General features: G+C 36.8%; 1 protein-coding gene across 1 annotated transcript; it reads right to left on the reverse strand.

The window, feature by feature from the left end:
* Positions 1–5,319: 5,319 nt before the first annotated feature.
* On the reverse strand, positions 5,320–79,597 carry MROH9 (maestro heat like repeat family member 9; the record flags this gene model as incomplete). Its single annotated transcript, XM_082858450.1, has 20 exons — positions 5,320–5,663; positions 7,178–7,240; positions 16,423–16,525; positions 17,088–17,204; positions 17,306–17,458; positions 19,345–19,521; positions 21,549–21,764; positions 24,307–24,427; positions 25,021–25,200; positions 32,407–32,549; positions 33,722–33,887; positions 36,214–36,368; positions 47,477–47,626; positions 50,923–51,047; positions 59,260–59,395; positions 67,676–67,855; positions 69,832–69,978; positions 70,405–70,627; positions 77,225–77,304; positions 79,538–79,597. The coding sequence occupies 20 exons, from the start codon at positions 79,595–79,597 to the stop codon at positions 5,320–5,322; spliced, it is 3,039 nt and encodes a 1,012-aa protein (XP_082714576.1).
* Between the last annotated feature and the right edge of the window lie 64,582 nt (positions 79,598–144,179).

Consider the following 144,179-nt stretch of genomic DNA (forward strand, 5'->3'; position numbering starts at 1 on the left):
AGAAAAATCTCAAATAACCTAACCTTACATCTAAAGCAACTAGAGAAAGAAAAACAAACAAAACCCAAAGTTAGTAGAAGGAAAGAAATCATAAAATTCAGAGCAGAAATAAATGAAATAGAAATGAAGAAAACAATAGCAAAAATCAATGAAACTAAAAGCTGGTTCTTTGAGAAGAAAAATAAAATTGATAAACCTTTGCCAGACTCATCAAGAAAAAAAGGGAGAGGATTCAAATCATAAAATTAGAAATGAAAAAGGAGAAATTACAACTGACACCTCAGAAATACAAAAGATCATAAGAGACTACTATAAGCAACTGTATGCCAATAAAGTGGACATCCTGGAAGAAATGGACAAATTCTTAGAAAGGTACAACCTTCCAAGACTGAACCAGGAAGGCATAGAAAATATAAACAGACCAATCACAAGTAATGAAATTGAAACTGCAATTAAAAATCTTCCAACAAACAAAAAGTCCAGGAACAGATGGCTTCACAGGCAAATTCTACCAAATATTTAGAGAAGAGCTAACACCCATCCTTCTCAAACTCTTCCAAAAAATTGCAGAGGAATGAACACTCCCAAGCTGATTCTCTGAGGGCACCATTACCCTGATACTAAAAAGCAGACAAAGATATCACTGAAAAGGAAAATTACAGGCCAATATCACTGATGAACATAGATGCAAAAATTCTCAGCAAAATACTAGCAAAAAGAATCCAGGACTTCCCTGGAGGCACAGTGGTTAAGAATCTGCCTGCCAGTGAAGGGGACATGGGTTTGATCCCTGGTCCAGGAAGATGCCACATGCAGCGGAGCAACTAAGCTACTGTGCCGCAACTACTGAGCCTGTGCTCTAGAGCCCATAAGCCACAACTACTGAGTTCATGTGCCACAACTACTGAAGCCCATGTGCCTAGAGCCCATGCTCCATAACAAGAAAAGCCACTGCAATGAGAAGCCCACGCACCACAACAAAGAAAAAGTAGCCCCCTCTCGCCTCGACTAGAGAAAGCCCGTGCACAGCAACGAAGACCCAATGCAGCAAAAAATAAATAAGTAAGTAAATAAATAAATTTATTAAAAAAAGAATCAGACGATACACAAAAAGGATCATACACCATGAACAAGTGAGTTTTATGATCAAGGATCATACACCACGATCAAGTGGGTTTATCAAGGATTCTTCAATATATGTAAATCAATCAATGTGACACACCATATTAACAAATTAAAGAAGAAAAACCATATGATCATCTCAATAGATGCAGAAAAAGCTTTTGACAAAATTCAACACCCATTTATGATAAAACTCTTCAGAAAGTGGGCATAGAAGGAACGTACCTCAACATAATAAAGGCCATATATGACAAACCCACAGCAAACATCATTCTCAATGGTGAAAAACTGAAAGCATTTCCTCTAAGATCAGGAACAAGAAAAAGATGTCCACTCTCACCACTATTATTCAACATAGTTTTGGAATTCCTAGCCATGGTAATCAGAGAAGAAAAAGAGATAAAAGGAATCTACACTGGAAAAGATGTAAAACTGTCACTGTTTGCAGATGACATGATACTATACATAGAATACTAAAGATGCCACCATCAATGATGCTAATCAATGAACATGGTAAAGTTGCAGGATACAAAATTAATGCACAGAAATCTCTTGCATTCCTATACACTAACAATGAAAGATCAGAAAGAGAAATTAAGGAAACAGTCCCATTTACCACAGCAACAGAAAGAGTAAAATACCTAAGAATAAACCTACCTAAGGAGGTAAAATATCTGTACTCTGAAAACTATAAGACACTGATGAAAGAAATCAAAGATGACACAAACAGATGGAGATTTTTCTTGGATTGGAAGAATCAGTATTGTGAAAATGACTACACTATCCAAAGCAATTTACAGATTCAGTGCAATCCCTTTCAAATTACTAATTGTATTTTTCACAGAATTAGAGTAAAAAATTTTACAGTTTCTTTGGAAACACAAAAGACCCTTATAGCCAAAGCAATCATGAGAAAGCAAAACGGAGCTGGAGGAATCAGACTCCTTGGCTTCAGATTATACTAAAAAGCTGCAGTAATCAAGACAGTATGGTACTGGCACAAAAACAGAAATATAGATCAATGGTACAGGATAGAAAGTCCAGAGATAAACCCACGCACCTATGGTTACCTAATCTATGACAAAGGAGGCAAGAATATACAATGGAGAAAAGACAGTCTCTTCAATAAGTGGTGCTGGGAAAACTGGACAGCTACATGTAAAAGAATGAAATTAGAACACTCGCTAACACCATATACAAAAGTAAACTCAAAATGGATTAAAAACCTAAGTGTAAGACCAGACACTATAAAACTCTTAGAGGAAAACATAGGCAGAAAACTTTTTAACATAAATCACAGCAAGATCTTTTTTTGACCCACCTCCTAGAGTAATGAGAATAAAAACAAAGATAATCAAATGAGACCTTATTCAACGTAACAGCTTTTGCAAAAGAAAACCATAAATGAGACAAAAAGACAACACTCATAATGGGAGAAAATATTTGCAAAAGAATCAACTGACAAGGGATTAATCTCCAAAATATACAAACAGCTCATGCAGCTCAATATCAGAAAAACAAACAACCTGATCAAAAAATGGGCAGAAGACCTAAATAGACATTTCTCCAAAGAAGACATACAGATGGTTAAAAAGCACATGAAAAGATTCTCAGCATCACTAATTATTAGAGAAATGCAGATCAAAACTACAGAGAGGTATCACCTCACACCAGTCAGAATGGCCATCATCAAGATATCTACGAACAATAAATGTTGAAGAGGGTGTGGAGAAAAGGGAACCCTCTTGCACTGTTGGTGGGAATGTAAATTGACACTGCCACTATGGAGAACAGTATGGAGGTTCCTTTAAAAACTAAAAATAGAACTACCATATGACCCAGCAATCCCACTACTGGGCATTACCTTGAGAAAACCATAATTCAAAAAGACATATGTACCCCAATGTTCATTGCAGCACTATTTATGATAGCCAGAACATGGAAGCAATCTAAATGTCTATTGACAGATGAAAGGATAAAGAAGATATGGTACACATATAAAATGGGATATTACTCAGCCATAAAAAGGAACGAAATTGGGTCATTTGTTGAGACATGGATGGACCTAGAGACTGTCATACAGAGTGAAGTAAGTCAGAAAGAGAAAAACAAATACCATATGCTAACATATATATATGGCATCTAAAAAAAAATAAATGGTTCTGAAGAACCTAGGGGCAGGACAGGAATAAAGTCTCAGTTGTAGAGAATGGATTTGAGGACACAGGGAGGAGGAAGGGTAAGCTGGGACGAAGTGAGAGAATGGCATTGACATATATACACTACCAAATGTAAAATAGATAGCTAGTGGGAAGCAGCCCCATAGCACAGGGAGATCAGCTCGGTGCTTTGTGACCACCTAGATGGGTGGGATAGGAAGGGTGGGAGGGAGACGCAAGAGGGAGGGGACATGGAGATATATGTATACGTATAGCTGATTCACTTTGTTATATGGCAGAAACTAACACAACATTGTAAAGCAGTTATACTCCAATAAATATGTTTAAAAAAAGGAGAAAAACAAATATTGTATATTAATGCATATATGTGGAATCTAGAAAAATGGTACAGGTGAACCTATTTGCAAGGCAGGAATAGAGACACAGATGTAGAGAACAAACGTGTGGACACAGTGTGGGGGGAGGAGGGGAGGGATGAATTGGGAGATTGGGATTGACATATATACACTATCATGTAAAACAGTGAGCTAGTGGGAACCTGCTGTATAGAGCAGGGAGCTCAGCTCAGTGCTCTGTGGTGACCTAGATGGGTGGGATGGAAGGTGGTGGGAGGGAGGTCCAAGAACAAGGGGATATATGTATACATAAAGGTGATTCACTTCATTGTACGGCAGAAACTAACAGCATTGTTAAGCAACTCTACCCCAATTAAAAAAAAATAGAGGACTGGAAATATATCTCAGATATATCAGGGTTCAATTAGAGAGGCACAACCAGAGGTTTGACTAAGCAATTGTGGGAGCGGGTTAAGAAGTCTCTGCAAAGTTGTCATCTTCACACCTTGTGCTGGAGCTCAAAGTCTGCAGGGCAGGCAATTGGGAAAGGAGTGTGGGTGTGAAGTGGAGAGCAGGGACAAGGTAGAACCCACAAGCGTGTGACTGTATCAGTCTCTTATTGCCTCCAACACTGATGATGTTGATGATGCAGATGTCCTGCAGGAGAAGCTGGTGTCCTTTGTCAACATTACTAAACCCACCTGGCCCAGAAGTCAGAGAAGCTGAAGAAGGACCCAAGGGAAGGTAGAATGGCTGCTGCCCCAACTCCCAGCAAGGCGAGCTGGCAGAGAAATGAGAACATGTGTGAACTGCAAGTTGACACATTCCAAAGCCACAACATCTGAGTCAACAGAGGAAATGGGGCTTTCATCTACCAGCAAGTAATTCCCTGTGGCTGAAGTGGTTTATGCTAGGGTGGGATGCAGGGGTGGGAGGAAGGTAAGGTGAGATGAGTGAAAGATGAGCCTGGAGCCTTAAGTCAAGCAAGATCACTGCAGTTCAACATTTATATATCAACTTCCTTATAAACCAGGACGAAGTGTTAAACTGGATCCTGACGGCCATGGGAACCACTAACTATGTTGACTCTCCAATTTTCATTTCAAAAAGTTTAAAACTATTGGCACAGCACAATCTTCCCCTCAGGTCTCAGCTCTCCCTATTCTTTCCTTAACCACCTGTACCCACAACAAACTCTCCAGCTTCCCCCAACACTCTTCTTGCCTCAGTGTCTCTACCTGGAATAGTTTGCCTGCTCTAAATCCTCTTCCCCTGCAAGCTCCATTTCTTCCTTTGTAAATACCGCCCTTGGCAGCATTCATCAGAGCAGGGTGTAAATAACCACACTGTGTGTCACTAGACTGTGGCCTTCCTGAGGATGGGAACCTTGTTTACATCATCCAGATAGCGTCACTATCTAGCATAGTGTCTGGCACTTAGAAGATGTTCAGTAGCTATGTATTGATTAATGCAAGCTCCAAGAGCTTCTCATCAAACACTTATATGTGTTTTCAATTTTGTTAGTTGCTTTGATGAAGTAAGTCTTCTAATCACTGTCAGACAGAGAGAGGCAACACATTTCTATATTTGAGTAGAGAATCAAGAAGAGACAGTAAAGGCTTCTAGTGTCCTTCTGAAAAGCATCTACAAACGGACTCAAGTTATCAAGAGGGAAAGGAAAATCATTCCTCTTCGGAGGTGTGCTCCAAGGCACTCGTGAACCTTGCATTCTTTACCGATACATCTTTGTTCTTTACCAATACGTCTTCATAATTATTGTCTGTAATGGCTTCCTTATCATTCTTGGTTTCTTTAATCCCCATAGGACTGCCTGTCAGGTCCTTGGGAAGGTTATAATTATAAAGAGGCTTCAATTTTTTGATGTAGATTAAGTTAAATAGTCTTCGGAAGCTTTGTTTAATATTTGAGGAGGTCAGTCTATGGGCTGTTTCCATAAAAATTTTGTTTGTTATTTTTGCAAACTCCCTGATCACAGGATCTTCATCCCCAAGCACTGGGTCAATAGCTGTAACAGCAGAAAGGCCATTAATTCAAGGCATCACTCTCATAGTCTGAGAAGCTCTAACCCTAAATAGCCTCACCACCTTTCACAAAAGCCCCCCTCCCCCAATTTTTGTTACTTTGACAAATAGCATCCAGGAAGTTTTTTATCCTCTGTCCTCACCAGACCTCATTAAAAGAAAAAAGGAAATATTCACTAAGTGTTTACTGAGTGCCTGTTCTGTGCTGAGCATTCTGGTAGACAGCATAAACATATATTCATGAAGAGGTTCAGTATTGCTCATAATAATGAAAAAAGTAGAATCAGTCTAAATGTTCATTAATATGAAAGTGCTTAAAAATTAGAGATATCATAAAGTGAAGTAGCACATACATATTAACATGATGATGTAGACCCATATTTCTTGGCATGAAAAGATGTTTCTGACACATAAGTGAAAAAGTTATAAAACAGTTATGATAGTTTTAAAAATAAATAGGTAATAGTTTATATTCTTTAAAAATATCTGCAATAAGATATATACCAAAATACTAATATCATTATATTCATATGTTGAGCTTGTGGGAAGTTATTATTTTCTTTCTTAATAAAAAGAAATAGAGAAGGAAAAAAGGACAGATATAGAAAAGAGAGAAAAAGTAGAAGGAACAGAAGGAGGAGGAAGAGCGAAAGAAGAAAAATATTCTGAGTGACATGGAGGGAGTGCTTAGTATTTAGCCGGCAGTCAATAAATATGAATGGATAAAAAAGGAAGATAATGATGTGTCAATGTAGATTCATCAACTGTAACAAAGGTACCACTCTGCTGGCAGATGTTGGTAACTGGGGGAGGCTCTGCATGTGTGGGGGCAGGAGGTATACAGGAAACCTCCGTATCTTCCACTCAATATTTCTATTAATCTAAAATTGCTCTAAAATATAAAGTCTATTACCAAAAAAGGGAAGGAAGGCAGCCACCTTATTTTCTGCCTCCCCTGTTTGTAATTCTGATCCTGAAGGGGAAATAGGCAGAGGCTAAGAGAGAGATGCTGAAGATCCAAACATTTTGAAAGAATAAACATTACCCTTCTTTAATTTCTTCTGGTGCAAGTGTACATTGCTCTCCACTAAAATGTAAATCCTCTGAGGGAAGGGACTTTGCTTTGTCTGCTGCTGTATATCCTGCAGATAGAATAGTGCTGTCACATAGTAGATGCTGGAAAAATGTTTGTTGAGTGGATTAATGAGTGAATGAATTCTTAACTCTCTGTAGTTCCTAAGGACTCTAGGATAATAGTTAGGTCTCAACTAATGAGAGGGACAGATGGAGAGATTAAAACAGAGAGAGAAAGAATAAAAAATAAAGAAGATGTCCCTTAACCCAGTCCTTCCACTGATTTCCCCTTAACTGCCTAGCTACCTCTACCACCCTCTTCCCATCCCTGGCATCACTATAGGGCTCAGATATAAACTGAATCACAAACAGTGAAGTTATTTAGGCCTATACATAAAGATTTCATTATAACTTCAACACTTACCCTCAAGCATGACTTGAATTTCATCTCTGAGCAGTAAATGGCCACCCAATTTTGCCAAGTACCCTATGCACAAAGTAAAATTAAAGTTACTCCAAAATACGTTATGAAAATGCATCATCTGATATTATCTGGCTACCTTCATTGCTTTCTTCAAAGCAAAGCATCTCTAGATTATCCTTGAATCATCTTTTAGTGCTTTCAAATAATTATTAATAAAATTCTTTATTGAGATATACATGTGTTTATAAATGTGCAGAAATCATAATTGTACAGCTCAATAAATGACCACATAGTGAATACGTCTAGCTACCACCTAGGTCATTAAATAGAATATTACTATTTTCCTAGGAGCCTCCCTCATGCCCTTTGCAGCCTCCTCCTTCACCTTTCAGAATACATTCTTTTGTTCAACGTTATATTGTATGATTCATCCATGTTTTTAAACATAGCAATAGGTCATTCATTTCCATTGCTACATGACAGAGGTTGGCAAAGTTCTCTTGAAACACAGCCATGCTTATTGGCTCATTTGCTTATGGATTATCTACGGCTGCTTTCACCCTCCAACAGCAGGGTTGCATCGTTGCGACAGAGACCATATGGTACTCAAAGCCTGAAATATTTACTATCTGGTTCTTTACAGAAAGAATTTGCAGAATGCTTTTATATGATATTCCATCTTATTAATGCAGCAGTTTTTAGCCATCCTGCTTATGATGGACAATGTGTTGTTTCCAATTTTGGGCTATTATGAATAATGATGTTATTGTGGGCATTCTTGTACATGAATTTTTGCGTAGATTTGTGTGCATTGCTGTTTGGTATATAGCTAGGAGTGGACTTACTGGCTAATGGATGTGCTTATGTTCACCTTTAATCATTACTGCAGAACAGTTTCCAAGGTGGTTGTACCAATTTTCACTCTTACATTTCCATTGCTGTACATCCTCTCTAACACTTGAAATTGTTAGTCTTTTACCTTTCAGTCAGTCTCATGGGTTTAGTGGTATTATTTTTGTATATTTATTGGCCACTTGGATATTTCTTTTTTTTTTTTTTTTTGCAGTACGTGGGCCTCTCACTGTTGTGGCCTCTCCCATTGCGGAGCACAGGCTCCGGACGTGCAGGCTCAGCGGCCATGGCTCACGGGCCCAGCCGCTCCGCGGCATGCAGGATATTCCCAGACCGGGGCACGAATCTGTGTCCCCTGCATTGGCAGGCGGACTCTCAACCACTGAGCCACCAGGGAAGCCCTGGATATTTCTTTAGTGAAATGTCTGTTCAAGTAAGTCACTTGTTTTTATATTGAGGTGTTTTTAAATTATTTATTCTTAGGCATTTTAAATTCTGGATACTAATCTCTTAGAATATTACACCCATTACAAATATCTTCTCCTACCCCAGGGCTAAACTTTTCCATTTGTATTGTTTTTTTTTTTTTTTTTTTTTTGATGAACAGAAGTCCCTAATTTTAATGTAGTCCAATTTATGGTTAGTGAATTTTGGAGTCCTGATAGGGAATCTTTGCTGTCTGAAGGTCATAAAGATACTCTCCCATATTTACTTCTGGAAACTTTATTGTTTTACCTTTTCACATTTTTGGATTGCAAGCCCAACTGGAATTATATGGCATAAAATAGGGGTTGAGATTACTTACCTATGAAATTAATCGAGCACCATTAAGAGAAAAAAAACAAAGTCCTTTCCCTAATGCTTTGCAGGGTCATTTATATCGTGAATTTTGCAGGGGTCAGTGTCTTGACTCCATTCTAACATTGTGCCACTTCCATAGTACCTTAATGTAAAATGGGTCTTGATATCCAGTAGTATAAGTTCTTCAACTTTGTGATTCTTCTTCAGATTATCTTGGCTATTCTCAAATCTTTAAATTTTCATGTAAAAATTAGAATCAACTTCTCAAATTTCACACACACACACACACACACACACACACACACACACACACACACACACACAAAACCTCTGGTGAAATTTTGTTTGGGGTTGTATTGAATATACCGAACAGTCTGGGGAGAGTTGACATTGTTACAATACTTAATTCTTTAATCCATAAACATGATATATCACTCTATTTAAGTCTTCTTAAAAACTTCTCAACATTTTCTAGTTTTTTTGTGTATCAGTCTTGTACATCTTTCCTTAGTTTTATTTTGAGGTATTTGATGAATTTTGGTACAATGCATTAGGCATCAAAAAATCGATTTTCTAGTTGTTTATTGATAGTGTGTAGAAACCCAATTGATCTTTGTATATTGATATTGTATATAGAAAACTTGCTAAATTTATTTAATTCCAGTAGTTTTTCTGAATTCTTTCCAGTGTTCTAAATACTCAATTATTTATCTGCAAATTTTGGAAGTTCTATTTTCTTTTTTCCAGACTTATACATTTTATTTCTTGTTATTACCTTATTTTAGTTTTGGAAAATTTTTGGTCATTATCTCTTCAACTATTTATTTTGTCTCATTCTTTCCCCACTATCCTTATGGAATGCATATGTTAGACCTTGTAACCATATATTATTATGCTCTGTTCATATTTTCCATTTTTAACTCTTTGAGCTTTGATCTTGAGGCTGAATATTTTATTCTGACATTTCTAATTCTCTTTATCTCTTTTCAGTTCTTTCTAGTCTGCTGCTAATTTTACCCATTGAGTTCTGCATTCCATCTCATTATTTAATCTTTTGAACATACTAATCATATTTATTTTAAAGTTCCTATCTGATAAATTTCAATAATTGCATATACTAGATTGTTTCTATTTTTTTTCCTCGTAATTAAAAAAAATCTAAACCTCTGGTTATTTTTGATTAAATCTCAGCTATTGTGTATACAATTTTGTGTAGATACTTTTAGGCTCTGGGCAATTTATCTTCTCCCAGAGAGGATTTATTTTTGCTTTTTTGGCAGGCAGTTAGGCTAGAGGTATATCCCCTTAATCCAACCAGGGAGTTAGATATTCAAAGGTTCAGTAATTTTAAGAGCTGGCCTATTTTTAGTTTACTCTCACTCTTAGGGTAGAGACATCAGGGATCCCAGCTGAAAACTTGGGGGTATTTACCAGAGTTCCTCCTCATCGTCAGTCCACTCCAAGTTTTATTCCTCCAGCTCTGTGAGACAGCTAAAATTTCTGCACAGTTTATCAGCCTCCCAGATACCCGTTTTGCATTTAGAATTGATCTATAAATTTATAAAAGAAAATCTATAAAGGAAAATAATCCCCAAATCTCAGGCCTACTTCTTTTGGTTTTTCTACTTTCTCTTCACTGCCTTTATAAAAGCTCTTACATGTTTTCAGATAGATTTAAGAAATATTTTTATTGCTGTTCTTATTATCCTCATTTTCCATGTGATAAAATAAAAGTTCATAGAGATTAAGTAACTTGGTGAAGGTCACACGGCTAGTGGTGTTCATTCTGAGATTTCAATGGAAACGTATCTACTCTCACCAATATTTCACACTGCCTCTGCTTCAGTCAAAATAGTGACCACAGAAATCACAATAATACATTATTTTCATAATACAATTTACAGATAGTAAAGCTCAAGATATTCTTATTGACAGGTGGAACATGGACTTAAAAATTTAAGAATAGGGCTTCCCTGGTGGCACAGTGGTTGAGAGTCCGCCTGCCGATGCAGGGGACACAGGTTCGTGCCCCGGTCCGGGAAGATCCCACATGCCACGGAGTGGCTGGGCCCGTGAGCCATGGCTTCTGAGCCTGCGCGTCGGAGCCTGTGCTCCGCAACGGGAGAGGCCACAACACTGAGAGGCCCGCGTACAAAAAAAAAAAAAAAAAAAATTTAAGAATAATGTTTAAAAACAAAGCCCTATGTTGTGGAGGTATCCTTAATTGGCATACTTTTGCTTAAGTTTGTAAATCAATGCAATTCCTTTCAGAATTAGATGGCGGGTACAAATAATGAATGAAAATTTCTTATGCTAGAGAGTACTAATTTCCCCTGTTGTCAAATTACTTCTTTATCTTTAGTTCTCTTACTAAAACTACCAATTTTTAGCTGGACACGTGGCCATCTAGCAGATGACTAGACTTTTAAGACTTCTTTGCAGCTAGGTATGGCCACATCTATGTTCCGGGCTAATGATCATTTAGTAGAAGTTACAGTTGCTCTTTAAAGAGATGCCTGTGACCTCTTGATATTTTCCCCTTTCCAATTGAAGTGGTTGCAGGAGATGGAGGAAACATCTTGGACCTGATGTAGGAAACTGTGTGATGAGAATACTAGAGCAACAGAAGAGCTGACACTAGTCTACGTATACTTGGATTGTTAAATGAGAGAGAAATAAGCTACTATTTTGTTTAAGCCGTAATTATATTTGGGTCTTTCTTATACTGTAAGAACTTCAGAAATACAACATTAGCACCAAAGGAGCAAAACAGGTGGTAAAATTAGGCAAAAACAACTGAAAATTAAATGACTCTACTGAAATGGTGTTTTTGAAAGTTACAAATGAACTTTCAAATAGAATTTGATGTTTTGAAAGTTTTGAAACACGGCAGACTAACCACAATGCCAACAAGGTGCACGTGAAAGAATACAGTTAGTAGTGGTGGGGAGCGTGGGGACAGGAACTACAAGCTCCATCCACAAGCAGTCAGCTCTGCTCAGTTGCTACCAGGCAGAAATGCAGGTTCAGTGTAGCCTTATCTCCTCCCCCTATCAAATAATTGGAAATACAGATACTTATGCGAAAACTCTTAAATTTGGCAATTGTGACACACTGCTAGCTGTCAATCTAATATCATTGTCCCCTTCTTGCCCAATAAAAAAAGTGCCAAGCAGCTCTTGCAAATGATGGTGGCATTGTGACAGTTCTGGTCATTGGGAGGTATAAGATGAATCACTGGTTGGGATTTTGAAGAAAGCCTTGTAAAATTAGGTTGACCCAGAGACACCTTTTGCCCTTTACGTTTTTCTTTCTCCTTGGTGTAACACTGCGAAAATACTGAGGGTAATCAGAAAACACAAATAAGGATACAAGTCACATGCTAAGGATGATGGTATTATAAAGCCAATGATGCAATGAATATCTACATGCACACATCACTTCTCATATGTGACTATATCAGAGGATAAATTCTCTTGAGAAGAGATTATTAAGTCAAAAGAATATGCATTTCACATTTGGATGGAAATTACCAAACTGTGCTGAGATTGTAGTAATTTACACTCTGACCAGTAATGTAAGTATTTGCCTACTTCCTGCAACCTGGACAAAACTATGTAGTATAATCATTTTTGTTCTTTGTCAGTTTGATGGATGGAAGCACTTTATCAATTCAATTTGCATCACTTTTTGGATGAGGCTGTGAAAATTTTATGTATATGAGCCAAGTAATTTTCTTCATGTACTTTGTCCATTTTCCTAGTGGGTTGTTTGGCTTTTCTTACAGATTTGTAAGGATTCTTTAGACAGTAAGAATTCATGCACCCTTTATATGTGATAAGTGCCATAAATATTTTATTACAATTTGGCTTTTGACTTTGTTTATAGTGGTTTTGCCTTGCAAATATTTGTTTTTACATAGTTTGTCAATCTTTTATGATTTTTACTTTTACTTAGAATGATCTTACCTACCCCATGATTATAAAGCAAATTCTTCTACACTATTTTATCTAATCTTATTTATTATTATGGTTTTATTTTTAGCATTTGAGCCTTTGACCATCTGGAATTTATTTAGTGTAAAGAGTGGGATAGGAATAAAATAATTTTAAAAATCCAGATGGCTCACCATGTGTCCCCAAACCATTTAAGGAATATTCCATATTTTCATCACTATTACTTAAAGCCAGTGATTCACTGTAAAATATTGCATGTTTTGGCAGTTATTTCTAGATGGTATTTTGTTCCATTTGTCTATCTATTCATTCCATGTGATTTTAATTACTGTAGCTATATTAATATCTGATAAGGTTAGTCCTTTCTCATTCTTTTTTGGTTAGAACTTCCTGGATATTCTTGCATGGTAACTTTTCTATATTAATTTTAAAATTAGGATGTCAATTTTGAAAAAAAAAGCCCTATTGATATTTCAACGGGCATCTTATTCCATGTATAGATTAATTTAGGAAAGGACTGGCACATTTACAATTTTGATTCTTTCCTAAAATATGGTTTATACCTTTCAATTTATTTAAAATTTTTTTGTGTCTTTCAGTAATGTTTGCAGGTTTTCTTCATAGAAATACTGCATACATTTTAAAGTTTCTTTTTAGATCTTCCTTCCTTCCATCTATTCAATACATGACTTCATACACCTAGAATTGATTTTTGTGTAGGGTGTCAGGTAGGAATTTGTGTGTGTGTGTGTGTGTGTGTGTGTGTGTGTGTGTGTATTCCCATTGTCCTAGCACCTTTTATTAGACAGCCCATCATTTCTGATCTGATATATACTACCAGTTCTGATCTTTTATATTAGGTGTTTGTATATGTGTGGATCTGTTTCTAGGCTTTCTATTACAGTTTCACAGTTCTTGTCTTTCCTTGAGTGAGTAACGGATTGTCTAAAATTTGTTAGTTATATCTTCTTATGTTGGTCTTTTGCTCTTCCACATACATTTAGAATCAACTTGTCAAGATCTATGAAATTATCTGTTGGTATTTTTTATTATAACTGGATTGAACTTATTGATCAGTATTTCTCAGTAGGGGCTCTGGGGTTTCTAGATGGGATAATTTGTGACTAACACTGTTACAATTATTACTGAATATTAAGCATACTCCTGTAACATTAAATGCATTAATGGACATTAAATGCTATACCAACCTGACAGCAAGCTGGCAAGGGAGATTGGGAGATGTAGACCATAGAGGTCAGTTTTTGAGGCATAGAGAAATGTAAAACATAGTGAAGAATGGACTGGGAGCTGGAAGTCCTACAGTTAAGTAGATACTGTGTGTCCTTATGTGATAGTTTATCCATTCCTTCTTTAGTTGGCTGAATTCCATCCGTCAATGATTTCTTCAAGAAGGATTCATGGTAATGAACTTATGCTGAGTTTTTATGTTTTAGAAATGTTTTCTTATTATTTTTATAGTTGGATATAATTTTGATAAGTATAAAATTCTTCAGTCATAATTTTTTTCTACTTAGGATTTATAGGCTCTATTCTACTACATTTTAGAGTTGAATACTGAAGTGGAGAAATCTAATGCCACATTTATTTATTTTGTAACGTATAGGTGACTTTTTTTTTGCTCAACGGCACAATGAATTCTTTAACTCTGAAGTTCCATAACTTTGTTAGGAAATGTCTTAATGTTTCATTCTGTATAAAATATTTCTTGAACAATTTTTACCATCAGTATATTTAATCAAATTTTTTTTAGTTCTTAAATTCTATCTTTGAATACTTTTTTTCTGTCTAATTGTTCATTTTTCTTCATGGATATTATCTATGCATATTTGCATTTCTTTCATCTATCTTCTATATCTATCACTGCTCCCTAATTTTTCAAACTGTTTCTTGTTGGTTTATATTTTATTTTGCTAACATTTTTCAACCCTTTCCTCCTTGTTCCTTACTGGGTTATCAACAATATATATTTGCTCTTCCATTGGCTGCAATGAAGTTTTTTGCAATGGTTATATATTTTTTCTTACACTTTCCATCATGCTTTGAAAGCTTCTTTTACTTTTTGAAATTCTCTATTTTGCCATATATTTTCTTGAACATATTAATCAGTTTTTAAAACATATATCTCACATCTATGTCAGATAACTTTAGTATCTGGCTCTCCTGATGTTCTCCTTCCATTGTCTATTTTTTTAAAAAAATTTTATTGGAGTATAGTTGATTTACAATGTTGTGTTAGTTTTAGGTATAGAGCAAATCTCCTCCTAGAGTAATGAAAATAAAACAAAAATAAACAAATGGGGTCTAATTAAACTTAAAAGCTTTTCCACAGCAAAGGAAACCATAAACAAAGCAAAAAGACAACCCTCAGAATGCGAGAAAATATTTGCAGAGGAAGCAACCAGCAAGGGATTAATCTCCAAAATATACAAACAGCTCATGAAGCTCAATATCAAAAAAACAAACAACCCAATCAAAAAATGGGCAGAAGATCTAAATAGACATTTCACCAAAGAAGACATACAGATGGCCAAAAAGCACAAAGCACATGAAAAGATGCTCAACATCACTAATTATTAGAGAAATGCAAAGCTTACTCTTCATGTGTTCCCGTTATCCCATTATATATTCCCTGTGTGCTTATATCTTTAGATTTTTATTTTAAAAATTTTGGATTCATGAATATATTTACCATGATTTTCAACTACTCTGTAGAAACATTTTCTAAAATTTGATTTTCTTCTTTGTGGGAAGTTTGTGGAAATTTCCAGTGTAGAATTCAGAATAGCATGAATTCTTTATGGTTTGAAATAAAGTTCTTATAATACAGGGTTCTCTGTGTGTGTGTGTTCCTCTACTCCACTCTGATCAACACAGATCATGAACTGTAGTGCTGATCATAATACAACTTGTCTTCTACCCTGACTAATGACAGACTTTTCTGTACAAGTATAATGTGACTAAGTATTTCCTCATTCCTTGGGGCCCCAGCTATTCGAGGATGCAAATCGGGTCAAGGAAAGATCCCACTACCAAGTTGGGAATTCAGTTCCTATCATTCCAAATAAAGGATTATTAGTTTTGATCTTCATGGCGAGAATCTAGGGGGAAAAAACTGATTGGTCAGGTTTGTCCAAGGTCAAAAATTATAGTTGTTTTCTTTTAGAATCTTCTTGCACTCCCACAACTTTACATTTTCTTCTTCAAACTTTATTGGATTTGGTAGCTCTTCCTCATCTGTTGTAGTCTGTGGTTATAGATGTTCATGTTTTGTTGAAGATGGCATTTAAAAAATACATTATTCTTATTCTTTGGGGGGTGATTTTTAAGCAGTGAAAGAAAACTGTAGTGGTTTGCCACCATCTAAAATTTTGAAATTCATCCTGTTGAATGTACTTTGTATGATAATTTAATCACACAGCTATACCCACTGTGTATTATAAAGTAGAACTCTATACTTATGATATATTTTAACTTCTGTTCATCTTAGATATCACCATGAAAAGTACTATCATAAAGAAAGAAAATTTATAATTTTTTCAAGGAAAATTTCTAGCTGCTTACCCCATTCTTTACCTTTTAAGACAAATTAGGAAATTAGAATTGAATTTTACTTACCTATTAAAATAACTGATCCTCTTCTCAGATATGTTCTGGAACTCCTCAGGAATCCTAAGGTATCAGCTATCAAATCTATAATATATTTCTGATGAGAAATAAGCTGAGAATAAAAAAGGAAAAAAAATTCTCTCACTTATTGAAAGAGCACATTTGCTCTCTCCAGAGAGGCTTTCAGGGAAAAGAACTTGGTTGCTTATACCAAATCAGGGCCAGTTTAAAACTTGGGTGTTTCTGTGTATGAACGTTATTCTTTTGCTTGCAGGTATTATTCAGCTTATTACATGATATCCAAAGTTTGGGTTTCCAACTTTTGCTTAACATCCTTCCATCCCCATTTGTCTATCGTTGCAGTTTATGCTGGTTTTCAGAGAACCAGCTCATTCAGCCATGGAAAAGAAATTCCAGCTTTTCTTTTGGTGATCTGAAATGTTGCTACCTTTACACTGCTCAAAGTAGGTAGGTTGGAGGAAGAAACGATAGATGGAAAATGTTGAGGAAAAGAGAGTGGAAATTTTTAATTTTCTCTTGTCTCAAGTTCTAGCTATAATTGTTCATTTATCTTTTCTTTATATTCCTTGCTCATCATGCTTTTCATCACTTTGGATATCCTTTAAAGTTCCTCCTATAACTCTTGTGGTAGTAAACCCTGAGGGATCACTTACAAGATTGTTACAGATGTTGAGCACTACCAGCTCAAAACTGTAATGTTCATCCTTGAGCAAATATGATGTTGCCCATTTTAATTCTGAGGCACAGATTTCTAATGTATATTTACATGCCTGTGAAGTAGAAAAAGGTCAGTAAAAATCTATTCATCTGGTGTTACATAAAGCACTGAGATTCTCAGCAAAACTAAGAAAAACAAAATCACAGGACTTACTTTAACTACTCTTGCCTCTGTATCTTCCAGAAACAGAATCAGAGGCACCAAGCCTCCGAAAACCACATCATTCAGCATCCATGTGTACTGACTCATGTCCCTGAGTAACTCACCAAAGTGTCGAATGGCCATACTCCGAATGCCTCCATTACTCTGAAATATGCACACAGAAAAGACATCATTTGAGGATATTTATATATATGCACACACACTATATACTATATATACTATGTATACTTATATACACTATATAGTATATATATTTATACATATATATACTATATATGATGTGTCTATATGTATAATTTTTTTTTTTTTTTTTTTTGTGGTACGCGGGCCTCTCACTGCTGTGGCCTCTCCTGTTGCAGAGCACAGGCTCCGGATGCACAGACCCAGCGGCCATGGCTCACGGGCCCAGCCGCTCCGCGGCATGTGGGATCTTCCCGGACCAGGGCATGAACCCTTGTCCCCTGCATTGGCAGGCGGACTCTCAACCACTGCACCACCAGGGAAGCCCGTATATATATAATTATTATCATTTATTTTTAGAAAAGATTCAGTTTGGGTCTAAGAAGTCTAAGGGTCTAAGAAGATTCACTTTGGGTCTAAGCTTGTCTTTTGATTTTAAAATAAGACTTGCTTACCAAAATTCAGATTACCTTAAAGAAAATCCCCTGTGAGAAGTGAGTTTCTTAAATTTAGGAAGATAGTATTTAATAACATCCTAAAATTATAACATGTAAAAATCTATATAACTTGGAGATGATTTCTATAATACTTAGGGTAATGTGACCATGATGTCTTCAAATGCTGGAGGACTTTGCAGAATTGCCAGTGAATACCAATGCAAGTTCTTTGCATAATGGCATAGTACTAGGTTTCCAAGGGCTTACTTATGCCAAATAGGAAGGTGATTGGATTATAAAGATTCTAGAAGAGAAAAATTTCAAGTCAGAGGAAGAGGTTAATTTTTTAAAATATAATATCACCTTCAGTTTTTAAAAAAAGTTTATGATTCCATTTTGAAAATAATTCTTTACATGGGCATGCCAACTACTTATTAGCCGTGTGAACTTGGCCAAATATTCATTTGTTTTCCTCAGTTTCCTTATATGTAAACTGGATAATAGCAATAGAGTTTGTTAGAGGATTATGTGAAATTGTCCATGTAAATCCCTTAAAATAGTGCCTGGTACATAGTAAACGCTCAATACATTTTAGCCACTATTATTATTACTATTCTTATCATTATGTCCTTATGAAAACATTTTCTGCCACTGTTTCCTTTTTCTATAGTTTAATAATATTGGGCCTTTCTTCAATGAAATCTGCAGAACTAAGAAGTTACACATTTTGGCAAGATAATTTACTATGAAATAATTCTCTGGTTCACAAACACTCATCAAAGGAATCTTTAAAAACAAATAGATTTCCCATAGCATACCAAAATGTTCTTGTTTATTAAAATACTATATTACTGTCATCCAACTTTTCTGGAACACGTTTACCATAAAAAATGAGAATTTTCAAAATGTACAACTTTCTGATGAAATACTTTCTAATTAAAGTTTTCTATGAAAATACCATATTCATTTGGGGCATTACACATGTCAACTCTAATACCCATAATATGCCTGCTATTCACTCTCTTTTACAGATGATGCACTAAGAGACTGAACCACCTGCTCAAGATTTCACAGCTAGTCAGTGGCAGCACAGGGATTTGAACCTAGGAAGTCCAGATTCAGGGTTAACAAACACAGCCACTAAACTATAATTCCTCTTTCATCTAAGAACAGAGGCTACATTTTGATTCTCTTTTCCTATGGGCAGACTTTTCCAGGTTCTCATAGTGTAGTTTAAAAACAAACAAACATAGAGCTTACTTGATTAATATTATTATCTCTGGAAAAAAAAAGGTAGCTCTGCACAAAATGACTGCCTTTTGTTGACTTATTCTGGGATGTAATAGCATTGCCTTACCTGGGGCTTCAGCTTAATGATAAAACCTAATGATCTCATATATCTATGTAACTCACATGATCCATCAGAGAACAGTAGCTGCAAGCAATTCTGGTACACAGGGAGGAGTAGGTCACCTTGTCCAGTTTGCCTAAAAGTCTTCGAAGGGTCATCAAGGCCCGAATTACAACAGTCTTGTCTTGGGAAAGGAAGGCATCCAGGATGGCTATTAATAAGCTGCAGACATTTTCTATCTATATGTAAAAGGAAGAAAATGGTGGGATTTAAGAACTAGAAGGAGACTTGAGGTAGCTTTGGTACACACACCTCTGAGTTTGGGCAGTATGCAGTGATGTGCTGGAGCTAGCTTACAAGAGTCAATTGCCAAATTGTCAAAAATTTTGCAAGCTGATCATTAAAAGTCACTATTAAAAATTAAATTTTATAAATTTAGAAATAAAAACAATGGTAATAAATACTGAAGACTCATCACTTCCCGTTCTTTTGCTACATTTTGCTCTTTTATGCCTTTGAGGTTATTTACATGTAGTGTATCTGTATGGTGGGGATATTAAATAATGATGCACTACTGTGCATCTCCTCCCAAATCCATGTCTACTGATGTCCCTTTGATAGATTGAAATCATCCATAGTGGGAGTATTTACACCAGAGAAATTGGTCTTATTTTCACAGAGCTGCTTGTTTAAACATTTACCAACACACCACTGGCAGTATAACCTCGAAACTAGGTGACAATGACCTGTTTGGACATGAGAGCCACTGAGCTGCTGAGCTAGGTCATGGGCATCAGTTGCAGATCAGAGACAAGCAGAATATCAAGCAATTAAAGCATGAAAAGGAGACACAAAAGGAGTGAAAGAAAGACTGTAAAGAAAGGAAGTAAAAGAAATAAATAATATTTGCCAAAATAACAGCCAGAGGGCACTTGTGTCTGGCTGGAGTCTTTATCAATAGATAGTACGTGAAACCTCAAAACAGATCCCTCTCCACTGTTTCTCTCCCACTTTCCTAGACAACTTTGTTACATTGTTAATCGCATTGGTAAGAGGACTAGACAAGGCAATAAATAACTTTCTGTTCACAATACATCCTATTGACTTGTATGATTTATCTAAAGCAAATAAACTATGGCTCATTTCGTTCTAAATGCAAAATGAGTGCCCACTGACAGGCTTTAAGCTTTCAGAGACTATGCTTAATGGATATACTAGGATTTATTATTAAATTTATTATTAAATCAGTAATAATTTATGGAATATCTACAGTCTCAGCATTGTGCAGGCTACTTTGAAATTTACAAAAGAATTACAACACATAGGTGTATGCATTGACACACTCTTCCTGGAAGGCAAGAAGTATTCACATGACTTAGTGGGAAATGATATAGGGCAGTAGTTCTCAAGTTCAACCTGCATTAGAATTACCTGGAGAACTTTTGAAAACATAGATTGGTGGGCACAACCCCCAGGATTTCTGATTCCATAGGCCTGTGATAGGGCCTGACAGTGTGCTTTTTTTTTTTTTTTTTTTTTTTTCGGTACGTGGGCCTCCCACTGTTGTGGCCTCTCCCGTTGCGGAGCACAGGCTCCAGACGCACAGGCTCAGCGGCCATGGCTCACGGGCCCAGCCGCTCCGCGGCATATGGGATCTTCCCGTACCAGGACACGAACCCGTGTCCCCTGCATCGGCAGGCGGACTCTCAACCACTGCGCCACCAGGGAAGTCCGACAGTGTGCATTTTTAACAAATTTCCAAAAGACTCTGATGCTGTTGGTTCAAGAGTCATAGGTAGAGAGCCATAAATATGAAATATTATATAAGCAAGTGCTTATAGTTGGTGTGGCCCTGAAAGGGTTGAGGCTGCTAGAGACCAGAATATCCCGTGAAGTTCGACTTGAGCTGATCATTGGAAAATAAGAAAAATGTGAATGGGTGAAGGAGGAAAGTGGTATAAAGGAAGAAAAAGCTTGAGCGAGTGCTCTGAGACAGGAAATTAATGTGTATGCATGTGTGTATGTTGGAGTGGAAAATAACGTATGTGTGGTTTAGAGTTTATCAAGAGTGTTCATGTAGAGAGCAATGCAGATAAATTCTGAGTGTAGTGAGCGATTTTCTGGGAAAAATATAAATAAGGTGATAAAGCCAATAAATTGACTTAACACATCCTTTCCATTCAACCCAGTTTCCTTATTGATAAAACACTCAGCTTTGATATTGTGTTAGTGATGTATAAACTAAAAAATAATCAGTGTTTTGTCAGTAAGGATACTGAGTTCTACCAAATCTCAGATTATGAGTTCGATGGTGCTGGCAGACACAGATCACACACACACATACCTCGTTGATAACCGGTGCCATGCTGGCAATCTTCTGAAGGCTCAGTTTGCTAACTGCAGGATCAGAATCATTGACCCAGTTTCTGAAGAGAACCAAAAATTCTTCTGGGAATGGGTCCTTGAAGAAATTATTGAGAAGCTAAAAGAAAACAATTAAGTTCATAGGCAGAGTAATGGCCAGGCATTGTTCTTGCTTCAGTCATAAAAATCAAGACATTTTCAGTAAAACAAACACAAATCACACTAAAACTCTAAATACTTACACATATTTTTACATATATTTCTGTGCCCATAGAGGGAAGGAGAAGTAGCAGATGGAATAGGAAATACATGCTTTGTTTTATATATATGATGAAAGAAATTTTCACATGTGGAATAACAGAGTTTACGTTAACTTTTTACACTTTTATGTTGCCTCATCTTTCTCTTACCTGGAAAACCTTGGTGCCTAATAGCATTAATATGTTTACTTATTCATTTTCTACCATATAATGCATATACTAGTCTTAAAATTATGATATCAACACATATAACATCAATAAACCTCCTGAGGAAAAATAAATATTTCTTTACAGATTTTTTTTGTCCTTGCAATTTATCTCACTAAGGATGTACAAAGCACAGTGTTCATGTATTACTTGATCTTTCACAAATCTGTGGGGTGTGTATATGTGTGTGTGTGTGTGTGTGTGTGTGAGTGAGAGAGAGAGAGAGAGAGAGAGAGAGAGAGAGAGAGAGAGAGAGAAGCATACAATTCACAGAGAAAGACACTAAGATCATAATAGTTAAATAGGTAAAGGAAAGATCAGGTTGTTCATAATATGGAACTTTAATTTATAAATAATATTTTAAAAATGTTCAAACTCTCTTTAAACAATAAGTACAAATCAAATCACCCCACAGGACATCACATCTGCCTCACACATTGGAAAGCTTGTTTATGGTGGTGAGAGTGCCGTGGGGTAAGCAGACCCACGAGCTGTGTGGGGAGCTCTGATTGGCACTGCTTTCCAGATAGCGGTTTGGCATTAAAAATCCTTAGCCTTGAGAATGTTTATACCCTTTGGTTATTATTTCAGATTCTTGGAATCTATTGTAAGAAAATAATCGAAAATACCAAAAGAAAGAAGATTTAGGCACAAAGATGTAAACTTGATTACTATTTATATCAGTAGAACTTGATTGCTATTTATATCAGTAGAAAACTAGAAATAACAAATATATATAAATAAATGGCATAGGCATTGGTAATACTATCTTAGGTATCACTGGCTGATAAGACCAAAATAAGGTAAAATGCATAGATTGTGTGTTCAGAACAACAAAAGGCCAAGGGACCTCACAGTTGAACTGGAAAGTTGACGATTGCCCAGAATTTCTAAACAGAGAAAAGTGGTGGGAGAGTGTGGTCATTGCTGAGTTCCTGGAAAGACAGGCATGCCAATCTCCAGTAGCAGGAAGCATTACATTCATGATGAGAGAGGCAACTAGGTTTCCATCTAGGTATATTAATGATGCTTACATAAATCTTATGTAGTTTGTAAATTTCTTTTAAATGTAGCATTTTATGGAAGGGATTTTGTATCTCATGTTTAGACCTGTTTGGTGTTTGTACATACTTAAAGGGTAGTACAATAAAAATAATGAGTCACATAATAAAATAATGAGAGGTTCAAATGGATTAAGCAAGTTAGAAAAATACTGATTTGCTACTGCAATGTTAAGTTAAACTAATTCATGTATCCTTGTGAAAGCTTTAGAAGTATATAGTAGGGCTTCCCTGGTGGCGCAGGGGTTGAGGGTCCGCCTGCCGATGCAGGGGACACGGGTTCGTGCCCTGGTCTGGGAAGATACCACATGCCGCCTAGCGGCTGGGCCCGTGAGTCATGGCCGCTGAGCCTGCGCGTCCGGAGCCTGTGCTCCGCAACGGGAGAGGCCACAACAGTGAGAGGCCCGCGTACCAGAAAAAAAAAAGAAGAAAAAACGACGTATATAGTATACTGTATGGGTATGCCTTTTATAGTTTATTAACTATTTTGACATGAAGTTTGAAATGTAAAACTTTTGGGAATATTTGGCATCGTACCTTAGATCAATACTTCCTTATTATATATTACTTTTATGGAAAATTAGATTTGACTCAGATAATTTCAATTTATAGAACTTTTTACATGCCTTTTGTAAGCAAAAGTACTGCCTCAATTTGCTTAACTCTGGTATGGCCTTCCAATATTTGATGTAATAGTCATATACAAAGTAATATAGTTCTATATCTTCATGTTACCCAGTTATTTAGCCCATTCCTTTTTTCCCCTAGGCAGTCTGAAGTATCGTTTAGACACTAGATGTTACCTACCACCTTTAGTAAACTTAATTATCCCTATATACTTTAAGAAGCTTGTAAAGAAATATGAACTAGGACTACAAAAATAATTAGTTTGTGCAAATCCGCACCCCCTAGGAAACTACAAAGGCCAACTCCTGAAACAGTCTAAAGGGACAACCCTCTCATAAATCTATCTTCGCCTTATGCCCCTCAGCTTCAGATATCTGTTATTGTCTTAACTTTTGGTAAGAATCAATATTCGGAGAGGGAGACAAAACATTAGAGAGTTGATTTAAGTTTGGATAAGGAAAGGGAAGGAGAACTTGGTTGTTCACAGTCTCGTAATAAAACTCACTTCAGTGAGGAATATTATTGTGATGACGTTGTCTTCTGGCCTTCTAGGACCTTCCACTGAGAGCTTATAGAGATAATGCAAGGTGTCTGGAAACTGTGGAAAGTTATAGTCACTGAGAGTTCTGTAAAGAAGAATAAAGCACTGAATTAGCAAAGAAGATGAAAACACTTTCTGCATCAGCAAATGCTAATGGTAGAAAAGAGGGAAACATTATCCTCATATTTTGTATCACCAGATAAAAAGAAAGATATTCTTGAATATTCCTTAATCCAAGGTAAACTGCGGGCTCAGTATGAGTTCTACGCAGACTCTGTGGATAAAAGTCCTCTTCTATTATACTTTCCCAAATTTGTCTCATTGGGTACAGGTTTTTATCAGACCTCTTTAAAGTGGGAGCACATGTCTGATGCCTGCAGAGAAGGAATCCGTTAACAACAGAGGAAGGAAAAAGCAGATTCACCTCTAGTTCTCCATATCTGTTCTGTGGAGGGAGAATAATTTGGTGTCTACATCACTAGGTAAGAGAGCAAGGCAAGGAAAAGTAAAACCCCCCAAAATAAGTGAAAAAGTAGAAGTCAAATGGCAATTCAGATCATTAGGAGAGATTTGGAAGTTGGAGTGGCTATTGACTGTGTTCCCACAGTGGCTTAGTCGAAGAAAGATGAAACAGGTGGGAAAGAGACAGAGAACATTTCTCAATGCCCCTGTTCTTACTTGGCAACAAGGTAGACTCCATGATGGTGAAACAGTGCTTGGGAAAACTGGTTCCAACAATTCTTTCTCTTTAGAGCAATATCCACTTGTTGCAGTCCAGAACAATTCAGCAGAACTCTCAGTGCATCTCGAGCATAGCTAAGGTCCCAAAGAAGAGGAGAGTCATCACCTGCAAGTGGCCTTCACATAACTAGATACAAGTGATTATTTGCCTTTTCATTCTATGTTGGGCAGGATGCCAGTTTTGGGAAAGGGGGGTGTTTCAAAGGAAAAGACCATTAAATGCTCTTAATCTCCCCTGATTAACAGGACATGGGATGCGAGGTTAAACTGAAATTGTAGCATGTAAAATCTAGGATTAATCATAGAGCAGCTTATTAGTTTATTAAAAGCTTGTTAGCAAAAGATGTTAAGTGATGTGAAGACATGCTAAAGGTGCCTGTTGATTGTCTTCTTTGAATGCTTTAAATAAATAGAATACATTCTTATCTACTTGGGATGATTTGGTGTCTGTCTGCTTGAAAGACAGAGAGTGGATTAAATATCTTAATGGGATTGTGTTTTAGAGTCCTGCCTGACTTAGAAGTCCACACCAGATGAGGGCAAATAGCAGAAAGTTGGGTCCTGATTTCCCTGGAGAGCAGGGAAGCTTACTGTAATCTCTTGGGCAAAAGAGAAGAGCTGAACCTTACCTTATGTGGACAGAATGACTGCATGCTATCATAAGCCCACACATCACATCACCAACCGCAAAATAAATTTACAGTTCACAAAGCACATTTGTGCACATTATTATTTTTTTTTTAACAACTTTATTGGGGTATAATTGCTTTACAATGGTGTGTTAGTTTCTGCTTTATAACAAAGTGAATCAGTTATACATATACATATGTTCCCATATCTCTTCCCTCTTGCGTCTCCCTCCCTCCCACCCTCCCTATCCCACCCCTCCAGGCTGTCACAAAGCACCAAGCCAATATCCCTGTGCCATGTGGCTGCTTCCAACCAGCTATCTACCTTACTATATTTGTTAGTGTGTATATGTCCATGACTCTCTCTCGCCCTGTCACAGCTCACCCTTCCCCCTCCCCATAACCTCAAGTCCGTTCTCTAGGAGGTCTGCGTCTTTATTCCTGCCTTACCCCTAGGTTCTTCATGACATTTTTTTTTTCTTAAATTCCATATATATGTGTTAGCATACGGTATTTGTCTTTTTCTTTCTGACTTACTTCACTCTGTATGACAGACTCTAGGTCTATCCACCTCATTACAAATAGCTCAATTTCGTTTCTTTTTATGGCTGAGTAATATTCCATTGTATATATGTGCCACATCTTCTTTATCCATTCATCCGATGATGGGCACTTAGGTTGTTTCCATCTCCGGGCTATTGTAAATAGAGCTGCAATGAACATTTTGGTACATGACTCTTTTTGAATTTTGGTTTTCTCAGGGTATATGCCCAGTAGTGGGATTGCTGGGTCATATGGTAGTTCTATTTGTAGCTTTTTAAGGAACCTCCATACTGTTCTCCATAGTGGCTGAACCAATTCACATTCCCACCAGCAGTGCAAGAGTGTTCCCTTTTCTCCACACCCTCTCCAGCATTTATTGTTTCTAGATTTTTTGATGATGGCCATTCTGACTGGTGTGAGATGATATCTCATTGTAGTTTTGATTTGCATTTCTCTAATGATTAATGATGTTGAGCATTCTTTCATGTGTTTGTTGGCAGTCTGTATATCTTCTTTGGAGAAATGTCTATTTAGGTCTTCTGCCCATTTTTGGATTGGGTTGTTTGCTTTTTGGTTATTGAGCTGCATGAGCTGCTTGTAAATTTTGGAGATTAATCCTTTGTCGGTTGCTTCATTTGCAAATATTTTCTCCCATTCTGAGGGTTGTCTTTTGGTCTTGTTTATGGTTTCCTTTGCTGTGCAAAAGCTTTGAAGTTTCATTAGGTCCCATTTGTTTATTTTTGTTTTTATTTCCATTACTCTAGGAGGTGGGTCAGAAAGGATCTTGCTGTGATTTATGTCATAGAGTGTTCTGCCTATGTTTTCTTCTAAGAGTTTGATAGTTTCTGGCCTTATATTTAGGTCTTTAATCCATTTTGAGCTTATTTTTGTGTATGGTGTTAGGGAGTGATCTAATCTCATACCTTTACATGTACCTGTCCAGTTTTCCCAGCACCACTTATTGAAGAGGCTGTCCTTTCTCCACTGTACATTCCTGCCACCTTTATCAAAGATAAGGTGTCCATATGTGCATGGGTTTATCTCTGGGCTTTCTATCCTGTTCCATTGATCTATCTTTCTGTTTTTGTGCCAGTACCATACCGTCTTGATAACTGTAGCTTTGTAGTATAGTCTGAAGTCAGGGAGCCTGATTCCTCCAGTTGCTTTTTTCGTTCTCAAGATTGCTTTGGCTATTCGGGGTCTTTTGTGTTTCCATACAAATTGCGAAATTTTTTGTTCTAGTTCTGTGAAAAATGCCAGTGGTAGTTTGATAGGGATTGCATTGAATCTATAGATTGCTTTGGGTAGTAGAGTCATTTTCACAATGTTGATTCTTCCAATCCAAGAACATGGTATATCTCTCCATCTATTTGTATCATCTTTAATTTCTTTCATCAGTGTCTTATAATTTTCTGCATACAGGTCTTTTGTCTCCTTAGGTAGGTTTATTCCTAGATATTTTATTCTTTTTGTTGCAATGGTAAATGGGAGTGTTTTCTTGATTTCACTTTCAGATTTTTCATCATTAGTATATAGGAATGCCAGAGATTTCTGTGCATTAATTTTGTATCCTGCCACTTTACCAAATTCATTGATTAGCTCTAGTAGTTTCCTGGTAGCATCTTTAGGATTCTCTATGTATAGGATCATGTCATCTGCAAACAGTGACAGCTTTACTTCTTCTTTTCCGATTTGGATTCCTTTTATTTCCTTTTCTTCTCTGATTGCTGTGGCTCAAACTTCCAAAACTATGTTGAATAAGAGTGGTGAGAGTGGGCAACCTTGTCTTGTTCCTGATCTTAGTGGAAATGCTTTCAGTTTTTCACCATTGAGGATGATGTTTGCTGTGGGCTTGTCATATATGGCCTTTATTATGTTGAGGAAAGTTCCCTCTATGCCTACTTTCTGCAAGGTTTTTATCATAAATGGGTGTTGAATTTTGTCAAAAGCTTTCTCTGCATCTATTGAGATGATCATATGGTTTTTCTTCTTCAATTTGTTAATATGGTTTATCACATTGATAGATTTGCGTATATTGAAGAATCCTTGCATTCCTGGAATAAACCCCACTTGATCATGGTGTATGATCCTTTTAATGTGCTGTTGGATTCTGTTTGCTAGTATTTTGTTGAGGATTTTTGCATCTATGTTCATCAGTGATATTGGCCTGTAGTTTTCTTTCTTTGTGACATCCTTGTCTGGTTTTGGTATCAAGGTGATGGTGGCCTCGTAGAATGAGTTTGGGAGTGTTCCTCCCTCTGCTATATTTTGGAAGAGTTTGAGAAGGATAGGTGTTAGCTCTTCTCTAAATGTTTGATAGAATTCGCCTGTGAAGCCATCTGGTCCTGGGCTTTTCTTTGTTGGAAGATTTTTAATCAGTTTCAATTTCAGTGCTTGTGATTGGTCTGTTCATATTTTCTATTTCTTCCTGATTCAGTCTTGGCAGGTTGTGCATTTCTAAGAATTTGTCCATTTCTTCCAGATTGTCCATTTTATTGGCATAGAGTTGCTTGTAGTAATCTCTCATGATCTCTTTTATTTCTGCAGTGTCAGTTGTTACCTCTCCTTTTTCATTTCTAATTCTATTGATTTGAGTCTTCTCCCTTTTTTTCTTGATGAGTCTGGCTATGGTTTATCTATTCTGTTTATCTTCTCAAAGAACCAGCTTTTAGTTTTATTGATCTTTGCTATTGTTTCCTTTATTTCCTTTTCATTTATTTCTGATCTGATTTTTATGATTTCTTTCCTTCTGCTAGCTTTGGGGTTTTTTTGTTCTTCTTTCTCTAATTGCTTGAGGTGCAAGGTTAGGTTGTTTATTCTAGATGTTTCCTGCTTCTTAAGATGGGCTTGTATTGCTATAAACTTCCCCCTTAGAACTGCTTTTGCTGCATCCCACAAGTTTTGGGTCGTTGTGTCTCCATTGTCATTTGCTTCTAGGTATTTTTTGATTTCCTCTTTGATTTCTTCAGTGATCACTTCATTATTAAGTAGTGTATTGTTTAGCCTCCATGTGTTTGTATTTTTTACAGATCTTTTCTTGTAATTGATATCTAGTCTGATGGCATTGTGGTCAGAAAAGATACTTGATACAATTTCAATTTTCTTAAATTTACCAAGGCTTGATTTGTGACCCAAGATATGATCTATCCTGGAGAATGTTCCATGAGCACTTGAGAAAAATGTGTATTCTGTTGTTTTTGGATGGAGTGTCCTATAAATATCAATTAAGTCCATCTTGTTTTATGTATCATTTAAAGCTTGTGTTTCCTTATTTATTTTCATTTTGGATGATCTGTCCATGGGTGAAAGTGGAGTGTTTAAGTCTCCTACTATGAATGTGTTACTGTCGATTTCCCCTTTTATGGCTGTTAGTATTTGCCTTATGTATTGAGGTGCTCCTATGTTGGGTGCATAAATATTTACAATTGTTATATCTTCTTCTTGGATCGATCCCTTGATCATTATGTAGTGTCCTTCTTTGTCTCTTTTAATAGTCCTTATTTTAAAGTCTATTTTGTCTGATATGAGAATTGCTACTCCAGCTTTCTTTTGGTTTCCATTTGCATGGAATATCTTTTTCCATCCCCTTACTTTCAGTCTGTATGTGTCTCTAGGTCTGAAGTGGGTCTCTTGTAGACAGCATATATATGGGTCTTGTTTTTGTATCCATTCAGCTAATCTGTGTCTTTTGGTGGGAGCATTTAGTCCATTTACATTTAAGGTAATTATCGATATGTATGTTCCTATTCCCATTTTCTAAATTGTTTTGGGTTCGTTATTATAGGTCTTTTCCTTCTCTTGTGTTTCTTGCCTAGAGAAGATCCTTTAGCATTTGTTGTAAAGCTGGTTTGGTGGTGCTGAACTCTCTCAGCTTTTGTTTGTCTGTAAAGGTTTTAATTTCTCCATCAAATCTGAATGAGATCCTTGCTGGGTAGAGTAGTCTTGGCTGCAGGTTTTTCTCCTTCATCACTTTCAGTATGTCCTGCCACTCCCTTCTGGCTTGTAGGGTTTCTGCTGAGAGATCAGCTGTTAACGTTATGGGGATTCCCTTATGTGTTATTTGTTGTTTTTCCCTTGCTGCTTTTAATATGCTTTCTTTGTATTTAATTTTTGACAGTTTGATTAATATGTGTCTTGGCGTATTTCTCCTTGGATTTATCCTGTATGGGACTCTCTGCGCTTCCTGGACTTGATTAACTATTTCCTTTCCCATATTAGGGAAGTTTTCAACTATAATCTCTTCAAATATCTTTTCAGTCCCTTTCTTTTTCTCTTCTTCTTCTGGAACCCCTATAATTCGAATGTTGGTGCGTTTAATGTTGTCCCAGAGGTCTCTGAGACTGTCCTCAGTTCTTTTCATTCTTTTTTCTTTATTCTGCTCTGCAGTAGTTATTTCCACTATTTTATCTTCCAGGTCACTTATCCGTTCTTCTGCCTCAGTTATTCTGCTATTGATCCCATCTAGAGTACTTTTAATTTCATTTATTGTGTTGTTCATCGTTGTTTGTTTCATCTTTAGTTCTTCTAGGTCCTTGTTAACTGATTCTTGCATTTTGTCCATTCTATTGTCCATTCTATCTCCAAGATTTCGGATCATCCTTACTATCATTATTCTGAATTCTTTTTCAGGTAAGCTGCCTATTTCCTCTTCATTGTTAGGTCTGGTGCATTTTTATCTTGCTCCTTTATCTGCTGTGTGTTTTTCTGTCTTCTCATTTTGCTTATCTTACTGTGTTTGGGGTCTCCTTTTTGCAGGCTGCAGGTTCGTAGTTCCTGCTGTTTTTGATGTCTGTCCCCAGTGGCTAAGGTTGGTTCAGTGGGTTGTGTAGGTTTCCTGGTGGAGGGGACTAGTGCCTGTGTTGTGGTGGATGAGGCTGGATCTTGTCTCTCTAGTGGGCAGGTTCACGTCTGGTGGTGTGTTTGGGGTGTCTGTGGCCTTACTATTATTTTAGGCAGCCTCTCTGCTAATGGGTGGGGTTGTGTTCCTGTCTTGCTAGTTGTTTGGCATAGGTTGTCCAGCACTGTGGCTTGCTGGCCGTTGAGTGAAGCTGGGTGCTGGTGTTAAGATGGAGGTCTCTGGGAGATTTTCGCCGTTTGATATTATGTGGAGCTGGGAGGTCTCTTGTTGACCAGTGTCCTGAAGTTGGCTCTCCTACCTCAGAGGCAGAGCCCTGACTCCTGGCTGGAGCACCAAGAGCTTTTCATCCACACGGCTCAGAATAAAAGGGAGAAAAAGTAGAGGGAATTAGTAGAAGTATGAGGAAAGAAAGAAGGAAAGGAGGGAAGGAAGGAAGGAAGAAAGAAAGAAAGAAGCAAAGAAGGAAAGAAGGGAAGAAAGGAGGGAGGGAGGGAGGGAGGAAGGAAGGAGGGAAAGAAGGAAAAAAGACAGAAAGAAGATACAGTAAAAATAAAATAAAGTATAATAAAATTATTGAATTAAAAAATTCTTATTTAGAAAAAAAAGAAGGGACGGATAGAACCTTAGGACAAATGTTGGAAGCAAAGCTATACAGACAAAATCTTACACAGAAGCATACACATACACCCTCACTAAAAGAGGTAAAGGGGGAAAAATCATAAATCTTGCTGTCAGAGACCACCTCCTCAATTTGGGATGATTCGTTGTCTTTTGGGAGGTCTGAGGTCTTCTGCCAGCGTTCAGTAGGTGTTCTGTAGGAGTTGTTCTACGTGTAGATGTATTTCTGGTGTATCTGTGGGGAGGAAGGTGATCTCCGCGTCTTACTCTTCCGCCATCTTCCACTACTGTTTGTGTGCACATTATTTTTACCTTACACGTAATTTACCCTGAGAGATCACTATCAGAGTAAATGGCAGAGCTAGTACATGTCTGGTTTTGGACCTGTTTTTCCTCCCTACTCTCTCTCTGCGTGGTGGCTTTCCTTTGTGGCAGGAATAAACCGTGTTCTGTGGGAGTGGTTTTTTATATACTGCATACACATTCAGGGAAGGTCCCAGCTTACTTCTAGGTACTTAGGATAGTTACTTTTCCAAAGGCATCCTACCCTGCAGAGGAGAGAAAACTGTAATAAATGAATATACTGCACAAGGGATTATATAGTTCCACATGAACCCAAGGGAGTAGAAATATTTGACAGCTGGAAGCTCATTTCTTATACCACTAGTATCTCACAAAGTCCTGTCCTCTGTCATCAGTCTCAGGTTGCTAGTGTAATAGAGTTGAAGCATGAGGGCCATCAAGAGCTGGGGGAAAAACTGGGCCACCGCTTGCTTGTAAGAACCAATAGGCAGCAATGTGCACAGGGCCTGGGATGCCTATAAGGGAAGGAAAAAGGAGTCAGGAATGTAACCGTCTTCCTTTAAACCCAGTCAGCAGTGGTGAGGTGGGTGGAAAGGCAGGGACTCTGCAACTCCTCCCCCAAATTCCTTGAAGGAAGCCTGAAGCATGCATGTGTATTCATTCATTCAATAACAGTTACTCAGTCCATTTTGAAGCAGGAACTGCACCAAGCATTCTCTGACCATGGGCTCCCAAATCACTATCAACAGTGCCTGATTGCCAAACCAGCAGGAAGCAAGCTGATTCTCAAGGAAGGCATACCTCCCAAGGCTCCATGCCTATGTGCTCATGAAGAATAGTCTTGCCAGTAACCCAGGTCCTCACAGTGCTTCAACAATCCAGGGCAGTGAAATATTTAAGGAGGGGCATGCCAGGTCAACTAACAAATTTTTTGGTCTACTGACCACTACAATACCCACTCTATCAGAGAAACACATCTCACCACCTCACATTTGTGGAGGATTATCCAGTTTTTCCCCTCTTATATGTCTGCAAGACTTGAATTTACTCCCAGGAGTGGCGATTTGGGTGCTTGGGAGATATATAATGATGGACACAAATGAGGTTTGGCCTTCACATGCCTATCAAGAGTCTGTGTGATCTGGCTGGTGGCTACCTCTCTGATACCATCTCCTACACCTTCACCGTTGCTCAGTACTCTCCAGATGTTTTGGCCTCCTTGCTTCACTGATATACCAGGTAAGCTCCCGTCACCACGTGGCTTTTGCCCTTCTCTCTGTCTAGAACTCTCATGCCCAGATATTTGCAAGGATCACTCCCTCACCTCATTCAGGTCTCTGATTCGATGTCACTGCAGCAGAGAGACCTGCCCTGACCAATTTACCTAAACCTTCCCTGCCACTTTCTTTTCCCCACCCCACTTTATATCTCTTCTAAGCTTTGTATCATCTGACAGATAACACATTTTTTTGGTTCATTGTCTGTGTCTCTTACAAGAATGTAAGCTTCATGATCGAGGTGTGACATGTAGTAGGCATTCAATAAATATGTGTTGAGTGAATGAATGAATGAATGAATGAGAGCCAGATTGTGTCAAGGAAGTATGACTCAGACTGCGGGCAGATAGGGATTTTCACGACTAAGAAAACAACACCAGGAAAAAGAAACACTCAGTTGTATTATTTACCGCCACGGGCATCATGTTAGTAGTGTCAAGAGAGAAATGTCTTCTTTCCGTTTTTCTTTCTTCCATTGTCCCAGGCTTTCCTTTCAGTATCAACAAGATTGTCTTCAGCACAAGTGGAGCCACACTTGACTCAGAACCAGCCGCCTGCCACATCAGCATCAGAATGCTGCAAACACAGCCCCCCATCCCCGATAATGAAAATCATACGTTTTTCATTTCCTACTCAACACTGTGACACAAATCAGGAAAAGAGTCTTGGTTTTACATCTTTATAGTGCGAAGAAACTGCAGACAAGTCCAAAACTAACTGATATTCCCATTTCCAAATGATCCCATTAAGTTTCTTGTCCTTGAAAACAGGGGAAGAATTTCAATATGGTCTTGTGGAAAATACAGACTGTAAGTCTGCAAGTTCATTTCCTACTGCTATTTAAATACCTGTCCAGCTCAATATCAGGAACTGATCAGCTTTCTGTACTCCATACTCTTCCCTCCCACCTTGTGACCTTGTTTGTCTAGGGATAATAAAGTATTTAAAAACTGGTACGGAAATACAAATTAATATATAAATAAATATATCAATTAAAAAACTAGGTAAAAAGCTAACTAAATTAAAGAAAAACTACATAACTTAAAAATTAGAAAAATTTAAAAACTAGGGCTTCCCTGGTGGCGCAGTGGTTGAGAGTCCGCCTGCCGATGCAGGAGACACGGGTTCGTGCCCCGGTCCGGGAAGATCCCACATGCCGCGGAGCGGCTGGGCCCGTGACCCATGGCCACTGAGCCTGCGTGTCCAGAGCCTGTGCTCTGCAGCGGGAGAGGCCACAACAGTGAGAGAGGCCCGCGTACCGCAAAAAAAACAAAACAAAACACTGAGCCATTTCCCCAAATGTCACACATATAGTCAGTGACACGGATGTAACTAGAACCCTGACTTCTCAATCTCCAATTCCTGAGCTCCTTTCCCTACATAACTGTCACACTTCAAGATTATCTTACCATTGCTCATCTTAAAAACTGATATATGTCAAGCCATGCTGGGTTCTGAACTCTGTCGTTCTTTCTCTTTGCATTTAGGTTCCTAATATGGGGGCCTGGTCCCTCAGAACATGGACACACCTATCTCTCTAGAACCCCAGTACTCAATTGCTTTTATCTGCAGGGCTTATTCATAGTACCATGCTTAGAACCGCATGGACATCAAATCTCTCAAGCCCTGTCTCATTCTCTTACCTCTTGATCACACCTTCTTTCTGTTTCTCTGTTTGAGCTTACCTACAAATCCCAGTTTTTCTACCTCAGTCCTCACCTACTATTGCACAAGACCTGCTAGTGACTATTTTAATTTTCACCTAATTCTAATTATGTTTGCTTTCTGGACCTCCTCAGTACACACTGTTTGTAATGGATTCATTGGAAGCTTTTATCTTATATCCATATGGGTATATTCACTCTCCTCAACAAAATGCTTGAAGGCTGGTAACTTTACACACAGTGGGTACTTAGTTCCTGAGTGAGAAAACACTGAGTCTTATGAATATTTTTAGTTTCCAAGAATTTTCTAAATAGTAAAATAGGAGTTTAAGCTTCCTAAAAAATACAATCTTTAAGTTGGAAATAGAAAGTCGGTCATATAATTGGTTTAGCATTTTGTTGATTTCATTGCCCTCTTACAGACATTAACTAATTTAATCCATATAACAGCTTTATAGATGAAAAGAACTTTCCTCATTTCACAGATGAGGAAATTGAGGATCAAGGAGTTTATGAAACTTACATGTCACACAGGATATAAGGGTCAAGGCTGGGATGCAATTCATTTTCATTTGTTTCCAAAGCCTGAATCCTTTCCATAATGTAATTTCCTGCCTTTTATACTGTTAATAGTAGAGAAGTAATACCTTCCCTTCCAATGTACAAACTATAGAAATGCAGTGGTGTGATTTAATAAGCTCCTCTAACGTGGCTGTTAGATTCATAGTGTCATGTAGGCTCACCTTAGCATACTTCCTTCTTAAATATTTCTCATGACCCTGGATCATGAATTTCAGATAAACAGTTAAGGGACAGGGACAGGTAAAATTCCCAATTATACCTGGGAATTTGAAATGTTTTATGATTTAATTGGTGGTTGGAAATATGTCTGTCCTTCATAAATGAGAAAAAAACACTATGAATTTTATCACATGTGGGGAAAAAACCATTATAAGTTTGAGAAGAGGTTTTTCAATGTGGGATATGCAGCAGAACACAATTTAAATCCTCAGATAAATAATAGCAACAGTTATGATTTCTTGATGGTCTACTGTGTGCCACATATTTTACCAAGATATGAATACTATAGATGATCTTGTTTAAGCCTTACAATCATCCTATGTGGTACAAAAATAGATATTCTCTTTCAGAAAAAAAGAAACCAGATCTGATTTGTTCAGGTCTGTCTGACTCTGGAGACTGAACAAACTCTGTGGAAGGGGTGAGAGGGGCCTTACTTGTCTGCTGGGACTGGGTAGTCCATAAGTTGAAAGATGACCTTCTTTGGTGAAGTACGTGTCAACAAGGTAATGACCCTCAACATAACTTGCTTCAAAATGGGAGAAGCATTTCCACACAATTGTTTATAAATAACATCCACAATTTTAGACACCTGGAAAAGCAATTTCACAGGTCAACAAGAGTCTCTAGTTGCACAGCCACCTCTAACCGAGGCGTTTCTTAGACAAAAGAATTCAGTCTTTCTCAGAATGACCAAGGCAGCAATTAACATACAAATAAGCACTAGAGGAAAGCATATTTATGTGTATTACTACACAATGAAAATGTTTATTTGGATGAGAAATAAACATATGCATTTATTTTTTTCTTCCGATTTTATTGAGATATAGTTGTCATAAAGCACTGTATAAGTTTAAAGTGTATAGCATAACGATTTGACTTACATCGTGAAATTATTACCACAATAAGTTTAGTAAACATCTATCACCTCATATAGATACAAAATAAAAGGAAAAGAGAAAATATTTCCTATGAAGAGAACTCTTAGGATTTACTCTCTCAGTAACTTTCATATATAACATAAAGCAGTGTTAATTACATTTACCATGCTGTGCATTACATCCCTAGTACTTATTTATCTTCTAACTGGAAATTACCCCTCCCACCAGCCTCTGGTAACCACAAATCTGATCTCCTTTTGAATGAGTTTGTTTATTTATTTTTGAAGTATAATTAACCTATAACACTATGTTAATTCCTGGTGCACAACATAGTGATTCTGTATTTCTATACGTTACAAAATGTTCACCATGTTAAATGTAGTTACCATCTGTCATTGTGCAAAGATACTATATTATTCTTGATTTTATAAGTTTCCCACACTGTACATTTTGTCCCCATTACTCACCAGAGTCTATGTCTCCAGGTGAGTCCAAGTTGCCTCCTGCCTCTCTAGGAGGCTCTCCAAGATCAGTAAGTGGGTCTGACCCAGGCTCCTTTCAAATTACTGCTTCTGCCCTGGGTCTTGTGGAGCATGTGAGGTTTACTATGTCCCCTTTAAGAGTGAAGTCTTTGTTTCTAACAGCCCTCTGGCTCTCCTGAAAGCAAGCCCCACAGACCTTCAAAGCCAGATGTTCTGGGGGCCCATCTTTCTGGTGCAGGACCCCCAGGCTGGGTAGCCCAATGTGGGGTTTCGACCCCTCGCTCCTTGGGCAGAACCTCTGAAATTGTGATTATCCTCCTGTTTGTGGGTCACCTCCTTGGGGGTGTGGATATTGACTATACAGTGTCTCTGCCCTTCCTACTCATCTCATTGTGCTTCCTTCTTTACAGCTTTAGTTGTAGATTTTTTCTGCTAGTTTTCTGGTCTTTCTCATCAATAGTTGCTCTGTAAATAGTTGTAATTTTGGTGTACCTGTTGGAGTAGGTGAGCTCAGGGCCCTCCTATTCTGCCATCTTGGCTGCCTCCCAATCTATATGCATTTATGGATAGTGGGAGAATACCCATTTTTTTTTTTTTTAAAAAAGTTTATTTTGGATGGGTAGACTTTATTGTATAAAACATATAAGCTCAATTCAAAAAGGATATGTACAATATAATTTGAGTCCTTTAAAAAGAAAGTCAAAATAATGGAACAGAATAACAAGAGAACAATATACTTCTGAAAACATTTTGACAATTAAAGGAGATATGAATCTATGTTTTGAAGGAGTGAACTATGTGTTGAGGGAATGGACTAGAATGGTAAAAACTGAATCATAATCTTTCAAATTTTCTTTATAGGCTCCAAGTTAGTTTTATTTTTTCTTTGTTTTCTGGCTGTATTCTTTTTTTTAAAAAATTATTATTATTTTTAACATCTTTATAGGAGTATAATTGCTTTACAATGGTGTGTTAGTTTCTGCTTTATAACAAAGTGAATCAGTTATACATGTACATATGTTCCCATATCTCTTCCCTCTTGCGTCTCCCTCCCTCCCACCCTCCCTATCCCACCCCTCTAGGTGGTCACAAACCATTGAGCTGATCTCCCTGTGCTATGCAGCTGCTTCCCACTTGCTATCTATTTTACGTTTGGTAGTATATATATGTCCATGCCACTCTCTCACTTTGTCCCAGCTTATCCTTCCCCCTCCTCATATCCTCAAGTCCATTCTCTAGTAGGTCTGTGTCTTTATTCCTGTCTTACCCCTAGGTTCTTCATGACCTTTTTTTTTTCCCCCTTAGATTCCATATATATGTGTTAGCATACGGTACTTGTTTTTATCTTTCTGACTTACTTCACTCTGTATGACAGACTCTAGGTCCATCCACCTCACTACAAATATCTCAATTTCGTTTCTTTTCATGGCTGAGTAATATTCCACTGTATATATGTGCCACATCTTCTTTATCCATTCATCTGATGATGGACACTTAGGTTGCTTCCATGTCCTGGCTATTGTAAATAGAGCTGCAATGAACATTTTGGTACATGACTCTTTTTGAATTATGGTTTTCTCTGGGTATATGCCCAGTAGGGGGGTTGCTGGGTCATATGGTATTTCTGTTTGTAGTTTTTTAAGGCACCTCCGTACTGTTCTCCACAGTGGCTGTAACAATTTACATTCCCACCAACAGAGCAAGAGTGTTCCCTTTTCTCCACACCCTCTCCAGCATTTATTGTTTCTAGATTTTTTGATGATGGCCATTCTGACTCGTGTGAGATGATAACTCATTGTAGTTTTGATTTGCATTTCTCTAATGATTAATGATGTTGAGCATTCTTTCATGTGTTTGTTGGCAGTGTGTATATCTTCTTTGGAGAAATGTCTATTTAGGTCTTCTGCCCATTTTTGGATTGGGTTGTTTGTTTTTTGTTATGGAGCTGCATGAGCTGCTTGTAAATCTTGGAGATTAATCCTTTGTCGGTTGCTTCATTTGCAAATATTTTCTCCCATTCTGAGGGTTGTCTTTTGGTCTTGTTTATGGTTTCCTTTGCTGTGCAAAAGCTTTGAAGTTTCATTAGGTCCCATTTGTTTATTTTTGTTTTTATTTCCATTTCTCTAGGAGGTGGGTCAAAAAGGATCTTGCTGTGATTTATGTCACAGAGTGTTCTTCCTATGTTTTCCTCTAAGAGTTTTATAGTGTCCAGTCTTACATTTAGGTCTCAAATCCATTTTGAGTTTGTTTTTGTGTATGGTGTTAGGGAGTGTTCTAATTTCATTCTTTTCCATATAGCTGTCCAGTTTTCCCAGCACCACTTATTGAAGAAACTGTCTTTTCTCCATTGTATATCCTTCCCTATTTTGTCACAGATTAGTTGACCATAGATGCGTGGGTTTATCTCTGGGCTTTCTGTCTTGTTCCATTGATCTATCTTTCTGCTTTTGTGCCAGTACCATATTGTCTTGATTACTGTAGCTTTGTAGTATAGTCTGAAGGCAGAGAGTCTGATTCTTCCAGCTCCATTTTTTTCCCTCAAGACTGCTTTGGCTATTTGGAATCTTTTGTGTCTCCATACAAATTTTAAGATTTTTTATTCTGGTTCCGTAAAAAAATGCCATTGGTAATATGATAGGGATTGCATTGAATGTGTAGATTGCTTGGGGTAGTATAGTCATTTTCAAAATATTGATTCTTCCAATCCAAGAACATGGTATATCTCTCCATCTGTTGGTATCATCTTTAGTTTCTTTCATCAGTGTCTTATAGTTTTCTACATAAAGTTCTTTTTTCTCCCTAGGTAGGTTTATTCCTAGGTATTTTATTCTTTTTGCTGCAGTGGTAAATGAGACTGTTTCCTTAATTTCTCTTTCAGATTTTTCATCATTAGTGTATAGGAATGCAAGAGATTTCTGTGCATTAATTTTGTATCCTGCAACTTTACCAAATTCATTGATTAGCTCTAGTAGTTTTCTGGTGGCATCTTTAGGATTCTCTATGTATAGTATCATGTCATCTGCAAACAGTGACAGTTTTACTTCTTCTTTTCCAATTTGTATTCCTTTTATTTCTTTTTCTTCTCTGACTGCCGTGGCTAGGACTTCCAAAACTATCTTGAATAATAGTGGTGAGAGTGGACATCCTTGTCTTGTTCTTGATCTTAGAGGAAATGCTTTCAGTTTTTCACCATTGAGAATGATGTTTGCTGTGGATTTGTCATATATGGCCTTTATTATGTTCAGGTAGGTTCCCTCTATGCCCACTTTCTGGAGAGTTTTTATCATAAATGAGTATTGAAGTTTGTCGGAAGCTTTTTCTGCATCTATTGAGATGATCATATGGTTTTTATTCTTCAATTTGTTAATATGATGTATCACATTGATTGATTTGCATATATCGAGGAATCCTTGCATCCCTGGGATAAATCCCACTTGATCATGGTGTATGACCCGTTTAATGTGTTGTTGTATTCTGTTTGCTAGTATTTTGTTGGGGATTTTTGCATCTATATTCATCAGTGATATTGGTCTGTAATTTTCTTTTTTTTTGTAGTATCTTTGTCTGGTTTTGGTATCAGGGTGATGGTGGCCTAATAGAATGAGTTTGGGAGTGTTCCTTCCTTCGCAGTTTTTTGGAAGAGTTTGAGAAGGATGGGTGCTAACTCTTCTCTAAATGTATGATAGAATTCACCTGTGAAGCCATCTGGTCCTGGACTTTCGTTTGTTGGAAGATTTTTATTCACGGTTTCAATTTCATGACTTGTGATTTGTCTGTTCATATTTTCTATTTCTTACTGGTTCAGTCTTTGCAGGTTGTACCTTTCTAAGAGTTTGTCCCTTTCTTCTAGGTTGTCCATTTTATTGGCATACAGTTGCTTGTAGTAATGTCTTATGGTCCTTTGTATTTCTGTGGTGTCTGTTATACCTTCTCCTTTTTCATTTCTAATTTTATTGATTTGGACCCTCTAGTTTTTCTTCTTGGTGAGGCGGCTAAAGGTTTATCACTTTTAAAAATGTTTTCAGATAATGAGCTTTTATTTTCATTAATCTTTTCTACTGCTTCCTTGGTCTCTATTTCATTTATTTCTGCTCTGAACTTTATGATTTCTTTCCACCTACTAACTTTGGGTTTGGTTTGTTTTTCTTTCTCTAGTTGCTTTAGGTGTAAGGTTAGGTTGTTCATTTGAGATTTTTCTTGTTTTCTGAAGTAAGCTTGTATCGCTACAGACTTCCCTGTTAGAACTCCTTTTGCTGCATCCCATAGATTTTGGATCGTTGTTTTCATTTTTATCTGTCTCTAGGTATTTTTTGATTTCCTCTTTGATTTCTTCAGTGATCTATTTGTTGTTTAGTAGCATATTGTTTAGCATCCATGTGTTTGTGTTTTTTACAGTGTTTTCTTATAGTTGATTTCTAATCTCATAGAATTGTGGGTGGAATAAATGCTTGATATGATTTCAGTTTTCTTAAATTTACTTAGGCTTGCTTTGTGGCTAGCATGTGATCTATCCTGGAGAATATTCCATGTAAACTTGAAAAGAATGTGTATTCTACTTCTTTCAGATAGAATGCTCTTTAAATGTCAATTAAGTTCATCTGGTCTAATGAGTCATTTAACACTATTATTGTGTTACTGTTAATTTCTCCTTTTTTGTCTGATAATGTTTGCCTTGTACATTGAGGTGCTCCTATGTTGGGGGCATAAAAATTTACAATTGTTGTTTCTTCTTCTTGGGTTGATCCCTTGATCATTATGTAGTGTCCTTCCTTGTCTCTGGTAACAGTCTTTATATTAAAGTCTATTTTGTCTGATATGAGTATTGCTACTCCCACTCTCTTTTGATTTCCATTTGCATGGAATATCTTTTTCCATCCCCTCACTTTCAGTCTTTATGTGTCCCTAGATCTGAAGTGGGTATCTTGTAGGCAACGTATATATGAGTCTTATTTTTGTATCCATTCAGCCAATCTGCGTCATTTGGTTGGAGCATTTAACCCATCTACATTTAAGGTAATTATTGATATGGATGTTCTTATTGCCATTTTGTTAATTGTTTTGAATTTGTTTTCTGTAGGTCTTTTTTCTTTCCCTTTCCTCTTTTGTTCTCTTGTGATTTGATGACTATCCTTAGTGTTGTGTTTGGATTCCTTTTTCTTTTTTGTGTTTATATCCATTATAGATTTTTGTTTTGCAGTTACCATGAGGTTTTGGTATAGTAGTCTCTCTCTCTATATATATACACACACATGATTGTTTTACGTTGCTGATAATCTTAATTTCAAATGCATTTAAAATATCTTGCATTTGTACTCTCCTCCTCTCATGATTACTGATTTTGAGATCATATTTGTGTGTGGATAATTTCCTACATTTACTGTAAGTTTGCCTTTACAGGTGAGCTACCACTCTCATAATTTTCTTGTTTCTAGTTGTGGCCTTTTCTTTTCCAGTTAGAGCAGTTCCTTTACCATTTATTGTAAAGCTCGTTTGGTGGTGCTGAGTTCTTTTAGCTTTTGCTTGTCTGTAAAGCTTTTGATTTCTCTATTGAATCTGAACGAGAGCCTTGCTGGGTAGGGTATTCTTGGTTGTAGGTTTTTCCCTTTCATCACTTTAAATATATCATGCCACCCACTTCTGGCCTGCAGAGTTTCTGCTGACAAATCAGCTGATTCCCTTGTATGTTATTTTTTTGCTTTTCCCTTGTTGCTTTTAATGTTTTCTCTGTCTTTAATTTTTGTCCATTTGATTACTATGTGTTTAGGTGTGTTCTTCCTTGAGTTAATCCTTTATGGGATTCTCTGTGCTTCCTGAACTTGGGTGATTGTTTCCTTTCCCATGTAAGGGAAGTTTTCAGCTATTATCTCTTCAAATATTTTCTCTGGCCATTTCTCTCCCCCTTTATTTCTGGGACCTCTATAATGTGAATGTTGGTGCCTATGACCTTGTCCCAGAGGTCTCTTAAACTGTCTCCATTTACTTTCATTCTATTTTCTTTATTCTGCTCTGAAGTGGTGATTTCCACCATTGTGTCTTCCAGCTCACTGATTCATTCTTCTGCCTCATTTATTCTGCTATTAATTCCTTCTAGTGTATTTTTCATTTCAGTTATTGTATTCTTATTTTCTAACTCTCTGATGAAAAGTTCTTGTAATTTCTTGCTCTGTGCATCCGTTCTTTTCCCGAGTTCTTTTATCATCTTTAAGTTCATTACTCTAAACTGTTTCTTGGGTAGATTGCCTATCTCCACTTCACTTAGTTGTTCTTCTGGGGTTTTATCTTGTTCATTTTGTCTGGAATATATTCCTTTTTCATCTCTTTTTTTTTTTAATTTCTATTTGTATTTAATTTCTGTAGTAGCTTAGTTATGTTTCTCAACCTTGAAGAAGTGGCCCTCAGTAGGGGATGTCCTTTGTGTCACAGCAATACACTTTCCTCTTATCACCAAATGGCCAGGGACTAGGGGGTCCCAGGGTAGGTTCTGACCTGTGTTTGCACACTCAGTTCTGCAGCCTGTGGGATCATAATTTTCTTGCTTCTGGTGCCTGCCCCTTGGTGGGTGAGGCTGGTTTAGAGGCTTGTGCAGGCTTCCTGGTGAGAGGATCCAGTGCCTGCCTTCTGGTTGGTGGACCTGGGTCTTGGTCCTCTGGTGGGCAGGGCCATGTCAAGGGGTGTGTCTGTTCGTGGCTATGGGCTCAGGAAGTCTTTAGACAGCATGTTTGCTGATGGGTGTGGCTGTGTTCCCACCTTGTTGGTTGTTTGGCCTGAGGAATCCCAACACTGGAGCCCACAGGCTGTTGGGTGAGGCCAGATCTCAGTGCCAAGGACCCAAGCAAGATATCTTCCTCCAGCCAGAGTTCACATAGATGAACACTCCCTGATATGTCCACCACCAGCTTTTATGACCCCAGAGAGAGCCACAGCTGCTCCCTGCCTTCCCAGGAGACCCTCCAAGACCAGCAGGTAAGTCTGGCCCAGGCTTCTATGAAATCACTGTTTTGCCCTGGGTCCCAGTATGCACAAGAACTTGTGTGTGCCAAGACTGGAGTCTCTGTTTCCCCCAGTCCTATGGAGCTCCTGCAGTCAAGCTCCATTGGCCTTCAAAGCCAAATACTCAGGGAGCTCCACCTCCTGATTCTGAGGAGACTGCCATGGAGCTCAGAGCTCTCACTCCTGTGGGAGAACTTATGTGATATGATTATTCTCCAGTTTGTGGGTCGCCCACCTGGATGGTATGGGATTTGGTTATATCACTAGTGTGCCCCTTGTACCATCTCATTGTGGTTTCTTCTTTGTGTCTTTGGATGTAGAATATCTTTTTAAAAATAGATCTTTATTGGAGTATAATTGCTTCACAATACTGTGCTAGTTTCTGTTGCACAACAAAGCGAATCAGCCATATGCATACACATGTCCCCATATCCCCTCCCTCTTGAGCCTCCCTCCCACCCTCCCTCTCCCATCCCTCTAGGTCATCACAAAGCACTGAGCCGATTTCCCTGTGCTATGCGGCTGCTTCCCACCAGCCAGCTGTTTTACATTCGGTAGTGTATATATGTTGATGCTACTCTCACTTCGCCCCAGCTTTGCCCTCCCACCCCATGTCCTCAAGTCCATTTTCTATGTCTACCTCTTTATTCCTGCCTTGCAATATCTTTTTTGGTAGGCTCCCGTCTTTTTTGTCAGTTGTTGTTCAGCAGTTGTGATTTTGGTGTACTTGTGAGAGGAGGTGAACTCAGGTCTTTCTACTCCACCATCTTGTCTCCAATCCCTCTTCATGTTTGAATAAGGAGAGTTTTAGCTAGACCTGGAATTTTTCTCAAACCAATGGTTGTATATTCAACATCAAATTTAATCTACCCACGTAGAGAACGGACTTGAGGTTATGGGGAGGGGGAAGGGTGAGCTGTGACGGGGCGAGAGAGAGTCATGGACATATACACACTAACAAACGTAGTAAGGTAGATAGCTAGTGGGAAGCAGCCACATGGCACAGGGATATTGGCTCGGTGCTTTGTGACAGCCTGGAGGGGTGGGATAGGGAGGGTGGGAGGGAGGGAGACGCAAGAGGGAAGAGATATGGGAACATATGTATATGTATAACTGATTCACTTTGTTATAAAGCAGAAACTAACACACCATTGTAAAGCAATTATACCCCAATAAAGATGTTAAAAAAAAAAATTTAATCTACCCAGATCACCTCACTTCTTATTTTGAAAGTACTTCTCAGAGACCATAAGCTGAAAAGTTGTTTGATGTAAATTTACATTCCATTGCAATTGCCTCGTATACAATTGAATTATCTGTGTCCAACCCTCTACTCTAAACAAACAAAATGAAGTGTTTATTGTAAAACATTCATCCCACCACATATGCTCCAAGGTAAACATGAAATGGGAGACATAAACCAGTGATCTTCTCCAGAGTTCTCTTAACTATTGGGTTTAGAGCTTTTTCTTCTCCTCCTCCTCCTCCTACTTTAAATGCAGCATGCCCCTAAAATAAGCCAGCTATGTTACTGTATGCTCAATTGTAGAAATGATGATTTCCTTCAATCCTCAAGGAAAGACGTGCTGTGTTAGATTTAGTTAGAAATAGTAAGCCCACAAACTATACTTTCAATTTAGGAGATTTTCAGGATAATTTTAATGCAATTTTTCATTATAACTGACTTTAGAATCCAACCCTGTTTAAGCCAAGAATCCAGTGTATTCAGTAGTTCAATTGTTTGTGGGAGCTGGGGTGGGGAAATAAGTTGCTGAACCCCATTTTTGTTCAGTTTATTTCTCCATGTTTAATGATTTCATTGTAGCACAGGCTAGGTTTACACATCTAGTTTTCCAATTGGCTTCTTGTCTTCTCTAGGACCTGATATGGTTTTACCTAGCCTCCTTTTCTCACTGCATGAGAGGAGAACTTTTATTTTGTTAAAGAAATAACTGCTGCCCTCCAGCTTTCCCCTTGGTCTGCATGCCTTTTGGAATGCTCCTGTCTGTAGAAGCATGAGAGTTTGTAAGAAGCATTATTTCCCCTTTCCTGCTCTCTGAGTTTGAGTGCAAGCACTCAGTTTATCTACAATCACATAACACTGCTATGTCAGGAGAGGGAACTGGGAGTTCAGCCCTTATGTCTCCATCAGGGCTGGTTTCATGGGCATGTGACCTATGCTTTTGCACAAGGTCCCACATTCAGAAGGTCCTTCACTTTGTTTAAACCTCTGCTGTCGTCATATTGAAATTTTTAATAAGTTTTTCCTTGAGTTTGTGTTTTGTAAGTGAAGTCCCATGGGACAATGGAGCCTCTGTGTGTGTGTGTGTGGCAGTATGAGAGTCAGCTACGGTTCCTGCAGCCTCATTCAGAGGCAGCATTCACAATTCCCTAAGAACACAGAATTTCAGTAGACCCATGATGTGCAGGGGTTAAGTGGGAAATCAAAGCAGGTATAAGATAAACATTTATTGATGCCTCAACCACTTAGGCTGAAAATGATGACATAGAAGGAAAGAGAAAGATGTGGCAATCCATAAATTCTTTTCCTTTCAATCTTTCCTTACTCACGAACAAAATGAAGATAGAGAGTGTTAATAGAATGTGTGAATGACAAGGAGTGAAATAAAGACAATTAAGGTAGTTTTGTGTAGTGTTTACCACTCTTCTGGTAAGAATAAAATACATATGCATGCATGAAATATGAAATATGAATTGTAGTATTTTGTTAAGTTGTGTGCTCTTATATTTGCAGCTATGATTGGCATTGCACAATAGGAAGATGGATGGCAAAATGCATGCTAATATTATAAAATTTTAGTGCTTTTTTTAACTTAGAAAATAACACCATGACAAATTGAGAGAGAGATATGTTTCTACATCTAATATTTTTCTACATCTAATAGTAGTTTTTTTCTATGTTTTGAATAAGAAGCCCCACATTTCAGTTTGCACTGGGCCCCACAAATTATGTGGCCAGCCCTACAGCTAGCTGAGGGTTCTTAAAACTTTCCTTAATGGTTACACAGGGGATTTCAATTACAGTTACACAGGGGATTTCAATTACAGTTGTACTATTTTATTGTTGTTAAAGCATTTCTTTAAAATTTGAAGCAAGTATAGCAAAATGTACAATTTGGTGTGATTGGTGAGTGAATGTTCATTACATTATTTTGAAACTTTTCTGTATGCTTGAAATATTTCACACAAAAGCCTCATTTTATTGAAGTGACATAATGAACAATGGCAAGAAATATATATGAAAAGAAGTAGGCATATAACAAAGGCAGTAAGAGCCCATTAGAGAATACATTCTGCACTCCCCCGCTCATTGTCAAGTATCTTACCATGGTGACCTTATGGGCATAATATTCCAGAGTCGGTTTCAGTATGGTTGCTGCCTCGGATGCAGTTGTTTGATCAGGTGCAGAGAGTTTCATCAGGAGACTCCACACAAAGTCAGTTAGCAAGCGTGGCAATAAGGTTTGTCCTACACTCTGAAACCAAAAAGGAGAGTCATGATCTCAGGCCTTACTTATATCAAGAGAAGCAAGACAGCTGAACCCAGACATCCTGAGGGAAGCTTCAGGGCCAGGCAGGGCCATATGATTTTTGTGGGCCCTAGGCACCTTTGCTGCTGTGGGCCTTTTCCTCCATTAAAAAATATTAAAAATTATATTTTACAATTGTGTTGCTATTAAGATGACTGTAATTCAAGTTGAATTATATATATTTTTTCATCTGATTTTTAAAGCAATTAAAACATTTTTATCTGAATAAGTCAGCTCTGGGGGCAAGCCAGGGAGAAGTGGAAAATCATGGCATTGCAATTCAGAAGAACTATAAAATATTGATTTTATCCCATTTCAGCTATTCAAATACTAGAAATTATTATGAACTTCAGCTTTGGAAATGAATTTGCTCAGATCAGAAACAAGCATGATTTGTAGAAGATGAAGGAAAGGATGGGGTAAGAAAGGCAGGATCATTCAAAGGTGTGGACTTTTTCTCAGAGAAGTATCAAGAAGTGGGAAGAGAAAAAAAGGCCCATATGTCCACGATTGAGGTACAACAACTACAATTCAAACAATCTCTTTTTGAGTTAGAGGAATATCCATGGGCCATAAAATGTGAAAAAAATCACAATATTATGGATCTCTCAATTAAGAAAGATGAATGAACCACATTTCTTCTTTTTGTATATGTGTGTGTGTGTATATATATATATATATATTCAAAAAATATATATATATTCAAAATTTTCCTTTATGTGTGTGTGTGTGTGTGTGTGCCATTCTCTAAAATACAGAAAGTACTCAATATTGATAATAAAAGCTTTTCTCCATCCCGATTAAAGGAATTGAACATAGCTCTTTCTGGTCAATAGGGAAGGACTGAGGTCTGAGTGAAAATTGATGACCACCAGGCTCCCTCCTACTGGACAGAGGGGTGAGGGATAGTATTTTTGGAAAGCTATGAAAGATGGATAAAGGAGGGTCACTAAGGCTTGGTGAGGTGAACTGAATATTATAAATAGTTTGCTCTACTTTGAAAAAGCCAGATTTAATTATATAAGATGTTGAATTTTAAAAAATCATTGGAAGAGGGAATATTCTCTTTTGCATATTTTTTTATTCAACAAAATATTTTAGTTTGGTGTCTATTAAAATGTTGTAGAAGGAGCAATTCCTAGTGAAACATAGAGATAGTGTTAGAGGTTTCTGGTATGTCAAGGTTGAACAAAGAAGAACAAACCTGACTCCATATTGGATCTATTCCTTCAGCTCTAGCCTTTGTGCTCCATTGCCTGTGCTTAGTCATGCTAGCTTTGCACCTTTGTCTCAAACAGTAAGAGAATGTGGCCTATAACCTGGAATATACATACTAACCCTTTCTCAATATTCTGCCTCCCAGGCTTGACCTTTAAATGTATAACACGTTTCCATTCATATAGAGATAAAAAGTGCAGAATAGAAAATTATAGTTGTCTTGTTGGAGGTTTACGGGAACATTGTTACCAGACCTATCTGGACAGCTGCAAGAACAAAGGATTTCAGCACCAGTTAGTTTGTAGCAACCAGTCACACCTCCCCTCCCCTTTTAATGTAAAAGAAGCCTGAATTCTAACTCGGGTAAGATGGTTCTTTGGGACACTAGTCCACCATCTTCTTGGTCTGCTGGCTTTTCAAATAAAGTCACTATTTCTTGCCCTAACACCTCGTCTTTTGATTTATTGGTCTATTGTGCAGCGAACAGTATGAGTTTGGACTCAGTAACAAAGGTATAGATATGACAGTAGAGTATCAAATGATAGGGCTCCCTTTATAAAATGTGATCTAGCTCTCTTGGCTAAAAACCTTGATGCTTTTCCTCCTCTTTGCATCCTTAGGACTTTGTCTTTGGATATGGTCCTCTTGGTTTCCTTACTACAACCTTAGATTCTCTCACCCATTTGTCCCAATCTACCTCTGAAAGTACCTACCTCAGGATTTTCCAGCTACCACTCTTGCACACAGTGCTAGTACTAGGCCTGCTTTGATCTCACAATTGAGAAGTGAATCACAGGTCATGAACACAGGACCCAGGACACCCTCCCCCAAATCTAAGGATTTCTAAATCTGATGGACATTAAACTCAGAAAAGAGAGGATGCTAAACTGGAAGTGGAGATAGTAAGACCCATGAATCACTTGGAAGAGACCCTGAGGAAGCTGCCAGTCTTAGGCTAACTAGCCTAGTTGTGGGGCTCAGGAGTTCAGTTCCAGGGCTCTGGAGTGAAGCATGGAAGGATGTAAAAGGATTTTCTAGTAAACCTCTACAGATGCCTGGTTTCTTCACTTAAATAGACAACTTTGTAGTCAGCCAGGTTTGTGACTTTTGAGGGGAGGTGGATTATGAATAATGCTTGATTTTGGAAAGATGCATCATCATGAAGATGCATATTTAGGATATCTATGTGGTATTTTTGATTGTATTATTTGAGGTATATTGTTTTCATATCTCCTCAGCCTCCCACAATTCTATCTACCTCAGCCATGGGAGGGCAAGGCACTGCTTTATGCATGTACCTTTAGGAGGAGCCATAAGACCCTCCCAACTCAAGAGATGAGCTAGCCTGAAGAGCCTCCCCAGCAGGCTTTGCTGAACTGTTGACTCAATGTGTGTACCTAGACAGCCATCTGTTGGACAGCACAACTTAGGCGCCAGTGACCTCTCAAGCATATGAATAAGCCCATATACTTTGAAGAAGGTGAGGGAATGTATACAGTTATAGAGCCTCATGATTTTCCCCAAAGGTTGGGTCAGTGTAAAAATTATTTACTTGGTCCTGAGGTTTATCACTTGAACTTTTAAAAAAATTTAAATTTAAGAGGTTTTTAAAATGTAAATCGCATTATTTTGATGTTTGCTGAATAAATTATAATAACATTGAAAAGGCTGTTAATTGTTGACTTCATTAATTTTGCTAGAAAATCAGAAGTTTCCCATCTTTAATAACTTATTAGCCAAACAATAAGAAGCATAACAACTAGGAAACACCTATCTCATTTGCATCCTGTAAGGATTAGGTAAAATAATATAAATTGTTATATTCTGGAATAATAGGCATAATTCTCATTAATAGAGATGAAAATCAGGAAGCCAAATACTCTATCATTTACTCTTTGCTTTACTGAATTTAAATAAAACAGAAAAAATCTATTAAAAATATAAATTTTGTTGAAATAAGTTACCACTATAAGTAATAATACACATGAAACAAAAGCCATAGGATAAAGTGGGGGCTAAGTTACCTGAGCAATTTTACTTTTGTCTCTTTGCAAGATCTTGGGTAGAAATTCTATATCAGAGGGAGAAGGCAGGAAGCAATGACTTCCAGGCTTATCATACTTTGTACTTTTATTTTTTGCAATATCCGCTGTATTAAGGAAAAGAGTTTAAGGTTTTTATTTGATCACTGGTTCCTCTATAACATTGCTATTTCCAATTTCCTCTTCCTGCCCAATTCTGGAAGTCTAAAGTTTCTGAATGTTTAACTCTCTGCTAACAGTTTAGTCACATAAAATACTATGACTACATTGACCCAGAGTTTAAAAAGTGTTTAAGAGAGGCCTCTTTGAAATATGAATAAAGGACATAGATAATTTTAATAAGTTGACCAAATATCAAGTACATTTAGGCCATCAAATGCATTGTTCAGTGCAATGGAAGAGCTACTGCTAAGTTGGGGTGTCTATTGGTAAAAGAGCAGACTTGGAGACATTTTGCAAAGAGCTAGGGGAGTGATACAGCAAGAAAGAGAAAAGCCCTCAACATAAGCTTCAGGTGCAGATGTCTTTTGTTCTAGAGAAGGTAGGTTTTAAATGACTTTGCTTGTTTGCTAACAGCTTTATAGAGATATAACCAATATGCAACATAGTTAAAGTGTCTAATTTGGTAAGTTAATATATATGTATGTGCCCATAAACATCACTGCAATAAAAAAAGATTTATTCCCTCCAAAAGTTTCCTCATGTCCTTTTGTAATTGATCAAACCTGCTCCCAGATCCCAGTCCCCGATTCAAAGGCAGGCACTGATCTACATTCTGTCAAGTTAGTATTTTCCAGTTTTATATAAGTGGAACCATTTAGTATATACTCTTTTGTTGTTTGGAATCTTTCATTTAGCAAAATTATTTGCAATCCATCCATGTTTTTTCTTGTATCAGTAGTCGTAGTGATGGATACTATTCCACTGTACATATACACCATCATCTGCTTATTCATTCACCTTTTGGTAGACATTTGGGTTGTTTCCAGTTTTGGGCTATTACAAATAAAGGTGCTATCAACATTCATGTACAAGTCTTTGAATGGATATTTGCTTTCATTTCTCTTAGGTAAACACTAAGCTGTGGAATGACTGGATCATATGGTAGATGTGTGTTTGACTTTTTAGGATACTGCCAAATTATTTTCTAAAGCTGTTGTATCACTTCACATTCCCTCTAGCAATGTATGAGAGTTCCAGTTGCTTCACACCTTTAATAACGCATTGTATGGTCAGTCTTTTCAATTTTAGACATTTTAACTGGAGTACAGTGGTGTCTCATTGCAGTTTTAATTTACCTTTCTTTTATGACTGTATATTGATCATCCTTTGATGTGCATCCTTGCCATCTGTGCTGCTTTAGTGAAATGACTACTCAAATCTACTATTATTATTTTAATTTGGTTGCTTGCTTTTTTTTTTTTACTGAGTTTTGAGTGTTCCTTTAAAATAATGAATGCAATTCTTCTATCAGATATGTAATTTGCAAATATTTTCTCACTGTCTGTGGCTTATCTCTTAAGTGTCTTTCAAAGAGCAGAGGTACTTAATTTATCATTTTTTTTCATTTATGGGTCATGCTTTTGGTGTTATATTTAAGAAATCTTTGCCTAATCCAAGGTACAAAGATTTTTTCTAGTTTCATAGTTTTAGGTTTTACGTGTAGTCCTATGATCCATTTTGAATTAGCTTTTATGCATTTATGAGATATATATCAAAGTTCTTTTTTTGCATACAAATCACCAATTTTTCCAACAATGTTTATTGAAGTTTATCCCTTCTCCACTGAATTGCCTTTGAACCTTTGTCGAAAATCAGTTGACCATACGTGTGTGGATCTATTTATTCTATTCTATCCAAAGCAATGTTAAACAGAACTAATGACAGTGCACATCCTTGTCTTTTTCCAGGTCTTTTGGGGAAATCATTCAGTATTCCACCATTAAGTATGATGTTAGGTGTAGATTTTTCATAGATGTACTTTAGCAGATAGAGGAAGTTTCCTTTCTATTCCTAATTTTCTGAGAGTTTTTATTAGGAATGGATGTTGAATTTTGTCAAGTACTTTTTCTGTATCTACTGAAATAATCATATGGTTATTTTTTTCATCTGTTGATGTGGTATGTTACATTGGTTGATTTTCAAAAGGTTAAATTGACATTGCACTTCTGGATAAATTCCACATAGCCATGGTATATTATTCTTTTTATTTAGTGTACTGTTTGATTTGCTAAGCTTGATTAAATTTTTTCATCAGTGTTCTTGAGGGACATTGGTCTGTAGTTTTTTGTTTTGATTTTTCTTGTAATGTCTTTGTGTGATTTTGGTTTTGGAATAATGCCAGCCTCATAGAATGAGTTGGCAAGTATTCCCTCATCCTCACATTTCTGGAAGAATTTGTATAGAATTAGTATAATTTCTTTCATAAATGTTTGATAGATCATTTCAGTCTGGAGTTTTCTCTGTGGATCTGGACTTTTCTTTGCAGAAGATTTAAACTACAAACTCAACTTCTTTGCTAGATACAGAATATTCAGATTATCTATTTCTTTTTGAGTGAGCTTTGGTAATTTGTGTCTTTCAATAAATTTGTCTGCTTAACTTGTCAAATTTATTGGCCTAAAGTTGTTCATAATGTCACTTTTTATTCTGTTAATACCCATAGAATCTTTAGTGATATTATTTCTCTCATTCCTTATATTGGTAATTTGTGTCTTTTCTCTTATTTCTCCCCTGATCTTCTCAGAGAATTTGCTTTTGGCTTCATTGCTTTCCCTTAAGGTTTTTCCGCTTTCTAGTTTTATTGGTTTTTGTTCTGGTCTTTATTATTTCCTCTCATCTTCTTACTTCTGGTTTTATTTGCTTTTCTTTCTCTACTTTCTTAAGGCAGAAGCTAAGGTCATTGATTTAAGAACTTTTCTCTATTCTAATGTAGGCATATGGTGCTAAGAATTTCCCCTCTGGAATCTTGTTTAGCTGTATTCCATAAATTTTGAAATTTTATATTTCCATTTTCATGTAGTTCAAAATGCTTTAAATATCCCTTATTTCTTTTTTTGACACATTTGTTATTTAGAAACAGGTTATCTAGCTTCCAGATATTTTGAACTTTCAGATATCTTTTTTCTTTTAAAATTTAAAAATTTATCTCCAGAGTTTCCATTTATTAAAAAGTTGATAAAAGTTTAACTTGAATAAATCCTTTCCCCACTTCTATTTATTTTTAACTTGTTTAAAATCTAAAAAAATTTTATTTTACATTGGCGTATAGTTGATTTACGATCTTTTGTTAGTTTCAGGTGTACAGGAAAGTGATTCAATTATACATATACAAGTATCTATTCTTTTTCAAGTTCTTTTCCCATTTAGTTTATTACAGAATATTGAACAGAGCTCCCTGTGCTATGCAGTAGGTCCTTGTTGACTATTTTAAATATAGCAATGTGTATATGTCAATCCCAAACTCCCAATCTATCCTTCCTCCCCACCCTTCCCCACTGGTAACCATAAGTTCATTCTCTAAGTCTGTGAATCTGTTTCTGTTTTGTAAATAAGTTCATTTGTGTATCATTTTTTTCTTAGATTCTGCATACAAGTGATATCATATGATATTTGTCTTTCTCTGTCTTACTTCACTTAGTATGACAATCTCTATGTCCATCCATGTTGCTGCAAATGGCATTATTTCATTCTTTTTAATGGACGATATTCCATTGTATATATGTACCACATCTTCTTTATCCATTCATCTGTTGATGGACATTTAGGTTGCTTCCATGTCTTGACTATTATAAACAGCACTGAAATGAACATTGGGATGCATGTATCCTTTCAAATCATGGTTTTCTCCAGATACGTGCCCAGGAGTGGGATTGCTGGATCATATGGTAGCTCTATTTTTAGTTTTTTAAGGAACCTCCATATTGTTCTCCACAGTGGCTGTACTGATCTACATTCTCAGCAACAGTGTAGGAGGGTTCCCTATTCTTCACACTCTCTCCAGCATTTATTATTTGTAGATTTTTTTGATGATGGCCATTCTGACTGGTGTGAGGTGATATCTCATTGTAGTTTTGATTTCCATTTCTCTAATAATTAGTGATGTTGAGCATCTTTTCATATGCCTGTTGGCCATCTGTATCGTCTTTTGCCTATTTTTTGATTGGGTCGTTTGTTTTCTTTGATATTGAGCTGCATGAGCTGTTTATAAATTTTGAGATTAATCCCTTGTCATTCGCATTGTTTGCAAATATTTTCTTCCATTCTGTGGGTTGTCTTTTTGTTTTGTTTATGGTTTCCTTTGCTGTACAAAAGATTTTAAGTTTAATTAGGTCCCATTTGTTTATTTTTGTTTTTATATCTATTACTATAGGAGACAGATTATAAAAGATATTGCTGCGATTTATGTCAAAGGGTATTCTGCCTATGTTTTCCTCTAAGAGCTTTATAGTATCTGGTCTTACATTTAGGTCTTTAATCTGTTTTGAGTTTATTTTTCTGTATGGTGTTAATTCTGTTTTTGATTTCTAATTTAACTCTGTTTTCGTCATATTTTGTATGACTTAACTACCTGTTGATTTCTTGAAGCTTGTCTTATGGTCTATAATATGGTTTGTTTTGGTAAATTTTCTGGTTTTTTCTTGAACAGAATGTTTATTTTTCCATTTTTGGTAGAGTGTTCTATAAATGTCAGTTAGATCTAGCTGGTTCAGGTCTGTATCCTTATTGATTTTTTGTGTAATAGTTTATTGAAAAAGTGGTATTGAATTCTCTGATTGTAATTGTAGATCTATTTCTCATAGTAGTCCTATCAGCTTTTGTTTAATGTATTTTGATTATTTTAATATGTTTTGTTTTCAAGTACATAAATGTTTTGGATTATGTCTTCTTAATTAATTGACCCCTTTAGCATTATGAAATGACCCTCTTTTTCCCTGGAAACATTCTTTGCTCTGAAATGTGTGTATTTTTTTTATATTGATATAGTCATTTCAGCTTTCTTTTGACTAGTGTTAGCATGTTATATCATTTTCCAACTTTTAACTTGTATTCTATTTGTGTCTTTACATTTAAGGTAGATTTCTCATAGGCAGTATATAGTTGAGTCTTGCTCTTTATCCAGTGTGATAATCTCTGCCTTTTCATTGGAGATATTTAGAGCATTTATATATATTATGAGTGGATTTAAGTCTTCATTTTACTTTTTGCTTTCCATCTGTTTTTTTTTATATTTTTCTTCTTTTTTTGTCTTTTTTTTATTAAGTATTTTTTATGATTCTATTTTATCTCCATTTTGGCTTATTATATAAAACTCTTCGTTATATTAGCTAAGTAGTTCCTTTAGGATTTATATTATACATCTTTAACTTATCACAGTTTACTTTGAAGTGATATTTTATGAATTTATGGATAAGAACCTCATATTTCACACTCTTTCAAGACTCTGTGATATTGTTGTCACATATTTAGCTCTTACATTGTTTTTGTTTGTTTGTTTGCTTTAAATAGTTGATTCTCATTTAAAGAGATTTAAAAAGTAGGGAAGAAAATTTTAATATTTTCCTTCATAGTTGCAATCCAATGCTCCTTATTCCTTTATGTAGTCCTAGATTTTCATCTGACATCATTTTTTTCTTGAATAATTTCATAAAATATTTTTCATACTGCAGATATGCTAGTGATAAATTCTACCAGCTCTTGTATATATAAAAAGTCTTTATTTCACTTTTGCTTTTGAAAGAGTACCACTTTTGCTGGTTAAAGAATTCTAGATTGACAGCTTTTTCTTTCAGTACATTATGAGGTTGCTTCATTGCCTATAGCTTTCATTGTCTCATGAGAAATTTGCTATAATCCTTACCTTACCTTTACTCTGAATGAAATGTTCCCCCCTCCCAGCCCCAGCTCCTTTTAAGATTACACTGTTGCACATGAAAAGATTCTCAGCATCACTAATTATTAGAGAAATACAAATCAAAAAAACAATAAGATATCACCTCACACCTGTCAGAATGGCTATCATGAAAATGTCTACAAATAACAAATGTTGGAGAGAGTATGGAGAAAAGGAAACCTTTGCACAGTGTTGGTGGGAATGTAAATTGGTGCATCCACTATGGAAAACATATGGATGTTCCTCAAAAAACTAAAAATAGAACTACCATATGATCCAGCAATTCCACTCCTGGGTATATAGCCAGTAAAGTAAAATGAAGAAAAAATGAAAACACTAATTTGAAAAAATACATGCATTCCTATGTTTATAGCAGCACTGTTTACAATAGCCAAGAAATGGAAGCAACCAAAGTGCCCATAAACAGTTGAATGTATAAAGAAGATGTGATATATCTTCTGTCTATCTCTCTAGATATATAAAACTCATCCATAAAAAAGAATGAAATTCTGCCATTTTCAGCAACATGGATGGACCTAGAGAATATTATGCTTAATGAAATAAGTCAGACAGACGGAGGGAGACAAATACCATATGGTATCACTTATATGTGGAATCTAAAAAATTTAAAAATGCAAATGAATGTATATGCAAAAGGGAAACAGACTCACAGATATAGAAAACAAACTAGTGGTTACCGAAGTGGAGAAGGAAGAGGGGATGGGCAAATTAGGCATATGGGATTAAGAGATACAAACTACTATATATAAAAGAGATAAACAACAAGGAAATATTAACGGCACAAGGAATTATAGCCATTACCTTGTAATAACTTTTAATGGAGTGAAATCTGTATAAATACTGAATCATTATGCTGTACACCTATTGTAAATGTATATTGTGTATATTGTAGATCAACTATACCTCAATAAAAAAGATTATACCGTTAATCCCTGCCAGAGTGTTTTTCAGCTCAGATATTGTAGTTTTCATCTCCTGAGGTTTAATTTGGGTCTTTTAGAGACTTTTCTTTATCTCTCATTAACATGTTCATCTTTTTCTCTAACTCCTTAACTAAATGGAATATGTTATAATAATTGTTTTAATGTCTCTACTAATTCTATCATCTGTGTTATTTCTGGGTCAGTTTTTATTCATTCTGCTTTTTATTGTGGGTTGTATTTTGTTTCTTTGCATGCCTAGTAATTTTTTATTGCATGTCAGACATTGTTAATTTTAACTTGTCCAAACTGTTCATTTTAACTTGTTAAGTGATGGAATTTTTGTATTCCTAGAAGTAAGCTTGAGCTTTTTCTGATAAACAATTAAAGTATTTGGAGATCAGTTGATAATTTTAGGTCTTGTTTTTAACTTTTGTTAGGTGGCACTAAAATAATTCAGGGATAATTTTTTCCTCTTGATGAGACAAAATCTCTTTGTACTCTGCTGCATTACTTATGGATTATGAAGTTTTAAATTCTAGCTTATAGGCATAGGCACCATTTCCAGTCTTTTGGGATTCAGTGGATCCTTTAACCATTTTGGGTGTTACCCCCACCCTCTCCCCTGCAAGCCTCAGGTAGTTTCCTCACATGTGTGCTCTGATCCTTACATAGCCAAATAGTTAAAGGGCTCTCTGCACATCTCTGGAGCTCTCTCTTTGTGCACTCCTTTCTGGCGCTTTGCCCTGTGAACTCTAAATATCTTGATCTATCTGGATTCCCAATTCTGTCTCTTCAACTTGGTGAGACTCTTGGGTTACTCCTTTCTGGGCTGCAGCCTAGAAACTTACTCTAGATTGTAAACTCAGTCAGTTGTAGACTCTGCCTTATTTGTTCATTTGTTCCCATCTCATTAGGAATCATTGTCCTTTGTTATCTGATGTCCAGTGACTTGAGAACAATTAGTATATATAATCTTTAAATAGTTGTTTATTATGGGACAGTAAATCTATTCTCTGTTAAAGTATTTGGAAATAGTTTGATACCATAAGGTCTTGCTCTTATGCTTTGTTAGCAGACCAGAGCAGCATTCATTTAGGTCTTGGGCTAATTTTTCCCCACCATTGAAGCAAGAATCTGAGTATTCTATTTGATACTCCATTACAGAGAAAAAGTAAGCCTCTTTTTAGAAAGTCCCATTGGTAATTTTTCTTCCTCTCTTCCCTGCCTCCACCCAGCATTCCTGTTCCCACCATTAACACCCAACACTAATCTAAATATAGTATGTTATGGACATTGAAGAACCAACTATAACGTTATAAAAATAATTCCATAAAAGATTTAAAAATACATTTTAAAAAGTGAAGCTATAGATCTTGGGGCAGGATTTTGAAATCTACAGATGTAGAGCCCCCTTGGGACCCACAAGTATAATAATTAGGAACAGATTATTAGTAACCCTTAGAAAAGATGAATCTTTCTTACCATTCTGACACTTTGCAATGCAGAGGAGGTGATACATTCCCAAGGATGCTTGTTGTGTGATCGAGGGATCAGCATGGGAACACAAAAGAGACAGTTCTGCTGCCAGGACACCCAAACATGGAACATCAACGCTTGTCTAGTGAATAAACAAAGTAGAAAAATGTATTTGCTATGCACGGTCAACATTAAATGTTTGTGTCTGATGTATATATCAGACTACGGTTAGAGTTGAGCTTCAGAGTTTGCAAAATCTGTATTAAAATCCTCACTCCGTTACTGAGCCTCAATTTTCTCATCTATGAAATGCATATAACAAATGTTACCTTGTAACAGTTATTGTAGGAACTAAGGGGGTAGCATTTATGACAAAAAAGAAAGTTCCTAGCAAAGTGCTTGGCAATAATAGAGACTCAACTAACATTAGTTTCTAGTCTATATTTTAGGTAGCTATTTGTAGGTATCAAATTCTTAGGATACTGGGGTGGGGGAGTCAATATCCAGAAACTTTCATGCTTCCTTCTCCATGTATGAAACACTTTACATGACTCTGTAAGTCACTGGAGAACACTTCAGATGACTCTGTAAGTCACTGAAGAAAACTTTTCTTCTGAGAATTGCTCTGATTCTTCCCAGGGAAATTAATTTTTTAAAAAACTCAAAGCATTTGCTTCTGGTATCAAACCTACTGCCAGAACATTTATATATTCCCCCCCTACACACACACAACTTCCTTGACACATAGGCTTCTCAAATATTTAGGTTTTTATCTTGACTGATTTGTTTAGCCAGATAACATGCAAATAGAGAGAGGAGTAGACACATAAAAGAAGAAAGGAGAGATGGAAGAGATATTTTGCTTTTGTGAAGATATGAGAATTATTACCAATTTTCTTTAAACAAAAAGGACTCTTCCCACGTGTAGGTTTGCTAAACTAGTAGGCCTGCAGAATCTTCTTATCTCTAAGACAAATGATTACTTTTCCTAGATAGATGCTTTGGTGGTAAAAGTTAGAGTTCAAGTCAACCTTCCAGGGAGATCCCAAGACCTGTTTCTCCTTCTTTGTATTACTCTTATATACCCTTATCCTTGCGTCTCTTGTTGCTTGACCCACTCACGTCTGTCTGTCTGCCTGCCTGTCTCAGTCTTACACACACACACACACACACACACACACACACACACACACACACACACACACACACACACACACACACACACATGGAATCATTCCTGAAGAAGAATGTGAGGTGAACTAGGTCATGGGCCAAGGATATGACTGAATTAGGATGTTGGGAGTGATAGTCTTAGTAAACGAAGGGAAGATAATCTGCTTCTGTGGATGTCTTCCTTGGATTCTTTCTGCCTATATTTCTTTGTAAGGGTACCTGCGGCTCCCCCTATTTTAGTAGTCCTATGACTTAGAAGAATCTAGAAGCAGACAGTAGGGGTTGCTATTTATTCTAGGCCCTAGGAAGAAGTATTTTATTTTCCCCTGGCTATTCTCTTCTTTTGGTTTGCATTCCAAATTTCTTTTTCTATCAAATGGCAAGATTTTAAGAACCACCTTTGCATTATGGGTTTAAGAAAAAAGGGGAAGGTGTTCTGTTTCTCTGTTGGGCATGATGGAGGAGTATGAGTATGTGTCCAGTATTTTGCCACAAGCTTCTCTGCCATAAACATCTTTGCCACGAGCATTTTTGCCGCAAACCCTTTTAATACATGACTAATTGTCTGTAAGGCAATTTTGCTGTGAAAGATAAAATAACTAGTAGACTGCTTGGTTTGACACTTTGGTTTCAACTGGTTGAAATGAGTTAGACTTTCTTTCAGTTAGCCATTTTATTGGTGGCTTTATTGAGCTGAGAGATGACAATGATTTGCCCCAAGAGTTGGTTTCTTATTTTGAAGCACACTACATTGGAGGAGAAAGAGGCTAAGGGTCTCAGAGGTGCAGAGTTGAACCCACATTTCCCATAGAACTTTGGAACATCTATGAACAGACATGTGGCAAGATGCCAAGAACAAAAAACAGTGCAGAGGTTTTTATAATGCAATACAAAGCTCAGTTAGAAATATGCATCCTGGTATTTGGAATGAAGGATGAAATGAAGGAAGAAATTTTAGCAAAAAAGAAAAACTATCATGCTGAATGAGGAGATGAATCAAAAAGCAAAACACATACTATGAATGAAAGACTTCAAAGACAAGTGCTTAAGTACAACCCACAAAATAAAAATCAGTTATTTAGCAGGATTGCCACGAATTTACACACAATTTAAATATATTTAAATTGTATGTAAATATTTAAATTGTATTTCTCAAGAAAGCCTTTTAAATTTTGTTATTAATTTTTCATGTTTCATTATGACCTTTATAATGTCCCCCTTTTATTTTTCGTTATTTTATCTTTTATGAAAAAATTGCCTTACGGCCAATTAGTTATGCTACAAAGATGTCTATGGCAAAGACCTTTATAGCGAAAGTACCTAGAACCAGGGGAGTACTTCTCACAGCTTAGCTCACTGAACCTGGGGACCATTTACAGAGAATTGGTTTTAAAGTTTTATTGTGTTACAGTTTTTGCCTTGCGCGTTCTCTCTGATTATTCCTTCTCATGAACTTGTGGATGTGTAACTCTTAGCAGGTGTCTTTGTAAAGGAAGCTGCTAATGATGCCAGATAGGGTCTGTCTAGATGTGTGTCTCTAGCAGAGTAGGTGTGGCCATGTCTAGATTGCATAGCGTGTTTGAGGAGGAGGGGAGACCTGACCTAGGACAGGCCAGGAGTGGAATAAAGCTGTGTGAACCATGGGGCACACTGTTGATGCCCTGCACAGTCCCTTCAGAAGTGTGCCAACCAAGTCACACCCCCTCAAACACAAGACTTTGGGAACATTAATACAGTATAGTCCTGCTTTTTCAGAAAATCTATCTAAAGTGCTGAAAGAAGGAAAGAGTTAAGACCTGGAGAAAAGTAACTTCTCTGTATTTGTTCCTAAGTCTAAGTGCTCCTGCTTAGTTTTCTGGCCCTTTCTTACTGGATTCCTTCTTCTGTGTACATCTGGCCTCTCCAGTTCCTTATCTTAACAATTATGACAGTTTTAGGTGCTAAATTCCAGAAGCAACCACTTCTAAGTTTTTTAGCTGCTTCTTTTGGAAATCAACTGTACATCTCTAAACAATGGACTTCTACTTTCAGTTCTAAAATCACTTCGGGACATTGCCTATCTATTCCTGCTGTGATGAATCAGTGCATAGGCCATACTCATTTTTAGCTGTATTTCCTTTTGGCATATAACTATGTCCTTTTTACTCCTTTTGAGACTAAATTCTCATCTGTACTCAGAATTATCTATTTTTGATAATCATTTTTGTTCTCTTTATTTACCTGGGGCTATCTCTTGTATTTGGAGGGTTTTGGGGCTATCTCTTTTGTTTGTATTTGGAGGGTTTTCTCAAATGTCTGGCAAATTCTTGGTTGTCTAGTCATATGTAAGGACGTGATGCCACTGGTGGGATTTTGACCAAGGCTTGTCAACTGGTGGGCTTGGCTTTAGAGTAGTTGGGTGGGTAGGCTGGGGTCATGCTGAAGTGTATCTAAACAACAGAACCAAGATGATCGTTTCAGGGAATTTACAATTGTTTTGAGAAAAATGTCCTCAAATTTTACCTACCAATGGACTCATGTCCCTGTGGAATATAGAGTGTGTGTGTAAACGGGGATGGGAGGCACTATAGATCCTTCTGTATAAACTTTCTATGAGTCTTTTCAGTGCATGTGTATGTCTTCAGCTTTCCTTTGCCTCCCACTCTTCATCATTACTTGGGCTTCCATAGCTCCAGACTCTTCAGGGTTCCATAGGGATACTCCCTCCCTTTTCAGCTGTCCTCCATTCTAATGTCACATGCCCCTGCCTTTCTTCTTCCCCTGCCAGACTTTATCAGTTACCATCTTCTATCCGTTCTGTCATGCAGAAGTTTGCTGACATCACTAGCCCACTGAGAACCCGTTACTAATTCTCTTTGTTGCAATGGCAACATTTAACAAATTTTGTTACTATCATTTTGTGGAGGGGGAGGAGATAGACATGTGGACAGTCTGTTAGCTTTGACTGGAAATCTTCCACCTGTCTTTTTTTTTTTTTTGTAGTACGTGGGCCTCTCACTATTGTGGTCTCTCCCGTTGTGGAGCACAGGCTCCGGATGCACAGGCTCAGCGGCCATGGCTCACGGGCCTAGCCGCTCTGCGGCATGTGGGATCTTCCGGGACCGGGGCACGAACCTGTGTCCCCTGCATCGGCAGGCGGACTCTCAACCACTGCGCCACCAGGGAAGCCCCCACCTGTCTTTCAAATGCTGATGTGCCAAAGGAACAAACCTAGGAAAAATCTGTTAATGAGATAATATGACATGTTTAGCTCACATTTCTTCACCCGTTTGGAAATTAACAGTTTAATTGAAAGGACAAATATTCTTTGAGTGTAGCAGTTTCTTCATTCTGATAGGCACACAGGTCATATAAGAGGAATACCACTTTAAATTCTGGTAGAATACAAATGAAAGTATTGTTCAGTAGGACAAGGGCCTCTGAGAGTCTGGGAGACGTAGGCTAGGGTAATTTATGAAGAAAATAGTTTTTATCCAGTGAATGGCCAGAACCTGAGAACAGAATAGGTAGCTACGTTTAGTTAGAGAATGGCAGAACAAATCTTCATTTATTATTTACAATGTGTCAGATATAGAGATACACAGACCTTGCCTGTGGGTAGTTTAGCTTTTAATTTATTAATAATATTTTTGATTGTTTTATGTATTTGTTCCCCCATCTCCATTAATTTCACTGACTTAATTATCTTCAGAAGATAATTATCTTATTTTAAAGAGAAAATTAACTTAGTAAAGGTTTATGCTTCCATGACTGCGATAAGCCCGTTGAGGCTATCTTAGTTCCCACCTTCTGGAAAATGCTGGTGTGCTTCCACCTGGTGGCATTCAGCAAGCATTGCAGAACAGAGGACTATGTTAACCACTTGGCTTCTCAAAGGTCTCAGTTATAGCTTAGGAACCCTCAACGATTTATGAGAGCCTTCTGCTGTACATATGAATTTACACATTTATTGTTTCACAGTTGAAGGGTGGGCTATGTGCTGGGGAGAATGAACTTTACAACTGTAATTGAAAGAGAGTAGAGGTGATAGCAGAAGATGAAACCCCCAAATGTCATACCTGCTACCTGAGTGGAACTCACTAGTAGATATATATATATTTATACACACATATAGTATATATCTAGTATATAAATATACACTAGATATATAAATAGAAAATATATATGTGTATTGAAGTGCAAAGAGAAGCGTGTTAATAGTCTCCATCAAATGCTTGCTGAATATGTAAAACATGTGAGGAACTATACAGAAAACAGACTGGAGTGTTGAACTACACTTAATCTCAAGCCTCACTTGCAAAATTTTGTGTCCATTTGAATGGACATTCCAAACCATCTCAGAAATAGAGGGAGACTGACTTCCCCGGCCAAAGAATCAGAATATTTAAAACAAGCCACTCAGTCTCTCTTTTGGACACTGAGATGGGGAATTAGCATGATGCAAAGAACATCATGGACTGTATTTTCCATGTAAGTAAATTGTATTGTGTTCCAAAGCTTATTTTATTTATTTAGTTTTTGGCTTTTTCTCACTTTCTTTTTTAAAATTTTTATTGGAGTATAGTTGTTTTACAATATTGTGTTAGTTTATACTGTACAGCAAAGTGAATCAACTATATGTATACAATTATCCCTTCTTTTTTGGATTTCCTTCTCATTTAGGTCACCACAGAGCACTGAGTAGAGTTCCCTGTGCTATGTAGTAGGTTCTCACTAGTTATGTATTTTATACATAGTATAAATAGTGTATATATGTCAATCTCAGTCTCCCAATTCATCCCACTCCCCTTTCCCCTTTGGAATCCATACATTTGTTCTCTACGTCTGTGTCTCTATATCTGCTTTTTTTTTTTTCAGATTCCACATATACGTGTTAATATATGATATTTGTTTTTCTCTTTCTGACTCACTTCACTCTGTATGACAGTCTCTAGGTCCATCCGTGTCTCTACAAATGACACAAATTCAATCCTTTTTATGGCTGAGTAACATTCCATTGTGTATATATATATATACCACATCTTCTTTATCCATTCCTCCGTTGATGGACATTTAGGTTGCTTCCATGTCCTGGCTATTGTAAATAGTGCTGCAGTGAACATTGGGGTGCATGTGACTTTTTGAATTATGGTTTTCTCTGGGTAAATGCCCAGTAGTGGGATTGCTGGATCATACGGTAGTTCTATTTTTAGTTTTTTAAGGAATCTCCATACTGTTCTCCATAGTGGCTGTATCAATTTACATTCCCACCAGCATGCAAGAGGGCTCCCTTTCCTCCACACCCTCTCCAGCATTTATTGTTTCTAGATTTTTTTGATCATGGCCATTGTAATCTGTGTGAGGTGATACCTCATTGTAGTTTTGATCTGCATTTTTCTAATGATTAGTGATGTTGAGCATTTTTTCATGTGTTTGTTGGCCATCTGTATGTCTTCTTTGCAGAAATGTCTATTTAGGTCTTATGCCCATTTTTGATTGAGTTGTTTGGTTTTTTTGATATTGAGCTGCATGAGCTGTTTGTATATTTTGGAGATTAATCCTTTGTCAGTTGCTTCGTTGGCAAATATTTTCTCCCATTCTGTGGGTTGTCTTCTAATCTTGTTTATGGTTTCCTTTGCTGTGCAAAAGCTTTTAGGTTTAATTAGGTCCCATTTGTTTATTTTGGTTTTTATTCTCATTACTCTAGGAGGTGGGTCAAAAAAGATCTTGCTGCGATTTATGTCATAGAGTGTTCTGCCTATGTTTTCCTCTAAGAGTTTTATAGTGTCTGGCCTTACATTTAGGTCTTTAATCAATTTTGAGTTTATTTTTGTGTGTGGTGTTAGGGAGTGTTCTCATTTCATTCTTTTACATGTGGCTGTCCAGTTTTCCCAGAACCACTTATTGAAGAGGGTATCTTTGCTCCATTGTATATTCTGCCTTCCTTTGTCATAGATTTGGTGACCATAAGTGCATGGGTTTATCTCCCAAAGTTTATTTTAAATAAAATAATAAAAATTCAGCTATGTTATAAGGCTGATTTAGGCTTTTCGTCTCAATATGTCTAGAGACTGTACAAGTATTAGAAATGGATACATGAAGATAGTGTCACAAATGCATGTTTCTGACCCCCTTCATACTGAACTCCTGAACTGATTTAAGCAATCAGATATACAATTAGTAGAGTATGTTTAAAAATCACGGTAAAGGGTGAGTTATGGAACAGAGACTGAAAACACAGTATCCATAAGAGAGAAAAATGTTCAGAGATAGTCTGAGGCTTCTTAGAAGGCAGGCAATAATGTTATTCAAAATATAGAAAACCTCAGTAAATATTGGCAATTATGAGATACCTATTTGTTCTCCATCTGAAAGGCAACAGTTAAAAAGTCTGATAATATCCAGGTGTTTGTGAAGGTTGAGGAAATGGGCGCTCTAATATTCACAGGAATGCAGAATGAAGGATAATTGTGCATTACTAAGTTTTAACCTATTCATACTTTTTGGCCTATTATTTTTCTTAGCATTTCTAAGTACATACTCACATACATGCAAAAGGATGACCATTTTTGTATTGTTTGAAGTAGAAAAACCCACAATATACTTCAATGTTCATCAACTGAAGAATAGTTAAGTAGATCATAATACATCAACACTATAAGATATAAGCTGTAGTGAAAATAATGAAGCAAATCTATTAAAGTATCTGTTGGGCATACTGTTCAGTGAAAAAATCAAATTGCAGAACCATATGTAAATATGATGTAACTTTAGTAAAGAAAAACTAAGTAACAAAGCTATGTATATCCTTGTGCATGTATATTTGTATGTGTACGTAGCTGTTTGGCAGGACACACATCACACAGACGTGGCTAGGGATGAGATTGGGATGGAGAGGATAGTAAAGAAGGACTTCTGCTATGTCTTTAGCGTGTCTTACAATGAAAGTACTCAAGAATTACTTGTTATACATTTAAAATAAATGGTAGTTTAAAAATATTCTAGGAAAAAGAGAAATAAGAAGGAAAGTAAGGTTGGAAGAATTTATAAGTTTACAAATAACATTGATTGTGGTCCAAAGAGGAGAATCCAGAGAGTCAGCAAAAGCCTGGTTTTGACACACTCATACTGTTTGTGGAAAGCATGAGGCATCTTAATCAATTGAGAAACTCTGCTCTAACTGACATAAAGTCATGTAGGATATTAATTCCTTTCCCAGTATCCCAACCTACTAGTATGATAATACAAAGCAGGCATCTAACACTCTCTAGACCCAAGACTTGGTAAGCAGCACTGCAGAAATGCAGTCTTCAGAAGCACGTGGCATGATTACTCTGTGACTTACACATCCCTTGACTTTCCTGGATGCAAAGCTTAGCACTCTGCTGATGATCACCATGGCTCTCTCCTGCATGTACAAATTATCTTCACTCATCCACACAGCCATTTCCTGTTGAAAACACAAGAACTATCCTAGAGCCATGGTGTTTCCATTTCCACAGGTCGCTTTCTTCTGATCACCACCTTCACCAAGTCAAAGTTCCCCATGTCCTCCCAATGGTTTCACACCTATCCTATATTTATTTTAAAAATATGACGATAAGCTGGTATATGACTGTCTAGTATAATACTTCATCTGCCATATAGCTACACCTGGGTTTTATTTTATTTAATTCTATCCAACAAGTATTTACTAATATCCACTATAACAGTCACTTTGCCAGGCATCATGAAAAGTTTAACATGAGGCTATGAGGCTGATTATCACCAGCTGCTTCTCCTTCTCTTTTTCTTTCAAAATACATATTCTCTCTTTTTTTAAAGCCATAAGATCTGATTTGCAGTTTTAAAAAAGAATCAAATGTTATTTGATCCTGAAATGTCATTTTATCCCAGAATTGCCTCTGTAAATTTACCATCCAGATACTTTCTGACTCATGGTTTAGAGTATATTCCTGGAGCCAGCTCGATGAGAAAGTTCTTGCTAATTTTGATTCATTGCTAAATATGGTCTGTCTTGCTGTAGCTTCTACCTGTTTGTTCTAAATCCTCAGATGCAGGGACATATTTACAACCTTGGGGAAGGAAGAAGACTGCATATGGCTTACATGTTAACCACCATTAGTAGACTTCTTAAGACAGATTGTTGGAGTCCTTAGCATTTATGCCAATGGTTGGCCAAATCTCATCCCCTTCTCTTGCTCCCATTGTGTAAAACTGTTCTGAAGTTTGTTTCCTAGGGCAGAAGAGTCTCTAAATCTCAGGGGGCTCAGCCTATTCCTTTTCCAGGAGTGAGGGTCAACTCTTTTTGAGGATCAGGGGAGTTTCTAGATGTGGTAGGTATAAGAACAAGGTGGTTAAGTAACAGGCTCCCTAGTTAGAGTAGGTCCTCTACTCATTAGATGCACACATATTATTTCTCCTCTCTCTGCTTCCATTTCCTTATCTGCAAATGAGAGAAATAATTTTAACTTTCTCATAGGGTTATTTTAAGGATTAAATTAAAAAACCCATATATTAAGTATTCAGCTTAGTGCCTGACATAGAGTAAATCCTCAATAAGCAGCCTAGGGTGGTAGAGAGAGCACACGTGGGGAGAGGGTTGTAATAATGGGGTAATAAACAATTTACAGGATTGTGAGGTTAAAATGTTTTAAATGCATGGAAAATATTTGGCTAAAATTAGGCACAAGTTACCTCAGTATATTTTATTATCCCCCCCATTTCTCCTAATCTTCATATATACCAGTTCTGCTTCTTTCCTTGAATGTATTTTACGACTTGCAAATCCCATGATTCTCATGGTACAGTAAGTAAATCTAGTTTCTCAGTATTTTCAGACAGCTTCCTCCTGATGCCATCATGTTAAAAATGCAAAATTAAAGGTCATAAAATGTCCAGATCAGTCTTTGTCTCTGCCAGGCACATTAAAAACACAGTGAAATCTTGGATGTGAAAAGTAGGGTTATGGTTGGTTATTAGAACTTCCTTTGATACTATGGTGTCCATGAAGATAGGATGCTCATGGGATTCCCTAGCCCAGGGTTGTTAGGGAAGAACATGCATATAGATATTATCAAAATATGGCTCATTGTTAGGTGGACCTGAAGGTGGTTTAGGCCAATCATCGTATGTTCTGCTACCCTGTATTGTGTTTTCTCTTACATTGCTACATAACCCTTGGCTTCTTAAGTGTCTGTTGCCATTCTCCCAAAATTGGCTTCTTAAAATTGTGTCTCTGTAATTCAAATAAAAGAAAGTAATTTTATTTGGGAGATAATGACACATTCTGAAAGGTAAAGAAAAATTTTCAGCTGCCAAATACTTGAAGGAGATGTAAGTATGGCAAATGGTAAATAATAAGTAAAATATAGTATACCCTTTAGATTTATGACAAGAAAATGAGACTACTTGTTTTCCCTTTACCTTTAAGATTTGCAGTTTGTAGAGGTCTTTAGACACTAAGATCAGAAGAGTGTCCTCAAATATGTTTAAAATAGTTCGGTATAAATTCTGAAAAACAAGAAATTTGCACAACCAGCCAGCCAGCCTTAGATAAAATTTTACCAACGCCTATAGTTTTGCATCCTGGGGTCCTGAGTTCTCCCCATAAACTGAAGGTAAGAAAGGAGAGAGGTAGCTCTGGAGATGCGACCTCATTCAATACTGTATGCCATGAATTGCTTTAACACCTTGCGGGCAAGTGAACTGTATAGCTATGCTGAGAAATAAAAACCACAGATGTTGCTGATCTTACTACAGGATTCTTCCTACCTCCACTTTTCTTAGCTCCTATTTCCTTCTTCCCAACACTTGCCAGTAAACTTGCTGTTTTTGTCAAACAAATTAACCAAAATCTCTTCACCCATTTGTTCCTATAGATCCTATACAATCCTTTAAATCCCATGGGTTATAGAATTCACAAGGAGTCCAGGTATAGAGATTAGTGCTAGAATATGCTGTTTATCTATTATATCTAAAGAGAATGAAGGAGAAAACAAAGATTACAACTTTTGGACAGACTTTCTGTGGGATTGCTGTGGTGCATGACGATGTCTCATTATGACTAAAGGAAGCAAGTCTTACCTCCAGGTCCTCTTGGTCATCCTCATTCTTCCCAATTTCTTTCACTTTGTCAAGACTTGGTATAGCAAATGCCATTTTAAAGGACAACTCTACTATCTTCAGCTGAGTTTCATATTGCAATAAGGGATCCACGAAGCTGACAAGAAAAAGGTATAATTATTAAACTGAGGAAAGAACAGATACAACCTAACTTTAGTGGTTTTTTCTTAGTTTAAGAGACAGTGTACTAGAAAATGAGGCCCAACTTTTGGCTTTATATAACATGGGTTTTAAATATTAGTGTAAAAATAACAGTGGTGCTTTAACTATAAAGGAATCCTATTTTTTGGTAAAAATCATTTATAATCTGTTATTTAGAGTTCATAATATATTTCTGCATAGACATAATAATGTAAAGGGTGGTTACCTACCCAGCCAAGCCCATAAAGCCATGCTGAGATTTAGGTAGTTGAAATATATTACTGCCACATTTTCTCTAGTCCATGATATTATGTTTCTTACATTTAATGTTTCTGATATTGGGATACATCTTCCAATTTATGGCAAAAGAAACCTTCCCATCAGCAGCTAAAAAGATAAGTTGTGACACAGTTATTGTTCCTTCAATAAGTGTGACCTCTGGATAACAGTGCCTCCTGATTTTTTTGTGTTAAAAATATTTTTTTTAAAAAAGATGGTAATATAGTTGTTAAGGTAGGAAATCTTGTGCTGCACTCAGAATCTTTTTCCTCTACTGGAGAAGAAGACCTAAATATCTGATATCCATTGTTTGAAACGGCATTTCTTGGATTATATTAGATAATTTTCAAATCTTGAGAAGATTGATTTGACTTATTCATGGGCTCCAATGGATTTTCAGACTCTGAACAGCTACCTATCAAAAGCTTCCAGTAGGGCTTCCCTGGTGGCGCAGTGGTTGAGAGTCCGCCTGCCGATGTAGGGGACACGGGTTCGTGCCCCGGTCCGGGAAGATCCCACATGCCAAGGAGCGACTGGGCCCGTGAGCCATGGCCGCTGAGCCTGCGCGTCCAGAGCCTGTGCTCCACAACGGGAGAGGCCACAACGGTGAGAGGCCCGCGTACCACAAAAAAAAAAAAAAAAAAAAGCTTCCAGTAGTATTTTCAGTTGTAGGTTTCTAGAGATATATGATTTTGTTTAGAAAAATGCAAAATTAATATTTTGATAAAATAGAAAATAGTGTCTTTTAATGTACTTTGAAATCATATTGCCAGTCCTAAAAATGCTAAAATGGTCCATGTCATGAACAAGGATTAGGAAAGTAGTGTGATACTCTGATGCCATTCATAACTGCTGATGGACTAAAGAATCTTCACATTTTAAGTGTGAAGAACGCTGAGAGTCAGATATTGGTGATACTAAAGAAAGTCCGATATAAATATATAGGTCAACATCGGCAATTATCAGCAAGTATACATTGTTTTTTGGGCTACATGTAATTGGTTTTCAAAAGAACAAGTATTAAATTACTAATGTGTTTTACAAAAAATGACATCTTGGAAATAAGAATGGCAGTGTAAAGCCTTTCTTATATTCCAAGATATATAACCAGGTGGTATAGAAAGAAACTTGAGAAGAAAGAATAAGCATCCCTCACAAATTACTGTATGCTTTTGTTAAATTTTTGAGTGAAATGTTTTTTCAGATATTAGAGTGAAGTGAGAAGTAGAGGTAAGCCAAATGTACTAAAATATTTCTTGAAAATGTTTTATTTCTTCCTATTAATGAAGCAATAAGTATTATATAAGATCAGTAAGCAAAATTTTTACAAGTATAATTTCAAGAATCACAATTGAATAAAGGAAAGTCGATGCCTCCTAATAAAAGCATGGGAAAATTATATTAAACGTGATCAAAAATAAATCAGGAGGGCTATATCAATATGATACAAGTCTAATACAAACGGAAGAGTATTAAGAGAGATATATGCAATTATTATAAAATAATAAAAGATATAGTTGTTAATACAAAAGCTCTCAAACCACGTAGAAACAAAATTGAAAAATTATTAAACAGAATTATTAATATATATAATAATTTTATGAAAAATTATTATATTATTAAAGATATAAGGAGAAATAGACACACAGATATAGGAGATGATTAAGCATTCAATTATTAGTATATGGTAGATAAAAATAAAAATTCTGCAAAAGGAGAGACCTTTAACATAATTAATAAGGAGGTATAAATTGTATTAATTGAGATAACAAGGATTATCTTTTCAGATAATCATGGAATGCTGACAAATATTTACCATATACTTAGCCATAGAAAGTTTCAAAATATAAAAGGATATATATTTCGTTCTCAAATCACAATGAGAAGTCTATTTTAAAAATTAGAAAATTCAAAGTACTTAAATACTGTCAAGACTTTTTTTTATTTAAAATGAGGGAAAATAATAAACTAAACATATAATTTAAGATTTTAAAAGGACTAAAAATACAACCAAAGACATGAAGGACATAAGCAAAATAAATGCATTATGAAAAAAAGGGAAAAGGAGAAATAATAGTATAATGGCAAGTTTAAAAAAAGATTTAAAAGATAAGAAATCATAGGAGACTACTACAAGCAACTATACGCCAATAAAACGGACAACCTAGAAGAAATGGACAAATTCTTAGAAAGGTACAACCTTCCAAGACTGAACCAGGAAGAAATAGAAAATATGAATAGACCAAGCACAAATCTAGGACCAGATGGCTTCACAGGCAAATTCTATCAAATATTTAGAGAAGAGTTAACACCTATCCTTCTGAAACTCCTCCAAAAAATTACAGAGGAATGAACACTCCCAAGCTCATTCTATGACACCATCATCACCCTGACACCAAAACCAGATAAAGATATCACAAAAAAGAAAATGACAGGCCAATGTCACTGATGAACATACATAGATGCAAAAATCCTCAACAAAATACTAGCATACTGAATCCAACAACACATTAAAAGGATCACACACCATGATCAAGTAAGTGGGATTTATCCCAGGGATGCAAGGATTCTTCAATATCTGCAAATCAATCAGTGTGAGACATGACATCAATAAATTGAAGAATAAACATGATATAATATCTCAATAGATGCAGAAAATGTTTTTGACAAAATTCAACACCCACTTATGATAAAAACTCTCCAGTAAGTGAGCATAGAGGGAACCTACCTCAACATAATAAAGGCCATACATGACAAACACACAGCAAACATCATTCTCAATGGTGAAACACTGAAAGCATTTCTTCTAAGATCAGGAACAAGACAAGGATGTCCACTGTCACCACTATTATTCAACATAGTTTTGGAAGTCCTAGCCGTGGCAATCAGAGAAGAAAAAGAAATAAAAGGAATCCAAATTGGAAAAGAAGAAGTAAAACTGTCACTGTTTGCAGATGACATGATACTATACATAGAGAATCCTAAAGATGTTACCAGAAAACTACTAGAGCTCATCAAGGAATCTGGTAAAGTTGCAGGATACAAAATTAATGCACAGAAATCTCTTGCATTCCTGTGCACTAACAATGAAAGATCAGAAAGAGAAATCAAAGAAATAATCCCATTTACTATCACATCAAAAAGAATAAAATACCTAGGAATAAACCTACCTAAGGAGGTAAAAGACCTGTACTCAGAAAACTATAAGATACTAATGAAAGAAATCAAAGATGGCACAATCAGATGGAGAGATATAACATGTTCTCAGATTGGAAGAATCAATATTGTGAAAATTACTACACTACCCAAAGCAATCTACAGATTCAATGCAATCCTTATCAAATTACCAATGGCATTTTTCACAGAATTAGAACAAAACATTTTACAATTTGTATGGAAACATAAACACCACAAAAACCAAAGCAATCCTGAGAAAGAAGAACGGAGCTGGAGGAATCAGGCTCCATGACTTCAGACTATACTACAAAGCTACAGTCATCAAAGCAGTATGATACTGGCACAAAACAGAAATATAGATCAATGGAACAGGATAGAAAGTCCAGAGATAAAACCATGCACCCATGGTCACCTAATCTATGACAAAGGGGGAAAGAATATACAATGGAGAAAAGACAGTCTCTTCAATAAGTCGTCCTGGGAAAACTGGACAGCTCCATGTAAAAGAATGAAATTAGAACACTCCCTAACACCACACACAAAAATAAACTCAAAATGGATTAAAGACCTAAATGGATACTATAAGCCTAAAAGGCTGGATACTATAAAACTCTTAGAGGAAAACATAGAAAACTCTTTGACATAAATCATAGCAAGATCTTTTTCAATATACCTCCTAGAGTAATGAAAATAAAAACAAAAATAAACAAATGGGACCTAATTAAACTTAGCTTTTCCACAGCAAAGGAAACCATAAACAAAATGAAAAGACAACCCTCATAAAGGAGAAAATATTTGCAAATGAAGCAACTGACATGGGATTAATCTCCAAAATATACAAACATCTCATGCAGCTCAATATCAGAAAAACAAACAACCCAATCAAAAAAATAGGCAGAAGATCTAAATAGACATCTCTCCAAAGAAGACATACAGGTAGCTAAAAAGCACATGAAAAGCTGCTCAACATCACTAATTATTAGAGAAATGCAAATCAAAACTCCAATGAGGTATCACCTCACACCAATCAGAATGGCCATCATCAAAAAATCTAGAAACAATATGTGCTGGAGAGGGTGTGGGGAAAAGGGAACCCTCCTACACTGTTGGTAGGAATGTAAATTGATACAGCAACTATGGAGAACAGTGTAGACGTGCCTTAAAAAACTAAAAATAGAGCTACCAAATGATCCAGCAATCCCACTCCTGGGCATATATCTGGAGAAAAAACATGGTTCAAAAGGATATATGCACCCCAATGTTCATTGCAGCACTATTTAAAATAGCCAGGACACGGAAGCAACCTGAATGTCCATTGGCAGATGAATGGATAAAGAAGGTATGGTATGTATATACAATGGAATATTACTCAGCCATAAAAAAGAATGAAATAATGCCATTTGCAGTGACATCAATGGACCTAGAGATTGTCATACTGAGTGAAGTAAGTCAGACAAAGAGAGACAAATATCATGTGATATTGTTTACATGTGGAATCTAAAAAAAGTGTACAAATGAACTTATCTACAAAACAGAAATAGAGTTACAGATGTAGAGAACAAACTTATGGTTACCGGGGGGTAGGGGGGAAGGGATAAATTGTAAGATTGGGATTGACAGATACACACTACTATATATAAAATAGATAACTAATAAGGACCTACTGTATAGCACAGGGAAATCTACTCAATAATCTCTAGTGCGCTATATGGGAAAAGAATCTAAAAAAGAGTAGATATATGTGTAACTGATTCACTTTACTGTACACCTGAAACTAACACAACATTGTAAATCGACTATACTCCAATAACAGCAACAAAAAAAAGACACGCAAAAGAGTAAGCAGAAACTAAATAATAATTAATAAAGACTAAATTAGTCAAAAAAATAAGTAAGCTATTATATGAGTTTAATAGTAACAAATAAAATTTATTTATATTATTAAATTATACAAGTATATATGAAGGTATAACACATGTAAATCTTTATGTACCAAATTATACTTGGTCGAAATATGAAAACCAAAATCTATAACAAATTTTAAAGAATAAAGGAAAAACTATTAGGTGGGGGAGTTTTAGGACATTTAAGTAGACCAAAAAATTAAAATATGGAGAAGGGGATTCTAATCCAGGGTCTGCCTTTCCATGAACCCTGTAAAATAATATAATACAGTATGCCAAATTTTGTTTATATGGATCTATGTATACATGTATGAGTATCTTCTAGGTGACTAGGCTTTGACAAGACACTTATTAATAAGTGCAGTTCTTCTGGAAAACAAGTTGACACAATCAAAAGCTCTTAGAAGGTTCATCTCATCTGCATTACTCTGGGTTCAGGGGAAGCAGATGCCAAAACAGGATTAGAAGTACAAGAGATTTCCAAGAGAAGGAAGGAAGGAGGAATAGGGTAGGAAGGGTCTTGGACTGCAGCAAGTTCCAAGGAGGGTTCAGCTTGGCTGATGGCGATCCCTCAAGCTGAAGTCACCCATTGGAGTTATTTGTCCTACCATTCTGGGTCATTGGTGAGATCAGCCTACAGGAAGTGACACCTCACAGACCGTGCTGGTGAATCTATACAGGCAGGGCTGGAGTTGTTGACCAATGAGGATTCCCCCACAGCAGGGCATTTTCATGGTTGCCTATCACCTAAATCAGGAACCTCACTTTCAGAATGGTATTTCAAGGAAGTAGTTCAGAGCAGATACAATCTTTTACGTACCAGGATGATTATCATAATGTTGGTAAAATATAATATAATTTAGAAAATGTCAAAATTTTGGAATATTCCATTGTCATTAAAATGAAAATATGATTTTACAGAGAAATTAAAAATTAAGACAAAGCAAAAATGAAAAGTAGGATAGAAAATTGAATGTGCAACCTGCTTATGATTCTGCAGTAGTTAAATAATCTGCCTATTCCTGCAATACAGAAAGATTTAAAAGAACATGAGAAAGAAAGAGCTAATAGTTGCTGAATTAGGGTGGTGGAATTTGGAGTAACTTTTTATTTCTCATATTTTTGATATGTATTTATTACATTTTTAAAAAGGTATTCAATCAGTGATATGAAAGCATTAAAGCTTATTATACCTGGAGTTCATGGCCAGGATCATGGCTTGATTACTTAACAGGCCTGAGTATGCATCCCATAGGCTGGCAGCTGTTTGCACCTGTAAGTACCAGGAGAGAGAAAAGAATCAATGATGACAGACCTGTGGGGCTCATAACATCATGTGTAATTCTGTCTTTTACAGAAACCAAAGGGACCAAATTGGACTTGAAATATAAGCCCAAGGGTTTATAGAAGTGATGAGACCAGACAAACTGTAATTTAAACCTATGCATGATATTAAATGCTGGCCTTTTACAGCCAACCACTGTGCTTATATAATTAGCATTTCCAGACAAAAATTTATTAGGAATGCTCTTTACCAGGTGACCTCCTATACAACACTCTAACCATTAAGTGCAGTCTTCTCAGTGTGGAGTCTATCTATAAACATATCAGCAAGGTGATTTATATCAGGCCTTACTGAAAAATGTCCAAACTCACACTACTATAGAATGGGAACCATGTACAGGTCAATGTATAGCTGTCTAATATAACTATTTAAAGTTATAAATGATAATAAATGGGATTCCATTAAGAATCTCCACTTCTTTTTTTTTTTTTTTTTTTTTTTTGCGGTACACAGGCCTCTCACTGTTGTGGCCTCTCCCATTGCGGAGCACAGGCTCCAGACGCATAGGCTCAGCGGCCATGGCTTATGGGCCCAGCCGCTCCGCGGCATGTGGGATCTTCCCGGACCGGGGCACGAACCCGTGTCCCCTGCATCGGCAGGCGGACTCTCAATCACTGCGCCACCAGGGAAGCCCAAGAATCTCCACTTCTTTATTCAAGAAGTTGGAGAACTGGAGAAGACCTAATAGAATAGCACCTCTTTTCTTCTGCACATCCCACTCTTGTTCATGCAAGCCTCTGTTGCAATGTCACTTTCTTGTATCAGACCCATTAGTGCTGTTTATAGAAATTCTCAGCCTCTATTTCTGAAATAGCTCAAAGTTCTCTTTTAGGTACTGCTGTATAATAATGGTATTCCATTTATTCCTCTAGTGCATGGCAAATGACTGCCCCTGAATACTTCGCACATTAAAAAAAAAGCCCTTCTCTGTTTGCTAAGTGCTGCTTTGCTGACTCCAGCATTGAGTGCCCTGTGGGATCTGTGTTTTGCCTCTGTGGAGTGTAAGAGCAATCTTGATGGATAGAGCTATTATGCCTGTCTATTAAGATCGTGTTGTGGACTGCGTGTTTGAATTTTGAGAAATTTCGATGTTGAAACCCTAACCCCCAGTGTGATGATATTAGGAAGTGGGGCCTTTGGGAGGTGATTAGGTTTAGAGGAGGTCATGAGAGATAACCCCTATGATGGGATTAGAGCCTTTATAAGAAGAGACATAAGAGAGCTTGCTTGCGATTTCTGTCTCCACCATGTGAGGATGCAAGGAAAGGATGGCTGTCTGAAACCCAGGAAGAAGAATCTCACCAGATACTGAATCTACCACTCTTTGATCTTGGACTTCCCAGCATCCAGAACTGTGAGAAATAAATTTCTGTTGTTTAAGCCACTCATTCTCTCGTACCATGGTAAACCAGCCCAAACAGATGAGAGAGTCAGAGAAACTTCCTGATTGGGGATCTGAATTAAAAAATGGCATCTCCCCACTAGGGATAAGCATCCTGCCATGACCTTCCTGGGAGTCACCACACTGATCATTGTCTAACACCTCTTCTCTGGGCTGTGCTCAGACTGAGTGGTTCAGAGGACTTATTCTCCTTTCTCTAAAATATTTATATTCATATCTAGCATTGATTCCTAACAATGCCAAACATGATTTTACTTAATCTTGAGAGAATAATTCTTTGCTATGTTATTTATTAACATACTGCACATTATTATTACTTAGAGAGCATGGAATCTTCTATATGGCAGACAACTCTCACTGTAACATGGAAGAATAATGGTGATTGGTCTATTTTGGAAAGACATTTTTGTCCTTGTCACCACTTTCATTTAATTTGGCCAGAAATCTACTAGTTGTGTTTCTCTGGGCAGTGACTAACTGAACATTTTGTTTGATATAAGCAATGATCCTTTGGCAGTATTGTTTCAATGGGAACTTTTCTTATACAATATGTTCTAACTGGGCTTGAGTCCTTAGAAATTAATTTGTAACACTTTAAATTTAAAGCACTGATTCTCAACATTGGCAGTACATTAAGGGGTTAAAAAATATTGATTTTGATTCCTGGGCCACACCTCCAGAGATATGGATTTAATAGGTCTGTATTCAAGACCAGGCATCAACATTAAAAAAAAAACCTTCCAGAAAATTTTGATGTACAGCCAGAATTGAGAAGCCATTTTTAAGCCTGTAGCTTGCTTGTACAGTAATAATCGTCATTACGTTGATCTCTAATAACATGGACCTCTGCTTCCCCTCTGTTAGCTAGGATCTCTCTTTTTCAAATTTGTTACCACAAATCCATCACCAGTTTATTGTTCTGCCCATATTACTTTAGCGTCACATGTTTTGTTGATTCACTGATTTCCAGCAATATCCCTTCCTTGTTATAAGCATGCTTTCACCTGTGCCATATATACTGCTAATGTTTATCTAATTCCAAAAGCCAGTGCACACATTGATAAGCAGTAAGGATTGTCTAACATGTACAGACTGATTCTCCAGTGGTGTCGGTATAGGGAGTTATAGGATTTAGCCAGGAATTTCACCTGCTTTTCCCAATTAGGCTTTTTGTTATTGTTTCAAATATATAACATGCTCACCAGTGTTCCCAGAAATTCTTCAGTGCCTCCTCTGGGGAGATGTGATTATCATTCTGGCTTTAACTTCTATTATATGGATAAGTTCTCTTTTATATCATTTTCAATGACTCCTTAATCACTCTGGGTCTTCACTGGAAACCCACAGTAACTGATAAAACGGTCACAATCCTGGGACTTCCCTGGTGGTGCAGTGGTTAAGTATCTGCCTACCAATGCAGGGGACACGGGTTTGAGCCCTCATCCAGGAAGATCCCACATGCCTCAGAGCAACTAAGCCGTGCGTCACAACTACTGAGCCTGCGCTCTAGAGCCCACGAGCCATAGCTGCTGAGCCCGCGTGCCACAACTACTGAAGCCCGTGTGCCTAGAGCCTGTGCTCCACAACGAGAAGCCACTGCAATGAGAAGCCCGCGCACCGCAACGAAGAGTAGCCCCCACTCACCACAACTAGAGAAAGCCCGTGCACAGCCATGAAGACCCAATGCAGCCAAAAATAAATAAATTAATTAATTTAAAAAAATGCTCACAATCCTGGAAATCTGTACTTTGTAATATATTTCATAACACTGGAGTCTAGGGCCAGTCTGGTGGGCCTTAAGCTTCCATATTTATTATTTTGGCTTTGTTCTCTAAACTATCCATGTGCTTTTTATATATATCTTATATCATTGACATTTTTTGTTCAATATCGCTTGTCATTCTTGGCCAGAAGAATTGGAGTTGTGCCAACTTGACTAGTTTCTTAAATCTCAGATGTTTCAAATCACATATGGATAATGTGTGTTTTCTTATGCCACCTTAGCCAGGGAGAAAATGGTATTATCATAATAATCATTATTCTGAGGGAATTTGAATTCCCTCTGGTAATTCCCAAACTATCCTGGGAATGTTCAAAGGGAGCCATGGACTTGATCTTCTAGAATACTATGTAAGTCTGAACTTTTCCCTTAATCTTAGCTCACTAGAATGTCTCCTTTCTCTGATAATAGCAAAATGTCAAAAGTTCAGGAGATGGGGCATCTGAATTGAGGGCATGAATATCCAATGCCCTTACCTCTTAGGCTTTCTGTCTTGTGCTGGTGCCTTACTGAAGGTAGTGATTGCTGTTGCTGATGCTCTTGTGTCCCTACCAACACTGCCAAGGCCAGATACCGAGATAGGTGAAGGCTACACCCAGAATAAATTCACTGCCTACTCCCAAATCCAGTTAAATTATTTTCTACTACTGCAAAAAGAACCAGAACCAGTGTAACTACACTGTGCGCGCTCAGTATTGTAGTTCTTAACAGATTTTACTCGTTCTTGTATTCATTCCTTGCTTGACTTAAACTCTGGGGAAGATTGATGGGACAAATCCCTGAAAGAAAGTTACTGTGCTGTTATATTATGTAGAATTGCCCTACTCCTTTTTTTTCTAATTAATCATTCTCTTTAAACTAGTTTTGTGCCTCCACTGTCTTTTCTTAGAAAGTTCTTTTCCAGGGAGATGTGGGGCCCTCATCTCTGCACACTACTGGAAGGCCTACTTCACCAAATCTCCAGACATTTTAGGGTCTTAGCATCAACATATCTTGGCTCATGAGGGTACCCCAAATACACACTTCCCTCATCAAAAATCCTTTGCCATCCTTACAAATCTCCCCTCAACCAAGAATCTTGTTATGGAAAGATGAAGAACTAAATATAATATGTCTGCAAGATTGAATCCCCAGGATACAAACATTTTCAGTTGATCATCAGATAATTGTTTAGTGTCTACTGTGTACTAGGTGCTGTGTTAAGCAGTGGCGTTAGAACAGGGGCAAGACAGATAAGTTCTGCCAGTAATCTCATGGGAAAGCAAACTTGAAACACAGGAAATCGGTAAGTATTCAACAAAAGAGGATTTATAGGGATGATTAAGGGAAGCTAAACTAGCAGAGGGTATCAAGGAAAATTTGTTTTCTGAAGAAGTTTTAAGCTCAAACTTAGAGATTATGGGGGTCAGGAGAGCAGAGGAAGAGTTTTTCAGAGAAACACTACGGGTTAAGGACTTGACTTGAGAAACGGTTTGTTGCACTACAGACACCGTTCTCAACCCTCACTGAGCCTTAAAATCATTTGGATCCCTTCCAAAAATACAAATGCCTAGACGTCACCCCACACAAGTGAATCAAAATATCTGAAGGTGTGGCCCTAGCAACAGTATTTTTAAAAAAAATCTCCACACATAATCCTAATATGAAGCCAGGATTGAGAACCATTATATCAGAGGACATGAAAGGAAACCACATGGATGGTGCAAAGAGAGTAAGGACAGTGGAAAATCATGGGGCCAGAAAGGTTGAATCACAGCTGGTCCTTTTGGGAGCCCTTTTGTGAGTAATAAAGATTACTACTCATCTCTAAGGACCATGGGAGGCATTTAATAGAAGGAGGGACAAGATCACAGGGCTGCTTTGTAGAGATTTGACTGAATATGATAAAATTGTTGTCAAGAGAATGTTACCGAGGCGAGAGATTGTAACAGAGTAGGATTAGAATACTGGCAGTGGAAAAAGAGAGGTAAGTAGTGACTGGTAGCAATATCAAATGCTGCTTAAAGGTCACACAAGAAAAAGAAAATTATTATTTGGATTTGAGACATGAAAGCCACTAGGGACCTAGATGGGAGTAGCTCAGTAGAGGGTTTCTGTAGATGCTCAGTCTGGCAGGTCATCATGCTGACTAATCAGCTCAGGTCTCACATTTGGATGTGAGGTCCTCGGTTATCTGCAGACACAAATGAACAAAGAGAAAGACTCTACTAGCCAAAGGTTACTTCTCCTTTTTACATGACCAAAGTCAACAAGTGAGACTGTCAAAAAAAAGTGAGATTGTATAATTGAGGCAAAACCATTTGTTTCCATTTCAGAACCATGTGTGCTGGGTACAATACTTGTCATTTTACTGATTCTGGTGTGACATATTAATACTCATTGAAACTTGATATTCTATGCCTAGAGACCTATACCTTTCTCCTTATCAGTTTTCTCTGCTGGATTTCTGCCCCTTGTGCTTTCTTTGATTTCTCTACCCCAAACAGAGAAGCGAGCGCTTCTGTTGAGCTGCATTATTATTGATGGCCACTAGAGTATACTCTCTTGAGATAACTCAAAATTTATAGCATGACAGTAAAAGCAGAGAACCTCTACAAACACAGAGACCCAAATATCTCTCACTTCCTTAATGGGGAAGTTTTCCACTTCTTTTTCATTGGGAACAGCAAAGAGAGGAATTTTTTTAAAGCTTAGGTATACATGGACATCATAACCAGGTAGTATGTCCAATATCACTGCCTAGTAATATCAACCTAGTAGTGTGTTGTTGTTGTTTTATTTTATTTTTAAATTGAAGTAAAGTTGATTTACAGTGTTGTGCCAATCTCTGCTGTACAAAAAAGTGACTCAGTTGTACACATACAGACATCCTTTTTTTTAATATTCTTTTCCATTTATGGTTTATCCCAGGGTATTGAATATAGTTCCCTGTGCTATATAGTAGTATCTTGTTGTTTATCCATCCTATATACAATAGTTTACATCTGCTAATCCCAGGCTCCCAGTGCTTCCCTTCTCCACCCTCCCTCCCCTATGGCAACCTTGTGGAATCTAGAGTGTTGTTTTAAGTCCAAGTCTCAATGTGACTTCATTCAAAAACTTGTTGGTGACTGCCTACTTTGGAGGCTTATATTCATAAATATCCATTTCAATATCTGATAGAATTTTGCTGATAAAACTTACTGGTTTCTTTCCCTCTCATCTTTTTAATATAATTATATAAACCCTTAGAACTAGTAATACATGGTATTATTAGTATGTAAATATAATTTTAAAAACCCTGAGCAGAATAAGTGATGAAAATCATCATGTTCACATCAACTTCAGTGGTCCAAGAGGATGAGGATTCCTAGTCACTCTCTTCCTTTTCCAAGCCTACTTAAAACTCATTTCTCTAATATATCCCTAGTTTAGACCTGGATTAGACCTCTGAGTTAGGTCATAATGGATTATTGTAATAACATAAACATTCTTCACAACTCTTCTATGATATCCATTGAAGCCCCAAATTTTTATTCCTGATAATAAGGTTTAGCCAGCTGGTGATACAGACATTGTTTCCTAATCCCCACATTTTAGAAAGGCCTATAGAACAGGCCCTTATTTTGGAACAATTTCAAGTCAGCTTTACCCAGTCCATCTAGGACTTTAATTTGCCATCTGTTATGCCTTTTATTATCCACTTTGACAATATTAATGTTATCTAGGGACACTAATAATTCTGGATAGGTCATATTAACAAACTGTTTCTCTATTCTGTATCGAAAGGTTCCTCTTTAAATGAATAGATCTCTAATGGGCAGAAAAAGTCTTTATTTTTATCCTCATTAGTCAATGTTATCTGGTTGTTGGAAGTGATAACACTGACTTAGTAAGTCTAACCCACGGAGAACCACAAACATTTCAGTAGGTAGTCTAGTGACCCTTGAAGGAAAAATAGAGAGTATTAGCTCAGTGTTATGTGTTAATGTGTGCATATGTTAATATGCACACATTAAAAAAACTTCCACATTTCTTTTTACTATTACTATTGGGTAGACATTTAACAAAACAGTTAGAATGAACCACAAAAGTACATTTTAATTATATGAATACCTAAGGCATTAATCTCTCCTCAAACCATCCTTCTAGAGCATTATTTAAACTGTCTTGTCAGAACATTCTGACGTGCCAGATCACTAATATACACACAACAATCCATCCACAAGGAGAAACTCTTTGGTTCTGTCCTGAGTTGATTCTTCAGTATGTTTTCATGTGTCTCAGATCAAAGCCATGAGATCTTGGGATTTCTTAAAATGTCACAATACAATGTCTAACTAATAGTAATCTCAGAAGGAAAGAATGAAGAAAACACAAGGAAGAAAATTTTCCAATAAATAACGCAAGATCTTCTCAAAGATAAATGACTGGAATCTTTAGACTGAAACATGAGTAAGTGCTTAACATATTTGAAAAAAAATACACCTAAAACTATTTTTATGAAATTTCAGTCTAGCCAAGATGAAGAAAAATCTTAAAGGCTTCCAGAAAGAGAAAACAGGTGACAAAAGCTAGAGAATCAGATCATGATCAGATTCTTCATTGGTTATACTGGATACCAGACAAAATGTAAGTTATGCCTCAGATTTTATTTTTTAGAGAAAATGATCTGCAACCTAGGGAAATGGCTGGAATCATAATTTATATAGCTGTTCTTATGGTGGTATTTTAAAAAAACTCATCTATATTGCATCATTTTAAAAAATGGAAACATAGCACTTTTGTAAAACTAAAAAAGCATTTAAAATTGATCATATATCCACTTCAGAAACAAAAAATCTCTAAGTTCCCAGAGACAGAAATTGTGCAGGTCACATTCTGCGCAATAATGGTATGAGATTATATGTTAAAAATAAAAGAATGGAATAATGGATATCTATATGCAAAAAGATGAATTCATATTTCTACCTCACACCTACACAAAAATCACTCAAAATAGATAATAGATCTAAATCTAAAAGCTAAAACTATAAATCCTTTAGAAGAAAACATAGGAAAAAATCTTTGTCACTTTTGGTTTAGGCAAAATTTCCTTAGATGTAGTCCCCAAAGCACAGTCAAAAGAAAAAAAAGATAAATTGGACTTGATCAATACTAAAACTTTTTGCTCTTCAAAAGACACAATTAAGGAAAGGAAAAAAAAATCAATGTACTGGGAGAAAATATTTGCAAATCATATATTCTACACTCAATAACTGTAAATCTATAAAATACACCTAGATAAATGATTAAGAAATATTTAAGGTATACATGAAGAAAAAACTTTACTGAAGATTCAAGTAAGTGAGAGAAAAAAACATGTTCCTGATGACAAGACAATAATTTAAATAAATTGTCCATAAACTAATCTATAAATTTATACAATTCTAATCAAATGCCAAAAGAAATTCTGGGAGAAATTTCACAAGCACAGTCCGAAATTCTTCTGAAAGTGTAAATGAGTAAAATTAGCCAATACATTTTTTTCTTTTCATTTTGAATTTTATTTTATTTTTACACAGCAGGTTCTTATTAGTTATCTATTTTATACATATTAGTGTATATATGTCAATCGCAATCTCCCAATTCATATGTTTGTTCTCTACATCTGTGTCTCTCTTTCTGCCTTGCAAACCAGTTCATCGGTACCATTTTTCTAGATTCCTAGATTTCTAGATTAACGCATTAACATATGCGTTAATATACAATATTTGTTTTTCTTTTTCTGACTTCACACTGTATGACAGTCTCTAGGTCCATCCACGTCTCTACAAATGACCCAATTTCATTCCTTTTTATGGCTAATATTCCATTGTATATATGCACCACATCTTCTTTATCCAGTCATCTGTTGATGGGCATTTAGGTTGCTTCCATGACCTTAGCCAAGACATTTTTGAAAAAGAGGAATAACTGTATAGATTCACCAAATTAGATGCAGAAAGAGTTTGTGTTATATAGCCGAGCTATCTATAATAGTTTAAAAGTGTGACAGTTTCTTTATTGCTGTGATTTGGTAAGATAACATTGACTATTCTGGCTGAAACCAAAAGATTCTGCTGAAGCTGCTGCTGCCACCTGTCAAAGGCATTGATAATATTGCTAGTGCTTGCTGATGGAGTCCCATGACTGCTGATACCCATTATCAAGTTAACTGGCTTATTTCACTTAGCATAATACCCTCCAGGTCTATCAATGTTGTTGCAAATGGCAAGATTTCATTCTTTTTTAGGACTAATATTCCATTGTATATATGTACCACATATTCTTTATCCATTTATTTGTGAGTGGACAATTAGGTTGCTCACATATCTTGACTACTGTAAATAATGCTGCAATAAACATGAGGGACATATATATTTTCAAATTAGTGTTTTTGTTTTCTTCAAATAAATACAAAGGATTTGAGTTGCTGGGTCGTACTAATATAATATTGTAATTCAACTATATTTCAATTTAAAAAGATAGAGAAAACTAGGATTGCACAAAAGATGCTCTCACTTCATAGCAAAAGCCCCAGGTGACCTCATTCCCTCTCACCATTTTAGCCACTCATTGTTTCTCTCTTTTTTACAGCAGCCCCATCTTTCTGGGACTCAGAAGCTGGGGCTGTGCTATTGCGAGATTCTTCCCCCTCTTCTACCAGCCTATTGTCCTTGAATCACACTATGCACCTTGATAATATCTTCACACAAGATATGTTCTTCCCTTGCAGGCTCTTCCTTCCTGGTAGTTCTGTCTCATCTGGAGTGGTCCAGACATGCCCGAATTCTAGAGAATTCAATTTAGGCTCAAATTGTGACCTCTACACGAAACAAGTTTGCTTTTTGTCCCATGAACCATTTGACCATCTCCTTTCTGTTGACAACTATATGCAGCCTAAGTCTATGTCATTCTCTTGAATATAATTTGGTTTTTGGACTTGATCTTGTCCATAGCTAAGTGAAATATAAACCCTGATTCTGAAAAACAAATTAAGAACTGAAATTGTAGTGCAGTTTTAACCTTCTTAGGACCATATTCTTACTTTACAGGCTTAGCAACTGTCTTACTGATTCCTGCTATGCCTCCAGAGATAAATTGGTGTCTAATAAACTTTTTTCTGTAATATAAATGGCATAAATTAGCTCTTTATGTTTTCTAGATTTTCTGTTCACTTCATATTGTCAGTAAAACTCTTCATCACTCTATTGGCAATGACTGTGTTTAGACTACTCTATTTCTCTAACAGTGTATATATTTCACTAGGTCAAAACAAAGTATATTTATTGCTCACTGATGGCAAATCTCCACTTTGCAATCCCTACTAGGAACGAAACAAAATAAAACGAAAAAGAATTTCAAATTCACACAGTAAGATACTTTGCTCTCTATTAACTTACTTTATTAATTAAAATCCCTCTTCCCCAGAGAAATAAAAAGTGATTGGGGGTGGCTTAGAGGCAAAGACAAAAATCCAATGATATAAAATTAAAATAAAGATAAAATTGATGATTTGAGGATGAGGGACATTCACAGACATACATAGTAAACAGCACCTTTACAAGAGCAAGAGATGGATTTCAAATTTAGATACAAATGAATAGATTGATCCAGTGATGAAACTTAGATTATCTATAGAAACATCTTTTTGAATAAACTTCTAAAGCATTATACCCATTTTGTTTAAACATTTTAAAAAATAATGCACAGCTCTGGAACGAAAAACCACATTCACAGAAAGATAGACAAGATGAAAAGGCAGAGGGCTATGTACCAGATGAAGGAACAAGATAAAACACCAGAAAAACAACTAAATGAAGTGGAGATAGGCAAACTTCCAGAAAAACAATTCGGAATAATGATAGTGAAGATGATCCAGGACCTCAGAAGAAGAATGGAGGCAAAGATTGAGAAGATGCAAGAAATATTTAACAAAGACCTAGAAGAATTAAAGAACAAACAAACAGAGATGAACAATATATTAACTGAAATGAAAACTACACTAGAAGGAATAAGTAGCAGAATAACTGAGACAGAAGAACGGATAACTCAACTGGAAGACAGAATGGTGGAATTCACTGCTGTGGAACAGAATAAAGAAAAAAGAATGAAAAGAAATGAAGACAGGGGCTTCCCTGATGGAGCAGTGGTTGGGAGCCTGCCTGCTGATGCAGGGGACACGGGTTTGTGCCCCGGTCAGGGAGGATCTCACGTGCTGTGGAGCGGCTGGGCCCGTGAGCCATGGCCACTGAGCCTGGGCGTCCAGAGCCTGTGCTCTGCAATGGGAGAGGCTGTGACAGTGAGAGGCCCGCGTACCGCAAAAAAAAAAAAAAAAAAAAAAAAAATGAAGACAGCCCAAGAGACCTCTGGAACAACATTAAACACAACAACATTCACATTATAGGGTTCCCAGAAGCAGAAGAGAGAAAGAACCTGAGAAAATATTTGAGAGATTATAGTCGAAAAATTCCCTAACATGGAAAGGAAATAGCCACCCAAGTCCAGGAAATTCAGCGAGTCCCATACGGGATAAATCCAAGGATAAACATGCTAAGACACATAGTAATCAAATTGGCAAATATTAAAGACAAAGAAAAATTATTGAAATCAACAAGGGAAAAACAACAAATAACATACAAGGGAACTCCCATAAGGTTAACAGCTGATTTCTCAGCAGAAACTCTACAAGCCAGAAGGGAGTGGCATGATATACTTAAAGTGATGAAAGGGAAGAAACTACAACCAAGATTACCCTATCCAGCAAGGATCTCATTCAGATTCGATGGGGAAATCAAAAGCTTTACGGTCAAACAAAAGCTAAGAGAATTCAGCACCACCAAACCAGCTCTACAACAAATGCTAAAGGAACTTCTCTAAGTGGGAAACACAAGGGAAGAAAAGGACCTACAAAATCAAACCCAAAACAATTAAGAAAATGGTCAAAGGAACATACATATCGATAATTACCTGAAACGTGAATGTATTAAAAGCTCCAACCAAAAGACACAGGCTTGCTGAATGGATACAAAAACAAGACCCATATATATGCTGTCTTCAAGAGACCCACTTCAGACCTAGGGACACATACAGACTGAAAGTGAGGGGATGGAAAAAGATATTTCATGCAAATGGAAATCAAAAGAAAGCTGGAGTAGCAATATTCATATCAGACAAAATAGACTTTAAGGAATGTTATAAGAGACAGGGAAGGACACTACATAATGATCAAGGGATCAATCCAAGAAGAAGATATAACAATTATAAATATATATGCACCCAACATAGGAGCACCTCAATACATAAGGCAACTGCTAACAGCTGTAAAAGAGGAAATCGACAGTAATACAATAATAGTGAGGGACGTTAACACCTCACTTACACCAATGGAGAGATCATCCAAAATGAAAATTAATAAGGAAACAGAAGCTTTAAATGACACAATAGACCAGATAGATTTAATTGATATTTATAGGACATTCCATCTAAAAACAGCAGATTACACTTTCTTCTCAAGTGCGCACAGAGTATTCTCCAGGGTAGATCACATCTTGGGTCACAAATCAAGCCTCAGTAAATTTAAGAAAATTGAAATTATATCAAGCATCTTTTCTGACCACAACGCTATGAGATTAGAAATGAATTACAGGGGGAAAGATGTAAAAAATACAAACACGTGGAGGCTAAACACTACATTACTAAATAACCAAGAGATCACTGAAGAAATCAAGAGAAAATCAAAACATACCTAGAGACAAATGACAATTGAAAAATGACAATCAAAAACCTATGGGATGCAGCAAAAGCAGTTCTAAGAGGGAAGTTTATAGCTATACAAGCCTACCTCAAGAAACAAGAAAAATCTCAAATAAATAATCTAACCTGACACCTAAAGGAATTAGAGAAAGAAGAACAAACAAAACCCAAAGTTGGCAGAAAGAAAGAAATCATAAAGATCAGAGCAGAAATAAATGAAATAGAAACAAAGAAAACATTAGCAAAGATCAATAAAACTAAAAGCTGGTTCTTTGAGAAGATAAACTAAATTGATAAACCATTAGGCAGACTCATCAAGAAAAAGAGGGAGAGGACTCAAATCAAAATTACAAATGAAAAAGAAGAAGTTACAAAAGACACCGCAGAAATACAAAGCATCCTAAGAGACTACTACAAGCAACTCTATGCCAATAAAATGGACAACATGGAAGAAATGGACAAATACTTAGAGAGGTATAAGCTTCCAAGACTGAACCTGGAAGAAATAGAAAATATGAACAGATCAATCACAAATAATGAAATTAAAACTGTGATTAAAAATCTTCCAACAGGGACTTCCCTCGTGGTGCAGTTGTTGGGAATCTGCCTGCCAGTGTAGGGGATGCCATTTCGAGTCCTGGTCCTGGAAGGCCCCACATGCCACAGAGCAACTGGGCCCGTGCACCACAACTGCTGAGCCTGTGTTCTAGAGTCCACAAGCTACAACTACTGAAGCCTGTGCACTTGGAGCCTGTGCAGCAAGGGAAGGCACCACAATGAGAGGCCCGTTAACCACAACGAAGTGTAGACCCCGCTCACCACAACTACAGGAAGCCCACGCGCAGTGGCGAAGACCCATTGCAGCCAAAAATAAATAAATAAATTTATTTAAAACAAAAAATCTTCCAACAAACAAAAGTCCAGGACCAGATGGTTTCACAGGTGAATTCTGTCAAACATTTAGAGAAGAGCTAACACCCATCCTTCTCAAACTCTTCCAAAAAATTGCAAAGGAAGGAACACTCCCAAACTCATTCTATGAGGCCACCATCACCCTGATACCAAAACCAGACAAAGATACTACAAAAAAAAGAAAATCACAGACCAATATCACTGATGAATATAGATGCAAAAATCCTCCACAAAATACTAGCAAACAGAATCCAACAACACATGAAAAGGATCTTACACCATGATCAAGTGGGATTTGTCCCAGGGATACAAGGATTCTTCAATATATGCAAATCAATCAATGTGATACACAGTATTAACAAATTGAAGAATAAAAACCATATGATCATCTCAATAGATGCAGAAAAAGCTTTTGACAAAATTCAACACACATTTAGGATAAACACTCTCCAGAAAGTGGGCATAGAGGGGACCTACCTCAACATAATAAAGCCCATATACGGCAAACCCACAGCAAACATCATTCTCAATGGTGAAAAACTGAAAGCATTTCCTCTAAGATCAGTAACAAGACAAGGATGTCCACTTTCACCACTATTATTCAACATAGTTTTGGAAGTCCTAGCCTTGGCAATCAGAGAAGAAAAAGAAATAAAAGGAATACAAATTGGAAAAGAAGAAGTAAAACTGTCACTGTTTTGCAGATGACATGATACTATACATAGAGAATCCTAAATATGCCACCAGAAAACTACTAGAGCTAATCAATGAATTTGGTAAAGTTGCAGGATACAAAATTAATACACAGAAATCTCTTGCATCCCTATACACTGATGCTGAAAAATCTGCAAGAGAAATTAAGGAAACACTCCCATTTACCATTACAACAAAAAGAATAAAATACCTAGGAATAAACCTATCTAGGGAGACAAAAGAACTGTATGCAGAAAAGTATAAGACACTGATGAAAGAAATTAAAGATGATGTGAAGAGATAGAGAGATATACCATGTTCTTGGATTGGAAGAATCAATATTGTGAAAATGACTATATTACCCAAAGCAATCTACAGATTCAATGCAACCCCTATCAAATTACCAATGGCACTTTTTACAGAACTATAACAAAAATATCTTAAAATTTGTATGGAGACACAAAAGACCCCGAATAGCCAAAGCAGTCTTGAGGGAAAAAACGGAGGTGGAGGAATCAGACTCCCTGACTTCAGACTATACTACAAAGCTACAGTAATCAAGACAATATGGTACTGGCACAAAAACAGAAACATAGATCAATGGAACAAGATAGAAAGCCCAGAGATAAACCCACGTACTCATGGTCATCTAGTCTATGACAAAGGAGGTAAGAATATACAATGGAGAAAAGACAGTCTCTTCAATAAGTGGTGCTGGGAAAACTGGACAGCTACATTTAAAAGAATGAAATTAGAACAATTCCTAACACCATACACAAAAATAAACTCAAAATGGATTAGACACCTAAATGTAAGACCAGACACTATAAAACTCTTAGAGGAAAACATAGGAAGAACACTGTTTGACATAAAGCACAGCAAGATCTTTTTTGATCCACCTCCTAGAGTAATGGACATAAAACCAAAAATAAACAAATGGGACCTAATGAAACCTAAAAGCTTTTGCACAGCAAAGGAAACCATAAACAAGACGAAAAGACAACCCTCAGAATGGGAGAAAATATTTGCAAACGAATCAACGGATTAATTAAATTAATTACATCAAGGATTAATCTCCAAAATATATAACCAGCTCATGGAGCTCAATATTAAAAGAACAAACAACCCATTCCAAAAGTGGGCAGAAGACCTAAATAGATATTTCTCCAAAGACATACAGACGGCCAAGAAGCACATGAAAAGCTGCTCAACATCACTAATTATTAGAGAAATGCAAATCAAAACTACAATGAGGTATCACCTTACACCAGTTAGAATGGGCTTCATCAGAAAATCTGCAAACAACAAATGCTGGAGAGGGTGTGGAGAAAAGGGAACCCTCTTGCACTGTTGGTGGGAATGTAAACTGATACAGTCACTATGGAGAACAGTATGGAGGTTCCTTAAAAAACTAAAAATAGAATTACCATATGATCCAGCAATCCCACTACTGGGCATATACCCAGAGAAAACCACAATTCAAAAAGACACATGCACCCCAATGTTCATTGCAGCACTATTTACAATAGCCAGTCATGGAAGCAACCTAAATGCCCATCGACAGATGAACGGATAAAGAAGATGTGGTACATGTATACAATGGAATATTACTCAGCCATAAAAAGGAACGAAATTGGGTCTTTTGTTGAGACATGGATGGATGTAGAGACTGTCATACAGAGTGAAGTAAGTCAGAAAGAGGAAAACAAATATCGTATATTAACGCTTATATGTGGAACCTAGAAAAATGGCACAGATGAACCGGTTTGCAGGGCAGAGATTGAGACACAGATGTAGAGGACAAACGTATGGATACCAAGGGGGATAGCTGCGGGGGGGTGGTGGTGGTGGTGTGATGAATTCGGCAGTTGGGATTGACATGTGTATAAAATTGATGACTAATAAGAGCCTGCTGTATAAAAAAAGAAAAAAATAATAATGCACACACATGTACAGTACAGCACAAAAGAGTAAATAGCAGACAAAGATTCCAAGTCTTTATCTATCTAGAGGTAGAATACGCAGATATGGGCGCGCTAATAACATTTTTTCAGCTGAGACAAGTAGGAAATTGTTCTGTTTTTTCCTGTAAGTCTTCCACTGTCCTCTATTCCCTTTCTTCTCACTGATCCCCTACCCTCGATTCCCTCCTAGATCGTTGTCTCCCTTATTGACTTCTAAGTCTGATTTCCATGAATTTTCCATCTCTTTATTAAAACAGCTTCACCATTATTAGTAATACTGAATCCTGTTTATTTAAAATCTTCAACCTCATAATTTATTCACAGGTCTTCCTTGATCCCAAGGGCAGGCAAGATTCTCGGTTTTAGGGTTGACACATTACAGCTTGATGCTTAGACCAGGGACTCTGGAACCAGATTCCATGAATTTGCACCCTGGCTCTGCCACTTGTAAATTATGTGCCAACGGGCAGGTCACCTCTTGCCTCAGTTTCCTCATTTGTCAAGCAGGGATAGTAGTAGCACTTACTCTGTAGGACTTTTGTGAGGATTAAATGAGTTTTTCATGTAAAGCACTCAGAGCATGGCTTACACGTTATAAATGCTACTTAAGTGTTAGCTATTTTTACTATTATTGGAGTGGGTAATGGGGTTTCCTTCTCTCACAGCTCCCCCTGTCTCCCCTGTCTTTATTTCCCTGAGGTTGTGGCAGTGACCTGGGAAAAATATTTTTATTTTCTCATCTGCCCATGACATGACTTGTTGTCCTCTTCCGAGTGGTGATTACTTCTGACCCATTTTGGTGGGAAGGATTTCCACAGTGAGGAAGGAGGAAGGATAATAGGCTGTTGTGGCAGAGCAATCAGGAGATGAGGGTGGATGGGGAAATAGTGGGATGGGTCAAAACTTCCTTCCTTTTGAATAAGTGTTGAAGGTCATTGCAGGGGCACAGAAGGGTGAGCACGAATATGACTCTGCCGGGAAGAAAAAGCTAAAAACAGTTTTCAATCAAACTGCCCTTTTCCCCGTTCCACCTACTCACCTATGTTAAAATATATTTTAAACATTAATTATGACAGGCTTGTAATGGAGGCAGTGAACAAATTTGTTGTTTTTTCCCCCCAAGAGATTTCAGTTACATTACTTTCTCATAGAATATCACTTACCATGCGGTGCCATTTGACACTGGACTGCAGAATCTGGAGATTACTTGCTAGTCAGGGAGAAGAGGGAGAGTAGTTAAAAGGAAATGAACTTTTACCACCTGTTGGAACATATCCCCAAATCTGAAGTTTTATATGACCTTAATGGCAAAGCCCAATGAAGACAGTATGTGCGTGCACATGCGTGCGCGCACGCGCGCTCACACACACAACTTCAGACAAATTCATTACAAATATTACTAAACAACACTTAACTAAAAGATTAACAAACAGAATACACAGCCACATTAAAAGAATAATGAACCCTAACCAAGAGGTATTTATTCCAAACTTACAAGGATGGTTAGATAAAGGAGGACCCATAATATAATTCTCAATATTAATTGCTAAAAATGCTACATGATCATTTATATTGAGGCAGAAAATTCTGATAAAATTTTAACTCTATTCTTGATAGCAATTCTTAATAAAACAGATATGTAGTCATTTTCTTAATGTGACATATAAACACAAAAGCCAGAGCCAGATGTAATAAGGATATAATTAGAAGCATTCTCATTAAAGTAGAGAACAAGACAATGATGACCATTATACCACTATCGTTTTCCATTTCTGGACATTCCAGCTAGTATTGTTAGAAAATAGAAATAAGTAAGTGTATTAAAATTGGAAAGAAAAAGACTATATTATTTTTAAATTATTTACTTCATGGGAAAGAATATGAGTGCCTTTTAAATTTGTCTATGATATCAGAATGATTTAGCTAGAATTGGAGTTATCAATGACTGAAATGTTTGGTAAAATTCCCTTAGAAAACCTTTAGAACCTGATATGTCTTTCTTTGACGGTGTAGCCCTTTGATAATTATTTTTATTTCTTTCATTTTAATTGTTCTGTTTCAATTTTCTAGGTCTTCTGTAATTCTTTTTTTTTAAATAATGTCTTTATTTTGGGATAATTTTAGATTTACAGAAAAGTTGCAAAGATAGTTTAGAGTTCTCATATACCCCTTACCTTGTTTCCGTAGTGTTATCATCTTACATAACCATGGACCATTTGTCAAAACTGAAAAAGTTATTTTGGTACAATTTTAACAACTAAGCTGTAGGCTCTATTTTTCCACTAATGTCCTTTTCCTGCTCCAGGATCCAAACCAGGACCCCACACTGCATTTAGTCATCATTTCTCCTTTGTTTCCTGTGTTCTGTAATTATTTTGTAATCTTTCCTTGTTTGTGAATTTGACTATTTTGAAAAGGGTACCTGGTTAGATATTTTGGCCTGCCCCTCAGGTTGCATTTATCTGATGTTTTTCTCAAGATTTGATTGGAAATACAAGTTTTGGGAAAAATATCACGGAAGTGAAGTGTCCTTCTCATCATGAGAAAGTATCCGATTTTGAATGTATTCAATAGTTCTACTATTTTTCTCTTATCAGATTCAGGGATGCAGCTTCATCTTTGTGTACTCCTTCTTTCCTTCTGCCTTCCTTGGATTTATTTTGAGGTTCTTTTTCTAAATTCTTGTTGTGGATACTTGATTCAGTTATTTCTATCCTTTCTGGTTTATAATTCTAAGTGTTCAAAGCTATGGATTTTTCTCTGTGTACTCTTTCAGCTATATGCTGTAGGTTCCAATATGTAGTGCTATCAACATTCTGTAATTTGTGTATTAATTTTCTCTTTAACCTAAGAATTAATAGAATACCTTATATGACACATGGTAAGGATTTTTGTTCGTTTCATAAGTTTACTATTGACTGCTAATTTTTTTTTTTTTGCATTGTGATTAGAGACTATTTCTGCTATTTCTACATTTTGGAATTTATACAGAAATTTCTAGCCTAACATATGGTTATCTTTTGTGAGTACACCTTTCTGTGGGCATTAGAAAAAAAGATATGTTCTTGTATTCAGGGCTAAAGATTGATATATGGGTTTCTCTCACTCTCCCACACACAAATACACACAGTTACCTTTGTCTGAAGTACATCCTAAATTCATACTTGCTTTAATACTCCTTGACGACTTGCTGACAAAGGTGAATTAAAGACTGCTACTACTAATGCTGCAAAAGAGTATTTTGTATTAGTACATAAACCAGTAACTTTCCTATAGCTTTTTTTTTGCTTTATGAATTTTGATGCTACTATATTATATGGTAAGTAGATCATATTAATTTTTGATCGCTGTGTAACAAGTTACCACAAATGTAATGGTTTAAAAAAAAAACACCCATTTATTATTATTTGACAGTTTCTTTGGGTCAAGAAGGTCAGACTCTCCTTAGAGTCTCACATGGCTGAAATGAAGGTGTCAGTATGAACTGCCATCTCACTTGAAGCTCAGGATCTTCTTCCAAGGTCATTTAAGTTGGTGGCAGAATTCAATTCCTTGAGACTGAAAGACTGAGGATCCTGCTCTTTTGCTGGCTGAGTCTGAGGGCATCTGTCAGCTTGTAGAAACTGTCTGAGTTCCTTGCTCTGTGGCCCCTTCACAAGGCCTTCTCATACTATCAATATGACTTCTGTCTCCAACGTCTAGACCCAGACTCAAAGGGATCACGTGATTACATCAGGCCCATTCATAATATTCCTTTTGATTAACTCGCAGCCAACTCTCTAGTAACCTAATTACATCTATAAAATCCCTTTTGCTGTATTGTGTAACATAATCATATCCCATCATATCAGAGCTCCAGCCTTTATCCTTCCTTAACTTTTCAGCTTCAAGAGGAGGGATTTATACAAGGCATGTATACCAAGAGACAGGAATATTGGAGGACATCTTAAAATTCTTCTTACCACATGAATTTTTATAATTATTTTATCTTTATTATGATTTATAGACTTTCTCATTATGTGATGCTTTTAAAAAATCACATTTAATTCTTTAAGTCTTAATTCAAGCCTAAAAGTCAAAGTTGTCTGAATTAAGATCCTGACTCCTAATTTGTTGTTACTGTGTTGTTTACATTTTCTTGGTGTATATTTTCCCATCTTTTTATTCACAACCTTTTTTTTTTAACATCTTTATTGGAGTCTAATTGCTTTGCAATGGAGTATTTTTTTTTATAAATGTCTCTAGTAGGTAGCATATTGCTGGGTTTTATTTGTAATTTAACCAGACTCCTTTCTCATTATAGATGAGTTCAATCCATTTTGATTTATTTATGGAACATATTTTGGTCTTAATTTTGTTCTATATTTTATGCTTTTTCTGTAGCTGTGGCTACTTTTAAGTCCTTTATTACTTGATATTTTTTCCTTGACTTTCTTTGTGTGTGAAGTGGTGTGTTTTGTGTGTTTCTTTTATATCAAACGTTTATATTCCTGTTGTGATTATGATTAAGATGACTCTAACTTTTTGTAATATATTTATTCCTCAAAACTATAGACCAAACTTTAGACCAAATCTGATTCCCAATTGTGAGCAAAGATGAAATTTGTTCATCTCTGTTTCCTCCCCTTCCTTAACCCCTATAGATTTTAGTTGATTAAATTACTTAGTGAAACCTTTATGCCTTTTTGTTTATATTACTTGATGACTTATTAATCCCCAAGTTTTAATAATAAAGAATCAATGTCCTTACATTACCTTCCTCCTTATTTCCTAATTTTCCTAGTTTTTTATTTACTAATTATTTCCTAATTTTCCTAATTTTTATTAGTTATATAATTTTCATACTTACAAAGTTTATATTTATATTCAGTTCTGTAACAATAATCCCCACTTTCTTTTAAATAGATTCAGTGCACACTGCATTGGCTTCTCTAGTCATCTCCTGTTGAGCTGAAGTTCATTTTCTGTTAGTCTCTTGAAGGGAAACACATTCCTTGAGTTCTTTCATGTTACAAAACATTTCTCACACTCACTCTGAGTTAACGTTAGCCTGAGTATAACATTCTTGGGCCACAATGTTTTCCTCAAGGATTTTATGTGTTCTGTTCCACTGTCATCCAGTATTGCTGTGGAAAATGCTATGGTGAGCTGGATTTTTTCTTCTCCTAGAAAGGTTAATTGAATACTTTTCCTTTTCCTGGATTTCCAAAGCATTCTTTATCTTTGGAAATCAGTAATTTTACTAGGATACTGCTCCTTTGATTGTATAGAGTTAATTTTTCTAGGGACATAGTCTGCTTTTCGACCTATATCTTCATGAAAATTTATATTAAAAATTTTATTTAAATATTTTCTTCTTTTATTTTGGTTCTCTTCTTTGGTGACACCAATTATGCTTATATTGGTCTCTCTTTTTTTTTTTTTGCGGTACGCGGGCCTCTCACTGTTGTGGCCTCTCCTGTTGCAGAGCACAGGCTCCGGACACGCAGGCTCAGCAGCCATGGCTCACGGACCTAGCCGCTCTGCGGCATGTGGGATCTTCCTGGGTCGGGGCATGAACCCGTGTCCCCTGCATCGGCAGGCAGACTCAACCACTGCGCCACCAGGGAAACCCTGGTCTCTTTTTTAATGTCTTTCTAGCTTATCTCAGTCTTGTCCTTCATGCTCCTTACCATATTTTCAGCAATGCTTATTTTCTTTGCACCGTTTCCAACATGACCTTTGTTTGTGTGAGAATATCCTTTCCCCTCCACTTCTGTCCTAAACGGCAGTGTTTTTCCCTAAATTCTTATATCTCTATTTCAAGATTACGTTTTACAGATAAAATTGCCTCATTAAATTATAGTCTTTTTTATCTGCTCTGTGATATTTTCCTAGAATTATTTAACTGTCATTATTTTTATATTACATTTCTGCCTTTTTCTTGTAAAATCTTTCTTTTTTTTTTTTACATCCTCTATTGATTCCATTTTGATGATTACTCAGTATTGAATGTGATGAGCTACTCTCAGATCAAATGTTTGCTGGACTTTCAGATAGAGAAATTCTCCTCTTGACCCAGAACTGTGTGTGTAAATTTGCTCTTTCAGATTTATTCTACCCTTGCTATTTGATCTTGGCAGCTTCAGAATTTACCTCCTCTATCATGACTTACCTGCAACAGTAGATTCTTGGTTGAAAACCAGAACGAAAGAAAGGTGTTCAGTTGCATATTCCATTTCCATTTTTCTGTCTAAGCTGCTCACCTTGCTTTTCCTTGTGCCTCCATCCCCACCAAAAAGTATCATTCATCTTCCCAGGGAGAACCTCTGGATCCAAATATCTGAACAAAAGCTTCATTCCAGAGATGTCATAGTTACTCACAATTTAGCTATTTCACCACTGGAGTGTTTTCATTGTTATTTTCAAAGATTCCATATTTACTAAATGTTTATTTAGCTTTAGCAAATGTTTCCCCTTTAAAATTCTCACAGGATTGAATACATATGTGAAGAAATTTTAGAACAGATCTAGAATTTTCCCAAGTTTTGCTAGTCTGTGTTTTTATGTGTGCGTGGTTTATTTTAATAAAAAATTGATGTGTAAACTATTTAGTCTCATGAGCTTTTCACCACCTGATGAATTTTTCTATTTCCTGACTCCTTGAAATCCAGCTTCATTGAGAAAAATAAAATGTTTTCTGGAGGGGGGTTCAATTTTTGAGCTTGAGTGCTTGAGGTGAGACCAAAATTTGATGGTGTAGACTGCCATAGGTTAAGATAAGTGCTCCAGATGCCTTCGAGGCAGGAGAGGTGTGGTCAGATGGTGGAAAAGAAGGTAGACATGGAGTTAGGAGATTCATTAACAAAGATGAACTCTTTTATTTGGCAAATTTGGAAAGAACTTTAGAGGAGGGCCATAGTGAAGTAAATTCTAATATACCCATAGTTCTTTCTTTTAACAGAACAAAATCTAAGAAAAGTAATCAAAGTTAGAAAGAAGACAGACTTTTGACTGACTGAAGGATTAATAGAATAAAAATCACTTACTCGTGTGTGACTTCTCTGCAATTGATAGGAGGCAAGGTAGTGAAGATAAACTCAAGTGTCTTACCTCTTAGCCAAAGGTAAAATATTCTAACAATGAAAGGAATCCTTTGAGATGTTGTCATTCGTCATGACAACCATATATTTCAAAGATTCCATTCTGGAATGGATGTACTTGCCTAGAAAGTAGTGATATGCTCAAGTGGCTGGTAATGCTCACTGTCACTCCTGAGGAGGGAAGCTTCTGGTTCTTGTGTTATCTGCACTGAAAGGTAGCTCTGCAAACCAACAAGCTTGCTAGAAGTTGGGTGAAGGATATGAATAGAAAACTCACAGAAGAGGAAAACTGAATGGTCAATAAATATTACAAGATGCTTAATCATCCTCAAAGTCACGAAAATGCAAACCAATAAAATACCATTTCACAACAAATAAGTAAAAAAATAACTACAAATAAGTAAAAATTTTTAAATTGATTATCTAAATATTGGCAAAGATAAAAGAAACTGGAACTTTCTCACACTACTGGAGGAAGTACAAATGATATAGCTACTTTGTAGAGCAATTTGTCACATTTTAGTAAAATTGAAAAATTGCGACCCAGAATTTCCACCTGTAGGTCCATAGACATAGAAACATTTATAGAATTTGTGTACTGGGAGGCACGGGGAAGTGTGTTCATTGCAGCATTTTTTGGTAACAAATTGAAGATATAACTTGTATTCCATATAATTCACCCTTTTAAAGTGTACAACTCCGTAGTTTTAAATATAGTTACAGACGGGTACAACCATCAACACTATCTATGCACCTATATTTATAAGAGATATTGGTCTGTAGTTTTCTTGAGATGTCTTTGTCTGGTTTTGGTATCGGGGGTAATGCTGGCCTCGTAAATAAGTTGGATAATGTTCAATCCTCTTCTATTTTTTAGAAGAGTTTATAAAGATAGTTGTCAATTTTTTGTTAAATACTTGGTAGAATTTACCACTAATGTCATTTGGTTCTGACATTTTCTTTGTAGGAAGGTTTTTGACTACTAATTTAATCTCTTATTATAGTTCTATTCAATTTTTTCTACTTCTTGAGCAAGTTTTGATAGTTTGTGTCTCTCTAGAAATCTCTCCACTTCATATGTTATGTAATTTGTTGGCATACAATTATTCAGAGCATTCCCTTATAATCTTTTCAATTTCTGTAAGGTTTTTCTTAATTTTTGAAGCATTGTTTTGCCAGATATAGAAATCTTGGTTGACAATTTTTTCCTCCCAGCCCTTTGCATATGTCACCCTGCTACATTCTGCCATCCATGTTTCTGATGACAAACCAGCTGTTAATCTTATGACAATATCTTATACATGATGAGCTGCTTTTCACTTGTTGCTTTTAAGATGTTCTCTTTGTTTTTGGCTTTACACGTGCTACTTGACATTCTTTGAGCTTTGTGTGTGCAGGTTAATGGGATTTTTGGGTTAAATTTGGGAAGTTTTGGGCCATTATTTCTACAAATATTATTTCTGCTCCTTTCTCTCCTCTCCATCTATTACTCATATTAGGCATATTTTGATATACTTGATGATGTACCACAAGTCACTGAGCCTTTGCTTATTTTTCCTCTTTCTTTTAAATTTCTGCTCTTTAGACTGGATAACATCGATTGACCTATTGGCAAGTTTGGTGATTTTGCCATCTGCTATTCAAATCTGCTGTTGAGCCCCTCTAAGTAGATTTTTCATTTCAGTTATACTTTTCACTCCAGAATTTCTATTTGGCTGTGTTGTATAATTTCTGTTTCCTTTTTGATATTCTCTATTTGGTAAGAGACATTGTTTTTATACTTTCTTTAAAAACATGGTTTACTTTAGTTCTTTCACTGCATTTATAACAGTTTGTTAAAAGTCGTTGTCTAGTAGGTACAACATCTGGTTTCCTTAGTGACAGTTTCTGTTGTTTTTTATTCCTGTATATGGGCCATAATTTCCTTTTTCTTTGCATGTGTCATAATTTTTATTAAAATCTGGGTATTTAAAAACATTTAATATAGCAGCTCTAGAAATCATATTGCTCTCCCCTCAGAGTTTGTTGTTATGCTCATTATTGTTATTGATGGTGGTTTTATTTGGGAATGTAGTGACTTTCCTAGACTAATACTGTAAAGCCTGTAGTTTTTCTTTTTTGTCATATATGGCCACTGAATTCTCTGTTCAATTAGCTAATGATTGGATAGAGGTTTTTTTAAAGTGTTTTGAACCAGTAAGTCTCCCAACCTTTGCCAAGGAGCTCCATGTGTTTGTACGTGTGTGTGTGTGTATATTGTTGTTGTTATTGAATGCTTTCCATACTTCCAGCAGTTTACAACACTGCCTTAGTCTTTGCTTCCTGATTGCAGAGCCTTAATGTTGCCCAGAGGGAAGAGATTAGAACCTTCTCATGTCTTTCCTTGGTGTGTACAGAGCTCTGAACATGATTTCCAGAAATAGATCAGAGCTTTCAAAGCGTCCTATGGGCACCTTATTTCTCTATTTTTCCTTTTTTGGTCAGGCTCTTATTTGCTCCAACTGTTGTTGCCACCTCTGGGAGCTACAGTGTTAGACAACTGCCACTGATTGGTTTTGGCAAGTGCTCTGAGAATAGGACTGTTTGCACTGAAGGACCTCTGAGTCAGGTAAAATAATGACAGGCCCTATGAATGGTACTTTTTCAAGGAGATAACAAAAAGGTCAAATAATGATGGTTCCCTGGAGGATTTGTGGGATCTATGAACATATTCTGCCCTCTCTAGCAGTGGCTAGGCTACTGATTTTCACAGCTACTGTGGTTTTGGGGTTTGGGGTTTTCACCCATTTTTAAAAATAAACACTTCTTAGATGATTGCAAGCATTCAGTTAATTCCCCAAGTTCTAAAAACGTTGATTTTGCCAGTGTTCTCATTGCTTTTATGGAGGAATAGATTTTGGGAGGTTCTTACTCCACCATTATAAAAGTACTTGCACAACCTTATTTTTAGTAGGAAAAAAATTGGAAACAATATGTTATAGTAAGGGAATGGACAAGTAAATTGTGATCTCTTTATACAATGGAACTCAGCAGTTAAAATAATGGACTAAGATTATATATCTATAGATGGCTAGCTATAAAAACAAGTTGTAGAATGATACCTACAGAGCAATAATATTTACATAATTACAACATATAAAACACACCAACTAATATTTTTGATATGTGTGTATATTGAAAGCAAATTATTTTTACAAAACATGAGCTGAGAGGATAAACATCTTATGCATGATAGTGATGGGGATTTGGAATGAAATAAGAAAATAAGTAACTTTTCCCATAATATTTTTATTTATTTTATTAAAGAAAATATGGACACATGAGTGTATACTATATTATTTTTGTGTTTTTATCTATTTAAAACTTAGGAAGAAAGAAGAAAGTCATAATGGGTTGGATTCTTCCCTGGGGATGTTCCCTGGGGACTCTGGGGATGTTCCCTGGGGACTCACTTGACTCTGCTCAATTTTTTATAATCTATGGGTGGATAGAAAACAAAAGACAAGAGTAAGATAAATAACTGCTGAATCACAATTGGGTCTGTTATAAAATGATTTTGAAATGGCTTTCAAATATGGAATGTCATATTCTGCTCTTTATTTTGCTTTTAAAAAATTACAAGTTCAAACCAGACAGAAAAATGTGAGTCATTGGCTTCTTCCTCCCTAAAAATCTCCATACTATGTCTCTGCTCCAGTCAGGGAAGTGAAACAATTGACATTATCTGTCTTCTTTCCTCCACACTCTTGGTCAGTAGCACCTCCATAGATTCCAGCAGAGAGAAAGAGGGTTGCTTTACAATTTATAACAACTTGAAAGAACATAGCACCTCTCTTCCAGAAATTTCTGACATCCCACTGATGATATGGGAGCACAAATATCAATTCTGTTTTACAGACAGGAATGGGAGAATCTGATCTACTATGATACAAAGTAATTTTTCTCACAGACTATTTGACAAGGGTAAAAATGAGAAACAAACCCAAGCCTAGCCCCTCTTGGCCTGTTACGCAGCCAGAGAAAGCATCAAAGCAAGTGTTCTCATTACCACATGGAACCACTAGGTGTCACTAAATATAAAACTTGTATTCATTAGCGATTACAACTAGGAAAGCAGAAAAGGCAAGTGAAATTCGTCATGTTAATGGAGAAAACTGAAAATTCCACCTTCAGTTGACACAATGGAAAGTGGCTTCTCTCTAACCCAGTACCCCCAGGAAATGGTTTCAGACCCTGTCATATCTGTGTGTGGACCCATTTTGGACTGGCAAAAGCATTTAGCAGAAAAGTAACTAAATGATCTCATAAAACTCAAGAAATATGTTATAGAATGACTCTTGTTAGTAAAATGGGGTTAAAATTCCAAGCCTCAAGTGCTGGAGTCCTCCTGGGACTTGTGTCTAAAGTTTCAACAGCTGCCCCCAGGTGGCAGTGAGTCAGATAAATTGAATTCTCTTTAGACAGGGAAAATTGAGATACGATTTTTTTCAAATTAATTTCTACTTTTCTCAATGATTTCCCCCCTTTTATGTCTTTATTCTGAAAAACATAACTGGCAAATAGTATGAATTCAACACATATTTGTTGGATGAATAGTATGAAACAAGGGAAGGAAACCAACATTTATTTAGTTGCTTTTTATACCTTGTTCTCTACTGCTTTCTTGCATTCCTTTTTTTGAACATACTCTTCACCAAAAATCCTATGAGGTAATTATTGTCGTCATGGCTGCGTACAAGCAATACTCATGAGATATAATGACAAATAATCTTTACTTTTATTTCTCATTTTTCCTTTAAACTTTATTCAGTGGGAAAGCTCTTTCCCTGCTCCTGGATAAAATCTTCAAGCACGCATATAACACTTCTGATCTCCTGTTGTACTCAAATGTCCTATGATCACTTTAAGTAATAGAACTATCACAATTTAGTAATAAAAACTGTCCAATTTTATGTAATAACGCTACTTATTTCACTCAAAATCACAACTTCTCCTCCCCAAGCTAGAGCTGGTGGTGGTCTGGCAGTTTCCAGAAGGGGCTAAAGTATGTTTCTTTTTCATACTCAACTCCTCCCCAACTCCCTAACATACTTTGGAGAGTGTGGGAAAGAAGAAGAGATGAAGAGGGAAGTAAATTATCTTTCTTTGAATGGTGCTTTTGAGATATTCAGATGTCCCCACTAGAAACATTTGATGGCCTTTCCAAAGATGCAAGCTAAGCATTTTCTTCTGGCTGGCCATTCTCTCTCAGGTTTTCATATACTTTTATTTTCTTTATTGTACGTTAAAATTTTTCTTTCATACACTTTTCTGTATTAAATACTAAGGCATTCCCTCCTTCTTCTATAATAATAGAATTCCCAAGTTTAAGCTGAATCCATGGCGACTTGGAATAGGACTGCTTTTCCCAGCCTCCCTTATCATGGTCCATGTACGAATTCTTGAAGCCTCCTTAAATGGAGACGCTTGCCTTGTTTTTCCTTTCTTCTTTCCTATCGGCTGCAGAAAGGACATGGTCACTGCAGACTGGACGATGAGGTGGAAGCCCTGTGCTAAGGGCCTTGACAATCATGAAGCTGACTTGGCAGCTTTGTATATTGATATATAGGCTTTTTTCATAAAGATAAACTTCTAGTCTCCTGCTTTCAGTTTTTATCACTTGCAGACAAACAAAATCCCAACTGATAGAAATACACAAGCAAATAAGATTTAATTTTAGGAAAGCTTTGTTAATGAATAAAGTCAAGATTAGAAAAATAGCCTTCACTCATGCATCCTGACTTTTATCACCTTACGTACATGACACTGTGTGTGGTTCTGGAAGAAGAGTGTACAAAGGTGAAATAAGGGAGGTTCTGCCCACAAGAGGTCACGCTCATCCCCTTCTTGTCCTTCCTGTACCAGACATTGGATCAACACCCTGAGGCTGATTTCTCCTCCAGCATTTCATAGCTGCTGCTTCTCTGTTCTCTGAGGCAGCAAGCCTTTGTTTTATTCTTATTAAATTCCAAGAATATCTTTGACATCTGGGGAAATAAATAAATAAATAGATAAATAATGTTACCATAGTTTTTTCATGCTTAACTTCCTATAATTCTATTTCTCTTAGATAAATTGTATATTGTAATGTGTTATAAAAAGTTATAATAGGAAATTAGGGTTTTTTTCCTAAACTGGTGAATTACCTGTCAGAGTCTGAGAATATTTCCCTCTGTGACTTCCAGGGTAAGGACATGCTTCATGAAAACAAGCCTCTATAGTCACTGCCTCCTTTTGCAAATTCATATTGCACTTTCACATATTAAATAGCAGAGTACCCCTGAGATACTCTCAGAAATGTATTTAACTTTTTTTAACCTAGCGTTTTCCAATCTCATTTGATTATGGGACGCTTTTTTTTTTTTTTTTTTTTCCGGTACGCGGGCCTCTCACTGTTGTGGCCTCTCCGGTTGCGGAGCACAGGCTCCGGACGCGCAGGCTCAGTGGCCATGGCTCACGGGCCCAGCCGCTCCGCGGCATGTGGGATCTCCCCGGGCCAGGGCACGAACCCGTGTCCCCTGCATCAGCAGGCGGACTCTCAACCACTGAGCCACCAGGAGAGCCCTGGGACGCTTTTATCCTCTAGCATCTATTAACACGTATTAGCATAGCACCCTCTGCATTCTAGGCTGTTACAGTGAGCTCCTTGTGCTTTCTGCGGCAATGATCCATGGGTCTGATCACTGATTGAATCAAAACAGTCTTTCCTAATTTGCAGATAAAAGTTGGGCTCATGGAGAGCATTGCCTTAGTTTGAAATAATTTTCTCATAAATTTTTGCTTAAATCTGCGGTATCAATTATTGATTTTCTGCTTGACAGAATAAGTGAACATACACATACATACCACACCTTCTTTATCCAGTCCTCTGTCAATGAACATTTAGGTTGCTTCCATGTCTTGGCTATTGTAAATAGTGCTGCTGTGAACATAGAGGTGCATGTATCTTTTTGAATTAGAGGTTTCTCTGGATCTATGCCCAGGAGTGGGATGGCTGGATCATATAACTCTATTTTTAGTTTTTTAAGGAACTTCCATACTGTTTTCCACAGTGACTGCACCAATTTACATTCCCAGCAACAGAGTAGGAGAATTCCCTTTTCTCTACATCCTCTCCAGGATTTATCATTTGTAGACTTTTTAATGATGGCTATTTGAGGTCAATGAGATGATACCTCATTTTAGTTTTGATTTGCATTTTTCTAATAAATTAGAGATGTTGAGCATCTTATGTGCCTGTTGGTCATCTGTATGTCTTCTTTAGATAAATGTCTGTTTAGGTCTTCTGTCAGTTTTTGATTAGGTTTTTTTTTTTTTTTGATTTTGAGTTGTGTGAGCTGTCTGTATATTTTGGAAATTAAGCCCTTGTTGGTTGCATTATTTGCAATATTTTCTCCCATTCCGTAGGCTTTTTCATTTTATGATTTCCTTTGCTGTGCAAAATCTTATGAGTTCGATTAGGTCCCATTTGTTTATTTTTGCTTTTATTTCTTTGCCTTGGGAGACTGACCTAAGAAAATATTACTAAGATTTATGTCTGTGAATATTTTGCCTATGTTCTCTTCTAGGAATTTATGGTGTCATGTCTTATATATAAGACTTTAAGCCATTTTGAGTTTATTTTTGTGTATTATGTGAGGGAATGTTCTAACTTCATTGATTTACATGAGGCTGTACAGCTTTCCCAACACCTTTTGCTGAAGAGACTGTCTTTTCTCCACTGTATATTCTTGCCTCCTTTGCTGAAGACTGACCATAAGTGTATGGGTTTATTTCTGGGCTCTCTCTTCTGTTCCATTGATTCATATGTCTGTTTTTGTGCCAATACCATGGTATTTTGATCACTGTAGCTTTGTAGTATTGTCTGAAGTCTGGGAGGGTTACGCCTCCAGCTTTGGTCTTTTTCCTCAGGATAGCTTTGGCAATTCTGGGTCTTTTATGATTCTATATTAATGTTAGGATTATTTGTTCTAGTTCTGTGAAAAATGTCATGGGTAATTTAGTAGGGATCGCATTAAATCTGTGGATCACTTTGAGTAGTATGGCAATTTTAACAATATTAGTTCTTCCAGTCCCAGAGCATGGGATATCTTTCCATTTCTTTGAATCACCTTCAGTTTCCTTTATCATTGTTTGATAGTTCTCAGCATATAAGTCTTTCACCTCCTTGGTTATGTTTATTCCTAAGTACTTTTTTTTTTTTGGATGCAATTTTAAAAGTGATTTTTTTTTTTTTACTTTCCCTTTGTGATACTAAATTTTTTTCTTACGTAACACTCAGCAAAACTCTTGAGGTTTTATAGGGAAGGAGTAATTCACAGAAGTGTGCTCTAGGGTTTCAATGCACATTGAGTATACCTGCTTAAAAAAAAATCTGATGAGTGGAAGTCAGAATTATGAACACAACAATAATGGAGAGTTATGGAATAATCATGTGACAGATGGTATAATACATAGGCATTAAAATTGTGCTCAAAACATTTTAAAGACATAAGAAAAACACTTAGATAATATTAACTTTTCCATATGGAGAAAGAGCAAGCAAGAAAAACAAAAACACAAGAAAGTACTTTAGCAATGACCATAGTTGGGGAAAAGTGGAAAATAGTGAAGGAGTGAAGCTGTAGAGAATACCCTCTCCAGTCAACTTCAAGTTTTGTTCACCTGGCTGGACCTGGGGGGCAGGAGGTTCTGAAGTACACACTGGCTGTGAGATTAAAATGGAAAAACTTTGTGTCTTCTATATATCAATGTGAGATAGAAAAGAAAGCTGTTCCCTAGCTTAGTTGAAGGCAATGATGAGGAAAAAAAATACAAAACTCTTTCATGCTTTGTATTCCTACTGAGTTCATAATATTTAATTAGTTAGTTTAACGAGAGAGGGAGCATTTTAACAGTGGTTACCACTTTTTTATTATTCCTATTTTCTTATGTCAACTTTTATTTGTACATTTCCTTTTTTTTTTTTTTACAGTGAATGTGTATTTTTCTCTTAAAAAGACCCAAAATATACAAAGTAGTAATGTGGCATTAGGAGAAATTTTCTATTGTCTTTCCCCCCTTTGTTTCTTTCCTTTTTTCTACTAGAAAAAAAAAAATGTAAAACACATTCTACATACAAGGAAAAGGCTTTACTTTTGTACTCAGAAAAGACAACTGTAAAAGTTTTAAACAATAGGAAGTGATTACCTGCTTGGGAAAAGTTCACCTGAGAAATCTTTTCAAAACCAAGTTTTCTTGATAAATATTTAATGTGTCAGTGTGCAAAAATGTACTTTCCAGTTGATCCACACACCTATTTTATCAAACTAGGTACATTTGCACTAAAATTGGCTTTATATCTTACATTACTTTGTGGGTAAATTTTCCCCAAATGCTGAGGTTAGTTGCTATCTAATACTGATAAGTCGAAGCAGATTTACATTTCTTTGAAACATTAAAGTGCAATTGTAGAAAACAGAATTCTCATTCTTGTATACTCTACAAGAACTTTCCTAAATTTGCCCAGTGAAGTATTGTCTAATCAAGATTATTCCCATGGTAGTAAGGAAGTAATAACAGGGAGAATCCAAATGTATTTTTCACATTTCAAATGCAATATGCTTTTATCATTTAATTTAGTTTCTTATTTTATATTAGATTTTTATTCATTCGATTCCTTCATTAACTGCAGTGATAAGGTTTATAGCCTGCCCCTAAGATACTCTCCTTTAAGTATCTTCCATTCAAGGTTACTTTGAACATAAACCAAATAGGAATTAAGCTCTCCTTTTCAGAGCCTAAGCTTTTCCTTCCTTGCCACTCTCCCGTAATCTTTACTTCAAATCATACTCTATCAGAATTAATATACTATAGGGCAGGAGTTTTCAAAGCATCATCAGCAATCGGCAGAGTCTTGGAGGCCCCTGAGGACCTATCAGGAGTCCATGAGGTCAAAAGTATTTTCATGATAATGCACTTATGGTACAAAAGCATTGAGGGTAAAACTGCCAGTCCTTTAGCATGAATCAATGCAGTGGCACCAAACTGTATTAGTAGTCACAGTAAATAAAACAAAACAGGCAAAGCTAGTACAAGTCTCTTAAATATTCTGTGTAATGAAATGGGAAGGACGCATAAAACACTTCCGTACAAAATAAAATGCAATGACTTCTTATTTTTGAGGAAAAGCACTTGTGCGGTTATCTGAGTTGTGAGTTGAACTCAATGTTTTATTCATGAAACACATTTTCTTTTTTAATTTGAAAGAAGGAATGACACACTATGGTTATTCAGACTTGGGTATTTGGCAGACATTTTCTCAAAAACGAGTGAAGTGAGTATGTCACTTTGGGGAAAACAAGTATCTGGTGCCAATGATAAAATTAAAGTTTTAAAGAGAATATTCGAATCTTGGAAAATTTTATCCACCACCATGAGTTTGACAGCTTCCCAATATTTAAAGACTTTTCTGATGAAGTTGGTGCTTGGCGGTGATATTAATAAATGTGACCTTGTGTCAGCATTTGGAAGCTCTGCATAACTAAGTGAATCAGTATGTTCCAAATTACCAATCTATGATGTTACAAAATTGGACATGAGTGAAAAATCTCAAAGTGAAGATAGACCAATGGATTTTAATGTAATAGAGTGTGAAAAGTTTGATAGGATTTCAAGTTCCACGCTGTAACTAACCTTTAATAAATCACTGCTTATTAAATTTTAGTATAGTAGCATAGAATAACCACAAATATGTGAAAAGGTATAAGGAAAGACATGATGTTAAGGGGACTACAAGTAGTTCAATAATTACTAGAACAGTGGTCCTTTTTTTTTTTTTTTTTTGGCGGTACGTGGGCCTCTCACTGTTGTGGCCTCTCCCGTTGCGGAACACAGGCTCCGGATGCGCAGGCTCAGCGGCCATGGCTCACGGGCCCAGCCGCTCCGCGGCATCTGGGATCTTCCCGGACCGGGGCACGAACCCGTGTCCCCTGCATCGGCAGGTGGACTCTCAACCACTGTGCCACCAGGGAAGCCCGAACAGTGGTCCTTTTGTAGGCATATTTGCTATTGAAAAATTTGTCTTTAAGACACTAAACTACTTTGTTGAAATTACTGCTTAGTTTACAAAATGCTTCCTACTCTGCAAATGGTAGCTAAGAGTAGTAACTGCTTCATGGTTTTCTTCCCCATCAACAATTTACACGATGAGGGGACATAAAAAACATTGACTGACTTTTGTAAAGGCCCATTTTAATTAACAGCGCATTTAAAAGGCAAAATTTTGAATAACAACTTCAATTTTTAATTTCCTTGTGAACATTTCTTCAATTCAGCCACTGAAATTTCTCAAGAATAATTGACCTATTAGGACATGGGTTTAATATGTCTTTGAAATACACTTTAGCTCTCAAGTTCCTCACAGATGAAAGCTTTGTTCTTGGCAGTGCAAGAAATATACACCCTTCTTGAAAACTGTTTTTGGGAAAGAATATGCTTACTTTGGATGTTCCCTGTGAACTGTTAGGACACTCTCAAATAAAATAAATGTTTCCTTTATTTCAAGGCAAATAAATGATATTTTCAGATGTCTCTGAATAGACCTCAAAAATGATCCACACCACTGTCATTTTTGAGTTTTTGGAGGGGTCTCATCAGCCATGAAGAAAACCAGAGACCTGAAGTAGGACCTTTGGGCACTACTGCCTAAGGTTTGACCTATAAAATCCTTTGGAAACTTGATCCTGTAAAACAAAGAATTGAATGGCAGGGAATGATTTGGTTTCCTGAAAACCCAGAAATGATGGTCTGGTTGTTCAAGATCTATTCAACCCTACCACACTTATTCCTTTCTCTGTTTCCCAATATTAAGGGAACTCCCCAAATAAGGTACTTTACAGCTCTAGTCATAATTGATTTCATGGATGAATGGACTTTCCCACACATGCCATGCTGGGATATAAGAAACGTATAACTTGTCTTACTGGAATCTTGAGATCTGGATTCTAGGGACTGTTTAATTGCCAGTTGTGTGATTTTTAACAAATTACTTGACCTCTCTGGTCCCCAGTTATCACCTCAGTAAAAGAAAAGGATAAAGTAGATTCTAGTAACAAAATTCTGTAATTTTATGGAAACTGTCCTGTCATTGGTTCTTGGGCTTCACAGAAGAGAGATGGTAAATACCTCCACATGCATCCACTTTCCCCACCCTTGCAGACCGAAGTCTAAGTTATCTTTTGTTGTGCCCACATTTGGTCTCAAAATCATACTCATTTCAAGACTTCAGGAAGCTACTACCAAATGATTAGTGTTGGAACGTTTTCCAGCTGAGCTTCAAAATTAATTCCTTGTTATTAGGATGACTTCTCATTAAATAGCTAACATGTATTAGCATATATAGGTATGTGTCACTGTTTTAAGTGCTTTATGTGTCTTAATTCACTGACTCTCAGCAACTTTGTTAGACAAGTACCATTATTACCCCATTGAACAGATGAGGAAACTGAGGCACAAGAAAATTTAGTACTTGCTCCGGTCACTCAGCTAATAAGTAGGAGAGCTGGAATTCAGTCTCAGGCAGTTGATTAGAGAGGTGCATTCTTAACCACAACCTTAGACTGTTTCCGTCATTCTTTTCTGCCTGTTTTCTCCCTCTTTTTACACTGTTTATTATGGAAATATTAAAACATACATGAAAGTAGTGAGAACATTATAATAAATCTACATATACCTATTACCCAGCCTCAGTAATTATCAAACACAACCAAATATGGTTTATCTATATATGGTTTATGTTTTTCAACTAGATTATTTTGAAACAAATCCCATGGATCATATCCTTTATTTGTAAATACTTCAATATGTATCTCTAAAAGGTTTCTACCAATACCATTGTCATGCCTAGAAGAACTAACAATAATTCTTTAATATGATCAAATTCTTAGTATTCAAACTTTCCTAATTGTCTCACAATTTAAAAAATTTTTTACATTTTTTTCAAATCAGAACCCCAAAGTGTTTGTACATTGCATTTTGTTGATATGTCTTTTAAATCTCTTACAAATCACAGGTTTCTCTTCCCTCTTTTTTTCTCCCTTGCCATATATTTGTGGAGGGAAATGAGATGTTTATTTGGTAGAATTTCCTATAGTCTGGATTTGCTTATTGCATTCTGTGGTGTCACTAGCACGTTCCTCTGTCCCCTGTAGTTCCTACAAACTGGAAATTTGATCTAGAAGCTTGATGAGATGCAGATTTGATTTTTTGTTTGTTTGGGTTTTTTTTGTTTGTTTTTTTTTTTTTTTTTTCGGTACACGGGCCTCTCACTGTTGTGGCCCCTCCCGTTGCGGAGCACAGGCTCCGGATGCTCAGGCTCAGCGGCCGTGGCTCACGGGCCCAGCCACTCCGCGGCACGTGGGATCTTCCCGGACGGGGGCATGAACCCGTGTCCCATGCATCGACAGGCGGACTCTCAACCACTGCACCACCAGGGAAGCCCAGATTTCATTTTTGGCAAGAATACAGGCATACCCGCGGAGCAACTAAGCCAGTGTGCCACAACTACTGAGCCTGCGCTCTAGAGCCTGTGAGCCACAACTACTGAAGCCCACACACCTGGAGCCCATGCTCTGCAACAAGAGAAACCACCGCAAGGAGAAGTTCGCGCACCGCAACAAAGAGTAGCCTCCACTCGCTGCAACTAGAGAAAGCCCCCATGCAGCAATGAAGACTCAACACAGCCAAAAATAAATAAATAAATTCAAAAAGAAAAGGTTTAAGATTTTCTCTCTTAACTGTCTTATAGATTTATTTTCCCTTCAGTATATTTTTATAGTTATTATTAAGGTAATATGTATGCTTTATTGCTATGGTATATATATTTTTTTCTAAATTACATTTTCTGGTTTTTCTAGTATTCAAAATTATACAATTAATCATGCTTTAAAACTTTTATCCTGAAATAATTATAGACTCCAGAACTTATAAAAGTAGTGCAGAAAGGTCCCATGTACCCATCACTTAGTGTCCCTCAGTGGTAACATCTTAGATTACTATAGTACATACATGATCAAAACCAGGAAATTGACATTGATTAAATACAATTAATTATCCTACAGACTTTATTCCAATTTTACCAGTTTTTGCACAAATTCCTTTTTTGGTATGTCTTTGTGTATAGCTTTATGTATTTTTATCATGTTTAGATTCATATAACCACCATCCTAATCAAGATATAGAACTGTTAATGTCAGCACAAAGGAAGTCCCTGGAGATACCATTTTAAAGTCACACCTCCCTCCTTGCCTAACCGCTGATCTGTTCTCCATTTCTTTAACTTTGTCTTTTCAAGAATGATGCATAAATTGAAATATACATTATGCAACTTTTTGAGATTTTTTTTTTCTCACTCACCATAATGCTCTGAGATCCATCCAAGTTGTTACATGTATCAGTAGTTTGTTCTTTTTAAATTTTATTTTATTTTCTAGCTGAACAATATTCCATTGTAGGGACATACTACAGTTTATTTAACCATTTACTTGTTGAAGGACATCTGGGCTGTTTCCAAATTTGGGCTATTACAGTTAAAGCTGCTATGAGCAATGAAAAAAAAAAAAAAAGAACTGAGGAAAACAAAGCAAATCAGAGGAAAACAAAACAACACATGTGAGAGAGAACTAAGAAATGCACCCTGCTTTTAACTACTATGTTTTAGTCCATTTAGGATGGAATCAACTGACCTATGAGTCAAGCTGACTCCACTGATCAAGAAGTAAACACATGTACTATCACAATTGGTAAATAATATCAATGAAATAATGTACTCATTATAATGTATGATTTTCAATACTAGTTTTATTTAAAATTTTGATAACTGAATTTTAAATTGATATAAAATTTATGATTGTGTGAACTGAATGTTCAACAAAGAGCCTGCAGAAACGTTGCTTTAGATTGTACCACTGTGATGAAAAATAAAATCCATGAAGACTAGCCTAAGGATAAGGATACTGAGTGAAGGAAAGGGAGAAGAAGAAAGAGGTAGAAGGGGAAGAATAAAAGTTTCTCCTTGAGGTCTAGAGTAGAACTACTTAACCTGGTTTTCCTTGAGGCTCACAGGGTAGAAGACCTCTGAAGCAGGAAGTAAATTCCATGAAGGTAGGAACTACACAGTTATAATCACCAATGGCTTTCCCAGTGCTTTAAGCACAAGTAAAAATTACTGAAGGAACAATGAGTGTTGTAAGTGTTTGACTGCTCAGGAATGAGACCCCGTGGCCTTATGAGAAATGAGGAAAGAAAAGTCATGAGCTACCCTACAGAGACTGAGATGTAGAGGTTAAAAATGTGCACTATCCAATAAAGCCACGTATATTTGCATGGGAAAATAGTGTATTAATTCACCTTCTAGAGCCAAGGCAACATTTTACAGAGAACTCCAATGCCTTTCAGGTCTTTGGGCACTGTAACTACATCAATCAGTACACATGTACCTTTGAGAATAACTTGTCCAATATGGTAGCCCCTAGCCACAGATGGCTACTTAAATTTAAATTGATAAAACTAAATAAAATTTAAAATCTAGTTTCTTAGTCATTCAAGCCACAGTTCAGGTGCTGAGTAGCCAAATGTGGCTAGTGGCTACCAGATTGGACAGCTCAGCTCTAGAATATTTTTATCGTTACAGAAAGTTCTATTGGACAATGCTTTCATGAGGAATAAACAGAAAATAACTGTTATATTGAAAGAGTAGATCTTGATAAAGTGCAAAATAAACAAACAAGTCAACTATCACCATCAATACTAACACCAATATTAACAACAGTCTTTATCCTTTACCTACACTACTACGTAAAATTATCTTTCTGGCGTTTGCTGTTCCCCACTTCTTGGATGAAACCTAGAGCAGGTCCCATGACTTCTCTGGTTACTCTCAAATGTGATTTTACTCACGAAACTTATTTCAGTAATTATTTTGTCTAATTTCATTTAATAATCAAAACTCCAATTTTTATTATCAAGAGTTCCCTTAATGTAGTCAGCATTTCCTCTGGCTGGCCAAGTACATCTCTGGTTTACAGCCCCTGTCAGATTGGCTTCTTTGAAGATGATTCTAGGCTGATCCCTGGGAAAAAATTATTGCTGTATTTCCAGGACACATAACAATGCCTGGCGTGGGTACTAAATGCATACTTGTGGTTAAATAAAGAGGACCACAAACTTTGTAAGTAAATAAAATTTAATTTTATACTCAACTACTCATCAAGAGTGAAAAAATATGGGGTAGGCATATATGGAGAGATGAGATCAAAGAGCAAAATTATAGTATGAATTTTTTCATTATAAATTTTTCTTAAAGTTAAAGTATAATTTACATCAATGAAATGGACAGATTTAAGGATTGATGAGTTTGTCCAAATGTATACACCCATGTAACCATTATCCTCTCCAAGATGTAGAACATTTTAATCACACCAGAGATGTCTTTCCTTGACCCTTCACAGTCCATTCCTGCTAACCACCCATTGCCACACCCCAGGGAACTGTAGATTTGTTTTCACTATTACAGAACAGTTGAATGAAAATCACACTATTAAATGAAATCAAACTATACTCATTTGTGTCTGGCTTCTTTAACTCAGCATAATTGTTTTTTTGAGGTCCAGCCGTGTTGTATGTAGTATTCCACTGCATGGATATACCACAGTTTGTTCATTCATCGGTTAACGGATATTTGCGTTATTTTCAGCTTTTTAATTATTATGAACAAAGTTGCTTTGAACATTCACTTTTTTTAATAAATAAATAAATTTATTTATTTATTTATATTTTTGGCTGCGTTGGGTCTTCGTTGCTGCGCGGGCTTTCTCTAGTTGCTGCGAGCAGGAGCTACTCTTTGTTGTGGTGCACGGGCTTCTCATTGCAGTAGCTTCTCTTGTTGTGGAGCACGGGCTCTAGGCGCGCAGGCTGTAGTAGTTGTGGCATGTGGGCTCTGCAGCGCAAGTTCAGTAGTTGTGGTGCACGGGCTTAGTTACTCCGCAACCCTTGGGATCTTCCTGGACCAGGGCTCAAACCTGTGTCCCCTACCTTGGCAGGTGGTTTCTTAACCACTGTGCCACCAGGGAAGCCTCTGAACATTCCCTTTTTAAAACTTATCCTTTCATTTATTTATATTGGGTAAGTAGCTAAAAGTGACATAGTTGGATCATAGATAGGTATATATTTAACTTTATGAAAGACTGCCAGAATGTTTCCAAAGTGGTTTTACCATATAATATTCCCACTAGCATTGTATAAAAGGTTAAATTATTTCATGTGCTCCTCAACAATTGGCGTTATCAGTCTTTAAGTGTTAACCATTCCAGTGAGTATCAATTAGTATTTAATTGAGGTTTTAGTTTGCTTTTCTCTGATGATTGATGGTGTAGAGTACATTGTACTTTTTCATATACAAATTGGCCACTTGCATATTATCCTTGTAAACTGCCTGTTCAAATCTTTTGTTTTTTTAAAGTTATATATATATATATATATATATACACGTATATATATACGTGTATGTATACACGTATATATATACATATATATATACGTATGTATATACACGTATATACGTATATATATATATACACACACAATATTTTCTCCCAATTTGTGGTTTGTCTTTAGATTATCTTAACAGAATCTTCCAAAAGTTTTAATTTTGATAAAGTTGATTTCACATTTTTTCTTTTATGGTTAGTGAAAATTATTGCCTGCACCAACATCATGGAAGTGTTTTCCTTTGTTTTCTTCTTGAAACTGTATATACTTGATTTTTATATTTGAGTCTGTGGTCCATTTCAAAATAATCACTTGTGTGATCCATTTCAAAATAATCACTTGTGTGATCGTGTAAGGTGTAGGTTGAGTGAGGCTCACTTATTTTCATATAGGTAGCTAGTTGACCCAGCACCATTTGTTGAAAAGACTTTCTTTCCCTCATTGAATTGCTTTGGATTCTTAGTTAAAAAATCAGGTGATTGTAAAAGTATGGGTTTATTTCTGGATTGGTATCATAACACTATCGAGTCTTTCATTCTATGAACATAGCACATCTCTCCATTTATTTAACTCTAATTTCAGCAGTATTTATAGTTTTGCATGCATAGGTCTCACATATATACCACTATATTTGTCTTTAAGTATATTATATTCTTCAAAGATATTGTAAATATTGTTTTCCTAATTTTATTTTCCACATTTTGTTGTTAGTATTTAGACTTAAAGTTAAATTTTTGTATATTGGCCTTATATTCTGTGACCTTGCTGAATTTACATATTAGTCATAATACATTGAGGAGTTATGATTTTCTATGCACATGATTATATCATCTGGAAATAAAGACTGTTTTATAGCTTCCTTTCCAACATGCATATCTTTATTTTTCTTGCCTTATTTAATTGGCTGAGATCTCCAGTAAAATGTTAAATAGAAGTGTCAAAGTGGGTATCTTTTTTATCAGCTCCAGAAATCTATCTTGAAACTTTAGTTAGCCAAATCATAAGCTGTGCATGCTTAGGGCAAGATTCTACAATGCTGGGCAAAGTACAGTCGTTCTTCTGGGGGAAGAACGACTATCAAGAAGCTGTGAGCTAAAAAAGCATCTCAGCTCACACAGGAGTGGAAAATGTTCAAGGTTTGACAGAAAGAATAGAAAGACCTTATAGAACAGCTTGAGAATCCAATAACGGCTGAGACTAATTATTGATAGTTGGTGAACGGCTCTCTCAACTATAATGAAGAGTTGGAACTGTCCCAGTTCAGTCATCCACCAAGCTATCTTTTGATGTTTTATTTTCCTTTCAATATAACATGCAATGATTACCTTAAACAGATGTCACATCTTGGGGGTTAAGAGGTCCTCACTGAGATTCTGTAACATCCCACTCCCTTATATGTACCTATCCCCACTCTCAGTACATTAACTGAGGAAATGCTTAAATGCCTTTCTCAATATGAAGGCTGTAACCCCATGTTATGATTACTGAATAATATAGATGTAGCTCAGAGAAATATGAGTAGAAAATTTGGAAACCAGAATCAGAAATAAATGTCTAATACATAATAATAATCATTAGATTTGGGAGACATGTCCCAGAGAAAGTAGTGAAAACATTACCATAATTTAAGGTTAGTTTAGTTCATAGAAGTCCTAGAATACACACCATAGGAAGTAATTCTTTGGCCAGAGCAATAGAGAGGATGACTTAATGCTTTTTCTCAGTTTTGCATTACCACAGTTTAAAAAATAATAAAGTAAGGAAGAAAACACCAAAGGCAAAATTTGAGTTTTTGCCTTGCCAAGAATAGCAGGAAGATACTTATGCTGTCACTCAAAGCATAAAAATACAGCAAACTGTAGTTCAAATCCATCATCTGCCCTTGATGCCAACTTTTTACCAGCCATATAGAGCCTGTCTGCCTTCTTTATCTCTTTGAACTATTTGGAAAGTTATTTATTTTTAGAACTTTGGACTGATGCTGGGCCTCATTTATGCGCCTGCCTCTCCCAATGCGTTTGGGAATTGCATTGGCACACATAAAAAGAGTTCTAGGTTGGGTTAGCCTTTTGGGCTCTATCCAGTTAGGGGAAGCTATGGGTATAAAGAATCAAGGACGAAGAAGCACAGAGGTGAACAAGTTGAGGCATCATTGTCTTTTTAGTTCACAATATACATGGTCTTTCTTTGCCATTTTATGTCTCACTGTACAGTAGTGCATTATAAATTTGTGGGGAGGTCAACGTATAGTCTCATAGTCTGGTGACTTTTTTTAGAACTAGGCTTTAACCAAGTGTCTCTTATTTTGACTTGCAAAGTCATCAAACTTGAACGGATCATAAGAAGTCAACAGACTAAAATTAATAGGACACAGAAACTGGTCCAAATAAGTTGTCAAAATAAAGAGAGATCTAAAGCAGGTAATAGGATCAGGGCCACAAAGCCAAAAGATCAAAGATTCAGAAGATGAGAAATGGAAAAAGCTAGTCAAGTGAGTAAAGGGGAATTGGGAAGGTGGCTAGAACAAACACTGGCAACAGAGAGCTATTATCTGGGGCTGGATTTTTACTTTCTCATACTAATATGAAAGTGGACCAAGATTAGAGCAAGCAGTTGTATTCAATTAAATTTAAGTGAGCTGATCTGACCTGGACTGAATTGGTATAAACGAATTGAACTAGATTAAAATAAATTATATTGGATTGTACAATTTCCCTTTATAGAAACAGATAATTTTATACATAGACACATACATACAACTGTAAAATTCAGATAACGCAATGCTTTGTTTAAGTTGTTTTTACTCAGGCCTTGGAATGGACATGAAAAAATTTTAAGTCTATCCTCTTTACTTGTAGGACCACATGTAAACTATATTAATAATGTAACAATTTATCTTCATTAAACACACACAACATATGTATTATGTATAGTTTTGGCCTTTTCAAAATATTTTTGTTCATTTTTAGGTATTTTGAGAGGGAAAACCTGTACCCCTGCTTCTCCTTTCCATCTTAACCTGGTATAATGCTACATAGTGCTTCATGGTTAAAAAAAAGTGATAATGTCATGAAGCACATCTTCTGATAACTTTTTCAGTGAGAGACTGTGTATGATAAACTGTGTTTCCCCCCTCGGCTCTTAAATAATAGTTAAGCTGACTGAAAAATTCTAGGTTTACTGACTTTCCTTTAACACTTTAAATATATTATGCCATTGTCTTCTGATATCTATTGTCCTGATTAAAACTCTGCGTTTAACCTCATTCTCATTTCTTTATATATAATCCTCAATTTCACTACATGTCTCAGTTTGAATGATAGTCATTATATGTTAGCCCTGGTTTGGGGGGATTTGTTTTGTTTTGTTTTGTTTTGTTTTTGTACGCGGGGCTCTCACTGTTGTGGCCTCTCCCGTCGCGGAGCACAGGCTCCGGACGCTCAGGCCCAGCGGCCATGGCTCATGGGCCCAGCCGCTCTGCGGCATGTGGGATCTTCCTGGACCGGGGCACGAACCCGTGTCCCCTGCATCGGCAGTTGGACTCTCAACCACTGCGCCACCAGGGAAGCCCTAGCCCTGGTTTTTTAATAGGCAGTTGCTTCATCAATCCATGGACGCTTAATACCAGGAATGACCTTAGAAGTCATTTTTGGAGGAGAGAGATAATTCTTCTCTTCTTCTTTTCCATCCCCTACTTCTGCCTTGGTCCATTCAGAAGAGAAAGTTCACCCACACTTTGACCTAATGTTTCCTTGCACTTGGATGGCTGAGACAAGTTGTCTGTTATTACCCATGAGGTTAGTTATTTACGTAAATTTGGAATATGCTACCCAGATCCAGTCATGCTAGATGGGAGTAGGGAAAGGAAGGCCCAATATAGTCTCAAAGCCCAAGATGCTCTAGAATGACTTAATCAAGGAGCTCCACTCCTGAAATGCTGGCATATTATTTCCCATTTGGTTATTTAGCCTTGCTGAAATATCTCCTTCAACAGAGAACCCTGAGGTAGGAGTAGGGTGAGATTTGGATACCAAAACTTCCCACTGAAATCTTTAACAGCATTAAATTCATCTCCTTAATTTGATAGAATACATGATAAAACTAAAGCCCAGAGAGGTGAAGTGACTTCACCGAAGTAGAAAGTTAATTAGTGAAGCAGCAGAAAATAGAACTTTAATTTCCAGTTCAGGAATATTTCCAGGATCCAATGGTAAGTTTTTAACTTCTCTATTTTCTCAATCTCCTTCCTTAACAGAACAAAATTTACTTTTTTTAAAAAACACAACATGATTCTATTTTAGTACACAACCAAAATACAAAACACCATAGTAAATTGATGGCAATAAAATATGGTATTTCATTTGCATTGCATGGCAAATGGTTAACATCCTTAGTCATAAATGAGTTCTTAGTAACCAGTAACAAAGATATTGGTATACCAAGGGAAATGAAAAAAACAGAAAAAAATGAAATAGCACAAGTGACTAGTAAGGATTAAGCATATATGAAGATGACTGAGCTTAACAGTAACAGAAGAAAAGCAATTTCTTTGTAATATCATATTACCAAAGATTAAATTTTTAACATTTGTACAGTTTTAGGAAACATACCCACATAAACACTGGGGGACAAGATTGATGAGGTCCTGTCTATATAGTAGGGGAAAATCTAGTGTGGACTCAAAACTATAAATTTTTGATATCCTTAGTCCTAGCAGTTCCAATTCATTGGAATTATTTCAAAAAATTAGTTGGATAAATTTACAATTTATGTATAAACCATGTTTACTGCATAGAAAATTTGTAGCTAATATATAGAGCCCCCCAAATGACTTGCATATTAATTTGGCAATAATGATTATGATGACTGAATAGGAAAACTGATGCCATTGCTTCTGCCGCCATCTTCAGTAAAACCAAAAGACAGTCTTAGTAATGTTTGGAGATTCCTCATTGATGTGTTACAATGGACACTCCCTGTAGATCAGTAAAACAAGCTGACAAGGCTCAAGTTTAAAGTGACCTAAAGGGTGATATTGGAGAGAATCGTAACCAGGCATGTTGACTGTTTTCATTGTTGCCATTGGACTAAATCTCAGGAGCTTGAACGATGGAGGCATGATTACATAGGGAAGCTCAGGATGGTGCAATTTCAATGCTTCATTTCATTGCTCTCATAAGTATTAAGTGCATATATTTAAAATTTCCACTTATCACAGGAAAATTTAAAATTGATTCATAAAAATTAATCTTTTTCAAGACTTCAAAGGACATGGAAATTTGTGAAGTATAAGATTTTATTTCTTAAATGCCTTTTTTCCTTCTCTAATTCTGCCACCTCCATCTATGTTATCCACAATGAATGAAATTTTGAGAACAAAATTTTCTGTACCACATTCTCTACTAATGATCCTTTAGACAAACTGCATTAATATGGAAAGAGCAGAGGTTTTGGAGTCAGGAAGAGCTGGTTTGAATTCTGCTTCTATCGTTTACTAGCTCTGGAACCTAATGTTAGTCTCTTTGAGTCTCAATTTTCTCATTTGTAAAATAGGGATAAGAATATTCATCTCAAAGGGGTTCTTATAAAGTTACTATGAAACTTCTAGCGTTGTGCCTGGCACACAGTAGAAACTAAATAAATACTAATTTTGTTATTGTTATTATTAGTTTTTTCATTTTCACACACTGACTTTTGCCCTATCCTGATATTCTTTTTTTTAATTTATTTCTTTTTAATGCAGTATAGTTGATTTACAATGTCATGTTAGTTTCAGGTGTACAGCACAGTGATTCAGATATAAATAGATAGGTTCTTTTTCAGATTCTTTTCCTTTATATGTTATTACAAAATATTGAGTAAGTTCTTTGTGCTATACAGTAGGTCCTTACTGGTTATCTGTTTTATACATAGTAGTATGTATATGTTAATTCCATCCTCCTAATTTATCCTTCCCCCACCTTCCCCTTTGGTAACCATAAGTTTGTTTTCTATGCCTGTGGATCTATTTCTGTTTTGTAAATAAGTTCATTTGTATCTTTTTTTTCATATTCCACATATAAGCAATATCATATGATATTTGTCTTTGGCTTACTTCACTTAGTATGATAATCTCTATGTCTGTCCATGTTGTGGCAAATGGCATTATTTCACTCTTTTTGATGGCTGAGTGATATTCCATTGTGTGTGTGTGTGTGTGTGTGTGTATATATATATATATATATATATATATATCCATTCGTCTACTGATGGACATTTAGGTTGCTTCCATGTCTTGGCTATTGTAAATAGTGCTGCAGTGAACACTGGGGTGCATCTCTGGATATATGTCCAGGAGTGGGGTTGCTGGTAACTCCATCATATGGTAGTTCTATTTTTAGTTTTTTAAGGACCCGCCGTACTGTTTTCCATAGTGGCTGCACCAATTTGTATTCCCACCAACAATGTAGGAGGGTTCCCTTTTCTCCACACCCTCTCCAGCATTTTTTATTTGTAGACTATTTGATGATAGCTGTTCCGACTGGAGTGAGGTGATACCTCATCGTAGTTTTGATTTATATTTCTCTAGTAATTTGTGATGTTGAGCATTTTTTCATGTGTCTTTTGCCCATCTGTATGTCTTCTTTGGAGAAATGTCTACTTAGGTCTTCTGCCCATTTTTTGATTGGGTTGTTTGATATTGAGTTTTATGAATTGTTTGTATATTTTGGAAATTAAGCCCTTGTCAGTTGCATCATTTGCAAATATTTTCTCCCAATCTGTGGGTTGTCTTTTTGTTTTGTTTGTGGTTTCCTTTGCTGTGCAAAAGCTTTTAAGTTTAATTAGATCCCATTTGTTTATTTTTGTTTTTATTTCCATTACTCTAGGAGATGAATCCAAAAAGATGTTGCTGAAATTTATGTCAAAGTGTGTTTTGCCTATGCTTTCCTCTAGGAGTTTTATAGTATCTGGTCTGATATTTAGGTCTTTAATTCATTTCAAGTTTATTTTTGTATATGGTGTTAGAGAGTATTCTAATTTCATACTTTTACATGTGACTGTCCAGTTTTCCCAGCACCACTTATTGAAGAGGCTGTCTTTTCTCCATTGTATACTCTTGCTTCCTTTATCATAGATTAAACAACAATAAGTGCATGGGTCTATTTCTGGGCTTTCTATCCTGTTCCATTGATCTATGTGTCCCTTTTTGTGCCAGTACCATAGTGTTTTGATTACTGTAGCTTCGTAGTATAGTCTGAAGTCAGGGAGCCTGATTCCTCCAGCTCTATTTTTCTTTCTCAGGATTGCTTTGGCTATTCAGGGCCTTTTGTGTTTCCATACAAATTGTAAAATTGTTTGTTCCAATTCTGTGAAAAATGCCATTGGTAATTTGGTAGAGATTGCATTGAATCTGTAGATTGCCTTGGGTAGTATAGTCATTTTAACAATATTGATTCTTCCAATCTAATAAAATGGCATATCTATCCTTCTCTTTGTGTCATCTTCAGTTTCTTTTATCAGGGGATAAACCTGCCTAAGGAGGCAAAAGACCTGTACTCTGACATTCTTATTTCCTTTGAGGGAGCTCTTATCTTCATCCCATATTTATGTATGTGTGTGTTTAATGAACTTAAATGGGACATTTCTGAATAAAGATACATCTCACTTGCTGCTAGGGTAACATCTAGTACACTGTGCATGAAGACTGAGAAGTGGTGATTGATATTATTAAGTGATAAATGAACAGTTGACGAATAGATCATAGCAACTCTAATATAGAGGTAGTGCTAGTAGTTTGTTCATAACTTGTTAGTCTGCTACAGACCCAGCATGAGTCATAGCTCCTGAATGTCAGGCTCAAGAACATGGAGGCCAGCTTCCTCCTTGACCACACAGTATCAGGAGCCACTCATTAGCGTGACTATGTGAAGATGCTCAGCCACTGCATAATTAGGGTGTCTCTGTTCTCTTTCCCAACTTTCCATCACGTCCCTCCACATTTCCCATTGTTGCATCATCCTGTACTGCCTCTCACTGGACAGTCCCACAGGAATTCTGATGGCTTTCTGAAAAGTTGGGGATGGGATTAAATTACGAAGGTTTAAGGGATTTTGTTACACTTCCATTTAAATCATCAGAGGAAGAGAGCGTGGGATAGATGGGTGGTTTTTTTAATTCAAGCCTGCCAAGTTCATCCAACGTGACAGGATAACATTTCAATTCCAAACAGAAAAAAATATATTACTTACCCTCATGATTCTTGGGAAACAAGGAAAATATCTTCTTGGATGGAGCCCATAAGATCCAAAAGCTACAGATGCTCAGGAAGCTAAAGTTGAAGGATGTTGTTATTAGGAGGTCCAGTCAATGTACAACTCCAGAAACTTCAAGGGAGAAATGGGAATGGAAATTGTTGTTTCCCAAATGATAACATGGTTTCAGATTTTTAAAATATGTGACCATGAAATCCCTAAGCTTTGGTGTGTTAGAAGGAGGCCTTCCTGGACACTTTGAGCTTTGCATGTGAGAAAATAGAGAGCTCATACGAATATCGACTTTCAACTAAGATGGACCTGAATTCTTAATCTCAGATTAGCATTTACTAACTGCTCAATCTCACTAAGTTACTGACCATACATAAGCTTCAGCTCTGCATCTAAACATCGGAAATAGTTTATATCTATTTCACAGGGTGTCTATTTGTTTGTTTTGAGGATCATAGGAGCTCATGTGTATAAAACATTCATCACAGTGAATGGAACTTATTAAAGGCTCAGTAAATGGTAGCTTTTTTAGCTGTTGGCCAAGACACATATGCTTGCTGAGCTAAATTAACCAAATATTTAATAAACACCAACTCTGACCGAGACCCTTTGCATCAGATACCTTCTAGGCACAGAGATGATCTTGCTGTTCTATCTTTAAGATGCTCATGGTCAATATGTCTTGTCTTTGACCCTTTTGTTTTCATCTCCAAGACATCATAAGAGCAGAGATTTTATATGTCTTATATTAACATATTGTTATGGTCTAGAAGAGGGAATAAATTTAACAAATATTCACTGAGGATCTATTTGTCCCAGGTACTGTTTGTTGTAGGTATTTGGGATATATCAGTGGACAAATCAGTCAAAGTTCTCTGATGGACAAATGAAGCTATTTAATAATAACATCCAGAAACATGCCATGAACCATTTTTTTGACCTGTGGATTGAAAATTTCCCTGAAGAACAGAGCAATTTAGAAATAACTCTTCCCTAGGTAGTGTGATGCCACTTATAAGCCACCACCACAGATGCTGCATTTTGCAAGGTCACCAAGCTTTCTTACAGCTTGTATGAGAATGACATGTGAGTGTGTGGTCTAAGAGAATGTCTGGCTCCTTTGGGGAGATGGGCTTCATCCTGATGCAACTTAGGAGTCCTGGTCTCCCACCTATCAAATCACTTCATTGGTCCCCACCCTAGAAGACAACATGGAGTCAAGCATTGGAACCCTGGAGGTTAAGCGAACTTTCTCTGACCAGTAGGTGTGTATCTGCTGCTTTTCTAGATCTGCTCCCCTTGGGGACTCTGTGCCTCCTTCATCAAGAAATCTGCCAGCATTCACAATTGGAAAATAAACAGGCCAGCAGGTTCTGATTAACCCAAATTGGAACTATTCAAACAGTCACAAAAAGGGATCTTTTCCCCTGAAGGAATTTACATGTGAAGAGAGACTAAGATGGGAAATAAACATTTCTATAATGATTAAAGTTAATTGGCTTGAAAGGATGCCTCTGAAAGAAATGCTTTCTGGTTTTAGTTCCAATCTATTTCGGGACAAGCCTGTTTTTCATAAGATTGGTAACTGCAAACAGATACTGCCGTTTCATTGGAAACAGATGGTACAGGACATAATTAAAGAAGTATGCACTGGCATCTCAAATAACTGCTTTCAATTACAGCATTTCAAGAGTATTAAGGGGAAATATTTTAAACAAGACCACTGCAAAAATAGATTTTGTCATTAACTTTGAAATAATATTTGACTTAAGGCTGAAATTTCCATGTGCCAGGTCTGGATCTCACGGCTGATGCCGATTGGTGCAAAAGAAATTGAATCATTATGGTCCTATCATTCAGGGGGAAAATAAAAAAGACTTCTCATTTTTTTAATGCAGAGAAAAACTGCTTTTTTCCCCTTCTGGTAAGACTTGTATTTTATTTTGCACTTGAATCTCAGTTCTATATTACAACTTTGAGGAACTTTCATAGTGAAACCATCTCAATGTTAACTCCAAGCTTATCTGTCCCTAATGTGGTTGTCTGTCCGTGTGTAGGCAGTGGGTACAGGCCTGCCCCCCACCATGAAGCATGTGTATATGCCCTGTAGCCCATGTTGTCATGTATACACTGAATACATTCATGTTGAGATCTATACATAAAACCCCCAAATTAGATAATATGCAAACTCATCAGATTGCCTGGGCTGGTACATTCATAATCTGGGGTTTGCTTATTGTAATTTTTCTCATTAGGTAATTTTAGTGGAGATTATAACAATTATAAGAAGTTATATAACTTTGGCAAGTTACAAAATGCTTCACTTGTCCTTTTTTAATATATTGGAACGGTGTTTATTTCTCTGAATAAACACTTTCTTATTTATTGAGCATCTAACACATGACAGGTACTGTACCAGGAGATAAAACGATGAACAGATACAATTGTTTACTTGCCCTCCTAGAGCTTATGATCAAATGGTGGATAGAAAGACAAGGGAACAATTGCAATATAGGATGGTAAATGCTATGATGAAGGGTAGTCAGGGTGGCATAGAAACACTGAATAGGGGTACTTCACCCAAGAAGAGGCTTCTACCCTATTACCTTAAACTTGGGTTTAGAAACAGAAGAGTAAAGCAGCTGTACAATACATCACCTTAGTGACTCAAACACATATCCTTTTGGATGTACTAATAGTTCCTAATGATGAGAGCAGCAATCTGGCAGATATGATACAATTTATTGATCATCGATTGGTATTAATTAATCAACAAGCACGGCATAAGTTTACTTTTTATTATATGTACACACACGTATGCACATATGGGGAGAGAGACACAGAGGACACTCATGAACCGTACCACTGACCACCACCGCCCGAAAGTTGCATGGGCTCTAAGCTCTGTCTAGTTGTGGCGATGGGTTAGGTGTGAGCTATCCCTACTCCCACTCTCTTGCCTTTACCCTAATGGTCTGTGTTCTTGAGAAGGCTGGACAAAGGCTTGTGATGAATAACAAGTACAAGAGCAAAATACTCATCAGTCCACACATCTATTTCCTCATCCCATGGACAGTGAGTGCAATTGGAATTTTGGACTATTAAAAAAAATTTTTTTTGAGTAATTAAGCCCTTAAGAAGCTTGGTAATTTCCTTCAAAACTATACTCAGTATTCAAATTCTCCATGAAGTCATTCAGATTAACCCCACCCAATAATTAACTTTTCCTCTTTTTGACTACTCTCTGTAGTTTGTGGGTGTGGGTGTGTGCGTGCATGTGTGTGCACACACCCTATATCCTTTATTATTTATGGGGAGTAAACAGGCAGTACCACAAATATTAATATTATTTGTTCAATAAAATGCTATACAGATTGGTTCCCAAAGAATTATGAAGAAAATACAGCACAAAAAGTGATCATACTTTGATAAGCAATAAGGGGAGAAAGTTTCCAATTTGAGGCAGGAAATGAAGAGAAGAGAGAATTGTGGACTCTGGCCAAGGGAGAAGTGGAAGGGATTTAGAACCTTGATAATAATGTAAAGAGTGAGGAAGAAAAATCATTTTAATAAAGAAAGTTCAAATTCTTCATGTAAAGCACCTTTTTTTAGGGTTGGGGTGATTCAGGTTTGTAGACTAAATGACCCCAATCCTTCCATTTTCCCTGCATCTATATACACTTACCACAAGCTCATTGTGGGTGGAGCGTATTTCCCTGCTTCTTAGACTTTGGGCTTGGCCACATGACTTGCTTTGACCACATGGGTAGGAGTGATAGGGGCCAGTTCCACAGCTAGGTTTTCAGAGGCCTCACATGCTGCTTCTTGCTTCCTTTTGCTTCCGCTCCTTCTATGAGAGAAGCATGGCTTGGCTAGCTCTCTACTCCAGGACGACGAGAGACATATGGAGCAGAGCCACCCCAGCTTGCCCACAGACCTGCAGTAAGAAGCAGGCGCACCCAGCTGAGCCCAGTCTCACTCCCAGCTCAGCCAACCCACAGACCCATGAAAAAAGAAAAGATTGTTCCTTTAAGCCACTGAGTCTTGGGGTCGTTTCTTGTTCAGAAATATTGTGTCAAAGATAATTAAGCCATTGCAAAAGAAATGGTGGTGTCTAGAGGGAGGAAGAGAGTGGAGCTGGAAATGGGCATCCTTTTCTGGCTGTCTTTCCCTGGTTCTCCATACTCTATGGAGAGACAGCTATCAGGCAATGGCTGGTCTGCCCAGTGGTTGACTGCCTTCCTTGACTAGGTGAAGTTCATGTCTTGCTTGCTTAGCTAAAAACTCTGCTCTTTAAAATTCAGAGCAAGTTCACCCAGTTTGAGGGGTGGGAGGCTATTATTTCTGGTCCATATATCTTCACTAGTTTGCTGAAAGGTATTAAGCCCAGGACATTGTTTTTCTACATGTCTTTTCCACAGGTGGAGAGTAGTCTTACCCTTACTTTGCTCCAACTTTCTCTTGATTGAACTCCCAAAACACTTAACAGCTTCTAAATGTAGCAGTGGGTGACTCCTGCTCTTTTCCTATTTAAATTCCCTCTTCCAGTTCAATTCAAGGGCCACCACACTGAAGCCTTCAAGCAGGATGAGTTTATGGAAGAAATGTAGAAAGATCTAATTTGTTGCCGAGAACTTCATAAGGCAACATACATAAGAACCAGTGTGGCCTTACCCAAATGAGCTCCTTACCTCTATTGAGTTTTATCATAAACATTATTTTTTTAAATAAATCTCACCTATTATTTTGATATTTTCTTCTTTCTGAAAATAGTAAACTATTCCCAAGAGATTACCTGGGGCTAAGGTGGGCAAATCTCTGTCTCAGTCACACCAAAGGCTTGTAGAAAGTTTACTCAAAAGTTTTCATGTGGCAAGCTATCTAGGTCCTACTGATGAAGCAAGTCATACAAGTTGAAAAAAAAAAGAAAAGAAAAGGAAATAAACCCTTTTTTAAAGACTATGAGAAAAACATTACTTTGTGCTATTTAGAGAAGCTTGGGAGATTTGTTTTTCCTTTGGTAAATGCCACAAAGGAGACGTTTCTCATGAAAACTTAACTGATAGACAGACAGTAGCATGGTGAGGGATGGCCTCTGGGAATAGTTATGGGAGAGAGCTTGGAGCCAGGACCAGCAATCATGAGACACCAAGGAAAAAAGCAGAGGTTGTGTAGACATAAAGTATTCCAAAAGCAATCATGGAAGTGGAGTGAGAGGAAGAAAGAGAGTAAATGCTTTAAATAAAAGTAGTTTTCACCATACAAAACCCAACAGCATTCACATCTGGTATAGCAGAATTATACTTGACTAGGACATATCCTTGAAAATATATTAAAAACTTGGATATATGCATAAAACTATACTGGACAGAGAGAACTGGAATTTGAATCCTGGACTTATTTACAATTTGAGTGATCTTGAACAATTTCTCTACAGCTTTGAATTTACTATTTGCAAAATGGAAGTCATGAAACAACATGTGTGGAACTGCCTAGCATATATAGTAAATGTTTAAAATGTATTTGTTGAATCTAAATAATACAACCAATTCTACACTAGAAGCAAGAGTTCATATTATGGCCAACTGAACTTGAAACATAATGCTCAGACTTCAGATTTCTCAAGATCAGTCATTTGACAGCATCAGGAGAAGATGATAGAGTTCTATTACAGAGCTGGAAACACGTGATATGAATTCACTGAGTCCCTAAGTGAACTTAGCACTTTGGTAGGCACTCAGTGCAGCGGGGAATGAGAGTTAGGTGGTAGGAGAGGAGAATAAAAAAGAAGACCTATTGGATGTTGCTTCTCTCAATCAAGTTTAGACTTCAGATATGTGTGGCTGAGAACACAAGCTCTGGGGTCAGACTTGCTCTCAAATCTTGACTTTGCTTGTATGACCTGGGTCTAGTTGTTCAAAGCCTCAGATTCCCCATCCATAGAATGGGAACAAAAATACTTATATTGCAGTGCCATTTAAGGCTTACAGATAGTTTATGAAAAATGCCTAGCAGTTAGTAGACATATGATACAGGGCAGCTATTGTTACTTAAAAGGCCATAGCTCTTTCAGAGCAGAAACTAGATCTCATGAATCTTTGTATTCTTCATTGTGTTTAGCACAATGCCTGTCATATATTAGGTATAATAAATCTTCATCGAATGGATGAATTACCAAAACATCTTGTTTAATGTTCTTGCCTTTTGCCCTAATTGCCATCAGATGGAGCTTTTGCCTGGTTTGGCGGGGGGTTGCCCTTACAAGACCAACATCACCACCTTTGACTTCAGAGCATATCTCCAAGACAGAAGAACTACAATAGACATAAATTGGCTGTCTGGGGTGCTTGCCTATTAATGGCACATTCAGATTCCACCTAAACATTGGTCATACCTCTCTGGTTTTGGACTCAGTCCTGCATTCATTTCCCAGCGCCATTATGTCTGACAAGTCACTTTGGGAAAGTTAGTTACCTCTTTGAACTTAATTTCCTCATTCATAAATAATGACCTTAACGGTTGATGCGAAGATTAAATGAGACAGCATATGTATAATGCCAGACATATAATAGGCAGCACAAGATTTGAAACTGAATATATGACAACAAAGCTCAAGTTCCTTATATTACATTTGATTTCCAAAGGATTTTAGGTTTCTTAAAGAAAGGAGTCATATCTTGTTCAGAATCACTTTGCATATACCTTGGTGCCTAGCGTAATGCAGGGCAAAGAGTAGTATGTAATCAAGACTTGTGGAGCTGAATTGCTTCCAACTGTTAACCATACTCTAAGTGAATCAAGAACATTTCTTTAGGAAAATGTGCCTTTGGACACAAGGAACCATAATTGATTCACAAAAACAAGGAATACCAAAGAAACTTTCTTTCCCTTCTTAAAATTATTAGACTGGTTGTTTGGAGAAAAAAACAGACATCACACCCTTTCATTTTAATAAATCTTTAGGCAGCTAAACACTTAAGATGCTTTTACATGCAAGTAACAGAAAACCCAAATCAAACTGGCTTCAAAAGTAAGCACACTTATTGGCTCACATGCTTGGAAGTGTATGTCAGAATTGGTTGACCTAGCAGTTCAACAACGTGATCAAGGATCCAGGTTTCTTTTTGTCTCTCTATTTTGATAACAGTGTCAGCTTCATTACGGATATAAGTTGTTCAGTAGCAGAAAATAGGCTACGTGTTTCCTTATTCATTTCTGGAAAGAGAAAATGAAAGAGAGCCTGCCACTCATGAGCTTTGAACTTAATTTTTCCCTTCATAACGTTCCCACTTCTTAAACAGTAATTGTCATCCATGAAATGCTGTGCACTGATAGGCTTAGCTTAGGAATCCTGGCAAGGGATATGGTATTAAGACTGGAGTTAAGGTCAACTCTTCATGCACCATCCAGGTGATGGGAAGGTGCTAGAGTCAACGGTCTGAATCATGAAAATTCAAACCTTCTTTTCAGGGCCATAGCCTCTACGAAGGGAGCACATTCCATTCTCCATGCCAGCTGTGATGACCAGTTCTTGCCGATTGTCACCTGCTATGGGTTTGGCATTCTCTGCCTGTTTACAGTCAGATGGCAAAAAAATAAGAAACATAACTGAAGGAAGCTCATGAGCCAATATCGTGCCAGAGGTGGGGGAGGAATTTAACAGCTGGAATAATCTTTAGCGCAAACAATCTTTAAGAAAGAGAATAAACAAAAGCAGAACTCGGGGGGCTTCCCTGGTGGCGCAGTGGTTGAGAGTCTGCCTGCCGATGCAGGGGACACGGGTTCATGTCCCGGTCCGGGAGGATTCCACATGCCGTGGAGCGGCTGTGCCCGTGAGCCATGGCCGCTGAGCCTGTGCTCCGCAACGGGAGAGGCCACAACGTGAGAGGCCCGTGTACTGAAAAAAAAAAAAAAAAAGCAGAACTCAATATGGCAGACATTCATTGTTTACCTAGCACTGGGGACTGGGCAGGCCCTCTGGTGGTTAGGAGAATAATAAATACATGGAGACAAGGTTCTGGCCTACAATAAACTTTAGAGTTTAGAGTGGAATATTGCAACACACACACATGTGCACACACACGGTACTTGAGAAATGTTCAGAACAACATCCAAAACAGTAAAGGGGGTGACTGGACAATATGACATCCAGAAATGTATTACACACAGTCTACCCTCCCACTCACCCTCCTAGCCTGTCCTAACCTCTCAATTCACTTCAACACTGATACTCTCTCTGCCCTATTAGAATTGACTTTCTTAAGTCAATTGACTCTCCTAAATATTCCATGTAACCTTAGCTTGCTGTCTGTTGAAGTCATCTTTATCACAATTTTATTCGTATAAAACTTTTGCATCACTCTTAATCCTACCACTCAGATATAACCACCATTAGCATAGTGATGTGTATTCTCTCAGTTTTTTCTATATGTATTCTTTTTTTTTTTTTTTTTTTTTTGCGGTACGCAGGCCTCTCACTGTCGTGGCCTCTCCCGTTGCAGAGCACAGGCTCCAGATGCGCAGCCTCAGCGGCCATGGCTCACGGGCCCAGCCGCTCCACGGCATGTGGGATCTTCCCGGACCGGGGCATGAACCCGTGTCCCCAGCATCGGCAGGCGGACTCTCAACCACTGCACCACCAGGGAAGCCCTATATGTATTCTTTTCTTTCACAAATTTACAGGGTTTTCACTTGCCACTCCTAGAACACTAATTTATATATGTAAAGATCTGGAAGGATATATGAAAAATTGGTAACTGTGGTCTTCTCTGGAAAAGGAAGGGTGTTGGCACTTTTTTGTTTATTCTGTGCACTTCTATGTTATTATTTTAAACAACAAAGACATATTTAGGTATATTAGTAAAATTTCTAAAAGGGAAAAGTAAAATCTCTACTTCCTATGCAGTTACCAATAGAAAGTACCTGTTCTTTCACTCTGATTTATTGCAGTAGCCCTCATCCTTGGGGGCATCGCAAGAAATGAAAGTATTCAGTCTTGATCCTAAACTTCTTTTTATTCTAGAGAGGAATAAGAAAAGAAAAATGAGAAAGAGGAGCCTTGATTTTCTCCTACAGCCCCAGAGTGCTTAATCATCAAAAGAGCAAGTAGCAGGGGAGGAAGGACACTCCACATCGGGAAAGGGATTTTCTCGACAGCTTCTCAGAGGAAGGAGTTTTTGTGTAGAGAAAGCAGAACTGGCTGGAAGTGAGGATACATGAGTTTTAGTTCCAGTTCTGTGAACACACAGATCTGTGAAACTGCAGGAGTCATGGTGTCCCTCTTGGCTTCAGTTTCTTACCTTATAAAAGAACTCATTTTAGCATATTTTAAAATTGAAAATTATTGAGGATGCTCAATTTTTTAACCTTGCCAAACAAGGACAATGAAAAGGAAAAAGGAAACCAACAAACTGCAAACCAAAAACTGTCGTCAAACTCCATCATCATTTCACAAATGAAAGGACACGTTAGCACCAAAAGTGTAAGGACACACAATCTCACATTTAAAAAATTAGCTTTATGTTAAAAACTCTCAAAATTTGCCCTTCTTTGTCTCTTTCCTCCATGCACAAGTACACATTCGCCATGGACTGCATTTGGGAACCTCAGCAGTAAGCGCTCTCACATTCCCTTCTGGTGCTATCATGCTGGCATGCTGTGACCGTGAGCCTGACCCCCGATAGCATACTGGATGTTGAATGGCAAATTCAAGGACTCAGAGGGAAAGTAGAAGCCACACTGCAGAGCAGAGATATTCAGCACTGGGAAACTAATTATTATTGAACAACTGCTACATGCCAGGAACTCCTCTGTGTGACAGAATTCCGTAGAGAACAAAACAAACACAAGAGCTGCCTCCAGGGAACTTATGTTGTTAAGAGAACCAGATTATTAACAAAGACACAGCAAATACATAGTGTATCACATGGCCTTAAATACTATAGAGAAAAATAAAGCACGGTAAGTCTGATAGGTAGTCACTCAAGCGTGAAAAGCTATCAGAGAAGGTCTCCCAGAGCAGACACTAGAAGGAAAGGCAGGAAGTGTGCCATGTAGACGTCTAAGGGAAGAACAGCTCTCATAGAGGTAATGGTGACTACAGATGCCCTTAGGCAAGAGTGTGCTTGATAGTGTTGAGGAAAAGCTATGCACAGGGTAAGAGGAAAGAAAAGGAAATCACAAGTAGTTGAGGACAAGAGCATACAGGACCTTACAAGCTCCAGCAAGGAGTGCCTTTTCTCTGAGTGCATGGTGAGCTATCAAAGGGCGTTATGTAGAGGAGCGACATAGTTGACTCATGTTTTCATAAACTTGCTCTGCTATTGTATAAAGAGACTCTATGGACAAAAGTAGAAGCAGGGGATCCAGTTGATGCTATAATTTCAGTCTGGGCAGTGAAGAAGAATATTTTATAACAGAAAAGAGAGATACCCCCGTGGTGGTGTTGTTTTTGTTGTTGCTGCTGCTATTTTAAGGGTGAGGGAAATAGGGAAACAATATGGTACTCAGTGGGAGGAAGGCTAAGATTTGGAAATACATATCTAAACCAGTGTATGTCTATATATCCTCTCTCTATATAAATCTCTGTGTATATATATATACATATACATATATATATACACAGATTGTGTGTATAGATAGAGTTATCTATCTATCTTCTGTCTACAGATTACTAAATAAATTCTTGTCCTTTAGTTCCCTCCAAACTAATGCTTTCTAATTTTAGGCTCTTTAAGACTTTTTCTTTTCTTAGCTAATTATTATATATATTCCATGGGAACCCTGTGTATTAGTCCAGAAGGGCTAGGTGATGGGTCAGTGACAAATAGACCTCAAAATTTTAACAATTTAACACCATAAAAGTATATATCCAGTGTGGATTAGCAGGCGACTGATCCTCTTCGTTATCCAGAGACCAGACTGAGAGAAGCTTCATCTCAACATTTGGATCTATAATTGCTGAGGTGGGAAAGGATTCATGAAAAATGCTGTACTGGATTTGAAAGCTTCTGCCCAGAAATAACACACACTGTTTTCCCTCATATGTCACTGGTGTAAGTCACATGGCCATGCCTCACTTCACTGAGGCAGGAAAATGCAGTTGTACCGTGTTCCTGAAAGACTGGGAAGTGGAAAAATAATTGAACCGTCCTAATGACTCCCATAATCTGGCTTGCTGTTTCTGATTGGATCTCAGAGTTTCCTTGCTTTCACCATTCCATTTGCATAGGTCTTCCCTGTTTATCTTAATTGGAATATTTATGACCTATAAACTCGCAAATCACTTATGCCACTCATACAACATTGCACATTACCTTATATTGTCATCATTTTTGTACAGACACACAAGTGGCATGTGCTGTTCTCAGTGCCACCTGTCTTTTCCTTTACCCCACTAGGTTGGTCTTTGCAGCCGGGAAATCAATCCAACTAGGTCCTAGGGTAATTATCCTGCCTGAAGATAAAAAAAAACAGAGATGCCTGTTTCCTTTAGACTCCTCCTGTTCTTTGATAATATGCCTCTTATTTCCCACCTACCATGCCCACTAGGCTTTTCAATAAGTGTGGCAATGGCAGCAGATTTTCTCTGCTGCTGAAGGCAAACCAAAAGTTAACTTCATGTGCTTGCTAGCAATGGAAAAGCAATAGCATTGAGTGTTTCATTGTCAGATTAATGCATTAGTGAGTGACAAGGTGCCATCTTGAGCAGTAGTGATAGGTTTCCAACTCTGAGGACGTTCTGAAACTGTTTTTAGAAAGAAATTGTTTTGAGTTTCCAGGTCAGGGAATAAGGTCCACATGTCATCTCACTATCAGAATATCAAACTCTGATTTTTCTTTCTTGACATTTCAGAGATTATGACTATGTAGAAATGACAAGGACAGGACAGTGTATAGCTGCTGAAGCCCCACAAATGGAACCACCTTTGTTAACTTTTTAAAGCAATTAATCTGCTTTATTAAAAATAATGTCTCCTCTTAATTAAGTGACAGATATTAGAGATTGCTATTTTTTTCTTTCAGCAGTCCCATAAAAGGAGAATGGAGGAACGTGAAGGAGCAATAGAGCAAATGCCAAGATAGAGAATAATCAGATCAGGTTTTAAAATAGAAACCCATCTGTTAGCTACGAGTGGAAACAACCTTTCATTTGCTTTACTAAACAGGAGGCTTATTGAAAGTTGGGATTGGTTTTTATTTTTCTTTCTTTCTCATACTGCAGTCCAACATGGTGCATTGCCTAGAGGAGGCAGAAATAAACACTTGTCTAGTGAACAACAAAAAATTGTATCGGGCTTGCTTCTTCTATCCAACAGGTGGCATTGTTGATTTATAAATGGCCTTAGGACCAGCACAGGGGCTAAGCAACCACCAACGTCGGTTTTGTCATTGCTGTTTTTGTTTTTGTTTTGTTTTTTAATTACACCTGTTGTTAAAGAATAGGACAGATGTGAGGAGCACAGATATCCCTCTTTTCAGAACCACTTTGTTTTTGAGAAGCCATATATGGCTGATGAGTCATTTTAATTATATAGGATTAGTAACTGATAAGAAATATCTGACGTTCCCCCTTTTGATTCCGCTGGATGAACCGAGGAGGAATTCCTTTGTCTTCTCTTCATTCCTGTTAGTGCCAATTTAACCATGACTCATACCACTTGAATTTACACATTAATTCACTAAATCACTGATGTATTGAAACAGTGGCATTTACAGACTTTGAGTTTTGTGCTTATTATACAAAGCTAGAAAAGGACAGAGCTACAAAAGAAAAATGAGACCCTATCTTTATTGTCTAAGATATTTGAAATCTAATTAGGAAAATAAAAAATATATATAAATCCAACTAGTAGTAATTCAGGCAAGATGCTCTTATGTTGGGTACTAATAGTCAAAAATAAAAACTAACATTTAGTGGGAATTTACTGTGTGCTAGATGCTGTTCTAAGCATTTATTTGATCCTCTTAAGAATCCCTATAAAGTAGGTACTATTAGTATCCTCATTTTATCAGTGAGGAGACTGAGACCTGGGGGATTTAAGTGGCCAGGTCATGGCAGGTAGTGTGACCCCACTTACAATAGCAGCTGATACTGAGTACTCACGTACTTGACACACGTCAAGTAAGTGTTTATGCCCTTTGCGTGCATTATGTTAGTTAATTTTCATGCTAACAATTTCAACTAAGTACTAACCACTATCTTTATGTTACTTTTATTTCCTCTAGGAGTTTACTAGCCTTTCTTAACTAAATACAAATGCATTTACCTCTCTATTGCTTGAAGTAAACACAGACATTTATGCAAATATGGATTTATTAATTTAACTTCAGACCTGACTAGGCTCCAGAATGCAAGTAATTTGCTAAACATCATGAGAGTGTGCATTTTTTCTCATAAGGTATATCAGTTCCATTTCATCCAGCATTTTAGTAGAAATTAAAAATATATATTTGTAATCTTTGTTGCCTTCTCTTCAGATAAAAAAAAATCTGTTTTCAGCTGTGGGAAGAGTGGCCAAATGACTGATTAGGACTACTGAAATTTCATGCATTTTGATTCACTAATATACCACAAAGCCTTTAAAGTAGGGAAATTACATATATACATATGCTAATCTTTTTCTATCTTCAAGAAACAAACAAACCCCATAAATTCCAACAATCTATAGCCTTTCCTTCGATCCAAAAAAAAAAAAAAATAGGAATGAGGAGTGCGGGGGTTGAGGGGAAACAGCAAAAAATAAGGGAGATACATTTCTAATCACGGTATAGGTTAGCAAGGACCTGTAAATATAATGATCTTATTTAGAAATTTACCAAATCATTTTTTTTTTTTTTTAAAATAACAGCTTTGGGACTTCCCTCGTGGTCCATGGTTAAGACTCCGTGCTTCCATTTGCAGGGGGCCCAGGTTCAATCCCTGGTCAGGGAACTAGGATCCCTCACGCTGTGCAGCATGGCCAAAAGAATAAAAAATAAAAATGAAATAAAAGAACAGCTTTATTGAGATATAATTCACATATCGTAGAATTCCCCCATTTTAAATTTTGCAGTTTTAATAGCTCATTTTCTGAACTTACAAGAGTTTTTCTCAATGTTGAGTAATGGGAAATTCTGGTTAATACTTCCCACAGATACTTATTAACTCAGTACAGCTGAATTTCAGGATTCCTAATTAGGCATCTGGCCACTTTACATGCAGGCCAAAAATATTTTATTTTTAAAGGGAGGTGAATAAGTGTTGCGTGTATACATTTTACATTTCTACTAAAATACTGGTAGAAATATTACTGATATCCCTTATTGCAAATTAGACCTATAATGAATTGACAGAATTCTGTAGTTTGTCTGAAATTAAATTAATACATAAATGTTTGTCCAAACTCAAATCAGAGTTCAAAGAATGAAACTTTTTTGTGTGTGATTCCCAGGCTTATTTTCAAAGGGTTGAGAGACAATGCTTTTATATTTGTTCTTTAAAAAAAGGAAGGAGAAAAAACTTGCATATAATTTTAGACTCACATGAGGGAAAATCCGTGGCTCCCTAGATTGCATCATGTTATATAAAACCTATTCCCAACTAAGTATAGCACTTAAATAAATTGCAGAGTTAAAACGGTAGCATTAACTAAAGAAAATTTTTTTAAATGTCAGAGCAGTTTCCTCACCATGTTGGATAAAGATATTTTATGTACATTAAATGTATGGGAAGGGGGAAAAAAAGATTTATTTTTGCATGTTTGTTAAGCATCTCCATAAGTTTAATTGCTCTATTTTCCAATCAGAGGGTACTAGTTTTCAGGGTATAAAACATATAAAATATTGCCCTGTTGGTTTTCTCTGTTCTCTGGAAGAACCCTAAAACCAAATCGAGTTTTATTTCTTACTGCTAGGAATATCCTCCAGAAGAGTTTCCAGATACATCTTATGACAAATTGTATATTCATGAGGCAATATGTAATGAGAAAGAGGAGATTTTGAGTGTGCATTTCAACAATGTCCTTCTGAAAAGTTAGAAAGAAGGCTCATGCCCCAAGTGGCAAATTATGGGGGATATAGGCATTCTTACACTCTGTTGATTGGAAGGAGATATTCCACAAACTTCCTGGAAGTCACTTGTGTAATTTGTGTTAAAAGAAACTTTAACCAAGTGCAAACTCTTTGACCTTGAAATTCTACCTCAGAGTTTATCTTAAAGAAACAAATGGACATTTGTACAGGGATATATGTACAAGGATATTCAACACAATGTTGTTTATAGTAACTAAAAATTCAAAATAACCCAGTGTCCGTCAGTAGAGGATTGATTAAATAAGTTATATCCATCCATACAACATAATACTAGAAAACAACTAAAGGGGAATATATTTGTTAACATGGAGAATGTTCATGGCATGGTTTTGAGTGATGAAGGAAGGTTACAAATGTTGATACCTTTGCAGAAAGAAATATGAATTTATACATGTGTACATATATGAATAGAAATAACCAAAATGGTTACAATACTAAAGTGCTAACCATAGTTTTGTTTAGATAGAATTATAGATTATTTTCTTCTTAATTGTTTATTGTGCTTTCAGAATATACATTAGTATATTTATGTATATATGTGTGTTTATATATCTTCAGAAAAATAAAAGAAAGCTATTTTTATTTTACACACAGCAAACAAAACAAAACACAACACAAAAAACTGAGTTCTTGGAAATAATAAGCAAGCCCTGGTAACCTAACTGTTCAACCAATGGCTTTAACTCTTAATTTAACACACAGTTTTGAGTAAATATTATGTACAAGGCACTATATTCCTAATTCTTTCTTTAGCTCTTCAGCATTCTGCCTCCCTTCCCATCCTATTCTTCTTCCCTTTCCTCTCATCTCCTTTCTATATCTACCTTTCCTACCCTTTTCTCCTCTGATTTCTTCCCCTTGGCTTGTTTCAAATCCCCTAATTCTACCTCTTTTCATATAAGAACATATGCAGTTTTCTTCTGTACACCACCAACAGCTGACGGATCAGTCTACCCTCATGGTTTTCATTTCCTTCTACTCTCCCTTTTCAATTCCATTCACTCTTCATCCTTATTCAACCTGGGTTCTGCCTTTACCTCTCAAAGGAAATCGATCTGGCAAAATCAGTAGTAAACTTCCAACTGAGAAATCCAGTGGTCTCATATGAAAACTTATTTTTGTATTTTCTTCTGGTCTTTCCCCATATGTTTCACATAGCTATACCTATAGTATAGAAACATTTTTTTGTATTTTATTTCCCTTTTAACAAAATACTATTACCTTCATTACTTCTACTCCCTACCCATTATAATCACTTTCAACATTTGCATGCCATTGAATGGTTTTAATTATGGTCAAGAACCTGGGCTTTAGAGTTACCAAAAAAACAAAGGTGGATAAAAAGTGGTATAAAATCTTATCTTTGCTACTTATTGGCCTGTGATAGAAGTTACTTAAAATATAACTTATAGTGTAATGGGGATAGTATAGAATGTATGCCATAAGGCTATTATGAAGATAAAATGAGTAATGTAAATTAATCCTTAGAACAGTGGCAAGCACATAGTAAACAATAGATGTTAGCTACTTTTACTGCATTCTACTTAAATGTATCTTATATACTCTCCTTTCCTAGACATTTAAGTTGTACCTATATTTTATTACTATAAAAAAGTTGCAGTCAGTATTTGGTGCAAATAAAACTTTTTCTTTATGATTATTTGGTTTAATTTTTAAATATAATTCCTTAAGAATAAAAGTCCCAAAGAGCTTCAAGATGGCGGAAGAGTAAGACACGGAGATCTCCTTCCTCCCCACAAATACATCAGAAATACATCTACATGTGGAACAACTCCTACAGAACACCTACTGAACGCTGGCAGAAGGCCTCAGACCTCCCAAAAGGCAAGAAACTCCCCACGTACCTGGGTGGGGCAAAAGAAAAAACAGAGACAAAGAACAGGGACGGGACCTGCACCAGTGGGAGGGAGCTGTGAAGGAGGAAAGGTTTCCACACACTAGGAAGCCCCTTCGCGGGCGGAGACTGTGGGTGGTGGAGGGGGGAAGCTTCGGAGCCGCGGAGGAGAGCGCAGCAACAGGGGTGCGGAGGGCAAAGTGGAGAGATTCGCGCACAGAGGATCAGGGCCGACCGGCACTCACCAGCGCCAGAGGCTTGTCTGCTCACCCGCCGGGACGGGCGGGGCTGGGAGCTGAGGCTCGGGCTTTGGTCAGATCACAGGGAGAGGACTGGGGTTGGCAGCGTGAACACAGCCTGAAGGGGGCTAGTGCGCCACGGCTAGCCGGGAGGGAGTCCGGGTAAAACTCTGGAGCTGCCAAAGAGGCAAGAGACTTTTTCTCGCCTCTTTGTTTCCTGCTGCGCCGCTTAAAGGAGCT

Source organism: Leucopleurus acutus, assembly GCF_964270905.1.
Source record: "Leucopleurus acutus genome assembly, chromosome: 2".
Classification (NCBI taxonomy): domain Eukaryota; kingdom Metazoa; phylum Chordata; class Mammalia; order Artiodactyla; family Delphinidae; genus Leucopleurus; species Leucopleurus acutus.